The sequence below is a fragment of the Xenopus laevis genome, chromosome 2S (assembly GCF_017654675.1).
Source record: "Xenopus laevis strain J_2021 chromosome 2S, Xenopus_laevis_v10.1, whole genome shotgun sequence".
NCBI classification, from domain to species: domain Eukaryota; kingdom Metazoa; phylum Chordata; class Amphibia; order Anura; family Pipidae; genus Xenopus; species Xenopus laevis.
Genome location: NC_054374.1, coordinates 81,048,721 through 81,192,899, shown reverse-complemented (window position 1 = coordinate 81,192,899; position 144,179 = coordinate 81,048,721). Strand labels below are relative to the sequence as shown.

General features: G+C 38.9%; 5 protein-coding genes across 7 annotated transcripts; 3 read left to right on the top strand and 2 right to left on the bottom strand.

Moving 5' to 3' along the window:
• The first annotated feature begins 9,120 nt into the window (after positions 1-9,120).
• XB5796436.S (provisional ortholog of microsomal glutathione S-transferase 3 S homeolog) lies at positions 9,121-20,555 on the top strand. The gene is made up of 3 exons (XM_018249590.2): positions 9,121-9,377; positions 18,932-19,004; positions 20,354-20,555. The coding sequence occupies exons 1-3, from the start codon at positions 9,246-9,248 to the stop codon at positions 20,452-20,454; spliced, it is 306 nt and encodes a 101-aa protein (XP_018105079.1). The 5' UTR covers positions 9,121-9,245; the 3' UTR covers positions 20,455-20,555.
• Positions 20,556-29,897: 9,342 nt separating this feature from the next.
• On the top strand, positions 29,898-41,462 carry tmem50a.S (transmembrane protein 50A S homeolog). The gene is given in 7 exon segments (NM_001096001.1): positions 29,898-29,956; positions 31,445-31,548; positions 34,007-34,119; positions 37,988-38,055; positions 38,807-38,899; positions 40,129-40,189; positions 41,195-41,462. Coding segments are annotated over 6 exon segments (474 nt in total). The 5' UTR covers positions 29,898-29,956; positions 31,445-31,455; the 3' UTR covers positions 41,241-41,462.
• A 7,444-nt stretch (positions 41,463-48,906) lies between these two features.
• rhd.S (Rh blood group D antigen S homeolog) lies at positions 48,907-68,827 on the bottom strand. 2 transcript variants are annotated; one of them, NM_001090947.1, is given in 11 exon segments: positions 48,907-49,174; positions 50,470-50,471; positions 50,474-50,543; positions 53,023-53,102; positions 54,364-54,494; positions 55,722-55,859; positions 56,364-56,530; positions 58,961-59,114; positions 60,067-60,217; positions 62,145-62,325; positions 68,317-68,472. In NM_001090947.1, coding segments are annotated over 11 exon segments (1,386 nt in total). In that variant the 5' UTR covers positions 68,459-68,472; the 3' UTR covers positions 48,907-49,004.
• A 9,184-nt stretch (positions 68,828-78,011) lies between these two features.
• Positions 78,012-86,317, bottom strand: LOC121400606 (protein kinase C delta type-like). 2 transcript variants are annotated; one of them, XM_041584033.1, is made up of 8 exons: positions 86,213-86,317; positions 85,124-85,291; positions 83,855-83,946; positions 82,958-83,020; positions 82,549-82,687; positions 82,044-82,232; positions 81,463-81,591; positions 78,012-80,583 (listed from the first exon to the last, which is right to left on the bottom strand). In XM_041584033.1, the coding sequence occupies exons 1-8, from the start codon at positions 86,291-86,293 to the stop codon at positions 80,449-80,451; spliced, it is 996 nt and encodes a 331-aa protein (XP_041439967.1). In that variant the 5' UTR covers positions 86,294-86,317; the 3' UTR covers positions 78,012-80,448. The 2 variants fall into 2 exon arrangements, with proteins under 2 accessions (XP_041439967.1, XP_041439968.1); XM_041584034.1 differs by lacking the exon at positions 86,213-86,317 and adding an exon at positions 85,479-86,202.
• Positions 86,318-92,827: 6,510 nt separating this feature from the next.
• maco1.S (macoilin 1 S homeolog) lies at positions 92,828-119,861 on the top strand. Its single transcript, NM_001174016.1, is given in 11 exon segments — positions 92,828-93,113; positions 96,159-96,300; positions 97,457-97,583; positions 100,081-100,204; positions 103,119-103,297; positions 103,854-104,346; positions 114,323-114,481; positions 114,725-114,907; positions 116,337-116,457; positions 118,497-118,671; positions 119,133-119,861. Coding segments are annotated over 11 exon segments (1,986 nt in total). The 5' UTR covers positions 92,828-93,033; the 3' UTR covers positions 119,336-119,861.
• The last annotated feature ends 24,318 nt before the right edge of the window (positions 119,862-144,179 follow it).

Genomic DNA, 144,179 nt, shown 5'->3' with positions numbered 1-144,179 from the left:
TAAGTCCAAAATATAATGTACAGCATTTCTAGCCTACTTCTTTAGCTCTCCTTTAACCACAGAACATCAGCAGCAGAACAACTGCACTCTGGGCCCCCTTTTCTGCAAAAAATTCTTCAAAGGGGCCCATTTGGACAGTAGCTCCTACCCAGACCTCCCACCCTCCCTCTCGCAACTGTCGCCTCTCGGCCACTCACACCACAGTTGGTAAGAGCGCAGCTGGGGAGAGGGGGTTTCTTAGAAATAACTGCTGGGGGGGCTCCTGTATTAGAATCAGAGCTGATAATATTAGCAATTTCTTCTGAAGAATCTTCAAAGGGGATACCGATACTGAGAAAATTTCATAAGGTTTATCACCCAGCTAAGCTCTTAGCCATTAAGGTTTTCTTACTGATACTGGAAAGGTCAAAGATGTGGAAAACAGCTTAGTGAAAAACACGGTGGTCTTCAAACAAAACTCAGAAGCGTCTTTAACATCTTTGATAGTTTCTATAATTTCCTCTCAAGAAGTATCTTACAAGCCCTTAATAATAAGCTCAGCCCAAATAGACATAGCATTAATTACTGAAGCTAATATGACTGCTGATGTACTGTACACATCATTTCTACATCCACCCATCTATAGGATAATGCATAACAGAGCAATTTTCTTTGAAAGTTTGGCAACTGGGGCATCATCTTCAGGAGAAATCCAAGATTTGTTTGGTACATTGATAATTTATTCCTCTAGAATGAACAAATTGGAAAATGTCAGTCATTTTTTTTTTTTTGTTAAACAGATGACGTTTTAGTCCTTCAGTTAAAAAGTTTTAAATCATTTTAATGATGTGAGACAGTTACATAGGGTTATAATCACAATGTCAATTTTTTTCAAGGTCAAGAAGACCCCCTTGGTAGTTACATTTTGTAAAGAAATCAACCAGATATTGATTGGACAGGTTTAAAAATCTTGACAACTTGCTTTCCATTGGTTTGGCCCTCTGGCCAAATCTCTTTATAGATATCATCTATCTCAATGTGGGCACATTTTTACGTGTATGACGTGTAATCTTAACATTCATAAATCCATATTTGCAGTATAATGATCTTACTGGGTTTATTTAATGTTTACATTTTTTAGAACACTTAAGGTGTGGTGATCCAAATAACAGAAATCCCCCTTATGTGTCCAAAGCATTCTGGATAATAGGTGCCATAGCTGTATAGTGTTCTAGGTATGAAATTCATCCACACATTTTCTTTGCAGTACCACACTGCCCTCAAGTGTTACATTAATATATTTGTTTATTAGATATTAAGATGTGCGTAAGAACACTAACAGTATCAGTAGCTTTGAGACAGTGTCTTATCTTGGGACAAAAGGATAGAATAATAGAATTTAAACATCATTGTGTATGGTCACTCATATGGTATCTGTGCACGGTGCACCAGTCAGCCAGATAGCCAAAATCATGTGTCCCCAACCTTTTGTAGCCATGAGACACATTCAAATGTAAAGAAAGTTAGGGAGTAACACAAGCATGCAATACGTTCCTATCGGTTCCATATTTGGGTTGTGATTGGCTATTAGTAGCTCCTATGGCAGCCTATAGGAGGCTCTATTTGGCAGTACAAATAGTTTTTTATGCAGCTAAAGTTTTGCCTTCAAGCTATGAATACAAAAAGAAGCACCACTGGGAGCAATATCCAAGGGGTCGTTGAGGAACATGTTACTCATGAGCCACTGGTTGGGGAACATTGGCTTAAAGGGTCCTCCAATTTGTAGATGCAGGTGTTTCCTATATGTTAAGAGGTGGTCCATGCCTGGAAACTCCTTGCTCATTTGGAGAAGGAAATAAATGCAAAATGTGCATAGCCCTCCTCTCTTGGAAATGCATCTGCATGACTGGTGAAAGAAGGCCTGGCTGTATGTAATCCCTACTCATTTAGAATACCAGTGGAATCTGTGCTTTATATAGTGTGTAGTATATTATATTTGTATAGTGGATGTTCTGGATGTAGTGCCTGGCGAATTTTTAAAGAGACAGTACATGATAAATTTCAATATTCAAATTTTTGAATTTTTTCTAATTCAAATCAAATTTGGACTATTTCCTAGTTGAAATACACAAAAAATACCTCGAAATTTGAATTTTTTTCATTCATCTCAACCTTTAATAAATCAGCCCCTAAATATTAAATGCCTGGGTGCTAATAACAAGAAAATGTGCAAAAAAGTACATTTGCATACTATTCATCAGATCTTAAAAATAAAACAAAATCTTTTTATAAAATCACACATTCCAACATTTACATATACTGCATATATATATTTAAGAAGTACATCAACTCATTTAACTAGTTTTCTAAATTAAAATTTGTTTTCTTTTGCGCCTCATCTCATTTATCCACAGTAACGGCTCTATGAGCCTGTTCAATTAAAAAAATCACAAGACAGGGCTTGAACTAGGGGTAGGCAGCTGCCTAGGGTGCAAGAGTAATGAGAATTCAATTCTACAAAAGAGAAGGGACAAGCAGTGCAGAGGGCTGAGGGCTGAGTCGGTTGTTTTGGTTGTTATAAGTTTGTGAGTGAGCAGGTGCTTGTGTTAAAGGAGAACTAAAGCTTAAGGTAGAAATGTTGTACATTATGTTTTGGACTTCAATACCAGCCCAGGGTAACCACAGCCATTTAGAAGTAAAGATCTGGGTCTCCAATGATGCCCCAGTAGCTCCCCATCTTGACATCATTGCAGCTCAGAACCCAGTATAATAAGCATCAGAATTGAATCAGCCCTTTAGCATCAACTTATATGACAGGCAAACCTCAATTTTTGCTTGAGGTTTTGCAATGACACTCTTAACAAAATTCAAGATGGGAAACTCCTGGGACAACTTTGAAGGCCTGGATCATTACTACTGTAGAAATGCTAAACGTTTGGGCTGACTCAATAAGTCTGGTCCCCTGAAGCAGAAAAATGACTGTAGTATTTTCATTCAGATGTCTTAAAGACTAAACTAGTTTCTGCTTCAAAGCCTTAATACCTACATGAGTTTAAATTTAGGTCTATGAAAACAGAAATAAAGCATTTAAACTACATACTTATTGAAAGTTAATACAGATGTCAGAAAAACTGAAAACAGTCATAATAATTCATGGGACGATGGATGAACATTTTACTTAAATACGGAGTTGTGAAAAGTAAATGACTTCCGATATCGAAGTAAACTTATAGCCCAAAACATTCACATAGTGTAATTCAGGAGAAAAAAATCAGTACTGAATTGAAAGTCATATTCAAACAGAGAAACTGTATTTTACACTGCATTAGCATTTGATTTATTTATTTATGTTCAGAAAACTGTACTGAACAGAAAATTGTACTGATTTATTATAAGATGAACACTTTAAGAAACTATTTTTATACTACACTAAGTAGGTCTTTCAACAAGCATGTCAGTTCTGCAGTGTGGCCAGACACTATATATTACACATTTAAAATCATTCTGATGCAGTACTACCCTCTAGGGACCTACTCCAATAGTACACTTTAACTCAAGGCAGTAGTTGCAATTTATATAAACATTGTTTCAGGTGGTTGTTCTTCACCTGCTTCACTACAAAAGTATATTTATTGTAACAGAGTCCAATTTTCTGTAAAAAATAAATACATTTCATTATGAGAAACATTTAAAGCTTTGTGTATCATTAAGACCAAATGGTTCAAGAGTATTTTCTCTCCATTTTGCTTCACTTTGTAAAAACAGGTTTTTTTTCGGTCACCCCCTCTATTAGGTATTTTAACCTCTTCTAGTACAAGCCATCAAACACTTGCCCTAGTATGTTTGTGTTTGAAAAAGTGCTTTCCCACAGGTTTATCAGTTTTGTCTAATTTTGGATTAAATTGGTTATTGATCTCTTCTGCTCATTAATCCTTATTCTCACCTTTCTAGAGGTTTGGCCCATATACATTTTTCCACAAGGGCATTTCAAGCCATATATTACAAAATCAGTGTTACATGTACTGTATTGATTAACAGGTATTTTAGTCCCTTTTAGAGGATGGGTTACAAAGTCCCCTGTTATAATTGAATTGCAACATCCACAATCCAGGCATGGGAATATGTCAACTTTTGGTGTGCTTAAGAATCTGATGGTATTCTGTTTTCGATATACATTTCAATATTGCTAATTTGAATGCATGTAACTGCTTAATACTGATTACTGGCAACACCAAATTGGTTGGATTATCTTGTTAAGCCTTGAACTTCATAGGCAGGTGTGTCCAATCATGAGAAAAGGTATTTAAGGTGGACAATTGCAAGCTGTGCTTCTGTTTGACTCTCCTTGGAAGTGACAGGATGGAATCCTCAAAGCAACTCTCAAAAGATCTGAAAACAAAGATTGTTCAGTATCATGGTTTAGGGGAAGGCTGGTTTAAACTGTCAGTTTCAACTGTAAGGAATGTAATCAGGAAATGGATGGCCACAGGCACAGTTGCTGTAAAATCCAGGTCTGGCAGGCCAAGAAAAATACAACGTTGTTATATGAGGAGGATTGTGAGAATGGTTACAGACAACCCAAAGATCACCTCCAAAGACCTGCAAGAACATCTTGCTGCAGATGGTGTATCTGTACATCATTATACAATTCAGCTCAATTTGCACAAAGAACATCTGTATGGCAGAGTGATGAGAAAGAAGCACTTTCTGCACTCATGCCACAAACAGAGTCGCTTGTTGTATGCAAAAGCTTATTTAGACAAGCCACAGTCATTTTAGAACAAAATGCTTTGGACTGATGAGAGAAAAATTTAGTTATTTGGTCATAACAAAAAGCAATTTGCATGGCAGAAGAAGAACACCGCCGCATTCCAAAAAAACACCTGCTACCTACTGTCAAATTTGGTAGAGGTTCCATCATGCTGTGGGGCTGTGTGGCTATTTTAGGGACTGGGACCCATGTTAAAGTCGATGGTTGGATGAATTCAACCTAAAATCAACAAATTCTTCAGGATAATGTTCAAGCATCAGTCACAAAGTTGAAGTTATGCAGGGGTTGGATATTCCAACAAGACAATGACCCTAAACACACTTCAAAATCTTTATTTATGCAGAGGGAGAAGTACAATATTCTGGAATGGCCGTCACAGTCCCCCGACTTGAATATCATCGAAAAATTTTTGGATGATTTGAAGCAGGCTGTCCATGCTCGGCAGTCATCTCTGAACTGGAGAGATTTTGTATGGAAGAATTGTCACAAATACTGCACTAACAATGGCCGATGTTAGTGTGCTTTCAAAGGTGCCTAATCAAAATTTTCCAGCTAGCCTGATCGATAAGCCAACCGATATCCATGTCTATCCATGTCTTCTGCCAATATCGGTTGGCTCATCTCTCAACATACACGCACTTAAAATTGTATGAAAATTCCTTTTGTACGATATTATCTGTGCATCTATGGCCACCTTAAGTTCTACTCTTTAAGATGAATGACAGATCAATCACCTTAAAGGAGAAAGAAACCCTTTCGGCGCAAAACCCCTCCCCCCGTAGGCCCCCCTCCCTCCTCCCCCCGGCCTACCTCCCGCCCCTGGGCAAATACCTCTAACTTGTTAGTCACCCCTCCATGCAGATCCTCTCTTGCCGGTTGGATCTACTACGCATGTGCCGAAGGTCACGAAGTTTCCGAAAAAAGAAATCGGAAACTTTGTGAAATTCAGGCGCATGCACAGTAGATCCAACCGGCAAATGGCTCCTACTGCGATGCGCCGTCAAACACCGATCAGTACAGGAAGAAGAGCGCTCGGATGAAGATGGCACCCTTGAACTTGGCTAGAGAGGACCTGCACGGAGGGGTGACTAACAAGTTAGGGGCATTTGCCCGGGGGGGGGGAGGTAGGCTGGAGGGGGAGAAGGGAGGGGGGCCTATGGGGGGAGGGGTTTTGCGCCAAAAGGGTTTCCTTCTCCTTTAACAGCGAAGCTGATCCTCATTTCACAGTTGGCTGTATGCTAGAAGGAAGGTCTGAAATGTGTTCCATACTAGATTGCACTGTTGAGAATCTGCAGGTTGCAGACTGCAAACTGAAGGGGATACAATAGAAACACACGCTAAGTGATTTAACCAAAGGAAAGCTCTTCATGGCTAAATAAAGGAAAATTTGCATATACTAAATATAAGACAATATAGAGGAGTGAGAGAGTCTCTTTACTATTGGTCAAGAGTGCAATTTAACTTACTCCTTCTTCATTAACTGACCAGGCCAAAGTGCACCTTCAGGACATACAGTTTTCTTCGCAGGTCATCTTCATTTTCGGTTTCATCCCCATTTAAGGCAATGTATAGGCATTCTCCAAACTGCAAATAGATGAAAAGGGAATGATTTTTAGATACAGCAGAAAAGAAAGAGGATTTACTGCTCTCCTAAAAACGAATTATTAGTGATTTGGCTGAATACAGAACCAAATCTGAATTTGCAAATTCAAATTTGCTAAAAAAATGTAAAAAATGAATCATGCTTGGACAAAAAAGGGCCATATTCAGTTCTCTGGGACTTCTAAGTTACACAACCTTAAGTGATCGGATCTGATTTAGCTGAATGCTTAGTGGCACGTTTATTTAAAAAGTTACATACAAATGTGAATTGCAAACCAACTTTTACTACAATATGCAGAAAATAACTATAGACAAACTATAAAAAACTCTCTCTGTAATGTTGATGCTTAGGAGGCTTGCTCTGTGTCTGCTTTTCTAAATAATGTGGCAGGTCCAGAGTAGTAGACTGGTGTAAAATTCACCTTGCTGTAATTCCATGGGTTGCCAGGGCACAAATAAGCAATCACTCCAAATCCCCCCCACTAACTGCCCTTCAGACTGGTCCCCCTTAGCTAATAATAAGGTTACAGATATATAGAAACATTGGGTTAACAGTCACCCTGCTATAGGTCCAGAGTACAAATAAGCACTCACCACAATTCCCCCCTAACTGGGCCAATTGATACCTATATGATCTGGATGGAAATATAGAAATGCAGGCTAGTCATATGTTCAGGTATCAGATATCTTACCCAGAAACTCATTATCCAGAAAGCTCGGAATTATGGGAAGATTATCTCCTATACAGTCCTTCTTAAAAATAATTTTTAATTTTGTAAATACTTCACATTGTTCTCTGTAGTAATAAAACAGAACCTTGTACTTGTTGGTAACTAAGCTGCATAATTCTATATTGTTGGCAAAACAATCATATTTGGTTTATTTCAGTTTAGCAAACTTTTGGACTTATGGAAAGATCCTTAGGTCTCAAACACTCAGGATAATAGACCCTATACTGTACACCAGGGCCAGGCCGTGCCGGTCGGCTATTCCATGCCCCCCCCCCCCCGTGTGCTCATGCGCACTCAGAAATGTGCACTCCATAGGAAGACGGTGAAGGGAGGTAGGGGGGAGTGACAGAGGGAGGAAGGAGGGGAGGGAGGGAGAGCAGCAGGGGAGGGAGAGACCTGGACTAGGGGTAGGCAGAAAACTTTTGAATAGGTACATGCCCAGCGCCCCCACATTTTTTTGCACAAAACATATTTTACCCCACAGTAGCCCTTTAAACTATTTAGCAGATGTTTTAGGGCAGTGATATCTCCAGTTAACAGTAAGTGACCTGCTTCCAGCATTGGCCACAATTGAACTTACCAATTGTTATTGCTGCAGAATACATCACATGCATCAGACTAAAAATGACAAGATGTGCTCTAGCTTCTCAAACATAAGCAACTATTCTAGCTTTTCCTATAGGTCAGACAATGACGGTAATAACTAACCTGGCCTATTAGAGGCTGGGTCAGTGAAACCCTATGTAAGACCAACCATCGTTGAGTCCTAATGCTGCCTCATTCAGGGGCACTGAATAACCGATTTTTCAATCATGTGCTCCCGCCGTGCATGTCAAAATATTTCCCTCTGTCCTGCCATCCATGATATAACTTATTGTGGCTCTGGCAGACCCCAGACGGTTGTTGGCCCAAAATGCGATCTCCAGAGGGGGCTTAAATTAGGTTGGCTTCCAAATACAGGTGAACTGACATGTCTGTTTCTCCTCTGCTAGAGAAACTCTTAGTCTGAGATTAGCCTAAAGTTTCACACAGTTTTTCATAAATGTAAGGCAGCCTGCCAATTCCCAATGATATCAATGTACTATAGATATCGGTTGCTTTGAGAATCTGGCAGTTTTAAAAATATCACCTGCCAGTGCACCACATTGGCCAGAACGTGATGTATCGGTAGAGGAGGAAGTGAAGAATAGCTGCAGCTCCTCTTAACTTCCTTCTGTTCTGATCATTCATGCTGTTTGTGCAAATGATCATAACAATAGAAAGGCGGCTAAACCGTGTGTAGCCCCTTGTATTCTCTCCGTATGGCCTGTGTATGGCCAATAAGAACAGGAGGAACAAGCTCTTTAAAGTATTGCATAACAGCTAAGTGCTATATAGATAAAGGCATACTTGGCCAAATACTGCCAAGTCACAATAAAACCTAAACACTGTCCCTGCAAATAATAGTAAAAGGGATGACTGCATAACAGGTGTTACTTCAAACGGTAGAAGGTAGGAAATATGGGGCACTCAGGCTATATGAATAGAGAAAATTGAAAAAGAAAAGAAACAGTTGATGGTGCACCCAATTTTTCTGGCCTGCCTTGTTTGTACTTGATCACAGCTAAACATAACTGTTTCTATTACTTAAAACTGTGGTATAATTGAGTTATAAGAAACATTTACATAAGACTAGATTGATACTGTATGTGTTCCCATGTGGCTTTTGTGAGATCTCTGTCTGTCACGATCTTGACAGTAACACTTTTTTTTTCGTTTTTTTAAGGTGAAAAATGTGCTTAAAGGGGAACTCTGGCTTCCAAACTAAAATTTGATAAAGAGGCGCACATAAATGCCATTTTCTATGCTGAAATCCAGCTGTTCTCTTTTGAAATCCTGGCAGGGAAGGAGGGACTAAACACGGATGTTTCAAATTGTACACAGTTTACAGACAGCATGCAGGAACGACATAACCCTAATGATGTTCCTTTCCTTATTGAAATCATGTGTGCAGGGAATTGTGGTGTTTGGAGGATGCAGGCTAAAGACAGGTGAGACAGCAGTTGTGGTTCCACCCACTCACGTGACTCGAGGCAGCTCAAGCAAGATAAAGAGTAGGGATAGATAGCCTTGCAGTTACACAGACAATTCAGGGAAGTTGTGGTTGAGTGTCTAAGGCAGTCATGGCAACCACGATCCACGACGTTCTTCCAAGTAATTTCGCATATGTGATCTTTACTTACATCTACAGCTTGTTCATGATAATGTACCTGAGCATGAAGGTGATGGGTGCAAGGAAGAAGTACGGCGTAAAGGTAATCGTGCAGGGGACGTGTGTCATGTCATGTTTATTCTGGCGGGTGTCAAACTGGGTGTGTTTTGCAACTGCCGCGTTACATTTTTATACACACACCATTTCATTTTTATTGTTTAAATAATTTTAATAATTACATTTGGCATTTACCCTGAGGTGCAATTAAACTATTCCCTCTGGCAAATGGGGTCACTGACCCCTTTTCTACACTGTAAATGCAGAGCTGCCCATGCCTGTTGCTCATTGCGCTAATGAACAAGTGCAATATGCATAGGTGAACATCCTATTCAAATTATTTACACAATACTGTGCAAGAATTTATTTTCATTGATTTCATGATTTTCCTATATTTTTTTGTCAGCCCACCCTTTGTCTTTGTTTTTTCGCAATCCTACCAGGTTCTTATGTGATTTTTAATAGTAATTTTAACACATACTTCTGAGGGCTTCTCATCAGAAGATAAAAGAATATAGGAGGGGTTCTGTGATGGTTAAACATTAGTTGCACCTTTTGCACAGTTTCTAAAAATGTTTCAAAGGAAATCTATCACGTAAAAGCATGCATGCATATGGCATAGGATCAGGGGACACAAGGGCCAGTCTATGTCATGCAAACATGCTAGTTATGCATATGCATGAGCCCTAAGATGGCTACTGGACGCCCTCTGTGGGGTCTGTTATGCCACACCTAGTGGGGGTAGTGAGGGAACAATTTTTATTGGCACAGCTGTAATTCCTAATCTTGAATGGGATGAAATTTATATCTAGGTTATTGACCCTAACAAAATGCTGTGGAAACTATGCTTAAAAAATTACCATTAGGGCAGAGACACACAGGGAGATTAGTCGCCCCGCGACAAATCTCCTCTTCTTCGGGACGACTAATCTTCCTGAACTGCCTTTCCGCCGGCTAGAATAAAAATTGCCAGAGGAATGGCAATCAGAGCACTTTGTTTTCCAAAGTTGCCTCACGAGGAAACTTCGGGCGACTTTGGAAAATGAAGTGCTCCGATTGCCATCCCGCCAGTGATTTTCATTCTAACCAACGGAGATTAATCGCCCCGAAGAAGAGGAGATTTGTCGCTAGGCGACTAATCTCCCCTAATCTGACCGTTCGTCTCTGCCCTCACATTAGTTACAGCAGGATTAGAGGCTATTCTCACAACAATTTACAATCTAATTGGTGTCCCCCAGAGATGAATCAATTAACAGCACAACAATAAAGTTCCACAGTTTGATGGTAAGGCTTCTATTATTGTGCTGTTTTAAATGGGATGTGCTGCAGAGCTTCACCACAAAGTTACATTGATCCAAACACCTTGTGCTCGTTAGTGGGAGGCTTCAGGAGGTAACTTTTGGGAGCTGATGGTACAGGGCCAGTTATTAAATTCTGATGCTATTTTCTGAGCTGCCATGTAATGAGAACCTGAAGTTATTACTAATCAGCCTTGTATTGTGACTTTTGTATTTTAATGTACAGTATATTGTAAATCAGCCCCTACGCTCAGGTAAGTGACACACTGGTATACCAAGTGATAGGAAAATCTTTGGAGGTGCCCGGCACACACAAACAGCTCCTGAACCCTCCAAATCCTGCCCTGCCCCTAGTTGCACGCCCGCACGTGAATATTTAAAGTGGTAGCAACAGCTTGGTTGTGTGGCCACATAAGAATATTTCATTAGTAGTAGTAGTGGTTGGGGAGGGGGGCATTTAGCTATAGAGGAAGCTGACCCCCTTGTCTGGGCCCCCCTGCTCCTCTATAGTAGGGAATCAGTTGAAAAGAAGATGGCAAGTGTTGGAATGTAAGTTCTTCCTGCATTCATCAAGTATCAGGAGTCAGCAGTTGTTGGAAAGTTCTTTTATTTCCAGAGGAAAATTATACAAAAAAAAAAACAGAAGAAAAGTATTTTTTCACAGAAAGCACTGTGATAACTCCATATAACAAAAATAAACAGGGTACTTTGCAACTACCCCTTTCCAGGCAGCTACCCTCTGCACTCAGACTGCTTGCTCTGAGATCAGGAGTTCTACTAAACAGCATTTTGTATGTTCTTTAAGTAGGTAAGTCTGCCTTTCCCAGCAGCCCATGCTCTTAAAGACACATTCAGCTACAACAAAGTTGAAATTATTAACAAAATAATACCTTCATATACATTTTGCTTCCTATCTCCCCATAATAGGAGCTTACAATCTTATTATTCACAAAACAAACACAGGCAAAACCCCATTATCAGCATATAAGAAAAACACATTTTGCTTACATGTGACCTGCTGCAGCTTTTACCAATTGGTAATTAAGCTCAGTGCTTGCATCCTGCAAACACCCAGTGCTTAGGTTTTGCTCCCATTATACCAAATGGGAACAGACACACTTGGTAAGTAATATTTTTAATTCTTGTAATGCTGGGTAAAATGTGGAGAGCATAGTTTATTACTTTGTCTGCATAGCAAGAAAAATGGGAAGAAAAAGAGATTTGCTGGCCAGCAATAGAGAGAGAGGAAAAGCATTTATATCACACATACAGGCAGACAAAATAAACCACTGTGCATATCCTAACATACCCTCCAGCTTAAGTGGAAGCTTGTTCTTCCACAAACTCTTCCTGGACTTCAGTACCAAACCTAGATAGGTGATCAGCATTTTTATGCTGACTCCCTGGTTTGTAATTTACTGTAAACTTGTAAGGTTGTAACGCCAGGTACCATCTTGCTAAACGAGCATTGTTATTTCTCATTTGGTTCAACCAATATAATGGATGATGATCGGAAACTAAAACAAATTCCTTTCCGGTCAGATAATAACGTAAACTCTCTATGGCCCACTTAATGGCCAAACATTCCTTTTCTATAGTGGAATATTTCTGTTCTCTTGGAAACAACTTTCTGCTAATGAATAAAATTGGGTGTTCTTTCTCATCTTGAATTTGGCACAAAACAGCTCCTATACCTCTCTCTGACGCATCAACCTGCACTTGAAATGGTAATGAGAAGTTTGGATTAGTCAAGACTGGAGCTGTGCAAAGTTTTTCTTTTAGAATTGTAAATGCTTTGTCACAATCTGGTGTCCACTCAACAACATTCCTTCGGGTCTTTTTTGTAAGATCACTAAGACAAGCTGTTAAGTCAGAGAAATTTGAGATAAAACGGCGGTAATAACCTGCTAGTCCTAAAAAAGACCTAACTTCTTTTTTCGTCTTAGGAACAGGGGCTTCTTTTACTGCCTTTACCTTCGAAGTTTCTGGTTTAACTTTGCCATTACCTATCACATATCCTAGATAAGAGGTTTCTTTTTGTGCTATAGAGCATTTGGTTGGATTTATTGTAAGTCCAGCATTCGAAATGGCACAAATAACTTTCTCTAAATGGACAAGATGAGACTTCCAATCTGAGCTAAATATAATGACATCGTCAAGATAAGCAGCACAGTATGAACTGTGTGGCTTTGTCACTATATCCATTAGACGCTGAAATGTGGCTGGGGCCCCGTGTAACCCAAATGGCATACGTGTAAACTGAAATAACCCTTGGGGTGTAGCAAATGCAGTTTTCTCACGGGATTCTTTATCCAATAAAATCTGCCAGTAACCTTTTGTTAGATCAAATGTAGAGATATATTGGGCTTCACCCAGCTGGCTAATCATATTGTCAATGAGGGGCATTGGATAAGAGTCAAATTTTGAAACTTGATTAATTTTTCTGAAGTCTATGCAAAATCGCTTTTCCCCATTTTTCTTGGGTACAATGACAATCGGAGAACACCATGGGCTAGTAGATGGTTCAATGACACCTAGCTCTAACATATTTTCCAATTCTGCCTCTATTATTGGTTTAAGTTTCTCTGGTACCCTGTAGGGTTTTTGATGTATTGGTTTTGCATCCCCAGTGTCAATAATGTGTTTAACTACATTAGTATGACCGGGTTTAGATACAAATGTTGCCTTGTGTTTCTTAAACAACAGATCTAAGTCTGTGTTCTGCTTAGATGTCAGTTCTGTACCCCTTTTTAGGTCTGATAATTCAGAACAATTATGGGACAAACTAGAATAAGCTTGCTCAATGACATTTGGGCAACATTCTGAGAGAATAGTGCACACACTAGAAGACCTGTCAACCCACTTTTTTAATAAATTGGCATGAAAAATTTTCTTTTGCTGTGTTCTACCAGGCATAAAAATTTCATAGTCTACTGGACCAGTCTGACGTATTATTTTAAATGGTCCTTGCCATTTAGCTAGCAACTTATTCTCAGAAGATGGTAATAAAAGTAGAACTTTGTCACCTGGTGAAAAATGTTTCTCTTTGGCATTTTTGTCATACCATTGCTTCATGTGTGACTGTGATTCAGTGAGGTTAGCTTTGGCAAATTCAGTCATCTGATTTAACCTGTCTCTCATAGAAATCACATAATCCACCAAATTCTTTTGTTGAAATTTAGGTTTCTCCCAGTTTTCCTTAATAACATCTAGTGGTCCTCTTGGCCGCCTGCCATAAAGCAGCTCAAATGGAGAGAAGCCACTGGATGCTTGAGGAACCTCCCTATATGCAAATAATAGATATGGGAGTAATTGATCCCAATGTTTTGGATCTTGACTTACAAACTTCCTGAGCATTTTTTTTAGCGTTTGATTAAAACGCTCAACCAGACCATCAGTTTGTGGATGGTATGGAGAGGTTCTTACCGCTTGTATACCCAGAAGCTGGTTTATCTGTCTCATTAGACTGGACTGGAAATTTGAACCTTGGTCTGTAAGTATAGTTTGAGGAATACCCATGTGGCTAAACAGTTTAATCAGTTCTTCTGCAATTTTCCTGGTAGTGATACTTCTCAAAGGAATAGCCTCTGGATAGCGAGTCATATAATCACTCACAACTAATATATATTGGTTTCCTTTACTGCTTTTTTGCAAAGGACCAACGATATCCATGGCTACTCTTTCAAATGGAGTATCAACCAAAGGAACTGGAACCAGTTTAGATTTTTTTCCACCTGGAGAAGAATATTGACATTCGGCACAGGATTCACAGAAAGTAGCCACATCTGAATGTATATTTGGCCAAAAAAAACGATTTAATATTCTGGCCACCATTTTCTTTCTACCCAAATGGCCTGCTAATGGTATAGAATGAGCTATTTCCATAATTGGCTCTCTGTACTCTGAAGGTACCACTAATTGCCATACTTGTTCTTTAGTTTGGGGGTGTTCACACACACGATATAATGTACCATTTTTTAATTGGAAACAAGGAAAATGTTCAAGTTTGTTTCTCCCTTCATTTGCCTCAGTGAACAGTGGGCAAAGGGTGATATCTTGCAATTGCTTAGCAGAAATATCCACCTCCCACTTCAGAGATTTAAATGGTTCCCCTTGTAGAACAGAATTTGAATTTTGAGACCTCCAATTTTCACAGGCAAGCCTCTTTTCCCTTCTAGAAAGGTGACCTTTACCTGTACCCTGAAATATTTCACCCAAGTTTTCAGCTGTAGTCTGGCTTTTAACTTGAGACCTTGTTGACACAGCAGACACCTTACTGTCCCTGTTCAATATATCACTGAAACCAGGTGTATCTTGCCCCAAAATAACAGGGTAAGGTAAGTTAGGTACTATGCCCATCTCCAACGACACCCGTGTATTGGCTATTTCCACAGGTAGTACTGTCTTAGGGTATATTTTTGTGTCCCCGTGAACACACTTCAAAGGTAACTGACCAGTGACATTTGGGGAAGCTAGCAATTTGGACCGAATTAAAGATTGTTGGCTCCCTGTATCAACTAAAGCTTTTACAGTTTGGGAGTTGATTTTGACAGGTTGTAAATAATCATTCACCACACCAACACAATTTGTAACAGTCTCCTTGCCAGACTTTACCCTCTTACTTAAACAGTCTTTGGCTAAATGTCCCACTTTATGACACAAGAAACAGATAACATCTTTAGTGTGACCTTTGTTTTTAAAGTGTCTTGTCTGGGTTTATCACCACTGCCAACAACTGGAGTAGCTCTTACCATATGCATCTTACGTGATAGTCCTTTTCTTGCGAGTAAATAATTCTCTGCCAATATCACAGCCTGGTCACCGCTCTCTGGCTGATGCTCCTTTAGCCAAACTCTCAACGGTTCAGGAAGGATTTCTAGAAACTGTTCAAGAATAATGGTTTGCAAGACTTGTTGGACAGTCTTATTTTCTGGATCAATCCACTTTTGGCACAATTCAGTCAGACGCGTATAGGTCTCTCTGGGTCCCTCCTTTTCAATGTAGATATAGCCTCTGAACCTCTGTCGGAAGGTCTCCGTGTGAATATTATACCGCCTCAAAATGGAACTTTTGACTTTTTGATAGTCCCCAGCATCCTCAATCCTCATTTGGCTATATGCTTGCTGAGCCTTGCTGGTGAGGAAGGGTGCAAGATGAATGACCCATTGATTTTCTGGCCATTGACTTGCTTGAGCAACTCTCTCAAATACTGTCAAATATGCTTCTATGTCATCAGTCTCTGAAAGTTTAGTGAGTTTTAAACTTGGCACAGGAGGCATATTATGCTGCATTGCTTGCAGTAACTTGAGAAACTGGTCATCTCTCTTTGCTCTCTCAGCTTCCTGATGCCTCAACTCATCCTTACGTTGCTGTTCCTCTTTTTCCATACGATACCTTTCTTGCTCACGATAAAATCTCTCCTCCTCCAGTCTGCGCTGGTCACCTATTTCTTGGCGCTTTACCAACCAGACTAAAAGTTCTTCCACATTTTTAGGAGTGGTCCCAGTCTCAGTTGAAATTTTAGCACCATCATCAGATATAGCGCCCTCCTCCGGAGGTTCCTCTGGGATCAAAGGTTCACGCTGCTTTGGCCTGGCTCCTGCCATCTTGGCTATTTGATGTGATCTCTCCGTCACTTTAAGACTTTTGCCAGACTGTTTCAGGAGCTCAGCTTCCTTTGCGCGTCTCCTTATGAATTCCCTTCCACGTGCTTTTACTCCTGCCATGCAGTGCTTAGTTCAACACCAAATGCAATCTCACCGCAGCCACCATATGTTGGAATGTAAGTTCTTCCTGCATTCATCAAGTATCAGGAGTCAGCAGTTGTTGGAAAGTTCTTTTATTTCCAGAGGAAAATTATACAAAAAAAAAAACAGAAGAAAAGTATTTTTTCACAGAAAGCACTGTGATAACTCCATATAACAAAAATAAACAGGGTACTTTGCAACTACCCCTTTCCAGGCAGCTACCCTCTGCACTCAGACTGCTTGCTCTGAGATCAGGAGTTCTACTAAACAGCATTTTGTATGTTCTTTAAGTAGGTAAGTCTGCCTTTCCCAGCAGCCCATGCTCTTAAAGACACATTCAGCTACAACAAAGTTGAAATTATTAACAAAATAATACCTTCATATACATTTTGCTTCCTATCTCCCCATAATAGGAGCTTACAATCTTATTATTCACAAAACAAACACAGGCAAAACCCCATTATCAGCATATAAGAAAAACACATTTTGCTTACATGTGACCTGCTGCAGCTTTTACCAATTGGTAATTAAGCTCAGTGCTTGCATCCTGCAAACACCCAGTGCTTAGGTTTTGCTCCCATTATACCAAATGGGAACAGACACACTTGGTAAGTAATATTTTTAATTCTTGTAATGCTGGGTAAAATGTGGAGAGCATAGTTTATTACTTTGTCTGCATAGCAAGAAAAATGGGAAGAAAAAGAGATTTGCTGGCCAGCAATAGAGAGAGAGGAAAAGCATTTATATCACACATACAGGCAGACAAAATAAACCACTGTGCATATCCTAACAGCAAGTTACTGGGGCATACTTGGAGGTGCTGATTTTCACTGCTAAATAGCTGTGGTTGCTTTGAGCTGAATATAACAAGCACCATTTCTAGCCTACCTCTTTAGCTTTAGTTCTCCTATAAGATAAGATAAGAACCATCTGTGAAAGTCAGTCATTCATTATTGCAAATTCACTATTTATTTTACTACAAAATAGTATATCAGTGAAAAGATAACAACAAAGGGAAGCAACACCATTTTAATCACCACTTCTGTAAATCCTTTACTTATAAATCAAACACCCACCCTGACATTCCATTTTAACCTCATGCACATACATTTTATCTGGATTTTTTTAATGAAACCATAGGATTAAAATAACTATTATGGTGTTAAAAACTACTATATACAGCCTAAAGAACCACTGAACTAGTGTTCTAGTACATAGGTTGCACCAACCTGTGGACCCATTTTGATGCTGATTTTTAAGCTCAAATCGGGAGAGGGATACAGCATTGGAACTGCTGCCTCAGGATCATCCCTGATCGCTGCTGCTGATTCTTCCAATATTAACGCAATTCTGATATCACTTCTAAGTTCAGTTTGCGCCATTTCCAGTGTTAGGACGAGAGTGACTCATGTGCCTGACCCTGGACCCCATTGATTTATACAGTAATTTGGCTGGTTTTAGGTGGTAAATAGTAGAATACGAGTTCTTAAAGGGCCAGAGTTTGATGAATCTTGAAATTCAATCTTAAACTCGAATCGAGTTTGGATAATTCACAACTCGAATTTGAGAGTTTTGACCAAAAAACTAATTTGAATTTGAATTTTCACTTTGACCCTTAATAAATTGTTTAATGAGACTCCAAGCAATAGTGTAGTAACAGTTTCCGTTAAGCAAAGAATAATATTTATAGGAAACCAAAAAGTATGCCTTTAATAATATAGTATGTCCAATATGTCCTAATAAATATTTTATATTTTTTAAATTTATTGGCCCTTCATTCTTTTGGAGGAACTCACAATTATTGGAATGTTTTTGTAGTTCACCTTTAAGCTAAATTTTAATATGTTATAAAAGGGTCGGTTCTAAGCAACTTTTCATTTGGTCTTCATTATTTATTATAGTTTTTTAATTATTTGCTTTTTTTCTTCTGATGCTCCATAAAGCTGCAAATTTATTCTTGTTACTTTCTATTACTCATCTTTCTATTCATGCCCTTTCCTATTCATATTCCTGTCTCTTATTCATATCAAGGCACGGTTGCTAGTGTAATTTGTACCATAGCAACCAGATGGCTGAAATGGCAAACTGGAGAGCTGCTGAATAAAAAATAACTCAAAAACGACAAATAATAAAAAATTAAAACCCAAGAGCAAATTTTCTCAGAATATCACTCTCTACGTCATATTAAGGGGCACATTTACTATGGGTCGAATATCGAGGGTTAATTAACCCTCGATATTCGACCATCAAAGTTAAATCCTTCGACTTCGAATATCGAAGCCGAAGGATTTACCGCAATTCGGAAAAATCGTTCGTTCGATCGATTTTAATTCATCGATCGAACGATTTTCCTTCGATCACAAATTGCTAGGAAAGCCTATGGGGACCTTCCCCATAGGCTAACATTGGTGCTCTGTAGGTTTTAGGTGGCGAAGTAGGTGGTCGAAGTTTTTTTTAAAGAGACAGTACTTCGACTATCGAATGGTCGAATAGTTGAACGATTTTTAGTTCGAATCGTTCGTTTATTACTGTTACTATTTATTACTCTTTTTCAGCTGGCTGCTGCAGTTCGTGGAGCAATATGGGTGACTAGCCGCTTTTCATATGCCTCAGGATATTACACTGGAGGTAAGACTCTGCCTTAATTGAACTTTATTCTAGATAAAATTACAAAGTGTTTTTAAAATGCATATTCAGTAGGGAGTAGTCCTAGCAGTTTCACTTAGGATGGTGTTGTAGTGTTTTGCCTTCTTTACACGCTCAATATATCTAGCCACACATAGATGGACATTTACACAGTGTAGTCATTTTCTGAATGACAATATGGTATGACCTTCTGCAAATTCTTGTGACTTTGGGAAAGTACTGCAAATGTTTTACCACTAGTGATTTACTTTATCACCAGTGGAAAAGCATTTACAGGAAATTAGAAGAAGAGGTTTGTTGCTTCGTTGTAGCCCGAAGTTTTTCTTTAAATAAAATTGCCCCCCACCAAAAAAAAGTCAGTCCCTTAGTATTTTATATAATGTCCTGTTCTAAGCAACTTTTTAGTTGTTCTTTTTCTGTTTTTTATAATTATTTACATTCCGATTCTGCTTATTTCCAGGGTGCAAATGGGAGTCACTGCCAAAAAAAACTATTGCTCTGTGAGGCTACAATTATAGTGTTACTTTTTACTCCTGATATTTTATGCAGTCCTTTTCCTATTCCAGTCATTTAAACAACTGCTTGGATGCTAGGCTAAATTGGAATTAAGCAAGCCCCCACATGGAGGAAGCAACTGTAGCCAAACTTTGGAAAGAAGAAAAGAAAAAAAATAGATAAACGTTAGAATTGAGGTATTTGCTTACTAGCAGGTTATATAGATCCTTGGAGAATATCGGAGTGGATTTCAGGCGAATCTGAAGGAAGGTGCAGGCATGGTCAGATTTGGAAGATTAGGATTTTTGTCGTATGCGATTGGTAGCCTCTTTGATTCAGAGTATTTTAGTAGCTATATTCCAACTTTCACTTCTTTCTAGCAATGTTTTCTCTTGGTGCACACTGTACTGAAGTTAGAAAGCATCTAGACTTTTCAGACCACATTACATAGAGTATTAGCAGTTATAACCAGCTTGTCCTGCATTGCAGATCAATATACTGTATATTTAATCAAGAACCAATAGTCCATGAGCCATATGCAAAGGTAATACTGTATATTTAACATAGAAATCTGTTGCATATAAGAACAATATATAGTTTTCCAGGAGCAAAGAAGGCAAACTGCAGGATGTGTCTTCTTATCTAATCATGATAAGGTAGATGAAAAAATGGGGCAGCTTCAGATTCCACAGTTTTTAAAAGAGTATTACATAAAAGTTTATAATCTGTGAGAGGCCACTATTCCAATGATACTCAGCAGAAGGGTACAGAACAAAAATATATGTTTGTGCACAAGTCATTTCTTAATGTAATTTTCTTAATGTTGCTCTTTGCAGACCCTGAGAAGAGACGGAGAGGAATTTATGGCTACATTGGATATTTTGGATTGATGCTGCTGTCTATAGCTACTGCACTACAGCTTCTCCACGTTATTTGATGAAACCACCTTTTCTGGTCACCCAAGAAAACATTCTGATGAAATCAACCAATGTATGTCTTCTGTTGAAAGAAGCAAATGAACAGATTGTTATATTTTAATGAGTTCTATTTTGTCTTATTTTGTTAAACCATTGCTTATAATAGGTTAGTGCTACATTTTGACAAACTTTTTTGAATTTTTTTAGCTTAATAGCTGTAATGTGATGTTCTGCATTTGTTAGTGTCTTGAAAAAAATTGACAGGGAAATGTTCTCATAGCCATTCCTTGAAGCGTGCCCCCATTAAATTGACAGTTCACCATAAAAGCCAGCTTACATAGTTACATAGTTAAATCGGTTTGAAAAAAGACAAAGTCCATCAAGTTCAACCCCTCCAAATGAAAACCCAGCATCCATACACACACCCCTCCATACTTTAACATAAATTATATCTACCCATACCTATACTAACTATAGAGCTTAGTATCAGAATAGCCTTTGATTTTATGTCTGTCCAAAAAATCCAAGCTATTCTTAAAGGCATTAACTGAATCAGCCATCACAACATCACCCGGCAGTGCATTCCACAACCTCACTGTCCTGACTGTGAAGAACCACCTACGTTGCTTCAAATGAAATCTCTTTTCGTATAGTCTAAAGGGGTGGCCTCTGGTACGGTGATCCACTTTATGGGTAAAAAGGTCCCCTACTATTTGTCTATAATGTCCTCTAATGTACTTGTAAAGTGTAATCATGTCCCCTCGCAAGCGCCTTTTTTCCAGAGAAAACAACCCCAACCTTGAAAGTCTACCCTCATAATTTAAGTCTTCCGTCCCGCTAACCAATTTAGTTGCACGTCTCTGCACTCTCTCCAGCTCATTTATATCCCTCTTAAGGACTGGAGTCCAAAACTGAACTGCATACTCCAGATGAGGCCTTACCAGGGACCTATAAAGAGGCATAATTATGTTTTCATCCCTTGAGTTGCTGCCCTTTTTATGCAAGACAGAACTTTATTTGCTTTAGTAGCCACAGAATGACACTGCCCAGAATTAGACAACTTGTTATCTACAAAAACCCCTAGATCCTTCTCATTTAAGGAAACTCTCAACACACTGCCATTTAGTGTATAACTTGCCTTTATATTTTTTTTTGCCAAAGTGCATAACCTTGCATTTATCAACATTGAACCTCATTTTCCAGTTTGCTGTCCAGTTTCCCAACTTAGACAAATCACTCTGCAAAGTGGCAGCATCCTGCATGGAACCTATAGTTCTGCACAATTTAGTATCATCTGCTTATGTCTATATTTATTACTGACAAACGACTGCTCCCTGGTGTGATTTGCAGCTTTATTGCCTGGGTTTTGTTCCCTTCTAGAATAGTTTCCTATTGCATTCCAGCACACCATGTCCTGTTTGCCAGAGCTCCCTTAGAATTCTGTGTGTATTACTGAGAATGGAAATATTTCCTTACAGGTACAGATCCATTTTCTCACATGCTGCTTAAAATTGCCTACTATCGCATTTTACACAGCCTCGTTTGCCCTTTTGTGTAAGCAGTTACACAAACAAATGCTGCAGCGTTGTGTATTGATCAGAAAACTCCAATCAGTCTTTAGACCCTGAGCCGTAAGACCTATTTTATTTGATATAAGCTTGAGTGTTAATAGGGACAAAAAAACATTGGTAGGGTTAATATATTCAGTTGTTTTATTCTGAAAATGTTCACAAATTTTTAAAGCCTCATTAATATAGTACTATAGGAATGCAGCTTAGGATGATGCCTAGCTTCTTTTCTGGCAATACTCGTACACTAGCCTTTTTCTTATTAAAAAACAAAACAAAAATTATTATAGACAGCTACAATTACAGTGCTTTTGAGTTTTTTTTCAATACAATTTCATTTGTTTACATGTCTTTTCTTCAGTATCTGATCATATGATCATCCAGAAATGTCACTATTCTGCATTTTTTTTCTATTTCATCTGTGTGATTGCTATTCTCACACATGCAGAAAATTTCTGAGTTGATTTTAAACTTTACACTTCCGAAACCTTCTCCATCTTCCAAGTTACCTACTTTTTAGACTAGTAATGGGTTGTACGGGCCAGTTGCCTCCTACAGTATATAATGTATTTAAAGCTAAAATTTCAATATATATGTGTGTGTCTTGGGGCCGCTTTCCACAGTCTTTTAGGGTAGGGATGCACCGAATCCAGGATTCGGTTCGGGATTCGGCCAGGATTCGGCCTTTTTCAGCAGGATTCGGATTCGGCCGAATCCTTGTGCCTGGCCGAACCGAATCCGAATCCTAATTTGCATATGCAAATTAGGGGTGGAGAGGGAAATCGTGTGACTTTTGTCACAAAACAAGGAAGTAAAAAAAAAATTCCCCTTCCCACCCCTAATTTGCATATGCAAATTAGGGTTCGGATTCGGTTCGGTATTCGGCCGAATCCTTTGCGAAGGATTCGGGGGTTCGGCCGAATCCAAAATAGTGGATTCGGTGCATCCCTATTTTAGGGTAAACAAAACAGTCACAGAAGTTACTCTCTTAAAGGCAATTGCCTTCCAGAAGGAACCCCCACAGTTACAGAAAATACCTTGGAACGTTATCTTCGTAAACCACTCCTCTCCAAATCACTTAGCTGGTTCTATACTATTCTGGTGCAAGACAACTTTGATTCTATTAAGCATGTATGTTACAAATGGGCTCAGGATTTCCCTCATCTTGATGAGGGAACCTGGAAGGATTTACTTGAACAAATACCAGACAACATCTCAAGCAGGGATAGGTTCATCAATATTAAATTTATTAACAGAGTCTATTTAACACCACACAGGCTGGCACGTATTTATCAAGGGTATCCGGATGTATGTGTAAAATGTAATAGTGAACAGGGTAACTACATGCATGTGTTCTGGGAATGCCCTAAAGTGCAAAGATTTTGGTCAGCGATTCTTACACATCTTGATATTGCACTGGGTCTGCCTGTAATTCGGACTCCAGAATACTGTCTCCTGGGGCACACCGAAGGATTAAACCTTCCTCCTTGTGATAGACTGTGCCTTCAACAACTTTTTCACTTTGCAAAAAAAGCCATCCTTTTGACGTGGAAAGACATTGAAGCCCCAACCATTGGCTATTGGAAAAAACTCATAAATGATGTGCTTCCAAAGCAAAAGCTTACTTACATGGCGAGAGGCTGTCCTGCTAAGTTTGGAAAAGTGTGGAATTGCTGGTTGGCTGACCAACAAGCTGCTGGGACTGCCTCACAGTAACGCAGAGCCTAGGTACAATGACTTTATGTATGATATGGCTATTGAGTGTAACATGATTGAATACCCGGACTTTATTGATGTGGGTTTGGAATGTGATGTGAATGGATAACCCATCCTCTTGTCTTTTATCTCTCTCTTCTTCTTCTTCAACCTTTTCTTTCTTCTTTTTCTCTGTTAAAATCAATAAATAAAATCTTTCAGAAAAAAAGGCAATTGCCTGCAGTTTATTCTGTCTTTGGTAACAAGCACACAAAAGATATGAAAAAGAAGGAAAAATAAACCCTTGCACCAGGGCACTGGCTAAACACAATTCGCAGCCTAACTACAGTTGGGTAGCTTTCCCAACACCAACTTAACAGCAAAAGAACCAACGTTATCACAATCACTGCTAACCAGAACCTTTCCTGTTGTATTGCAGTGCAGCCCTTGCTCTCTCCCTCTGAAGTTGGAGAGCCTCTCCTTAAATCTGTCAGGTACGTCAGCTGCATCAATTACCTTGCAGCTCTGGTCTGGGAGAAATATATTGCCCCTCTACAAATAATCCAGCAGCTCTGTTACAATATATATATATATATATATATATATATACAAAAACAAAAAATGCAGCTCATCCATGTGTTGCAATTAAAATCAGTCTGGTGCATGGGTGTGTGGCTTATATCATATACTGAACTAAACAAATTAACCCAGCACTATCATTATACAACTTTAAGGAACAATTGGATTAAAGAGAACTTATCTGAATTTGGCAAAAAGAGACACTTTTGGTTACATGGTTTGTACAAAGTATGCATAAGCTGATGCGCCCCGCCAAGGCAGTGTCCATGCATCAGTCCTACCTAAGTGAAAAAGGGTATTTTCTTTGGGAGGAGAAAGACCATACCTGCTTCTCTCTTTATTTGGCATGACCTCTTCCAAAGAAACATTCAGCATTATGGGCTTTTAAGTAATCTGTAGGACTGTGTTTAGAGGGGCGGGGGTTGGGAGAGCAAGCATTAAAGGGAAAGCCACTTTCCTTTATAGAATATACAAAAACAAAAAATGCAGCTCATCCATGTGTTGCAATTAAAATCAGTCTGGTGCATGGGTGTGTGGCTTATATCATATACTGAACTAAACAAATTAACCCAGCACTATCATTATACAACTTTAAGGAACAATTGGATTAAAGAGAACTTATCTGAATTTGGCAAAAAGAGACACTTTTGGTTACATGGTTTGTACAAAGTATGCATAAGCTGATGCGCCCCGCCAAGGCAGTGTCCATGCATCAGTCCTACCTAAGTGAAAAAGGGTATTTTCTTTGGGAGGAGAAAGACCATACCTGCTTCTCTCTTTATTTGGCATGACCTCTTCCAAAGAAACATTCAGCATTATGGGCTTTTAAGTAATCTGTAGGACTGTGTTTAGAGGGGCGGGGGTTGGGAGAGCAAGCATTAAAGGGAAAGCCACTTTCCTTTATAGAATATACAAAAACAAAAAATGCAGCTCATCCATGTGTTGCAATTAAAATCAGTCTGGTGCATGGGTGTGTGGCTTATATCATATACTGAACTAAACAAATTAACCCAGCACTATCATTATACAACTTTAAGGAACAATTGGATTAAAGAGAACTTATCTGAATTTGGCAAAAAGAGACACTTTTGGTTACATGGTTTGTACAAAGTATGCATAAGCTGATGCGCCCCGCCAAGGCAGTGTCCATGCATCAGTCCTACCTAAGTGAAAAAGGGTATTTTCTTTGGGAGGAGAAAGACCATACCTGCTTCTCTCTTTATTTGGCATGACCTCTTCCAAAGAAACATTCAGCATTATGGGCTTTTAAGTAATCTGTAGGACTGTGTTTAGAGGGGCGGGGGTTGGGAGAGCAAGCATTAAAGGGAAAGCCACTTTCCTTTATAGAATATACAAAAACAAAAAATGCAGCTCATCCATGTGTTGCAATTAAAATCAGTCTGGTGCATGGGTGTGTGGCTTATATCATATACTGAACTAAACAAATTAACCCAGCACTATCATTATACAACTTTAAGGAACAATTGGATTAAAGAGAACTTATCTGAATTTGGCAAAAAGAGACACTTTTGGTTACATGGTTTGTACAAAGTATGCATAAGCTGATGCGCCCCGCCAAGGCAGTGTCCATGCATCAGTCCTACCTAAGTGAAAAAGGGTATTTTCTTTGGGAGGAGAAAGACCATACCTGCTTCTCTCTTTATTTGGCATGACCTCTTCCAAAGAAACATTCAGCATTATGGGCTTTTAAGTAATCTGTAGGACTGTGTTTAGAGGGGCGGGGGTATCATATATATATCAGCATAAAGAACACGGAGTACTCATGGGACTTAATTTATGTGCAAAGCTTTAATGGTGTAAGTCGACATTTTGGTCCTGCACAGAGGACATATGTGATGTCTTGATAAAGGTCCTCTGTGCAGGCCTGAAACGTCGACTTACACAATTAAAGCTTTGCACATAAATTAAGTCCCATGAGTGCTCTGTGTTCTTTATGCTGATATTTTTGCGGCAGCACCTTCAGACTCTCTGTGTATGTGTATATATATATATATATATATATATATATATATATAATTCAGTAAATGGACCCGCACTCATTCTTAAAGGTGAAATAAATGTGCTTTTATTCACAGGTTCATTTCCAACGTTTCGGTCCTCTCTGGGACCTTTTTCAAGGATCCTTGAAAAAGGTCCCAGAGAGGACCGAAACGTTGGAAATGAACCTGTGGATAAAAGCACATTTATTTCACCTTTAAGAATGAGTGCGGGTCCATTTACTGAATTGTAACATGGAATTTTGACCAATGCACCACCATCAACAGAATCTGAACCGGGAGGAGTGCGTTCACTGTACAAACTTTGTATATATATATATGTATATATATATATATATATATATATATATATATATATATATATATATATATATATATATATATATATATATATATATATATATATATATATATATATATATATATATATATATATATATATATATATATATTTATTACCAAGTGATACCGGCACTCAAAAAATAGTTAATGTGCCTGGGTGCAGAAACCGAAAATTCATCCATTCCAATTCCAAAGAGCTCTGCACTCACAGGTCTTTTTAAAATGTAAAAAAAAAATTATTCCAGAGTTACAGACTGGCATTTCGGCCTTCACACAGGCCTTTCTCAAAGTAACTAGTTAACACTTAACATGCATTATATACATGATATGGCGGGAAATCAGCAGGAATTGATGAAATAGGGTAATTGTCAGAAATAGGCGACTACCTAAAAAAACATGCTATCGCACCTAATTTAAATAACTAGAGCTCATTGATGGACTACATTACAATAATTCATATATTTCTTGTGCAGTTAATAAATTAAAAGCATTAATTTAATAACTAAAGCTTCTTAGTAGATTATATTACAAATTGTTCATCCATTTCATGTACAGCTAGAAAAAACTAGAAGCATAGTTTAAAAACAAAACACTAAGTAACTATCTTAAATATTAGACACATCATATCTTAAATTTCACACACAATGTTGCATATGTTACTACAGTCTAAATCTTTGAGGATGTAATAAATAATGATGTGACGTGACCTGTCCTTGTGGTTTATATTCATCCCCATCTAATAAAGCCGTGTTTGCCTTCCAATGAACTTATTTCCCTCCCTTAATGCCTTATACTATCACCATAGTGGCCCGTGGGGTCCCTGATCTCCACCTCACCCGTCTTCCCTGACTGCCCCTATCTCTCCACTGGGATGTCAATTGCTACGCGTGTCCAGTTAACCCATAGACCTCAATAAGGGTAACGTGATATCTAAGATCTGTCTATTATAAAATACTTACTACTATCAGGGAATCCTCAAGTTTATACCCTTACGTAAATACTATGGTGTGGTCAAATTAACCTACTAATCTTGGAAACCACTTCACTCGCAGTCCACATACCCTCTATTATAACTAAAGTTGCTTTACCCCACACTTACGGGCCGATTCACCAAGGGTCGAATATCGAGGGTTAATTAACCCTCGATATTCGACTGGGAATCGAAGGATTTAGCGCAGATAGTACGATCGAAGGATTATTCCTTCGATCGAACATTAAATCCTTCGAATCGTTCGATTCGAAGGATTTTAATCCGAAGATCGAAGGAATATCCTTCGATCAAAAAAACTTAGGAAAGCCTATGGGGACCTTCCCCATTGGCTAACATGGAGTTCGGTAGGTTTTAGATGGCGAACTAGGGGGTCGAAGTTTTTTTTAAAGAGACAGTACTTCGATTATCGAATGGTCAAATAGTCAAACGATTTTTAGTTCGAATCCTTCGATTCGAAGTCGTAGTTGAAGGTGGAAGTAGCCCATTCGATGGTTGAAGTAGCCCAAAAAACACTTCGAAATTCGAAGTTTTTTTTACTTCCAATCCTTCACTCGAAGTTAGTGAATCGGCCCCATAGTGTGAATGAACCACAAAAATACATATGTAAAAAATGTGCAAAAAAAAAAAGTGTAAAAATAGAATATGAAATTTAATTTGCAAAAAATAAAATATATTATAGTACAACGTGGCTTTACCGCTCCTGTGTAGAACGCATATTCAATAACATATACTAGGTCAACCCATTCACCTTTCCATATTCAGTGTAATAAGTGTTCAGTTCAATAGGCCTTTCAACAACTGGCCAAAGTTAATGGCAACCAAGTTCCATATCCATATCCCACATCAAGCGTCCCTCAATATAAATATATTTAAGACAGAGATATTTTGTGCATACTGCTACTAAAAAATGCCTTACCCTTTAATCAAAAAAGGGAATTTTTGTCCATATATTGCAATATATTTAAGCTGGCCAACTACGTCAGTCATCCCATATCTGGCCAGTCCTATGCTCAATTTTATCTGATTCATTAAGAATTCTATTGCTTCATTATACATTTTACAAAGGGACTAGGTATTACCTGCAACATAACTTGCTGCTTTCAAAGTAAAACTCCCAAACTTGGCTGCCCTTTTATTAGACACCAGTGGGATCACCTGACTATAGCTGGGAGGGGTGGGAGCTACAACATGGAGCTGGTCACTGCTCCTGTATAACTATAACAAACAAGGGAAAGTTGTGCTCACCACTATTTCCCATAAGGCATCATGGGAGGAGACATGCAAATCATTCCCTTATGTCCCTTTGGCCAACTATGCATCCAGAACCGCTGGTTTATAGCACAGATACTGTCTCCGCCCATGATGCCTTATTGGAGAATTAAACCTCTTCTTTTGGTATCTAGGCAGTGTTGTGTGTATGGCATGAGACAAGTAAATACCTTCTGATTTCAGAAGGCTTCGCTTTGCATGTAAATTGACTTCTTTTTAGCCCTTCTTGTCCTAACCAGGTTTGGTTTCCCATAAAGTGCACCAGTAAGAGCTGACAATCTATTTCTGGCACTAAGCAAAGAAAAGAGCTGGACATCTAGTTGCTGAAAAGCATTAAAGAATAAGCTAGCAAGTGAAGGACACCAATTGGGGTAGAAGCAGGACTTCCTACAAAATGTAGAGCAGAAGTGGCATACAAATCTGGAGTGTCTCAAGAAGAGCTTAATGGTTTTTGTGCAATTTTCCCGTTGTCTCCTACTTTCTGCCTTGTGATACTGTCCTTAAAATTTCACAAATCTGTATACACAAAAACACTCAGCCCTTACAGTACATAAAAACTAAAGATGACTTTATTTCGCCTGCACTAGTTCACACAAATATTAGTTCCCTTCTGATCAAATTGGGAGATGCCATTCTGATGGTGGCAGGTGTTGTTGCCATTTGGCAACCAGGAAAGAAAGTGTATACGCCCCTTCCCCTTGCATACATTGGGATAAATGACTTATTTTACGTAAATATTGGGAGCAAAAGCGGACTTGCTAGTGTCTGGTCAGGTACTATGGTGGGTACTGCGGGTAACCTAAATACTGCTACTGGCTAGCAACCACCACAAAAACATAAAAGCTTTCCCTTATACCATTCTACAGTACCGCCATCTTCTTCGCAACTACGTACAGCGTCACTGCGTCACTGCGCTTATATATCCGTGTAGGGCGACGTCACAATCTCGTGAGAAGAGACATGTGACGTCTGGGTTTGTTGGTCTGCAGGAGTGTAGAAGGAAGACATTGTCGGCTATCCGGGACTGTGGGCTGTGTGACATTAACGGGACTGTGGGGTGGTATGTGATTAGAACTTTTTTTTTTCTGTTCCAAACTGCGTTATAATCATTTTTAATACGTCATTCCTGTGGTCAACATGGGTTGTGGCTGGAACCAGCGAGGACTCCTTAAGCACTACATTTGTCTAAGTGCTCAGCTAAACAAGACCCTTTTTTGTTTTGGATGTCTGCACTCCTAAACACAATATAAAGTATATTCATATGTGATCTGTCAAGTGTATACAAGATTTCTCTTCCAATGTGACAGACAGAGGGGGACACAGAATGCTGCCATTTCATCTGGCAAAAGAAAGTCATATAGTGTTTCACATTCAGATATATAACATGCAGACAGATACAACCAGACACTTTATATGATCAGATTTTGTAGCATCCCACACAATTATATGCACACAAGATTGTATAGTACTTTATCATACTAAAGCCTCTCGTATAGTTAAGTATATAAGATGCATCAGGCAAAAGTAGAATATTGATCCCATTGCTCCCTTTAAACTACAGTTCTCTCTTTGTTTCAACCATAAGGGCAGAGACACATGGTCAGGATGGCAAACGGAGCGATTTGCTTTGTGAAGTCGCCCGAAGTTTCCTTGTGAGGCGACTTCGGAAAACGAAGCGCTCCAAGTGTCATCCCGCTGGCGATTTTCTATATAACAGATGGGAAGGCAGTTCGGGGAAATTAGACTTCCCAAAGAAAGAGGAGATTTGTTGCCGGGCGACTAATCTCACCAAATCTGACCGTGTGTCTCTGCCCTAAGCCTTCTGTTGGCTACAGTGAATAAGATCAACTTCTCAACTTTAGCTGAATAGCTTTACTGCTCATGATTAATAATAATACTGTATTGCATAAATCCAGAATATGAACAGTTCATGTAATTTCACAAAGTTGAATTTTCCTTCTTCGTAAAAACAAAAGATGTGTAAACCTGTACCTAAAGAAAGTCTCACTTGTAGTTTATGAACTATTTCCCCACAGTTTAAGCTGTCTGTGGGAATGCATGCTGGCAGCTGTAGCATAACAGGCATTCTTGATGTGCATACTGAATACGCAATTGTTACACAATATAATATGTCCTTGGCACTTGGGTGTCTATGTGAAACCTTCTTGGAAAGTGGGTAATTTTCTTTTAAATCCGCTGCTTTATTGTTACAGTTGCATGTTGTGTTTGATATGTTGGGCTTGGCAGATGTTTTTGAGAGATAATGCCAGCTGGTGACATTGCACAAAGTGCTCATGGTTTACTTTCTCTGGCTAACAAGTTTTAGTCTCCTACATATATATATATTCAAGGGGAACAATTTTAGAACAACAATTGCATACTGCTGTAATTCTGAAAATATCAGTCTTGTTTACTTCTTGCTAACATGGTGTATTATGGCCTGCAGATCTCCACACCTGTATTTCAACTTGTATCTTCTTAGCTTGACATCTTTTTTTTTTCTCTTGAATATATTGTTATCTACAGTTGTCTGTATTTTTCTCAACAGTTCTTTCCAAAATGTCTGGGTTTTTTGACAACTTGAGATGCTCAGAATGCATTGATTGGGGCGAGAAGAGAAACACAGTGGCCTCTGTTGCAGCTGGTGTTCTGGTAAGTGCTGTGTCTTTTGTGTAACTGTAAATGTGAGTGCTACTCGTAGTGTCAGGCCACTCACAGAGTTTCCCATTCAACTGAATAGCTGGATGCCATTCTGTCTGATCCCTAAGAAAGCTACATGGATGCAGAAGTAAAGATAAATGTTACTAGTCTGGAAAGAAGGTAAACTGTTAAAGGCTGAAATGTAGGTTACGTCTTTGGGATGCTGCTGCTGATTTAATAGGGAGGTTTTTTTAACAGTCCACAAGAAAGGGGCCTATTGAAGCCCTTTCAGATACAAAGCTTACCACTTCAGCATTCAAGTATTCCAGCTGATGCAGGCTTGAATGACTGCCCCTAGATGGCAGCACTGAATTTATTATTATTTATTTTTTAGTGATCGTCAGTTGCACTAAAGCTGCCCATCTGAGGGCCGCACAATCTTTAACTGCCACTGCTTCCCATAAAAAATCTTGGCTATGGCAAAAGATGGCAGTGACAGACGAACCCTTCTTAAACTGATCATCTGTTCATTTGGTTGGTGACTTTAACTCATCCATGTGAGAGGCCAAATCAGGCGGATCCAGTTGTTGACCCAGGGGCCGATGATCAGATAATTCAGAGAGACATAATATCTGGACAATATTTGGCTAGATATGTGTTTGTCAGACAAATTATCAAAATACTGTAGGTTGATGCAAAAAATCTTTTCTGAGTGAATGGTTTATTGCTTCCCCACGCCTTTCTTAGAAAAGTGCTTATACCCTCCCACCCAGGCAAAATCAAACCTTTGAGTGTCTGTCGCAGCTATCAATATGTAAAATTCATAGGATCCATCCCTGCCCTTGTTTTATTTCAATACATGTAGATCAGTAACTATTAGAGTACATACGTTTTATTTTTATTATTTTCATCATTATGTATTTTTAGATGGCCAACATATTCCACAGTGCTGTACAATAGATGGGTTTATACAAAGAATATACAGTAATACATACATAGCTAGCAGTAACCGATACAAAAGTTGAGAAGGACCCTGCACAAAAGAGCTTACAATCTAAATACAGCAGATTCTCATTAAATGCAGGTCCTTCTATGAAATTGGGCTGCATACTATGGCAACACTGTAATAGAAGCCTAAAACCTGACACATTGCACACACCATTATACATACCTATACAAATATTCACCCTTGCATTAGACATGTGGCAGATCTGTAAAGTTCTCCCGGTGTGATGAAGTGTTTTAATTATTGTGTCAGATCGACAGTAAAACAACTAATACATTGCATCAATAGTTTATATCTGGTCTCATCTACTGCTTTGCATATTTTAGCAGCATTAACATTTTGCATCCTACTCAGTCTGACATTACTTAAATTTGTATGAAAGGAATATGTATGCTCATCTCACCAGTGGAAAATCTATTTAAAGGAAAACTATACCCCCAAAATGAATACTTAAGCAACAGATAGTTTATATCAAATTGAATGACATATTAAAGAATCTTACCAAACTGGAATATATATTTACATAAATATTGCCCTTTTACATCTCTTGCCTTGAACCACCATTTCGTGACTCTATCTGTGCTGCCTCAGAGATCAGCTGACCAGAAATACTACAACACTAACTGTAACAGGAAGAAGTGAGGAAGCAAAAGGCAGAACTCTGTCTGTTAATTGGCTCATGTGACCTTACATGTGGTTTGTATGTGTGCGCAGTGAATCGTACGATCTCAGGGGGCGGCCCTTATTTTTTAATATGGCAATTTTCTATTTATGATTATCCAATGGCACTTACTACTAAAAAAGTATATTATTATGATAATGGTTCATTTACACGAAGCAGGGTTTTACATATGAACTGTTTTACTCAGTATCTTTTAATAGAGACCTACATTGTTTGGGGGGTATAGTTTTCCTTTAAAGGAACAGTTCCGTGTAAATATAAAAACTGGGTAAATAAAAAAAAAAATCTAATATAGTCAGTTTGTCAAAAATGTAATGTATAAAGGCTGGAGTGAGTGGATGTCTAACATAATAGCCAGAACACTATTTTCTGCTTTTCAGCTCTCTAACTCTGAGTTAGGGGGGACACATGGGACATAACTGTTCAGTGAGTTTGCAATTGATCCTCAGCATTGAGCTCAGATTCAAAGCAACAGTTATGACCCATGTGCCCCCCCTGAAGTCTCTGATTGGTTACTGCCTGGTTATCAATCAGTGTAAACCAAGAGAGCTGAAAAGCCGGAAGTGGTGTTCTGGCTATTATGTTACACATCCAGTCACTTGAGCCTGTATACATTACATTTAATGAAAAATATTTTGCACAGCCTATCTATTTACCCCATTTTTATTTTTACACTGAACAATTCCTTTAAGCTGTTTCTTGAATGTTTGACAGTACATGTATGGATATTGCTAATGTTTCTCTTATGCATTCTATATTTTCTGAATGAGGTATTTGTTCAGTTCTTTACAGGTTGGTGGATCATCATTGATGCTGCCGTCATTTATCCAGATACAGAAAGGCTGAATCATGCATACCATGCATGTGGTGTTATAGCCACTGTTGCATTTTTAATGTGAGTTATTCTTGAAATATATATATATATATATATATATATATATATATATATATATATATATATATATATATATATATATATATATATGTTACTTCCGCTTCTGACTCTGTCTGTTGTTTGTGCATTTTAAAAATGGCTCCCAAACAAACATATTATTAGTGGTGCATCACTACTGTTATCTTGCAAACTTATTTTTATTAGTGGTGCTTGCGAAGCAAAGCATCACTACTGTTATCTTGCAAACTTATTTTTATTCTTCTTCCGTATGAAAGTTTGGCGCGTAACTAGTCCCGCACCGTTTGTCCTAGACCCATGAATGAGGTGTCAAATCGTGCGGCTTAATCGGGAATGGGGTGGTATGACTTTTCTAAGGGGTGGGTGGTTAATTGCCCCTTGCGGGGGCAATTAACCACCCCGAAAAGTCCCATAGATTAACATTGAGGCCAACTTTTGACGGATTCTAGCGCAGAGAGGGAATCTTGTAGAAACGTTAAATTTACCACATTTGAAGAGGTTTGCGACCTGTGTCAGATGATACCCCACACGAGGGTATAAGTTTTACCCCCGGGGCAGGAGAGGTCCCCAAATTTGCCCCATTGACTTATAATGGGGAATTTATCGAATAATTAGTTTGTCGCAGACCCATGAATGAGGTGTCAAACCGTTCAGCTTATTCGGGAATGGGGTGTTGTGACTTTTCTGTCCTATTTTGGGGACCCAAAAAAGTGAGCGGAGCCGCAAACAACCAATCAGATTTTCCCTATTGACTTCAATGAGAAAATGTAAACAGCTGTAATTCTCACAGTAATAAAGCCAGAGCTCCCAAACTTGGCACCGTGGGTCACTGGGTGACTGCAGCCAAAATTTACAAAAAGTGGGCGGAGTCTACAACAGCCAATCAAATTTCAGCCATTCAATTAAATAGGAAAATTTTAAACTGCTGCCGCTCTTAGACGGTTAATGGCAGCCTCCTCAAAGTTGGCACAGTTGGTCACTGGGGGACTGGGATTAAAATTAAGAAAAGTGGGTGGAGCCAAAACCAACCAATCAGATTTCTTTGATTGGTTTTAATGGGAAAAATTAAGAAGGCTGCCATTCTCTCAGTATTGATGTCAGGGACCTTGAATATCACAAATGTGGTCGCTGGGGGTTTCCACTTCAAGTTTAGAAAAAGTGGGCGGAGCCACCAACAACCAATCAAATTTCATTCATTGATTTTCAATAGAAAAAAATAGAAATGCTGCCATTTTTACACATTAAATGACAGCATTCCCAAACTTTGGTATGTTAGTCACTGAGTGACTGTGGTTCACAATTAGGAAAAAAAGGGGCGGGGCAACAACAGCCAATCAGATTTGGGCCTGAGTTTTGCCACGGCAAGCACCACTCACATTTTCTTCAGGAAATGTACCTCTCTAGTTATTCATTATAATCTAGAAGACAGTTTAGACTTGTAGTACTGTTAAAAATTATTTTCTCTCTGTGTTTGTCAAGTAGAATATTAAAGGGGTGGTTCACCTTTACATTAGCTGTAAGTATGTTGTAGAATGGCAGCTTTTCAATTGGCCTTAATTTTTTCTTTATTATAGCTTTTTATTTATTTTATTTCTCTTTCCAGCTTTCAAATTTGGGTCACTGACCCCAAATATATTGTTATTGCTACTTTTATTACTTTTCCTTCTATTCAGGCCTCTCCTTTTCATATTTCAGTCTGTTATTGAAATCAATACATGGTTACTAGGGTAATTTGGACCCTAGCAACCAAATTGCTGAAATGGCAAACTGGAGAGCTGCTGAATAAAAAGCTAAATAACTCAAAAAAACACAAATAATAAAAAAGACAACTGCAAATTGTCTCAGAAGGGGTGGTTCACCTTTACATTAGCTGTAAGTATGTTGTAGAATGGCAGCTTTTCAATTGGCCTTAATTTTTTCTTTATTATAGCTTTTTATTTATTTTATTTCTCTTTCCAGCTTTCAAATTTGGGTCACTGACCCCATCTAAAAAATCAAATGCTCCGTAAGGCTACAAATATATTGTTATTGCTACTTTTATTACTTTTCCTTCTATTCAGGCCTCTCCTTTTCATATTTCAGTCTGTTATTGAAATCAATACATGGTTACTAGGGTAATTTGGACCCTAGCAACCAAATTGCTGAAATGGCAAACTGGAGAGCTGCTGAATAAAAAGCTAAATAACTCAAAAAAACACAAATAATAAAAAAGACAACTGCAAATTGTCTCAGAATATCACTTTTTACATCATACTAAAAATTAATTTAAAGGAAGCCAAACCCCTTTAAAAGAAACCAAACCCCTTTAAAGGAAACCAAACCCTTTATATTAAAATCCTCTATTCCCCTACCTGCTCCCCCCCAGCCTAGGTGTTGCCCTCAGAAAATGCCCCTAACTCTTAAGTTACCCCTCGTTGCAGATTCAGCGCATCAGAGTTCTCGGGCGCTATCTTCTTTTCTTTGATAATCTTCAGGTCTTTTTTCGGCGCTTTGGCAATTTCTGTCACTTTCGACGCATGTGCAGTTGTCAAAAACCAGAAGACTGCTCCCAACTGCACATGCACCAATGTACGTCGCCAACTTTACGAAGATTACTGAAAAGAAGAAGATGGTGCCTGTGAACTCTGATGCGCTGAATCTGCAATGAGGTGTAAGCAAAGAGTTGGGGCATTTACCGAGGGTAACACCTAGGCTGGGGGGAGCAGGTAGGGGGCCTATGTAGGGTAGTGGATTTTAATATAAAGGGTTTGGTTCTCCTTTAAGGGCCTTGGCACCAGCAGCATTTTCCTGGCCAATAATTGCTACAAATCACTTTAAATTCAGTTGCATGGAAAGTGCTTGAGGTCTTTCAAAAACCTGCTACTAATACATGCTTTGGAATGCATATTTGAGTGTTATTAGTGGGTGTCGGGCAACTCACAGAGTATCCCATTCAACTGAATGGCTGGATGCCATTGTCTGCAAATGGATGCAGAAGTAAAGACCAATGTTACTGTTCTGGAAGGAAGGTAAACTGGTAAGGGCTGAAATGTAGCTTATGTCTTTGGGATGCTGCTGCTGATTTAATAGGCTTTTTTTTTTAACAGTCTACAAGAAAGGGACTTATTGAAGATACAAAGCTTACCACTTCAGCATTCAAGTATTCCAGCTGATGCAGGCTTGAATGACTGCTCCTAGATGGCAGCACTGAATTTATTTTTTTTTGTTATCGTCAGTTGCACTAAAGCTGCCCATCTGAGGGACGCAAACTGGTTTAGAGTTTACTTTCGACCAATGAAAGTAAACTTAAAGGACCAGTAACATAAATGTTTTTTTTTTTAAAAAATTTGTTTCTTTTTAACGAAAAAAAAAACCACCAAGACATTACTTACCAGTTCTCTGCATGCGCTCCTCTTCAGAAAAGGCGACAGGGCGACGATCCATCGTGCCAGGGAGGAGAAGTTGAGCACCGCACGATGGATCGTCGCCCTGTGGCGTTTCTGAAGAGGAACGCATGCAGAGAATCGATAAGTCATTTCTTAATAATAGCTTTGCGAACTAAAAGTTTAAACTGTCTTGGTAGGTTCTTTTCGTTAAAAAGAAACAATTTTTTTTTAAAAAAAATTGTTACTCGTCCTTTAATTTTCATATAACTTTGCTTTTTCCCATTACTCAATTTATGTTTGGGCATAGTAGGAACCTTAGGTGGGCAGGCACTGATATAACAATAAGTTGTCTATGTTACTTGCTGTGTATTATGTTGTGCCTACTTCTTTATTCTAGTAATGGTATTGTTTATGTTTTATAAACCCAGAATATTCTTTTGTAAATATATTAATGTATCTGATCTTTTGTTTTTGTGCTTATATAGGATAAATGCAGTGTCCAATGGCCAGGTTCGTGGAGAAAGCTACAGTGAGGGATGTTTGGGGCAAACTGGTAAGTAATAAATGTGCTGGGATTCATACTGGGGCAGTAAAATTGTAATTGTGCCACCAAGGCAAATCTTTGTGCTATGCTAATTATCACATTTTTCTTAAAGGAAACCTATGACACTTCCCTCCCTGGAGCTGTGGCCTGTCACTTCCCATACTGTACTTGGGGGAGCCACAGCGGCACAGGCCAGAGCTCCTTATCCAAAGCTGCTGCCTGCTGGGATTGGACCTCTGAGTTTTTTATTGTTCATGCAAATTTATGATTGGCTTCTGAGTGCCCCAGTTCTAGTATAAAAGTGAAATTGGCCACATGGGATATACATGAGCACAGAATTTGCCTGTGCATAGGTAGATATGGTGGTACACAGATAACAGCTCTGGGTAAGGATCTTTACATTACGAGCCTGGGGGGAACTGTTTTTTCTCAACCAGATTGTGGCTTGTGCATACTGTACACAACTCCAGAAAGGGCAGCCCCTTAGCTTCATTCATTAGTGGATTGACCCTATTTATATATAGTGACTAAAGTACCCCCTCTATATAATGATATTATAAGTTACCGAGGAGTTTCATGACTGAAGGCCGAGTGTTTTTAAACGGGTCAAGGAACTCCAAGGTAACTTCTAATACCCTCGTATTTTACAACTGGGGGTACTTTTTTATTATAATACACAAATTTCAGTGAGTCATGTGACAGAAATGACATCAGAACTCACCGTTTATGACTGATGACTGATGACTGATTCTTTTTCCAGGTGCCCGTATTTGGCTTTTTATTGGCTTCATGTTGTCCTTTGGTTCTCTGATTGCATCCATGTGGATTTTGTTTGGCGGTTATGTAGCAAACGGTAGGTTAGTGAAATATTTTCATGGTGGTATAAAGAATTTTAAAAAGTGTTGAAAGAGTTGATTTTAGCAGATATTTGGATTTCTTTTCTACTGTACTCATTTACTAGTGTTTCTAGGTTTTCAGTACCTTTCTTTGGGCCATTTACTAACTATGATCAAATTTACACTAGCGCAGTGACCCATGGCCACCAACCAAATGTTTGCTTTCAGTGTTCTTCCTGCAGGTGCCTGAACAGGACAAATCACAGACAGGGGTGATCCTGACCCTTTGCCACCTGAGGCGACTCTCCTGCTGTTCACCCCCCCCCCCCGAGTATACCACTTGGGGGTGCCAAATGTAAGGCACCCCCAAGTGAATGTATTTACTTACCTGAAACCCCAGGACAGTGCTCCTATAAGCAGAAAACTCCACTGGCCCGGGGGTTATTCCAGCGAGCACCACTGAGCGCTTCTTTTATGGCTTCTTCTTTCTTCAAATTTCCCAGGGCAGACACATGCAGTAGAATGAAATAGCCAACGTTTTTGTTAAAGTTCGGCTTTTCGCTCTAATGCGCATGCACAGCTGCGAGAAAAAAGAAGTCGGAAGACAATCACTCTGTGGTGCTCGCTGGAATAACCCAGAGCTGGTGCAGTTTTTTTCTGATAGGAGCACCAGCCCAGGGTTTCAGGTTTTTGGGTTTTGCCTTCACTAAGGGGCAAATTTATCAAAATGTGAGATTAGATCTCACTACAGAGTAACTATTAGGGATGCACCGAATCCACTATTTTGGATTCAGCCAAAGCCCCGAATACTTCACTAAAAATTCGGCCGAATACCGAATCCTAATTTGCATATGCAAATTAAGGGTGGGAAGGGGGAAACTTTTTTTACTTCATGGTTTTGTGATAAAAAATTTGCATATGCAAATTAGGATTCGGTTCGGCCGGGCAGAAGGATTCGGCCGAATCCTGCTGTAAAAGGCCGAATCCTGGATTCGGTGCATCCCTAGTAATTATCAAATGATGAACTCTAATTTTCATCCTTTAAAATATATAAGAATCCCATAGGGATCAATAAAACGTGGGTGTGTTTTTCTGTGATGAGTGCTAATCTCACATTTTGATAAATCTGTTCCGAAATCTATTATACCAAGGGAAACTATTTTAAAAAGTGTCTGCTTAGGTGTATACATGGCTTTCCATATGCAATATGCGTGTTTAATCAATGAAATCTCTCTCCGTTTCACAGGTAACCCAGTGGTATATCCTGGAATTGCCATATTTTTTCAGAATGCTTTCATTTTCTTTGGGTGAGTGCACATTTTCTTGCAAATATTTTAAGATACACAATTAATAATCCTGGTTGAGACTGGAGACTGACTAGTGTTTCTGTTGGCCCTGTGTGCAAACTGCACTAGCTTTCTGTCAGTGATGGAACCTACCCTGCTGCAGAGACCGGGAACTAAATAGGAGGATACATTTACCAGTCAGAGTTGAGCACAGGAATTCCCATCACTTGACACTGTAGATCAGAAAACTTAGAGTAGTGTCAATATATGTGTTTGTTCGAATTTTTAAGTAGAAGTAAATGATTACTTACTGGGGAACCAATATAATTGCTTCAGCCTCAGAACTTTAAGGGACAGATTTATTAAGGGTAAAATTTTTTTTTTGGCCAGAGTTTTCGGGTTGATTCAATTTGTCCAAGCACAGAAAATTTGATGTAATTAATAAATTTCGATTAATCGAATTTCGAGTTTATGGGAGTTTTTAAAAAAAAAAAACAAAAAAACTCGACCCCTGATAAATGTGCCTCCAAGAGTAAAATCCAAACTCGCACTTCAACTGCACATGTGCACGGCCCTTTTTCTGTTAACACAGAATCTCATTTGGTATAAACCATTCCTTTAACTTTTGGTTTTAAATGTATTACTGTTAAAAATGACAAGTGATATTTCTCATATAGAAACATGTACTTCGGGGGAAGCCAAAAGGGTCAGATTCAACCATCACTATTTATAATCCAATTTTTGTATCAGATGAAGGTGTCGATATTGCCGTTACAATATGATGCAGATTTTTCAGTTGCACTAAAATTTGCCTGTGCAAATTAGGATTCAGGTTCAGTTTGGTACTCCTCAAAATCCAAAAATATTTTGTTCTTCTTTAATAATTTTTTTCTTCTTATGTGAGATTATATTTTTTAAAAAATTTATTTTTTTCATAATGAAAACAAACTGTAAATGTAAATGTTATTGCTTTTCTTTCAATACTGTCTATGTTAAACATTATTAATAATTGTAATCTTTTTCCAGGGGATTGGTTTTCAAATTTGGCCGGACTGAAGATTTATGGCAGTAAAATGACTTGAAAGACAACACTTCCCCCCCCCCCCTTTCTTAACACATTCCTAATTATAATCCATTTATTTGAAACACACCTTTATTTTTCAAGAGTACTGGAAATATGTACCACTGAATACTTTATTATAAGCTTTTGCACTTTTTATTTGTTTTGACTTAACAGCTGTTTTTATGTTTTGTAAATGTAAATTTGTCCTTGAAGTAAAACTGTTCAACAAAACACATGGAAATGCATTTTCTTGTTATCAGATTTCTGTATGTGTAACGTGTGTTTAATCTTTATAGCTGGTAACTGGGATGTTAGCTGAGAATATAATATAGATTTTGTATATGTTAGGAAAAAAACAGTCCCATAATGGCAGATGAACTGGCAATTGGTAATGCACAACCACAAACACCCACTTATAGCAAAATGTAGACTATGGGTAAGGGTCTGGCCACACAGGCAGATTCGGGGACATTAGTAGCCAGGCGACAAATCTCCTCTTCTTCATGGCGACTAATCTCCCCGATCTGCCTTCTGTCGGCTAGAATGTAAATCGTCTGGGGGCAGGCACATAGAACGCTTAGCTTTCCTGAGTCGCCCCAAAGTTTCCTCGTGAGACAATTACGGGCGACTTTGGATAACAAAGCGTTCCGTGTACCTGCCCCCAAGATATTTACATTTTAGCTGGCGGAAGGCAGATCGCCGATTAGAATAGGATTCGTCGCCTGGCGACTAATCTCCCCAAATCTGCCCGTGTGGCCAGACCCTTATAGGATCATCTATAGTTAGAGGGCAGAAGCTTGGGCTTTTCCTTGCCTTTTTCTGTATAGCTAGCTTAGGGTTGCACCGAATCCACTTTTTTGGATTCGGCCGAACCCTTTGCAAAAGATTCGGCCGAATACCGAACCGAATCCGAACCCTAATTTGCATATGCAAATTAGGGGTGGGAAGGGGAAAACTTCCTTGTTTTGTGACAAAAAGTCACGTGATTTCCCTCCCCACTCCTAATTTACATATGCAAATTCGATTTGGCCGAATCCAAATCCTGCTGAAAAAGGCTGAATCCCGAACCGAATCCTGGATTCGGTGCATCCCTAAGCTAGCTACATTATACAGTGCCACAATATCATTTTGCACACACAGGCTAACCAAGGGCAATATTTTTTTAGGTATAATTGTGAGGTTAAAAGAAAATGTAACATTCTTACCCAACCCATCCATCTGCTCCTCTGGTGTCAGTTCAATTGTTTTTTTCCTGATAACTGTTTTTAGGAGCAATTACAAGAGAACTTGCTAACATAAAGGCAATTTTTGTTCACTTTTAATTGACACATATAAGATAAACTATGGTTAGTCTGTGGATTATAAAGGGCATTGGAAGGCATGAGGCTGTTGTTTTTTTTTTTCCCAAAACAAGGTAGGCAAATGGCAGTATTTAGGGGATGTTCAGTGGTGGGGTTTGGAAGGGCTTGCCCAGTTATTACAGTTGGTTAGTTTATAAAAGCTAGGCATATATGGATAGATACTGACAGCCAACCCAGTCCCTCTAGTCTAGCCCAAGACAGCATCCTGTTAATAAATGAAGCAAAACACATGAGGCTAAATAAGATATTGATCAATAAGCCTGGAAAACGATTGCCTCATTGGGCTGTGGATGTGTTCCTTATCAGATAAGTTTGATCTGATTGTTCGTCCAGTGGCCAAACAATTGATTTTGCCTATTACTTACTAGGACAATAACCCAAAAATGTTCTACCATTGCGCCAAACTAACTATAACTTTTTATTTGACACCAAACAGCAATATATTATTATTAAATTCAGTCAATAGTGAGCATAGGCCTTGAGAAACCTCTCAATAGTAAGAGTGAAACACCTTTGAGCTTTTAAAGGACATGTAAACCATGTGTTTACCTACCAGGTAAGTTGGGCACATCTCCCCCACCCAAACTGAATGATTTGTACTGCATAAAACCTCTTCTTTCGCCATCATCATCACATTTTCCAAAAACAAATAACTTACCCATGGATATTTTCCCTTTGACAAATCATCAGTGCATTTACATCTGCAAACAGAACATGTGCCCTGTAAAGTTCACGCAACCAAGAATGCCGGCTTACTAGCGACACCTAAACACAATCATGCATACCATAATAGTACCTGACACCGACATTAACCTGCGATGCCTATACACAAATATAGTGATAACCCACGATAATGCAGGTGCAAGAGTAATCAAAGCCCTAGATAATGAAAAGGCGTTTGATTCGATTGAATGGCCATACCTGTGGGCAACACTACATTCGTTTTGGCTTTCAATCAAATTTCGTGCTATGGATTCAGGCACTGTATAGCTCACCTCAAGGAACCATAAGAACTAACCTCAACATGTCCATCCCCCTTCCAATTACACCAGGGTACAAGGGTTGCACCCTCTCACCAAACCTTTTTGCTATTGCAATGGAACCTCTTGTAGTTAGAATAAGACAAGCCGACAATATAAATGGTCTTAAATTGGGGCCCATAACCAAACAAAATGCCGTTTGCTGGCGATACTCTTTTATAACTGGCTAACCCCCACTCAGATGTAGAAGCAGCTTTTACTATAATACACATACATGGTTTTCTGGTCTGAAAATAAACTGGCAAAAGTCAACTGTGTTTGCAGCAGATAAATCAGAACCATTGCCTCAGGGTTTTTCTTACAATTAGATCACTACTATCTCATTTGTACTGGAATTTCTCTAACCCCAAAATTAGCTCAATGAAACTGCAACTGCCCACAGACGTGGGAGGGCTGGCTGCCCCTAACATGTTCCTCTACAACTAACCACTACATGGTGGAGGGCATCCCCAAACCCTGACAATGCGACAACACGACTGGAATCACAGGTTATAGGCTCCTATGAAGCACTAAGAGCCTATTATAGAGGCTGTGCATAAACAAACAAAGCAACTCTGGCCATGAAAGAAATTGTATGGACATGGAACAAGGCACTGAATCTATTCCCTTAGGGCAGGGGCACACAGCAGATTAGGGGAGATTTAGTCGCCTGGTGACTAATCGCCTCTTCTTCAGGGCAACAATCTCCCCGAACTGCCTTCCCCCTGCTAAAATGAAAAATCGCCTGCGGCAATGCACTCGTGGCGCTTCGATTTCCGAAGTCGCCTGAAGTTTCCTCGCGAGGCTGTGAGTGCCATTGCGCTGGCGTTTTCTCACTATAGCAGGCAGACGGCAGTTCGGTGAGATTGTCGCCCCGAAGAAGAGGCGATTAGTCGCCAGGCGTCTAAATCTCCCCAAATCTGCCCGTGTGCCCCTGCCCTAAGACACAGAGCTATTGCTCATGCTGCACAAGCCTCCAAGGTTCAAACCTCAAGGACTTGCACTAAGTGCTTAAGTGTACATACAAACTCCCTAACAATATGTTTTTCTTGCTACCTCCAACCAGGCCCGGACTGGCAATCTGTGGGTTCTGGCAAATGCCAGATGGGCTGCTATAAGGTCCCATAGAAAGTCAGTATTTAGTGGGCTGGTGAGGGCTGTTTGGGCCTCTATGTGGGCTGACCTAAAATGCCAGGGCCTATTTTAATTCTCAATCCGGACCTGCCTCCAACTGAGACATGTGGTACAAGCCCAGTTCCCTTCCACTCCAATAGATACTACACATAGAAGGGTTGAAAATTTAGCTAGTTCCCCAGTACTTAAAAAAAAAAAAAAAAAATCTGCCTTCTATGCTCACTTGACCGGGGCTAATGATTGCAAACTACCCACATTTCTAGATCAATGGAAGAGAGACATGCCCACATTAACTGAGGACACTTGGGTAGATACACTTGATACATTTGACAACTTAGTTTCATCCAGTGATAAACTAATCCAATTTAAATTTCTTCATGGGGTCAACTTCACACCATACAGGCGCCATAGAATCTCTTTTTTTTTAATTCTTTATTTTGATATAATAGAAAGAATAGGAACAAAGAAAAATACAGAATAGAATAGGAAAATATTAAAGGATAATCCATATGCCACAAAAAACATAAACAGAACATTATAAATCTATAAATCTGAACCTCTAGATTTATCCCCGGTTGTGTCTTATGTACCTTCCCTCACTGGCCTAACACCTATTGTTCGATAGTTCCACCGAAGGGTACACCTGCTTTATTCAGCTTGAGACGTTAACAGATCTAACAAATCCAAGGTGACCATATATCCCAAAATTGATCACTCTGATTGTTTATTATGTGAGTAATTTCCTCCATTTGTTTGATGTCTTCCACAGTGGAAAGCCACTCAGTGAACGTCGGGGGGTCCGTTAATTTCCATTTTTTTGGTATGAGCGCTTTAGCCGCATGCAGTAAATATAAGGTGAGACTATTTGAAGTTATTTTAAGTAAATTTAGTAGTACTGTATTAGACTTTGCTCCTTTATATCTATGCCACAGTTAGTAATATTGTTAATTGTGGAAATTACTGAGGTCCAAAATGTATCCAAAATTGGACAAGTAAGCCAAATATGGGAGTGGGAGCCTAATGTGGTATTACACCTCCGGCACAAACCAGATAAATTTAGACTCATTTTAATAGTCTAGCCAGGGTATAGTGCCATCTGGTAATTAATTTATACTCTGGTCTTAGATGCCTTAAATGTTTTAAATATGGAGGAAAAGATTTTATTCCACATTAATGGTATACTTTTTAATTTCAATTCTTCCCATTTAATGCAAAAAAATTTCTCTTGTGTGGCTAGTTGGGTTAGAAGTAATCTGTAAGTCTTTGAAAGTGGTTTATTGATCTTTAACGGGGATAATAACATATGCTCCTAAGGAATTAAGGATCTAGACCAATTTTTCAGTATATTTCTTTGTATATAGAAGTATAGTTGTCTGTACCCCCATGTCTCCCTTGGATGATGACCCCAATGTTTTTGTATCTCTGTGAGAGACATTATCTTATTGTTAATTATAAAGTCTTTGATTATGGTTTATCTATTTTCCCACAGGTTCCACCTTTTAAACGAACCAGGTTCCATACTGGGAACAAATTCTGGATTATTCATCAGGGGTTGTAGTATGTAAGGAGAGGTGGATAAATTAAGTTTATTTTTATTTTCATGCCAGATTTTTAGTGTTGTCTTTGTCAGTGGGTGGGTAAAAATATCCCCTAGGGTAGAAAACTTCTCTATCCATAAATTTTTTTTGACGCCAGCGAATTTTTGCCGCGAATTTTCGCGGGCATTTCACGAATTTATTCGCTGGCGGCGAATCACGCAAATTCGCCGCGAATTCGCGCCTGGCGAATAAATTCGCCCATCACTATATACTACTAGCAACACAGTTGGTAGACGGGAAAACGTACTTTATTCAGTGTCCTACAATAATTGAATACCATCTTGATGTTAAGAGTTCTGTAAATATGTTTTTTTTGCTTTCTGTTTAATGTTCTAGTTTGTAAAAATAAAAAATTGAATATGATGTAACATACCAAGCTACTTTACATACTGTAACGACACTCTCTAACATAACGATGCCAGAAGGAACTACATTGTCACGTTCTAATAATAATGTTCACTTCAATAAAATCGTATTGTGAAAAATAAAATGCAAGCTTACACAGCCACAACTTACTCTGATAAAAAGTCCTACTTGGACTGAGCACTGTAATGGTTACACTGAGTTCAGGAGAAGAGGTTAGGAATAAAAATAGGAGTAGACAGCTAGAACAGTGTTTTTATGGGAACCAGCAATGCCATCTCTTTGTTGTCTGTTTGTGATTAAGTGGATGTTGCAGCCTTACTATTAACTTTAAAACAACTGGAGTGGCAGGTCTTTAAAGATTTTAAAGAAGCAGTTCACTGATTCTATTTTGTTTTGGTGGGAGTTTCCGTTTTACAGGATCCTTATAGTAAAAAAGCTTGTGCAGTAGAAATCAATTTAGCTAGCTTGCTAATTGCTTAGGCTCTCAAATTTTGTTGATAACGCAACTTTTGGCATTTGCAAGATGTTTTTCTGTGAGCTTTCCCCAGGGGAGAAATATTACACACACTGGGCTGCAAACTAGACATAGTCTTTTCCCAGCATACCCTTTTCCAGCTATTGTTCTTCAGCTTCCACTCACTCAGTTCACACTTTCATTTTAAGATTTATTTTGTTTTGAAATAAAAGTAATGTTTTAGGGTAGGACTTCACGGGTGATTTCCGTGCGATCCGACGCGCTGCGCAAAAATGCAGGCGTTAGGTCGGATGTGACAGAAATAAGGTAAGTAATAGCATTGTCGGATGCAGATGCTGCACACTTCCAAAGAAAGTTTTGTAGGATGGTGTTGGATCGACAATAAAGCATCCACAAGTTGGATGCAGTCTCGTGGGTCACTATATAATGGAACTGGTACAAAAATATGACTACATGGAAATGTTTCCATCTGTCGAGACACAACTGTTAGACTGGAACACAGCATGCTGTATCTTCACCCAACAAGATAAAATCTGATGGTGTCTGACTTTTTTTTCTTCCATTGAAATACATTGACAGATTTTGTAGGATTCTTCAAATCCTTTGGTGTTACATGGCACGATCAGATAAAATCTGACCCACAAAATCTGATCTCCTGTGTAGTAATATCCTAAAGCTGGCCATAGACACAAAGATCCGATCATACGAATCCTCAATTCGTACGATTTTCGGACCGTGTGTGGAGAGTCCGGAGATTTTTCGTCCCACAGAGATCGGTCTTTTGGTCGATCAGCCAGGTTAAAAGATTTCTGTCGGCTGCCGAGAATATCTCTGTCACCGGACATAAACTTTCATACAATTGCTGTCAGGGGCAGAACATGGGCTGATCTGTTCTTTTACTACTTTATTTGATTGGAATGGTCAGTGGCAAGTCGGGAAATCAGGAAGATCGGATCTTTGCATCTATGGCCAGCTTAAAGGAGAAGGAAAGCTACGGAGGCATTTTATTGCCAATAGATTAGCTGCAATAGTGCAAGCTAGAATGCTATATTTATGCTGTAGAATGTTTTACCATACCTGAGTAAAAAGCTCTAGAAACTCTCTGTTTGTTTGGGATAGGAGCTGCAGTATTAACATGGTGTGACATCACTTCCTGACTGAGTCTCTCCCTGCTCTGGGCTCAGATTACAGTAGAGAAGGGGGGGGAGAGGAGCAAACTGAGCATGCTCTTGCCCAGGGCAATGAGGTTTAAACTGAAGGCAGGAAGTCTGATACAGAAGCCCATGTATACACAATAGAAGGAAAGAAATGCAGTGTTTCTTTTGACAGGGGACTCAGAGAAGCACTACTTTGGGGGTTTACTGGTATATTTAGATGGACCTTTCTGATAAGGCTTACTTAGTTTTAACCTTTACTTCACCTTTAAGTTAGCCTGGTGCTATAGTGTTGAGTGAGGTGAGAAGGTGCAGTTATGGGGCTCTTGCTTATGGCTGGTGGTTGGTATATATATATATATATATATATATATATATATATATATATATATATATATATATATATATATATATATATATATATATCTCTCTCACTGGGTAGGACAAATTTGGCAAATGTCCTCTTGTTTGGTAATGTTACTACTGTAAATCAGCTGTACAAAAAGGTTCAGCTAATTTAATGGTGTATTTGCATAAAGGGGGTATGTGTACAAGCACAATAATCTGATTTAAAAGAAATACTGTTTATTACCATAAAGTGGCATATATTTAGATGATTATGTATGAAACAAGTACCACATTGCATCAAAACAGTTATATTTTATCTCACACAATAGATATCACAAATATAACAACACATTCCACACCCAAGAGAGATAAGGTATAAGACTTTGTACAAGAACAATGGATTCTAATTTTGACTGTTCCAGCTGGGAATCGGCGCTTGTATACCTTCTTCTCGGTCATGTTTACAGATGAGAAGCCAAATGGGGAAACTGTTGAAATATAAATGATATTAAAGCCCACAAGACCACCATTTGCTACCAGCTGATTTTATTTCTTTGATGCATTATTTAAAAAGCAAAATAAATTGAAAACAGATCCTGCTTGACACCTGACTCGTAGCTTGTTATATTGATGCACATTAATCAGCAAAACAATGCCTCAAATAGCAAGCTGCTTTATTTGAAAAAAACTATAATATGGCCAAACACTTTGAAGGGAATTTGAGAGCACTTTATCAGAAAGGGGTGGTTCACTATTAAGTTAACTTTTATGAGTGTTGTATGTTATAGTACATCCAGCGTTCAGCAACTTTGTTTTTCATTTTTTTTTAAAAGATTTTTTTATTATATGCCGCTGCCATCTGTTTTTTTCCATCTTCAAATGGATTCAAACTGAGCCAGATACTATTGCTCTGTGAAGCTACAATTTTATTGTTACTTTTTATTAGTTAGATTTCTATTCAGGCCCTGTCCTGCCTATATTTCAATCTCTCATTCAAACCACTGCCTGGTTGCTAGGGTAAGTTGCACCAAGCAACCACATACCTTCTGAAATTCTAAATTGGAGAGCTGCCTAACAAAATATGAATAAAGCAAAAAAAATAAGAATTAAAGATGCATCGCAAATTGCTTCAGAATATCAGTTGCAATAGCCTGCTACAAGTTAATTTAAAAGTAAACAACACTTTAATACTTTACTTGCCATTTTACATTTTGTTGCACTAAATGATAATAATAATAATAATAAAGCTTAGGGGCAAATCCGTTAGCTAACCTTCACTGCCCCAGACACTGGAAGCTACAAGTATAAAATACTAAAAGTTATAGTTAAAATTATAGTTTAAAATAACTGTGAGGCAGCATACTGTATTTGATATAACCATCACATTAGAATTTAAGGAAAAAAAAACAATTCTGACTCACCAAAACAGAAATTATAGGCTAGCCTTTGGCTGCTTTGCTAAATATCACTATTCTTGTATCAATGTTCACATCTACACGTAATCCCTATAATAAATTCTGTATGAAGACTAGATGTCATGTCTAGTATACGTAAAGAAGAACACCGGTACAGTACTTGTAAAAATACTAATGCAGACAAAAGTAGATATAAATGATGAGAATGATACATAACTGGGAAGGGGATTTTATTGAAAAATTAGAATTAATATGTGAATGTATTTATAATTCAGTGGGTCTTTATTTTAAAACAAATTAGAGGCTGATCTTTTAGGGGATTCCTTTTTACACATGAGCAATCATAATAAGTACCAGCATAATCTTACCTCCCAGTAAGGCTGATCATGAAAAAAATGCCATTCTTTGGGAGCTTTCCATAACTTACATTTTAACAGGAAACCTATTTTGAAGGAAAATGAGTTAGAGTTGTAATAGTACATTTTATATACAATCAAGAATGTAAAAAGAAATGCTATGCGCACATGTATGTTCACTAATACAAAGCTGGTCCATTATAAATAGCAGAACACAATTGGCTCTTATGTGTTTTGGTAAGGTGGAACACACCAATATCTGGGTTACCGGGAAAAATAGTTTTGGGGATGGGGGGCTTGTGCATCCATGTCCCATATTTTTGGTGATTTTTAGAACAATTAGAACATGTTAGATTCTAGCAAAGTATTGTTTAGCAATTGCCACTGTTGAGTTTAAAAGGATGTGTAAGCCTTTATAGAAGAAAATAACAAAGTTAAATACTGTGTCTATTTTTCTTTACTGGTATGGGATCCGTTATCCAGAAACCCGTTATACAGAAAACTCTGAATTACAACTCTGAATTATTTTTTAAAAATAATGTTTTTTTCTCTTTGATAATAAAACAGTACCTTGTACTTGATCCAAACTAAGATATAATTAGACTAAAGACTAAACAAAAAGTCGCAGGTAAAAACTACATTACATCTGACACGACACGACTGTTGGATGTGAACGCAGAAAGCTACGTCTTCATCCAACAGTCTAACTGTAGTTTTTACATGTGAATTTCCATTCAGTCCAATTATATTTTGACGCCTGCGACTACATCTGACTTGACACCTGCTTTCTGTCGCCAGGCGCTGATCCAATGAAAAATGCCTGTGGAGTTTAGAAGTATGAAGATCCAAATTATGGATCCGTTATTCTGAAAACCCCAGGTCCTGAGCATTCCGGATATCAGGTCCCATACCTGTAGTGTCATGTTTGCTTGCCTCGGGCCAATATTCTGGATGGGATATCTGGAGGGTTTTTTTTTTAATTTGTACTTACTTAAACTCCTCCCATTTAATGAACTACATCTAGGGGCACATTTACTAAGGGTCAAATATCGAGGGTTAATTAATATTCGAAGTCGAAGGATTTACCGCAAATACTTTGATCGAACGATCAAAGGAAAAATCGTTCGATCGAACGATTAAATCCTTCGAATTGAACGATTCGAAGGATTTTAATCCATCGATCAAAGGATTTTCCTTCGATCAAAGGATTTTCCTTCGATCAAAAAAAGCTTAGAGAGCTTATGGGGAAGGTCCCCGTAGGCTAACATTGATGTTCGGTAGGTTTAAAGTGCGGAAGTAGGTAGTCTAAGTTTTTTTTAAAGAGACAGTACTTCGACCATCGAATGGTCGAATAGTTGCACGGTTTTTAGTTCGAATCGTTCGATTCAAAGTCGTAGTCGAAGGTCGAAGTAGCCTATTCGATGGTCGAAGTACCCAAAAAAACCTTGAAATTCAAAGTTTTTTAACTTCGAATCCTTCACTCGAGCTAAGAAAATGTGCCCCCTAATGTGAGCATCAATAACCATGTGTATTTTAATGTCTGTTTGCCCTGCAATGCAATTTTATGATCCCTCCTTTGGCAAGGCATTTGTTAGCTGATCTCATTCTGCTCTATGGGCCTGTACCTATGGAAGCAGACCGGAAAACAGGCAAAAAGGGATATTTAAAGGGATACTGTCATGGGGAAAAAACTTTTTTTTCAAAATGAATCAGTTAATAGTGCTGCTCCAGCAGAATTCAGCATTGAAATTCATTTCTCAAAAGAGCAAACAGATTTTTTTATATTCAATTTTGAAATCTGACATGGGGCTAGACATATTGTCAATTTCCCAGCTGCCCCAAGTCATGTGACTTGTGCTCTGATAAACTTCAATCACTCTTTACTGCTGTACCGCAAGTTGGAGTGATATCACCCCCCTCCCTTTCCCCCCCAGCAGCCAAACAAAAGAACAATCGGAAGGTAACCAGATAGCAGCTCCCTAACACAAGATAACAACTGCCTTGTAGATCTAAGAACAACACTCAATAGTAAAAACCCATGTCCCACTGAGACACATTCAGTTACATTGAGAAGGAAAAAAGCTGCCTGCCAGAAAGCATTTCTCTCCTAAAGTGCAGGCACAAGTCACAAGACCAGGGGCAGCTGGGAAATTGGATTTCAGTGCAGAAGTCTGCTGGAGTAGCTCTATTAACTGATGCGTTTTGAAAAAAACATGTTTTCTGATGACAGGATCCCTTTAAGAGTTAGAAGACAATTCACAGCAACATTTCCAAAATAGATCTATAACATTTTTAGGGCTTGTTTTTTATCTGGCAAGTTTTATAGTGGAATATATTTTTTGCCCACTTTTTGATAACCATTCATTGAAGTATTTAAATTAAGGAAGGGTCTGGAATACAAGAGAGCACTATTGGCTCACTGGCTGGCTTGGGGGTTATAGTTTCCATGGCACTCAGATATGATGCACAGTGGCAGAAATAGAGGCATTAAGCACTTGTAATCATTTCTGCAATTTTTTGCTAATGCAAGGTTGAAAGTCATACTATTATAGCAATAACACTAACCTGTAATAAGTCCACCGATGAGACCCAGAGCCAATGTTAAGCAGATGCATGCAACACCAACCATAGCTTGATAACCCAATCTAAAGAAGAAGTGAGGTGTGCAAGATATTTATGGAGTATACAGATTCAATTTCAGTCTTTTTCGTTTAAACCAACTAATGGAAAAAATTAACTGCTACTTGTAACATAATATATTCTGAACAAGAAGCTGCATTAGATTGTTTCAGATCAAAAAGCAAAAAATATATGTTATCTATATCAGGGGTCATCAAACTTTTTTGCACCACGAACCAGTTTAAAGCAAGGAAATTTTTGCGAGGACCGGGTGGGGGCGGGCTGATGTGTGGGTGCGGGCTGATGTGTGGGTGCATTTCAGGCACTGTTCAAACAGTATTTTGGTCCTTATTGTGATCAGTAGAACGTTTCCTGGGCTTTGCACAACTGTTGTAATGGTGATGGTGCACCAGGGAGCTGGAATTGCAGGTAATGTGGGCCTTTTTAATTATTTTTGCTATTATAGACTGGACCAGAGGAGGCCCGTTTCGGCACAGCAGTTGGGGACCACACGGTTGTGGGACCCCTGATCTATATTATTATAAATCAAACTCAAGAAGAAATTAATGTTTAAGAACAATGCCTGCCTGACAGTGCCAGCTGCTACAGTGTTAAACTAGGTCTCTAGCAATTAGCTAAGAGTGTTGGTTTGTATATGGTGGAAATAAGGATGTGCTGATGGAAATTCTCTTAGGCTACACCCAACAGGAACCCATCCATAGACCTGTCAAACACTGAGCATCTGCCATAGGCAGCAATATTATTTCTATAAAAATAGGAAGCATCTGTTGATGGCAAAGGGTATTTTTTACGGCTGTCTTTTTCTTGCAGAAACCTAAGGGTCATCAAAATAACCAGTTTGTAGTAAACCTCACATCATATTTCCACCAGAAAGCCCCTGAACTAATCTCCAGACATAGGGATTACTACTTTGGTGCAAAAGATGGTACTGCTACCATGACAATAATAAATAAACTCACATGTTTGTGCTATGGTTTCCTTTTAGCTTTTATGCAAAGAATAAACCAAATCTAAAAAATATTCTAAGCAGCTAATTCCAGTTTTAATGTATAAACCTTTTTTTCAGAAATAAAATAATCATATGAAAATATTATATGAATCATAAGAAAATCATCATAACAAGAAATCCAGCACAATCAAAATGTCGCTACACATTCTAGGTTGCTTCCTATTCAGATGAATAGCCTAGCAGCCAAAACTAGTGACTGAAAATGCTTTGTGTTTGTTCTACTCTTATTTTATAATTCACACAGTAATAAAACTTACATTGCCGTGCTTGTGAAATCTGCTGTTACGATTAATACTACGTAGGTTATACTCCCGAATAATCCAGGCAGTCCAAATGTGTAATGGACCCCACAGGTATCGTGTACTAATGAAACTGTGTTCAATGGTCCCTGAAAAAACAATACATTTAAACACATTAGCTAGAGTTAACCATACAGTTTTGGATCATGATCGAGTGCATGCCCAGCAGAGCAGAAAAATAAGTATTAATATGATATATATAGTATCAGATATTAAGGGATTATTTATCATAGTCCAAATGCCAAAAACTCAAAAAAGTTGAGTTTTTTAAACTATAAAATCAGAATTTTAAGAGGAAAAAAACATCTCGAATTTTTCAATATTTATAATGCCCCTAGGATGGAAAAAGTCAGAATCCGAAAATCAGGCATCTGAGACCTACCAAGGTTGTATATAAGTCAATGGGAGAGTTGCCTATCCTATTTTAAGTTTCTGTGGTCTGCGCTGGAATTAGCTCGAAAATCCAACTATTTCGGCTTTTTGGGCAAAAATCCACACAATTCAGGCTTTTTGCAAAAAAAGTCCTAGAAAACAGAGCGATTCACTCGACTTTTTCGTGTTTGCCCCGAATAATAAATAATAAAGTCCAATCGTGGATTCTAATTTGGTCGAGCTTTTTTCATTAATATAATCACAATGTATACTAAATATAACAATATACAAGGCTTGTAAATAGTTGACTCAGATTCTCATTACATAGCAGCATAGGAATCAACCCTTTAATTAGCAGCATATGAAGTATACATTTAAAAAGCCTTTATTACTAGCAGGGCTTTTATATCTTTGGGCAATAACAATGTTTCAGGCAGGGCTGGAACTAAGGTTGGCAGCGTGTGTTTAAAGGGTTTTTCACCTTTAAATTAACTTTTAGTATGATATAGTATGAGTTTGCAATTGTTTTATTTTATTATTATTATTCGGGGGTTTTGAGCTATTTAGCTTTTTATTCAGCAGCTCTGCACTCTGGTTGCTATGGTGCAAACAACCCTAATAACCATGCATTAAGAGACTAGAATATGAATAAGAATATGAATAAGGAAGATGATTAATAAAAAGTGTCAATAACAATACTTTTGTAGTCTTACAGAGCATTTGCTTCATTGATCCCCATTTGAAAGCTGGAAAGGGTCAGAAGAAAGCAAATAATTAAAGAAAATTAAAAACAATGAAAGTTGCTGAGAGCTGGGTGTATTAAGTTAACTTAATGGTGAACCACCTCTTTAAGGAGCAATGGTGCTACCCCTAGTTCGGGCCGAGGGTGTGTAAAGTTCAGGGCACCAGAATGTGAGTTGGGACTAATAATAAACAAATGTTACCTGAAAGTAATGGAAACATAGTGTAGAGATTAATCCAGCAAGAAGTCCTATAATCATTGCAATGCATGGGTACTGAAGCATGTATGCTGTGAATCCAATTGCAACACCACCAGCCAACACAGCATTATGGATGATTTTCTAAGGGCAGATGAAACAGTCCATTATCACACATACTGTATAGCTTAAATTGTTCTTTCAGGACTCAAGTTACTTTTCCTACATATAGGCATACTGCAATCCCTATATAATTACATATCTGCTTGCTGTTCTACATACAAATGTGAGTTATAAGCATACAAAGTTAGTATTTAAGTATTGAGTAATTATTGCTTTATTAAAATTAATCAATTTAATGTTTTTTTCAGTAATGTTGTTCCCCAAACTACCACACTGGAGTCCAGCCTCATTCTGTAAAGCAAACTAAAGGCTTTCTTGCAATAGATGCATGTATTCATAAAAACAAGGTTTAGCCATACCTTGAAGTAAAGTAAACAGTAAAGCACACTAACAGAGCTCATATAATATGTTTCATTAATGCTCCTACACAGGCAGCTATCATTGTGATGTTTTTAAGCCTGCTCACCCAAGGCAGAATTTCCAGAATTTCTAACCAAAAACAATAGTAAATTTAATTAAACTCACCATTTGAAGCTTTCCCTTTGGGTTAAGAAGCACTGATAATGAAAATACTGTAACTGCACTAACAGCAAGGGAAAAATAAGTATTGTAAACGGCATTCTTCCTTTCATTATGTTTTTCAAGCCATAAAGAGTTATAAGATGGCCAGAACATCCACATGAACAGTGTCCCTAAACAAAAGAACAACAACAGGGAAAGATAACAACTGTGTCCCAGTTTGGATGATACATGATATTACCTTACTGCACATCAGCGCTGTTGCATTTTTGGGAGGATCAGTTTAATCTGCACAGACTTTAAAATAATCTGACGTTATTAGAGATTGGGTTGCATGGGAAAGTATAAGTTATAGCCTTCCTTTGAGTATCAACAATAGAACTGATAACTAAGGGACAGAAGCGCCTACCTTTTCCATCCTAAGACCCAATTTCCCCAGCATCACCAAGGTAACATTTTCCCTTTCTTAAAGGACAACTAAAGCCTTACTAAAACCAAACTAAAGCCAAACTATATTTGGGCTTCTTTACCAGCCCAAGGCAACCACAGCCCTTTAGCAGTAAAGATCCGTGTCTCCAAAGATGCCCCAGTAGCTCCCCGTCTTCTTTCCTGCTGATTCACTGCACATGCTCTGTGCTACTGTCACTTACTGAGCTTAGGGATCCACTCAAAATAAACGGTACACATAGGGGCACATTTACTAAGTTCGAGTGAAGGAATAGAATAAAAAAAACTTTGAATTTAGAAGTTTTTTTTGGCTACTTCGACCATCGAATTGGCTACTTCGACCTTCGACTACGACTTCGAATCGAACGATGGGGAAGGTCCCCATAGGCTTTCCTAGGTTTTTTTGATTGAAGGAAAATCGTTCGATCGATGGATTATTCCTTCGATTGTTCGATCGACCGAATAGCGTTAAATCCTTCGACTTCGAAGTCGAAGGATTTAACTTCGATAGTCGAATATCGAGGGTTAATTAACCCTCGATATTTGACCAATAGTAAATGTGCCCTATAGATATAAATGTCACACTATATGGCTGATTAGTACTGAATACATATAATTACTACATGTCATCATCATTTATTAACCAGCCTTGTAGCATCAGCTTATATTACAGACAAACCTTTCATTTTCTGCTTGATAATTTGCGACGACCCCTAAGCTTAGCTTCTCAACAGCTGCTCAGAGCCCACTGTGCATGTGAGTGTTGCAGACACTTTCCAAGATGGTGATCCCCTGTGACAAGTTTGAAGTCCTGGATCATTGCTGCTATTGAGAGGCTGAAACTTTAGACTGGGGCAATAAGTCCAGTGTATAAAATATGGCATTTTTAACCATATGCATTTTAAGGGTTTAGTTCTCCTTTAAGAATAACATAACACTAATTACCACTGTCTGACATTGGGTGGGGATAAACATCCCTTTAATAAAATGGCCCCATTGTGACTGACTATGTATACTATACTTATAGCCATATCAATACATCTTCTCTTTGCTCCATCAAAGCTTATGTTTAAGGTTTTAAAATGATTAATCACAGGTGAAATTAATTCTTATAACATCCCTTCTGCCAGGAGAAATGTTAGCTGGTCTGTGGTGTGGTTGCGGCTATCAGCATTTTTTGCAGAAAATAATATTGTTTCCCCTCATCTGGAGTGCAGACTCTGCTAGTCGGGACATCCAGTGGAGGGAAAATATTTTTCCCCAGATGCCCTTCAATTCAAGAGTTAAACTGTCTGAAGCTAAAATAAAACTTAACTTTTATTATTGTTACTTAAAATAGAGAAAAATAAAAGATTAAAAAAACACAGTGTGGCACACTACAGAGTAATGTCAAAGCCAATGTAAACATAGCAATCAATAAGAAAACAACTGACCTATGAGCACTATATGGTAGTATTGATGCAGAATATTAATCAGTTCTACTAATTTTTCTTTAATGAAAAGGGCATTTTTGATACTTTATGCTATCTATTAGGCGTTTCACACAACAGTTTCATTTTTTCAATTATGTTTGGCAAATATATGTTATAGAAACGCCTATTTTTTAAACTAAACAGAAATGCAAAAATCGAGAAAGATGTGTAAAGCAATAAGGGGGTTATTTACTAAGCTCCGAATACACGAAATTCCCCAAAATCTGAAAAATTCATGATTTTTTTAATAAAATCGGACTTTTAAAAAAAATCATGAATTTTTCAGAATTTATTAAAGCCTGAGGGCTAAAAAGCCCAATTATAAAAACACGGCATCTCAAACCTGTCCAGGCTGCATAAATGTCAATGGGAACAGTACCATTGATTTTTGGTTGTGTCTGGGGTTTTCGGGCAATTTCACGATGTTTTCGGAGCTTTCGGGTCAAATCTCCAAAAAATTCTGAGATTTTGGGGAAAATTCACGAAAAAATCTTGAAAATCTGAGCTTTTCCCGCAAAGGTGATTTTCTGGAAAATGTAATAATAAATAAGCGTTAAAAACCCGAGCGGGTTCGATCGGAGTTTGTAGCAGCTGATATTGAGATAAATTCGGACCTTGATAAATAACCCCCTAAGTGTACAAGCAGGTGCAGTTATTTCATTGGTAACATTTCATGGGACTTACCTAGCATTGAAAAAATGTCTGAAATGGCATCAGATTTTTCTTTTTCTTTATTGACTTTGTTACTAATTGAAGGTGGTGTAATCAACCATGACACCGCCAATCCAAAATATGCACCAAAGATATAAACATGCATCATGCTCACTTGGATTTCCATCTGAGATTTCAACAGATATAAAATATATTATATATTCAGTATTAAATGTACTTATACACCCATTTCAATCACTGATAAATATTTACCTAAAAATCCAATAAAAATAAATATAGCTCGGGAGTTCTGTTAAAGGCATGTTGGTTTAGGGTCTTGTTATATTAGGTTGGTGGAGCAAAATGGAGTGCAGGAGTGTCAATGTACCTGGGCTCACTGATCTGATAAATAATGTGCAAATGCATGTAATGATGCAACTGCACCATAGAATTACCACCACCCCAAATGTAGCAGTAATTCCAGAGTCCCTGGAAGCAAATTAGGCACTAAGGTCACTATTAATGGAGCTCACATTGGTGCATCAGAAATCATGACATCAACATGCATTGTGCATACTTGCCCAAGATGCCTTGTGCCATTGCATGGCTGTAATGAATTGAATTTAGGGTCAAATTGCAGCACGGTGTAAAAAAAAACATGGCAACTTGCATCAGAAAAAGTGCTCTATGCACCATGTTCTGTGGTCGGAAATTAACCTAGTAAAATTAAGAGGCTGAAACAATATGTACTGTATCAAGTTTATACATTAAAGGATCTATTTTTGCACTGATGCACAACATATTAAAACAGTGGTGTATCTGTAACAGAAGCAGAGCCCACAAGTGAGAGGGGGCATGGGAGGGGAGGTTGCGTGCAACCCACAACAAACAAATATCAAAAGTGACCTGCAATTTTACTGAGCAACTTTAACTAAAAACATCTCATACTTTGTTTTATTCTTTTTAAAAAGGGTAATGAAAGAAAATATAATTCAAAGCAAACTATTATATTTTGTAACATTAATTGAAAATTTGTATAACCAGTTACGTTAACACAAAACCTTAAACTCACTCAAAATCTGTAAGGAGCGTACAAAATATTTATATTTATCTTTTAAATCCAATAAATTTAGTCTCACCTTCAAATAAGTTTCCATAATGTATCTGTTTACACAATACACTGGCACTTCAATGGCTGCCATGACTATTAGCTGCACTGGATTCACCTTTCCAAGAACAACCCCAGATGAGATAAGAACTGGCACCACATCCATCAAACCTTTGCACAATCTGAAAAGAAAGGAATGCCTTTATTTACATCTGGACAAAGACAATCACCCGATTAATGTGTTGAGTGCAGAGAAACCCCCTGTGTTTGTTATGTTTGTATGCATTTTGTGGTCACAGCTTCAGCCTATTTTATTTTATTTTATTGGTGAGCACAACTTTCCCTTTTTTGCACACAAACACTGTGGACAAACTATCAGAAACCCACACAAGCATAATGAGAACATACTGTATAAGCTCATTGCAGATGGTTCCCTGGCTACAATGAAAGCCCAGCACTGCAAAGCAGTAATGATAAACAATGCACTACTTTATATATTTAGGTATTGTGGTTGTGTGTGGATAGATATTGCAATTATCATTTTGTCCAAGATGTATAAGGTTTGCCTATATTTCTGAAGGAATATAGCAAGTCACAAAACACTAGTGCAGAAAAATGCTGTTCTGCATTACATTAATGAAAAATGAAGGCAAATGGGAATATCCAAATCTTAATGATATTGTTACTAAGGAATGCAAAAATGTTGAAACTTTCCGAGAAGTATATTTATTATTTCATTGCATTAGTATGTCTCGCTATAATATATCCCTTCTCGGCAATTGCTGATTCAGCCGTATATCTCACCCATTATATACATACTGTACATACATACATTTGCCCTTTATTTAGGTTAATACCAAAAGAAAATATTCAACCTTGTTAAAACAAATGAAATAGTTTGCAATTCATTTTGGTCTATGGTGCTGTTTAAACTAGCATCTTCTTCATCAGATACATTTACAAAGCGAAGCAGCTTTTATGCATACAATGCAATATAAAACTAACATATGCATTTTTTCTTTTGCATTTTACTGTACAATGCAATGTAAATAATAAATAAAAATAAATGAACAATTCTAGCTGTAAAAGTTTGAGAAATATATAGGTGTGTTTCTAAGTGATGGCTTCCTGGTGGTAAAGTGCTGCCTCTCCTTCAAGTAGCATCATGCCATATTACAATAGACAATAACAGTCTATTTTAAACAACAGTAACGTCAAAAAATAAAAGTGTTTTAAAGTAATGAAAATATAATGCAGTGTTGCCCTGCGCTGGTAAAACTGCTGTGTTTGCTTCAGAAACCCTACTATTGTTTATATAAATAAGCTGCTGTGTAGCAATGGGGGCAGCCATTCAAAGGAGAAAAGGCTCAGGTTACACAGCAGATAGCAGATAAGCTCTGTCTGACTAATGGTGTTATCTGTTATCCATTAGTTAACCTGTGCCATATAGCCGTTTTTCAATTTCCCCCATTGTTCCACAGCAGCTTGTTTATATAAACTATAGTAGTGTTTCTGAAGCAAATCAGTTTTACCAGTGCAGGGCAACAGTACGTGATATTTTCATTACTTTAAAACACTTACATTTTTTGGTGTTACTGTTCCTTTAAGGCAGACCATTTACTTCTGGGAGGCTGGTCTCACTGAGACAGTCAATGGACTTTGACAGGGAAGCTATGTTTCCACTAGAGATGTATGATAAGCTGTTTTGCTGAACAATTAGGCAGAGTGGAATATATACAGACTATACATACTGTATATAAGGAACAGAGAGGAATAAATAATATCAGCAAAGCAGTGGTGGGTGTTGCACAAATTAAACTAATGACTTCAAATGCCTTGTTGCTATGAGTTACTGTGTATAATAACTGTGTAGTTTTGCATGTATAAACTACTTTTGCCATGAGGACACTTCAAATTTGTACGAAACAATGCTGATGTTTACCTACCACTTGTCTTTAGTAAGTAACTTTAATACTTAATATTCAGAATTAATTCATTATGTATTGACTGCAAAAATAACATGACCTAGATAAATAATAGGAAATAAGTAGGTAAATTCCAGGTCAAATTTAAGAACACAATGAGCACAGCAACAACAACAAGCAGTACCTGAGTAAATCAACGGATGGCTTTGTACTTTGAAAGAGAAAAGAATCCACAATGATTGCCCACTGAATTCCAAGGGTCGTGATGAGAAAGTTGAATGCGACTCCACTAAAAACAAATTTCTTCAAAGACCCAAAGAGAAAGCCAAATCCAAGTATAATGATAACATTGACATCTTGCAAAGCTGTGGATGAGAAAAACCAGATCTTATGTTGATAAGTGAATCATTGCCAAATCCAGATTGGAATTACAGTAGGGGTGACCAAAAGGTAGATTGTGATCTAGAAGTAGATCTTGAGCTGGTGACCAGTATCTAACAGCAGCCCAGCATAGTCTACAAATAGTTCAAACATTCTGTGTATATGAATATTAAAGGGGTTGTTCACTTTTAAATTAAGTTTTAATATAATATGGAGAGTAATATTCTGAGACAAACTGCAATTTTTCATTTTTTACTATTCGTGGTTTTTGAGTTATGTTGCATTTTATCCAGCAGCTCTGCAGTTTGCGCCATCTGGTTGCTAGGGTCTGAATTACCCTAGCAACCATCCATTGATTTGACTAAGAGACTGGAATATGAACAGGAGATAGGCCTGAATAGAAATACGAGTAATAAAAAGTAGCAATGATAATCAATGTGTAGCCTTGCAGAGCATTTGTTTTTCAGATGGGGTCAGTGACCCCCATTTGAAAGCTGGAAAGAATCAGACTAAGACAGCAAATAATGATAAAACTATAAAGAATAATTAGTGAAGACCAATTGAAAACTTGCTTAGAATTAGCCATTCTATAACATTCTTAAAGTTAACATAAAAGTGAACCACCCCTTTCAGATATTACATGGCCACTACTGCAGGATCTCTTGTACCAGATCCTTCTCACAAGGCAGTTGTATTTGGACCTTTTTTTTGGCTATTTAAGGTCTATAAGTCATAGGTATAATTTGTGAATGTACAGACACTGAACATTTTGTGGAATGTAATGGTAGCACCCCATTGTGGAAATCCTGTGCTTCCTAGACATTCCTATTTAACTAGTTTAGTGTTCATAACATGGAGAGGGGATAGTTGAGACCTTGAATGATAAAGTGCAAAATTATGATCAAAGGTTTGGGAGAACTGACTTTAGGGCCATGAAGAATTGTACTATGCCACCGAATATGCATTACAGTAAAAGCCTTCTTAAAGTCCCCAAACTTTTTAACCCCTGAGCCACATTCAAATTTAAAAAGAGTTCGGGAGCAACACAGGTATGAAAATGAATCCAGGGGATGCCATATAAGGGCTGTGGCTGGATATTTGGCAGCCCCTATTAGACTACAGGAGGTTCTGTTTGGCAGTACACCTGTTTTTTATACAACCAAAACTTGCCTTCAAGCCAGGAATTAAAAAATAAGCACCTGATTTGAGGCCACAGGGAGCAACATCCAAGGGGTTGGTGAGCAATATGTTGCTCACAAGTTACTGGTTGGGGATCACTGAGTAAGGTTAGTGTTGTGATGAAGTAGGCTTAAAGCCCTCCTTTAAATTCCACAACAGTATCGCTACACCTAAATGTTGCTGGACTACAATTCCCACATTATCAATTATATAAGAGTTAAAAATTATAGAAGTTGAAGCTCAGTGATAAACTTTTTAGAATCCAGTCCAAACTTTTCTATACTACAAGCTCCCATTGTTGGATTATGCTAGGATTTGTAGCAACATTAGTGGAGAGTGACACTGTTATGGAGGTTTTATACTCGGTGTTTACTGATTAAGGATCAGCAAATGCAAAACTTTTCAATGGACTGTGCCCTCCTTTTTAAAGTTGCTTTTATTCTCCACATCACTGCTATATATGCAGAGTAATAAGATTTGGGGAAGCCACAGAATGTGTGTAGGGTCCATGCTACAGTTTGTTTTTTTTGTCAACACACACACAGTGAAAAACAGGCGTGGTCAACCACCTGGGCAAAACTGATAAAACTGTGGTCATGTTGTATACAGATCTGTACATCTGCACCCTGTACTAATTCAGCTTTATTACTTAGTTCAAAGCAATACCATACAGCAAAGAAAGATCATGCATTATCACTGAATTTAAACAATGGTTTTAGCCGGTTTCTTAGCATCCTCTGCTACAAGTATATTGGTCAGCATGAAAAATGTTCAAACAAAAGTTAGAAACCACTGTGTGGGGATGTGGAGTTCAAATACACATACAGTATGACTTTTATGAAGTATGTGAGTAGCCGCTAATAAAACAGTACTACGCTATTTTACTTTCTGCTCATTTATGCTTGGCTGAACGGAGCACCAGGAGCATTATATTCCATGAGACAACAGCTGCTGAGTAATAACTCTGCAAGTCGAAGTACTTGCCCTTTAAAAAAAACTTCGACCCCCTACTTCGGCAGGTAAAACCTACCGAAGTCAATGTTAGCCTATGGGGAAGGTCCCCATAGGCTTGCTAACCTTTTTTTGATCGAAGGATTTTCGTTCGATCGTTGGATTCAAATCCTTCGAATCGTTCGATTCGAAGGATTTAATCGTTCGATCGAACGAAAAATCCTTCGATCGATCGATCGAAGGATTAGCGCTAAATCCTTCGACTTCGATATTCGAAGTCGAAGGATTTCAATCCGAGGGTCGAATTTCTAAGTATTTTTAACTTCGAAATTCGACCCTTAGTGAATCTGCCCCTATAAGTTTTCTTTTATGTACTTCCTTTTAGATACCTTTCTTTAGACATTTATTTGGAGGTCCGGGTGAAGACTCTGAGGCTGCCACTCTAAAGAAGCTGCAACGAGGACTTTAAAAACCTTAAGTACTTGACTTTTTGTTTTAGCATGAAAAATGTAGTGAAACCACTGGAAATGTGTACGCATCCAATGCCTAAGCAATGAATATTCATTGTACCTGGATAAGCTGTAAAAAATGAGCACCCCTATAACATTCTCAATAAAATAAATTATTAGAGCTCCTAAATAAAGGGAACTGCGACATGATCTTACTACTCTGTCACACTGTTTGCCCAGGAAATGATTTTAAATGCACAACAGATTTAGAATGCCAATAGGCAGTTTTGGACTCACGTATAATGAGGGCTCAAACAATTAACAATTAGGCAATTATTAGGCAACCCGTGTACTGGCAAGACTCCTTCTTTTGTGTATAAATAATGTTCTGTATGTCTTGTCACTTTTTTATATTGTGGGTTTATATGAGCCCAAACTAGAAGTTGTGCTGAACACAAAACAATTAGGTCTTCAGAAACATTACATAATTCACATCATTAGTCACAGTCACTCTGGTTAGCATTTTGGCTATGCAGCATAATCAGGCTGACTCCTTGGCTGGCTCCGAATGACGGAAAGGCCATCACCATTTTATCCAAATAATCCAAATTTCAGAAAATTATTTCCTTTTTCTCTGCAAAAATAAAACAGTACCTTGTACTTGATCCAAACTAATTTATACTAATAATCCTTGATGGAAGTGAAACCAACTTTTGGGTTTAATTAATGTTTACATTATTTTATTACAGAGTTAAGGAACGAAGCTCCAAATTACAGAAAGATTCATACCTTGGTATATACCTGTACCAAAGAATGAAAGTGTTTTAAAGTCATAAAAATAAAATATATTGTTGTGATGCACTGGTAATAGTAGTGTGTTTGCTTCAGAAACTATACAAGCTGTTGTGTAGCCATAGGGGCAGTCATTTAAAGCTGAAAAAGGAAAAAAAGGTACAGAATACACGGCTGATAACAGATAAGCTCAGTAGTGTACAATGAGATTCTTCAGAGCTTATCTACTGTGCATCCTGTGCTTAAAGGGGAAGTAAAGTGTAAAATAGAATAAGGCTAGAAATGCTGTATTTTGTATACTAAACATAAACATGAACTTACTGCACCACAAGCCTAATCAAACCAATGATTTATTCTTTCAAAATTGGCCACAGGGGTCACCATCTTCTAACTTTGTTAAACATCTTTGCAAGGCCAAGACTGTGCACATGCTCAGTGTGGTCTGGGCTGCTTAGGGATCGTCATAAATTATCAAAACAGCACAAGTCAAATAATAAATAAGAAGCCGATTCAGCAAGACTGATTAATAATCAGAATATGCAGACTGCACTGGGTCCTGTGTTGTCATGTAATCTAATGTGTATTTTATAGTTTTTGTATTGTTTAATACAAACTTTCTCCAACTCTGCAGAACCAGTGGCTGCAGCAAAATAATCCTCCAAATAGAATCCCAGTTTATCTGTTTAAATCTGGCTCCGTGATCTTTGTCCCTGCAGCTGGAGCTGGAAACAGTAAAGGGGATGAAAATGCAAAAATAAAATTCAATACAAATCTCTACACAGTAGCCAACTGCTCTACAGGGAAACAAACAAAGCTGCTTGAGTTCTGCATGGCTGGGAAGTAAGGCGGGGGGCCCCCTGCTGTTCCTAAGTATTATTGTTTCACTGCCCAGCAGTTAGGGACTGTCTGACAATTCCTATCCACAGCAATAAATGAAGGGAGAATTTCACTGTCTACAATCGGGTTTCTTATAAAAACTGTACACATTATTTAATTTAAGTACAGTATATTGGAGATAGGTTTCTTTTAAATAAAAAAAAAGTAAAAATGGGATTTTATTTTTTTTGCCTTTACATGCCCTTTAAATGAAAAGCCCCATGGCTACACAGCAGCTTTATTATTATATTATATTATATATATTATAGTTGTGTTTCTGAAGCAAACACACTGGTTTTACCAGTGCAGGGCATCCTTACATTTTATTGTCATTCCTTTAAAACACTTTCATTGTTTGTTGTAACTGTTCATTTAAACAGACTACAATACATTAGCGAATAAAGCTTAAGACCTTATTGGTTTCTAAGGGAAACTTCACCAGTGAAAATACCTATGGTTGTAAATCAGCCCCTCACCCCACCCCAACATTTATATTTGAAGAGCTGAATACCAACACTCAACCCTCTGTCCCTCACCTCTGAGCATGTTTGCTTTTACCAACAGCACTTCATTATTGCAACTCTAGGAATTGCATGATTAAGATATTTTGACAAGTGTTTCAATCTCCCTTCCAGTCCCCACTGCATATACAGCTAAGCGTCTTGCTGCCCCTGGACTCATGTCACCCTAGGCTTTTTTGTGACTGTATGAAATGTAATTAAAAATAAATAAAATATCTTCTGTAGCTGAGACAAATAATGTATGTGTCTAGTCTTAATAGCTATATGAGTTATATCAGATACGTGAAATCACAATAATAACAATAATATGTAATTAGTAATAATGCCAGCAATGCAACACATATTAGCCATGCAGATCGTACTTATAGAACTTTTTTACTTGAGTTGGGCTTATATCTCTTTTTATTGATTTTAACCATAAACAGCTGGTTACTGTAGATAAATTTGAATATGACATCTATCCGACAGTTACATTGCAGTAAGTTCTTCTTAGGTTGCAGTACATTTGAACAATTAAGCTTTGCAGCAAACATGGTAATGTCAGAATTTATGTTACACAAACAATTGTCTGAAATACAATAATCTTAATTACAGCACCATAAATGCAAGTAAATTCAAGGTAGAACTAACCTAAAATACGATTAAAGAATGTAACTAAATTGTGGAAGGATGCTGAAAACTGAATATATATTATATTATATACATACGCATTATGGGGTCAGTTATCAACACTGGACCGTAACCCATGGAAAATAATACAAATTTGTGAAAGGCACAAGAGAGTATCCAAGTTCAAATCTCCTGGTGCACCAGTACCAACCCCAGCCCCTCAGCTAGGGGACAGGGAATCCATAGAAGAAGAAACAAAGAGGTTGGCAATAAAGAAATCCACAATGGCCATGTAAATACATATTTATTTAAGAAAACATCTGATAGATCCTTTTGCATTTTGTGCGAAAGGCACTTAATCATGGATTGGATACAGAAATCCATGGCAGACAGTTTTTCTTTGTAATACCTACAGTATATCTAGCTAAAAACAGCTAATCACTGATTCATTGTTATGGTCACTGCCCAGTTGCAAACTTGCCCACTGTGTTTACATGTATGAACAGTGTGAACGCTGGTTACAACATCATCTGTCAATTTTTAATTCATTTAAACAGCAGAACCCTTTCCCCCAAGCCAAGTAACTCTTTGATCTTACCTGGATATGTCTGGAGATATTTGGCATCTGCTGTGTAGTCGTACTGAAAACAATGCAAAAATATAAATATAAAAGTGGTTTGCAAGAAAAGGATTGCCCAAGGGAGACGTCCTCTCAAACTGGTAGTGTATCTTGGTGGCATTTTTCAAGTAGCTTTCATCAAAAATGAACAGACTTCTCTTAATACCTTAACAAAGTTAAGAGCACATTAGCAAAACTTTTAAAGGGTGTTAACCAAATGTTAAACTCCCTTATCTCTTACACGCCTGTACCACTATCGGCACAACATGTTTGGCTTCTGAGGATTGTCTAGCTGCATAGCTTCCAAAACACAGAATAAGTGGAATGACTATTCTATGCTGTTTAGTTCCTTCTCTTTCAGGAGGTCATACAGAATTGTTTTTGCAGAGGAATTCATATATCATTTCATATATCACAGGACCAGCAAAAAGCCATGTAACTTAGTAACATAGCAACATAATAAGTTAGGTTGAAAAAAGACGCACGTCCATCAAGTTCAACCTTTTTTTAACCTGCCTATCTGCCAGTTGATCCAGAGAAAGGCAAAAAAAACTCCATCTGAAGCCTCTCCAATTTGCCCCAGAGGCGGAAAAAACTCCTTCCTGACTCCAAAATTACAATCGGACTAGTCCCTGGATCAACTTGTACTATGAGCTATCTTCCATAACCCTGTATTCCCTCACTTGCTAAAAAGCTATCCAACCCCTTCTTAAAGCTATCTAATGTATCAGCCTGCACAACTGATTCAAGGAGAGAATTTACAGCTCTCACTGTAAAAAACCCCTTCTCAATATTTAGGCGGAACCTCTTTTCTTCTAATCGGAATGGGTGACCTCGTGTCAGCAGTTAGGTGGCGGAGTAGGTGGTCGAAGTTTTTTTTAAAGAGACAGTATTTCAGACTATCGAATGGTTGAATAGTCGAACAGTTTTTAGTTTGAATCATTCGATTCAAAGTCGTAGTAGAAGGTCGAAGTAGCCAATTCGATGGTCGAAGTAGCCAAAAAAATACTTCGAAATTCAAAGTATTTTTTATTCTATTCCTTCACTCGAGCTAAGTAAATGTGCCCCTAAGTGTTGAATATTAATAAATAGGACATATATAAGTGGGGTATTTGCTAAAACTCGAATTTGTCTCACTATAACTTTTAACCAAACCTGAATGCCTTTAATGTACCAGTAAATCAGAACAAAAAAAGCATAAGTGGAAATCAAATTGTGCAACTTTTTCGATTTGATGCCGAAAAATGCACATTTTTTTCAGTTAGACACCAGAAAACCGCAACTTTTTTTTTATTATGGAACAAAAATCATCCCGAAATTCTTGAAGATCATAAAGGCAAGTAACATTTCATTTTCTAATTGTTAAAGGGACATTTACCATTGACTTTTACATGATTACAACATGTTTTTTCCCCCCTCTCAAAATGTTTTCCCACCCCCCTAAAAACCTTGACCATAAAAAATGAGGCTTCATAAATAGGCCCCTAAGTCTAACAAAATGACTTCTTTAAAAACAAAATTTGATATTCTTTACATTGTTCATGAGACATACGACTCTCCTCGCCCCTCTGTTTGACTAAATTGCGCATGCAATATAAGTCTATGCACAGATCAGGTAGGAGAGAGGTAAAACCTTCCTCCCCCTCAGTTATTAGTATTATTAGTAGTAGTATTATTAATAATAATTATAATAATAACAATGCAATAATATATTGTGCAGTGCTTTACAATAAATGGATTTATACATAAATATATAGAATAACATACATAGAAACCAATAACCGATACAAGAGATGAAGAGTGCCCTGCACAAAAGAGCTTACAAATTAAAAGCAGGGTTGAGACACTGGATTTTGTATTGGATATCTGTTAGCACACTGGTTGATTGCTTACAAAGAGGGTACATCCATGTAGAAGATACTGTCCTACCATATATTAGCTAAATGATTTATATAAAAAATGCATTAAGAGATTTAAATATTAACATTTTTGTCTCTATACTTGCGGATTTTATATTTTCTGGAGGTGCAATTGAAAATATATCCACACATAAGATGAGGTTTTCAGCAAAGGAACATGAAAAAAAAATGATAAAGTTGCGATAATGGTCTATTCGTTGCCTTGATCCATGCACTTGAAAGTCAAATGTACAGTATCAATATTTAGTAGACACGCAAAGTGACCGTTTGATACTGTTGGGGCCTTTAAAGTGTCCATGGATTTATATTCTCACACCTTTATGTTTCTCTATGACAGTACAGTGACCCTGAGATCACTTATACTGTGGTTAAGGCTGATTAAAAGGGAACCGGGGCATTCTGCATTGGACTGGACATTCTGTTTTACCGCTGTTTATTGTGAAAATGTATGTAAGAAGTGGAGACATTCTTAACTATAGTTACTCTTAAGACAAACACATTTCTTCCCATTTCCCCTTATACAGCTATTGATTTGAAGATACAGTAGAACCCCATTTTACATTTATCAGGGGACCAGGAAAAAATTATGTAAAATCCTGGAAAATCAGCTATGGGAAGCTATAGGACAAAGTCCAAATTCGCGGTAATCAAAAGGGATCATAAGTAATCATCGTCAGTTTCCCGGCAATGGTTCGAAAAGGCAGGCAGAATAGAAGCAAGTCTCAAGTTCAGGCAAGGTCAAAAGTCCAGATATCAGGTAAATATAAATTTATGCTATAAAGAAATCCTATTATCGGGCATTGAACCCGTGACCCGGAGGGCTTCTTATTCTAAAATTTAGCGCCATTCCTTGGAGCGCTGACGTACGCGTCCGGCGCGGAGTGATGACGTCAATGCGTGGCGCTGGGTTCCACCATCTTGGACCGGGAGAGGAGCTCTCCGGAACGGAGCCAAGAGAGGAGTGATACGGGAGGATAACACCTTGATAAATTCTCGGTAGTAGTTAGCAAAACCGATAAATCCTTGTGTGGCCTTGGTACTTGTGGGGAGAGGCCAGTCTTGAATTGCCGTCACATTAGAAGGATCCATCTCAAATCCCTCCCGAGAGAAAATATAACCCAGGAAGGGAATCTTAGGCACCTCGAAGACACACTTCTTCAGCTTGGCAAAAAGGGAATTTTCCCTCAGATGGGAGAGAACTTCTTCACCTGGGTTCGGTGACTTTCCAAGTCTCTGGAGAAGATTAAAATGTCGTCCAAGTACACGACTACGGATTGCCCCAAACATTCTGTCTCTGAAGTCGTTCACAAATTCTTGAAAGACGGTGGGAGCGTTGCAGAGGCCGAAGGGCATTACCAGGTATTCATAATGCCCATCTCTGGTCTATTTGTCCCCCCCCCCCGGATGCGCATTAGGTTGTAGGCTCTTCGTAGATCCAACTTTGTGAAGATCTTTGCCCCTCGGAGTTGGTCGAAGAGCTCAGAGTTGAGAGGCAGAGGATACCGGTTTTTAACCGTAATTTTGTTGAGGCCCCTGTAATTGATACAGGGTCACAACCGCCACCTTTCTTCTCCACGAAGAAGAATCCATAGAGGAAAAAGCAGTTTTTGGGAACATCAGGACAAAATTTTGATGTAAAATACGGGAAAACACTTAAAATCAAGGAAATGCACCCATTGAAATTAATTATAAATTGGTGGGACCACAAATAAAAAATGTAAAATGAGGGAAAACTTAAAATCAGGGTACTTAAAATCTTGGTTTCACTGTTTTGTTATAACAGAACTGTTATCATTTCTTGGGTGTAACAAAGATACATCTTTTACTGTACACTCTTTAACATATGTAACATCTAATTGCTTACAACTGTTTAAATCTAAAAAAGAAGTAGAGACAAAGTACTGTATATTTTATGTAAGTAGTTGTTATGGTTATCCCAGTCACTAGGTAAGTAAAGGAACCCTTTGAGGATGTTCAACAGCAGGTTCTCTTGTGGCACAGTGGGCCACTAATTTTTTGGCAGATAAAAAGAGGACAAGAATGGATGACACCAGGGAGTCTGAGGCCTATCACCATTAGTGGTATCAAGTCAAGTAGCCAAGTAGTTACAGTAGGTTAGCGTGGAGCTCACTGTAGGTGGTGAGAATTAGCAACAAGCTAGCTAGCCAAGCAGCTAAGGCAGGGGCTGGTACCCTAGCCGTATCTCGCTAGTCAATGGCCCAGTGTATTGGAAGCCAGGACAAGATAGGTCCTGTTGCCACATAGAGGGCACCACTAACACAAGCTGTCGTGTTGTCACACAGAGGGCACCCCTAATACAAGCTGTCAGATACCTGTGAGCCACATAGCTACCTGACCTGCAGGAGAGGTAGGAAGGTATGCAGCAGGAGGGGGCAAGCAGTCTTGTATACTGGACTTTGATAATATTTTTGGAACTTGTTTGATCAGCTGAAACTGCTAGTGAATGTGACTAAAGCTGTTACTGCCTTCATCTGCAAGATCATGTGACACCCCAGTTTATTTTGGGCTGGGCACCCACATGTGGCACCCAGCCGCAAGTGGGGGCACTCTGGGGTCAAAGGGCGTATAGGTCTCTGCACTTCCTAACCCCTCTGCAACAAATCGCACTTACAAGTGATCCTGGGTGGCCGGGAGATGGTGGAGGATGCCTCTCTGCGTGTCCCTCCCCCTGCGTGCGCACAAACCTCTAAGGGTGTCTGAAGATGATGCCAGCCTTGGGTTGCTCACATGTGAAATCCAGCCCTGTTGATATTATGTCTGTCTGAGTATTGTGAGACTGGATCCTAGATGTCACATTCTCTTGTGGGCCCAAGGAAGCTATGGTCAGAATTTTACTGGAATGGCTGGTAAAAATTATGTTATTAGGAGGGAAAAATGTAAAAGTCACTATTTTTCGCTAGAAAATGTGGCAACGCTATAGGTTATCCAGAAAATTCCACATTACAGGATGGCGTCTCCCATACACTCCATTTTATAAAAATAATCCATATTTTTAAAATGTATTTCCTTTTTCTCTGTAATTATAAAACTGTACCTTGTACTTGATCCAAGTTAAGATATAATTAATCCTTATTGGAAGCTAAAACCAGCCTACAGGGTATATTTCATATTTACATGATTTTCTAGCAGACTTAAAGTATGAAGATCCAAATTACGGAAAGATCCATTATCTGGAAAACCCCAGGTCCCAAGCATTCTGGATAACAGGTCCATATCTGTAGTATATTATATAACCAAAAATACCAACACTCTTGTTGTCCAGAATAGAAAAGTGAATAAACCAGGCAATATGCTGCAAATTACATGTTTTAAAACCCATCAGAAGGGTGAAGGGAAGGGGAGCTGTAGCCACCGAAAATGTGAACATGGTTTATTATTCTGCATTTTTTTTAGACTTTATTAATCACACCACATAGACTTTATTAAGCGCTGAAATATTTATGTGTACCTTATACCTGCAATTCTATGCTAGTGTCTTTTATACCATCATTTTATGGGCTAATAGTTTTGCAATGTGTTTGCATCTGGATCCAGGGCAGATATAGTGCTACATGAACTGCACAGTTGGGATGTTTCACAGGAAAGGCTGGGTTAAATGTTTATTCCACCTTATGAACTGTATTACTGCTAAGGGTTATGTATAAGTCCAACTGGCCCTGCATTTCTATTTCAGCAAATTCATACACCAAAAAGGGCAACTTCCCTCTATTAGTAGATAGACTTCCCTTAAGGACTAAACGTAGAAGCTCTAAGAATCATCCTGTGTGGCTCAATACAGAAGTAAAGAAGTTAATGGGAAAGAAGAGAGAGGCATTTAAAAACTACAAATCTGTAGGGACAAAAGCTGCACTTAATGAATATTAACACTGTAATAAATGTTGTAAATCAGCAATCCGGAAGGCTAAGAAAAGAAATGAAGAGTTAATTGCGGTGGAGGTGAAATGATGACTATGTATAAATATATAAGGGGATCATATAATAATCTCTCTAATGCTTTATTTACCAGTAGGTCTTTCCAGCTGACACGAGGTCACCCATTCCGATTAGAAGAAAAGAGGTTCAGCCTAAATATTCGTTTTTTACAGTGAGAGCCGTGAAGATGTGGAATTCTCTCCCTGAATCAGTTGTACAGGCTGATACATTAGATAGCTTTAAGAAGGGGTTGGATAGCTTTTTAGCAAGTGAGGGAATACAGGGTTATGGGAAATAGCTCATAGTCCAAGTTGATCCAGGGACTAGTCCGATTGCCATTATGGAGTCAGGAAGAAATTTTTCCCCCTCTAAGGCAAATTGGAGAGGCTTCAGATGGGTTTTTTGCCTTCCTCTGGATCAACTGGCATATAGGTAGTTAATATAAAAGAAAAAAAAAAGGTTGAACTCGATGGACATGTCTTTTTTCAACCTTACTTACTATGTTACTATGAGTTCAGAATTGGATATTATATACATACACCAGTATTTCAGTCTGTGGATTTGCATACATTCAAATACAGTCTCAACTTTTGAGACTGTGATGGACAGACTGGAAAATGGAACATTAAAGGTGCAATCCAAGGCCGCTGTCTGGTAGGCGAATGATGGTATTGTCCCATGAAAATGGGGGCTGTTGGGAGGTATGGCTTTCTGCAGTTCTAAGTAATGGCTGAAGCAGGACCACATCTAAAACATCAGGGAAGCTGGTATAAGCCAGAATTTGTAAATTTATGTAACTCCTGAGTGCTCCCACCAGGTCTGGACTGAGATTCAAAATAGGCCCTGGCATTTCAGCTACACAGAGGACCAAACAGCACCTCACCAGCCCAATAAATAGTGCCTGTCTATGGTAACTTACAGCAGCCCCTCTGGCATTTGCCAGAACCCACAGATTGCCAGTCTGGGCCTGGCTCCCACATTTATCCAGCCCACTTATATCATGACATACTGTATAGTATTATAAATATCATCTACCTACATGTATACAATATATTATGTTATCAGAATGGTATCAGAATCAGGGCCGGAACTAGGGGTAGGCAGAGTAGGCACGTGCCTAGGGCACAAAGCTGAGGGGCGCCAGGCATGTACCTGCACTGTCGTCTACCCCATGTCTGGTCCTGTGTCTCCCTGACTGGCGCTGGTAATTTGTGCAAATGCACTTGCGCGCATGCATGTAATTTCGCGCATGCGCTGGTGCGTAGTTTCGCGCATGCACGCCGGTGCGTAGTTTCGCGCACACTAAGCCGGCGCCGTGCCCGGCCAGGTTGCCTAGGGCGCCTAGCCGGGTTGGCCCGGCTCTGATCAGAATCACTATTTCAGATTGCCTAACAATATCAAACCCACTTGTCTTATTCAGGATACACCCCCAGAATAAAGAAGTCCTTTGAAATTGAAGCAAAATGGACAAATGCACCTCTGGGTTAATGCAGCACAACTGACAACTAATATCCCTCCAGTTTGGGACTTCTAGAAACAACCCACCACCAGGCTATTAGCCAAAAACATCCTTTTCCCACCCTTTTTATATTAATTACATTTTTATAACAAAAAAAGCAAAGAATCGTTGGTTCATGACTGAAAGCAGATACATATAAAGTAGAGAAATAAAAATAGGCAAGACTTACTAAGTCATTTTTGTTAATATTTATTTTTGTTTTTAGTATTAGGGTAGTCAGATCAGGCTTGCATGTGTATCTGGAATGAGTTGTGTAAGTTGTTTTCTTAGCCTTAATAGACCACTTCCTACTGTTCCAACTGTAATGTCAGACCCAATATGTTGTTCAAGTGCTGTCTAATTGGTCCAGGTCCCCATGTGGAGTTAATTCAGTGCAGTTCATGGGGCTCCATTGTCTCTCTAATAATGACATTCTGGAAAAAAAAAAAAACAAAAGTTACATTTCTCACCAAAATTTCCATGAGAACTATAATAATTATATATTGCTTGAAAGTGCAAACCTGCAGCTGTTTAGAGGCACCATCCTTGCTTTCCTACATGCAGAATTTTAGATAATATCCCTCGTAGAATTTGCGGTTTGGCATGAAAGGAAGGAAAAACAGATTAAAACAGATTTATCGCCAAAATCCCAAATACAACTACAAAAACCTGCTGAATATTGGGCACTATGTATGGGAACCAGCTGCCTTATACAGGACTGTTCTCTGAGTGTGAAAACTGATTCTACAAAATACGGTCAAATTTCCCACCCCCTACATACAGGTATCGGACCTCTTGTGCAGAATGCTCGAGGCCTGTGGTTTTCCAGATAACAGATCTTTCCATAATTTGGGTCTTTATATCTTAAGTCTACTAAAAACTTATTTAAGAATTAAATAAACCCAATAGGATTGTTTTGCCTCCAATATGAATTAATTATTTCTTAGTTTGGATCCCATACAAAGCTCTGTTTTATTATTACAGAAAAAAGGCAATCATTTTTAAAAATTTGAATTATTTGCATAAAATGGAGTCTATGGGAAATGGCCTTCCTGTAACTGGGAGCTTTCTGGATAATGGGTTTCCGAATAACGGATCTCATACCTGTACCTTTTGTTTTGTGAGACATCTTTGACTTTTTTCTCCATTTCCATCTGCGCTGTTGTGTAGCCTCAGGCAAAATTGTTTTTTTTTCTTTTTAAGTACCGTGGTTATACCAAGAGAAACAGTTGGCTAAAAAACGAGTTGGTTGTTCTTTGAGTTTCAGAACTACTTCTATTGAATACAGTCAAATTCCCCCAATATGAATTCCACGTACCTTTTGTGCACTTAAATGTTGCATGAAAAAATGCCCATTGACTTCAACGCATTTGGCAATTTTTTGTTGTTTTGCAAATTTGTGGTGAAAAGAAACGGGTCAGATTCACCCAACAATAGCCATGAATGGTAGAGAAAGACTATGGAATTGCACTGAAGTTGAGCTTTTGAGGTGCCAACAATAAAGCTTGTGGCATCAGCAGGAGAGATGAAGTCATCTCATGGATTCATCACACACCACAAGCTTGATCACACGCCCTGTTGCTTATCTGGCACCTCAGTCAGCTATTCCCCCAGCACAATACAGATAGAGTAAAGTATAGATAGAGAAGTATAGATATAGAAATACAGATAGAGAAATACAGATAAAGCAGGCCAATGGTGGGGGCCCAAGGTGGGGGGGCCAATGGTGGGGGCCCAAGGTGGGGCAGCCGATGGTGGGGGCCCAAGGTGGAGCATGCCAATGGTGGGGGCTGAGGTGGGAGGGCTGATGGTGGGTGCCAGAGGTGGTGGAGCGATGGTAGGGCAGATTGTGTGGCTGCTTGTAAGGAACAGTAGGAAGGGGTCGATGTTTAGGCCAAGAGAAAGGGGCTGGTGGTCAGGCCACAATAGGAAGGGGCCGATGGTTAAACCAAGAGAACAAGGATGGAGGCACAGAACTGAAATAGTAGAGAAAGGGTTGGATGCAGGGGCCAATATTAAGGGGCAGCGGCTGATGTTAAGAACCATGGGGCAGGGGATTGATGGTAAAGCCAAGAGGCAGGGGGTTGATAGCCCAGGGCCGATGGTGTGGGCCATGGGAGGGGCGGCCGATGGTGGGGACCCAAGGTAGGGAGGGCCGATGTTGTGGGCCATGAGTGGGGAGGGCCGATGGTATGGGCTATGGGTGGAGGCGGGCCGATGGTTTGGGCCATGGGTGGCGAGGGCCGATGGTGTGGGCCATGTGTGGGGGCGGGCCAATGGTGTGGGCCATGTGTGGGGGCGGGCCATGTGTGGGGGCGGGCCAATGGTATGGGCCATGGGTGGGGAGGGCCAATGGTGTGGGCCATGGGTGGGGAGGGCCGATGGTATGGGCCATGGGTGGAGACGGGCCGATGGTTTGGGCCATGGGCGGCGAGGGCCGATGGTGTGGGCCATGGGTGGGGAGGGCCGATGGTGGGAGCCATTAGTGGGGAGGGCCGATGGTATGAGCCATGGGTGGAGGCGGGCCGATGGTTTGGGCCATGGGTGGGGAGGGCCGATGGTGTGGCCCATGGGTGGGGAGGGCCGATGGTGTGGGCCATGAGTAGGGTGGGCCATGGGTGGGCCGATGGTGGGGGCCATGTGTGGGGGCGGGCCAATGGTTTGGGCCATGGGTGGGGAGGGCCGATGGTGGGGGCCATGTGTGGAGGCGGGCCAATGGTTTGGGCCATGGGTGGGGAGGGCCGATGGTGTGGGCCATGAGTGGGGTGGGCCGATGGTGTGGGCCATGGGTGGGGAGGGCCGATGGTGGGAGCCATTAGTGGGGAGGGCCGATGGTATGGGCCATGTGTGGGGGCGGGCCAATGGTATGGGCCATGGGTGGGGAGGGCCAATGGTGTGGGCCATGAGTGGGATGGGCCGATGGTGTGGGCCATGGGTGGGGAGGGCGATGGTATGGGCCATGGGTGGAGACGGGCCGATGGTTTGGGCCATGGGTGGCGAGGGCCGATGGTGTGGGCCATGTGTGGGGAGGGCCAATGGTGTGGGCCATGGGTGGGGAGGGCCGATGGTATGGGCCATGGGTGGAGACGGGCCGATGGTTTGGGCCATGGGTGGCGAGGGCCGATGGTGTGGGCCATGTGTGTGGGCGGGCCGATGGTGTGGGCCATGAGTGGCGTGGGCCGATGGTGTGGGCCATGGGTGGGGAGGGCCGATGGTGTGAGCCATTAGTGGGGAGGGCCAATGGTATGGGCCATGGGTGGGGAGGGCCGATGGTGTGAGCCATTAGTGGGGAAGGCCGATGGTGTGAGCCATTAGTGGGGAGGGCCAAAGGTATGGGCCATGGGTGGGGAGGGCCGATGGTAGGAGCCATTAGTGTGGAGGGCCGATGGTATGGGCCATGGGTGGAGACGGGCCGATGGTTTGGGCCATGGGTGGCAAGGGCCGATGGTGTGGGCCATGTGTGGGGAGGGCCAATGGTGTGGGCCATGGGTGGGGAGGGCCGATGGTATGGGCCATGGGTGGAGACGGGCCGATGGTTTGGGCCATGGGTGGCAAGGGCCGATGGTGTGGGCCATGTGTGGGGGCGGGCCGATGGTGTGGGCCATGGGTGGGGAGGGCCGATGGTGTGGGCTATGAGTGGCGTGGGCCGATGGTGTGGGCCATGGGTGGGGAGGGCCGATGGTGTGAGCCATTAGTGGGGAAGGCTGATGGTGTGAGCCATTAGTGGGGAGGGCCAATGGTATGGGCCATGGGTGGGGAGGGCCGATGGTAGGAGCCATTAGTGTGGAGGGCCGATGGTATGGACCATGGGTGAAGACGGGCCGATGGTTTGGGCCATTGGTGGCGAGGGCCGATGGTGTGGGCCATGAGTGGGGTGGGCCAATGGTGTGGGCCATGGGTGGGGAGGGCCGATGGTGTGAGCCATTAGTGGGGAGGGCCGATGGTATGGGCCATGGGTGGAGGTGGGCCGATGGTGTGGGCCATGGGTGGGGAGGGCCGATGGTGGGGGCCATTAGTGTGGAGGGCCGATGGTATGGGCCATGGGTGGAGACGGGCCGATGGTTTGGGCCATGGGTGGCGAGGGCCGATGGTGTGGGCCATGTGTGGGGGCGGGCCAATGGTATGGGCCATGGGTGGGGAGGGCCAATGGTGTGGGCCATGAGTGGGGTGGGCCAATGGTGTGGGCCATGGGTATGGTGGGCCGATGGTGTGGGCCATGGGTGGGGAGGGCCAATGGTGGGGGCCATAGGTGGGGGGCAGGCCGATGGTATGGGTGGGTCAATGATGTGGGCGGGCCAATGGTGTGGGCCATGAGTGGAGGTGGGCCGATGGTTTGGGCCATGGGTGGGGAGGGCCGATGGTGTGGGCCATGAGTGGGGTGGGCCGATGGTGTGGGCCATGGGTGGGGAGGGCCGATGGTGGGGGCCAAAGGTGGTGTGGGCCTGAGGTGGGTAGGAGCGATGGTGTGGCTGTTTGTAAGGAACAATAGGAAGGGGCCATTGGTTAGGCCAAGAAAAAGTGGCCGATGGTTAGGCCAAGAGAAAAAGGATGGAGGCACAGAACAGTAGTTATGCCAAGAGAAAGGGTTGGAGGCAGGGGCTGATGTTAAGGGCCCAGGTGCAGAGCACCGATGGTAAGAGGCAGGGGGATGGTAGAAGCTCAAGGGCAGTAGCCCAATGGTAAGGGCCCAGGGCCAATGTTAAGGGCCCGGTGACAAGGGCAGATGGTAAGATCCTATAAATCCTTGCTGACTGGAACGGGTTATATTTTCCAGCTGGGACTCAGGAATGCAAGGTCCTTAATCATTGTTGAGCCACCTGAAGCGCTGATAAATTCCATGTCTTCCAGGAATGACAGTAGCTCTTTCTGAATTACATTGGTTTCCACAGCTGGTATCTGCAAGAAAGAAATTATACATTAATTTATTTTATCTCATCTATTTGTACATTACAAAGATACAAGGCACAAAATTCAGTCTGGAAACAGACTTTTTAGCAATGTGCCTCATAGATCATTTGCCTAAAATCTATCTAATCATTTGAAGGCTTGAATGTTTTATGCCCATGGCAAACAAGAAGTCACTTAAATGCGAAACTTTAACTTAAATCAGGGCTTTACAACTTGTGGCCCATGCTTTACACCTTTGCTATTGTCAAGTCACAGCACTTCTGCTAAGAAATACAGAGCACTGGCATAAAAGGAACAAAGAAACCACCACAACTGATATAATAAATAGCTGTCCAGGACTCTTTCCTTGTATGCCACTGGCACTCTGTATTTCTTAGCATGGCAGCAGGAAAATTCATATTCATATCCATAATGTGATGGAGTGCACTGTTATAGAAAGCAGCTGGAAAGTGGTGCATACTTGAAAGAAGAAAGGAGTAACAATGGGCAGAAGGTGAAGAAGGTGCAAAAGGACACAGAGAAAAGTGGGACAGTATGTAAATGGGCAGATATGAAAGAAGAATGGGTGAAAGCAAGTTTTAAAGAGATACATGAGGAGAGAAAAGGGCACAAATGAAAAAAAGAAGGATGGAATTGGTGAGCAAATGGGGGATAGAAGCACAAAGCAAGATAACAATTAGGAAGATTAGAAAAATGAATTTTAATAGGAGAAACTTTTTTGTCATTTGTTTCAACATCAATGCTCTGTGAAGTTGGACAACACCCTAAGGTGACGCTGAACTAGAAGTAGGCCTAGTGGTTGTCAGTGATCTGTATGGTGGATAAAATTAGTTAATAAAGCTGGAGCTACTGTAGTGATGTACTTACTGCTCTTGGCTTGGCGGGGGGTGAGATCTTCATATTCTCCAGCGCTGTCCAGTCAACAGATTGATAAAATCGGTGCTGCCTTATGTCTCCTGTTGTGCCCAGGCGCTTGTTGGGATCCTTCTCTAGGAGCTAAAAAGAAAACATTAACATTGTTATAGATAATTACCAGGGACTAGGGTTGCCACCTGGCCGGTATTTTACCGGCCTGGCCGGTAAAAATGACGGTTGATCCCAATGTTTTTAATAGGGAAAAAAGATAAATATATAGGAAGGCCGGTATTTTTTTCAGGAAAAGGTGGCAACCCTACCAGGGACCCATGGCACAAAATGTTTAATTCTGGGAGATTTCACTGCTAAATGCCTTAGCTGAAACTTTTAACTGAAACTCCTTTCTATGAGTGTGAGTATGTATCTTGTGCCAAAATCAGCTGTGTGTGTCTGTATCCAGTCCAACGCAGTTCTTGTACACAGGACAGTACACTGTCCCTGATTCTGCTGTCAAAGAAACTCTGTTCTGTATTAAGATAGTGTGGTTTTTGTGTTGCTTTAGCTCTAACTTCCCTGCATGGATTCATACCCACCTCCTGCAGCAGTTCTTTGAAATCGCTGCTGAGATTGACTGGAAAAAGAGGCTTCTCATACATGACTGAATGGATCAGCTTCTGAATGGAATTCTGACTGAATGGATATCTTCTGGTGGCCATTTTGTAAAGCATAACAGCAAATGCCCACCAATCCACTCCGGCATCATATCCAGTCCTTGAAAGAATCTAGAAAATCAATGAGATTTAAATAATTAAAAGCTTCTTCTGGAATCATTCCTGTAACAAGTTCATCATTTTAAATTATAGTATAAGCATAAGTAAATCGAAATTCACTAATATATGTTAGGTACTGCCCAGTTCATTCAGAGTTTTCCCCTGGGCTGGTGCTCCTATTTATAAGAAAATGCACCAGTCATGGGAACTTCCTAGCATAATGTTTCACATCCATCTTAAATACCTTGCCAGTCATACTAAGTATAGCCTTGGTAGTAAAGTAAAATCCTTGTATCATGTTAGTAAGTAATAAAACTGAGTTTCTCACCTCTGGAGCCATGAAGAAGTAGGTTCCGAACAAGCCATATGCCTTTATGCCAGGAGACATCCCTTCTGCAACTGTGCCAAAATCTGCGATCTTAACATGTCCCTCGGCGCTAAGTAAAATATTTGGTGGCTTCAGATCCCTGGAAAACAATAATTAGAAGTGTAGTTATTAGCAATTGGATGTAGAAAAGAAGGAGTCAGGATAGAAGTCGTCAGGATAAAGAGGCAAACATATAGGTGTTGCCACTGCATTCCCACTGTAGAGTCTGATTGGGTCCCACAGGTATACGTAATCTTCACAAACCAAAAACTGCAGGTGGAAGGTGCTGAGGGATATGGGTCGGTAGCAGTTGTAGTAATAGTGGAAAAGTAGTGATAGATTAGGGCTGATGTGGAAAAGTTTTACTTACCGGTGCACAATACCGCGTGAATGCAGATATTGGAGGCCGGCGATCACTTCAGCCGAATAGAAGCTTTGCAAAAAACAGAAAACAATTTAAACATAGATCACAATATAAATTATGGATCATGTCTTTAGGAAACGTCAGTAAAAAAATTTCTATGCTTTAATACCTTAAATGTATAATTAAATAATAAACAAACACCCTTTAAAAAAGACTGCATAAAATAGCACCCTATATACACACGTTATACCCTAAATACACATGTTATACCCTATATACACACGTTATACCCTATATAGACATGTTATACCCTATATAGACACGTTATACCCTATATACACACGTTATCCCCTATATACACACTATACCCTAAATACACGTTATACCCTATATACACATGTTATACCCTATATACACACGTTATACCCTATATACACACGTTATACCCTATATACACAAGTTATACCCTATATACACACGTTATACCATATATACACACATTATACCCTATATACAAACGTTATACCCAATGTATACACATTATACCCTATATACACACGTTATACCCTATATACACAAGTTATACCCTATGTACACACGTTATACCCTTTATACACACGTTATACCCTATATACACACGTTATACCCTATATAAACACGTTATACCCTATATACACAAGTAATACCCTTTATACACACACTATATCCTATGTACACACGTTATACCCTTTATACACACGTTATACCATATATACACACGTTATACCCTATATAAACACGTTATACCCTATATACACACGTTATAACTTAATAATTTGGCAAAGTCATTATTACACACACGTGTCACTTTAAGATCATTTTATGCTCCCTCAGATTGCTCCTTACAGTTAGCTTGCTACTTACATTATGCTGTCCCTGGTAAGTTGACCTTCCATATCTATTAGGTCCTGCAGAGTTCCTCCTCTCACGCGCTCCATAACAAGGAAAGCATGCAGCTGGGAGATAAATGAGAAGAGACTGAAACATGGGAAACTCTAGCACAAAACTGCATACAGTGATCACAAACATTCATAACTCATCCAGATAGAGAAAAATGACTGAATGGCCAAGCAGCTTCTGCAGGCTTCTGTGGAACAAGAACAGGTTAATCCTTCTGCAGACAAATGTGTGTCTGTGTGAAAGATTAATCACAATCCAAACTTTAAAGACAGAAAGCTGTGTAGGGCCAGACCAGACACTCTTGTGGCATGTGAAATCTCTTGAAAAAATCATTGTATTTCCTTATTTCTTCAGCTAAACTGGAGCCAAATGCCTAAATGTATCAACTCCATATAGGGCCAGGCTGCTTGATCTAGTCCCTGTGTGACCTCAGCCTTATCATGCAGCAGAGGGCTGTAAAGAAGGGCATCTGTGGAGCTATAGGGGTATGTCTGCGGTGATCATATAGAGCAAGGTCTCCAACCTTCTTCCAACCTAAAAGGAGTTGGGAGCAACACAAACAGGAAAAATCTTCCTTGGGGTGCTAAATAAATGCAGTGATTGGCCATTTTGTAGCCCCTATGTGGACTGGCAGCCTACAGGAGGCTCTGTTTGACAGTACACCTAGGTTTTCTGCAACCAAAACTTGTCTGGAATTCAAAAATAAGCACCTGCTTTGAGGCCACTGGCAGCAACATCCAAGGGGTTGGTAAGCAACATGTTGCTCTTGAGCCATTGGTTGGGGATCACTGATATAGAGTATGCAGAGTAAAGACTAATCCCCATATGTAATAAAAGGCACTCTATGTGCCCAGTAGTAGTTACCCATAGCAATCAATAAGATGTTTGCTTTTAAACAGGTGATCAGTAAATTCTAGCTGCCGATTGGTTGCTATGGGTTATTGCACCTTGAAAAACGAAGTGCCTTTTATTACATTACTTTGTACATTCAGTGCAGCACCTCTAAGTGCTCTAACACCTGACCTCCATCCTGCAAACAAATGAAAGGTACAGGTAGAAATCATTACATAGACATAAACTTGTTTGAATTTTAAGGGGAAACACAATGGTGCAATGCAGTAAAAAAGTGGCATGATCTATAAAAAAAAAGGACATTATGGTGTCATTATGGTAAAGTCAGTAACATTTTCTAGTGTAAGGCCACTAGCAAATCAAAATGTTTTTCTATTGTACCTTTGTTTGGAATGCTGCATATCCTCGACAAAGAAAGGGACAACCTTCTGATGTTCTGAGGGTACGTGCCTCTGCCAGGATCATGTTGATATGTGCTTGTTGGTCTTTCTTTTGCATGACTTTAATTGCCACTTGCTCTCTGCAGTTGGTCAGTGATGCCAGCATAACCTAGGAAAGACAAAATGAATCTGATAGTTTTAGTAATGATACACCAATCAAATGATTCACAAACATGAATTAATCACTAACAGTGAATCAAAAGTTATTTGTAAATATAAGTACTGAAACACAGTATGTTCTGCTCCTTTCTTTGACTACTCACACCATGAAAACACTGCATTGACAGGTAGCTCACCTGCAGCCAAGACTCCAGTTCCCACAATGCCTTGTTCTGTGATTAGCGGAAATTAGAAGAAGAATGGCAGACAAGTGCAAGGCATTGTGTGGATTGGATTCCTAGAAGAAAGAAGAAAGCCTGGAAGAAAGCTGATTTCTGATACATTGTCTCTGTAGTCTGGTAGACTGAGGAGGGAACAGGAAGGGACATACAGGGAAACTACTTTTTAATCTCTGTTTTCATAAATCTGCTTGGATAGAAGTGAGAAGGCGCTGTTGGTATAAATGCTGAATAATTTCCTGTACCACATACAAAGACCCAGCTGCCAACTTTATAAATTACATCATTATTACCGGTTTAATCAATTGGATTGTAGCTTGGATGATTTCATGAAAAACAATAATATCAAAGGCTACTGTGATATTAAAGTCTATAATTAGTATAGCTATTGCTGTTTATAGTTTATATATGGGAGTAAATAGATATTTCTGTAGAAGTATGTTTATATAGGTGCACTTGGGTGTGTTTGGAGAGGTGGAACTTGATGGAATTTGGTCTTTTTCCAATCGAAATTAATTACATTATGTAACTATGTAAATTCAACCTAAGACATTTGGTTTATATGGGAAGTCCATCTTATTTTCTAACATAATTCACTCCGAAGCAGTGATACATACCAACTAACTATCATACTTGCCTTTTCTAAATACTATACACCTCAAAATTCCAATTTCTTGGAAGCAATCACTCACCTTGCCGAAGGTTCCATTCCCCAGTTCCTTATGGAATTCATAGTTTTTGATTTTTTGGGGATTAGGCTTCTTTGCTGGCATGCAAGGCTGTTTCCTTCCACTTGCTTCTTCTGGGGGGAAAGGATAGAAATTAATAATTCATATTGCTAACATACTGTGAAAGACAACACAATGACTGAATAGATGTGAAAAGTAGCTTTGTTACCTATCAGTCACTGTTTACCAATGTATTTTCCTGTCAATGTATTGATTAGCTAAAGAAGACCCATATCTGACAAAAAGGTGTGCAAGACAATTCTTATGTTGCATTTGCAAAGGCAGGTGTTTTGGGCCTTTGGCTGCTTCTGCACTTGTGAGTGTACCTGATGCAGATAAGCCCTATACTTTCCATCTGTGTTTGCAAAATTCGGAGTGCTCGACCCTTCAAGAAAACCCTATGCAGGGTATCAGGTGCTTACTCTGGTTGACCTTTTCCTGCCCACAGGGTCCAGCATACAATGTAGAAAGTAATCCAGCAGCACACTGATTTTTGATGTAATAAGTGATATTATGTATTCAGCCCATATACACACAAGGTAAGGGCAACGTTTCGGACCCCACTGGGCACTTTGTCAAGCCTTGACAAAGGGCCCAGTGGGGTCCGAAACGTTGCCCTTACCTTGTATGTATATGGGCTGAATAAATAATATCACTTATCACATCAAAAATCAGTGTGCTGCTGGATTACTTTCTACATTCTATACTTCCCATCTGTCATGGAGCAGGTGATAACCACAGGGCCCTGTTGTATGATGGGCACCCTGCATGCCAGTTCTGGGTAAGGTAAAGATAATAATGCTGATTCAATAGTAGAATGAATGGGTAAATACCTATAATCTGAAGAGCCATTTGAAATACCTCCGGCTAAAGGGTTGAAACAATAAGGCAGTGCCACCATACAAGAATATAGTCCCTCTATTAGAGCAATCCCTAAAGCAAGTTGGTGGAAAACCTGGAGCCTATGACATGTTTGCAAGTTGGGGTAAGACACCATTGATATACAGGCATGGGATCTGTTTTCCAGAAAGCTCCAAATTATGGAAAGCCAGTCTCCCAAAGACACAATTTCAATCAAATAATTCATATTTTTAAAAATGATTTCCCTTTTCTCTTTAGTAATAAAACAGTGCCTTGTACTTAACCCAAACTAAAATAAAATCCATGCTTTTTGCATGAGAAATAATTCATTGGGGTTATTAAGTGTTTAAATTATTTATCGGTAGACAGAAGGTATGGAGATCCAAATAATGGAAAGACCCCATTATCTGGAAAACCGTAGGCTCGAGGTTAACAGGTCCTCTACCTGTATTACTTTATATCCTGTTTATTTGAACCCAGTATTAGGAGAATTAGTTTCTGAATTGATGACCATATTTTCCAGGTCTCTAGCAGAAAGGAAACTAACTTTTACCCCAAATCTCAAATTATAGTGACCGAAGGATAGGATTTCTGGAATATTTTCACATAATAATGTAACATGGGATCTGTCTGAACTATGCCAAGAGGGCATAGTTTGTACCTAAATCTAGTTTTTGGCCTAAATCTATCCTGTGACAAGCGACTTCTATTCATGCCTTTTATTATACATTGGGGCGGCATTAAAGGGGGGGTCGAATTTCATTTAACTTTTAGTATGTTTTAAAATAGCTAATTCTAACAAACGTTTCAATTGGCCTTCATTTTCTATTTTTTATAGTTTTTGAATTATTTGCTTTCTTCTTCTGTTACCAGCTTTCAAATGGGGGTCACTGACCCCATCTAAAAAACAAATGCTCTTAGGCTACAAATGTATTTTTAATCGCTGCTTTTTATTATTCATCTTTTTATTCAGGATGAATGGAAAGCTAAATATCTCAAAAACCACAAATAATAAAAAATGAAAGCCAATTGCAATTAGTCATAGAATACCACTCTCTACAGCATACTTAAAGTTAATTTAAAGCTGAACAACCCCTTTAACATTTTCTTACCCAGTACAGAAATGGCACAAAGGCATTTTATGTGGCTACAGTCTTCTTAGGACACTGGGAGTTCCAGATAAAACCACTGCAATGAGTTTAACCTGTGTATATAAGGAGTCCCTATTCTTTTTAATCATCTGTTAACTGTAATAATCAATTGCCAGCATATATATATATATACTGTCCACAAATGAGTTCCAAGCATTGGGTCTTGTAGCAAACAACAATTAAATAAATAACAAGCAAAGTAACCCACCTTCAACTTTAAATTAACTTTTAGTATGATGTAGAGATTGATATTCTGATATAAATTGCAATTGGCTTTCCTTTTTTTATTATTTGTGATGTTTGAGTTATTTAGCAGCTCTCCAGTTTGCAGTCAGTATCAGATTAGGTGTCCTATAAAAAGCTTGTAAAATAACTAAGTGGCCCTGGAGGGGCTGTGTTAGGATGGAATGGCTGACATGAGGTATGCTGACAGAGGGAGAACACTGTCTTGTGCTATGTTTAATATAATGCTTTTATACTGAGATTTTCTGTAATTACTTAATAAATGCTTGAAGTGAGTTACGTTCCATGTTATTTATTTAATTAATAACTATTAGTTAACTTTATACTAGGAAGAATTATGGAGGCTTGGAATACATAATCAAAGCAAGCAGGCAGATGTCATTTTGTTGATACTGTTATTTGTATCACCCCAAAATCTTGTGCATGTGCCTCAATGGGGGACCTAATGGCCATGTCTATACACAGGCTATACACTTATATATAGTAAATGAGTGCAGTGACATCTAGAAAGTGCTGAATGTAAAGTCAAAGTAATCTACTGCCCCACCTATATGTCTGAAGCAGGCAGTGTTGGACTGGGGTGCCAGGGGCCCACCAGAAAACCTTAGTCTGAGGGCCCACGTTCTAAATTATTATACCTCCTCCCCTCACTCAACCTCTTTATTCTCCTAGTCTCTTTTCTCTACATATTTTACTTTATTCTTGCATTATTAAGCCTCTTTGTTCCCATAAAGAAACAGAGAATGACCATGTAATAGGCCAAATGGTTAGAAGCAAGAGGCCCACTGACACCTGAGCCCACCAGGAGTTTTCCTGGTATCCCTGCGGGCCAGTTAATTTAAGAATAACGTCTACAATAACAATGTTCAGGTTGGTTCTCCTTACCTTCTGCTGGATCTGCCTTTCTCTTCCTGCTCTTCTCCTTCTTCTCATGCTCTTCTCTGGGGTTATGTGATCTTTCCTCCTCCTTGTTGGTCATCACCTTGATCCTTTTGGATGACTCTCCTCTGTCCTTTTTCTGGTTTAGTTGATGAGCTACAGATATATAAAAGTATTAGTGTATCAGCCATTCAGTTATGAGGGTGTTAGACATTGGTTTGGAAACCCCCTAAGGGGGGAGCAGAGCAGTGAGTAACAGTTTGAATGTCAGTTAGGATGAAATCTGCAGAGAAAGCCTATTTGCTCTTTCATGTTCTCCCCATATGTAATAAAATACATGTTTGCCCTAGAAGAGTAACCAAGAGTACAAGATGTTTGCTTTCAGGCAGTAAATCCAACCTGCTGTAGGTGACAAGACCAGTAGCAAACTATGCACCTTTTTTTATACAGCTCCCCTAGTTACTTATGGGAGCCCAGTCTGAAAGTCAGTTAGGATGAGATTTAGGTTGGCTACTTATACTGTGCTCTTTTGTATATGATTTTGCCTTAAAACACTGTAATTACTCAAAGAAAGAGGCAGTTGGCAAATGATGCAAGAAGGACTGGATCAGTGGGGTAGATTTAACTAACAGGTTAATCAGCCATAGATAGGCTGCTGTAGGCAACATCACATGTAATATTTCTCACCTATACGTACTTAAACCAGCCCCTAAATCCCCAAAATAACCAGAGTACAACAGGAAATGTTTTAACACCAAATCTCCTTTAGATTGAGCTTCTTGGGGTAACTAGGCAAATAGACAATCTCCATAGATGTCCCTCAAACTGTGCTTCAGGCTGAGACCAACTGACAAACTAAAAAGGGAAAAGAAACTTTCTAGGCAGGATGAGCTCTAGAATAAAATGTATAATTACATTCATGATCAGAAAGCTCTTTCTTACCTTCTGTTGGTTCTCTTGCTCTCTTCTTGCTATTCTTCTCCTTCGCTTGTTCTTTTTGGTGCAAGTTCTTATCCTCCATTTTTGTTCTTATGGCCTTGATGTTATTAGGCGCCTGTTCTCTCTTCTCCTTCATCTTCCTTTTCCTCGTGAGCCCACGGGATGGAGTTTGTTTGGACCCACCCATAGATGGTGGATGGATCCTTTAAACTTGGAAATCTTTAAAAAACGCTTCTCGCAGGGAGACGCACGGAAAGCACTACTACACGCTGCAGCAGCTCTGAGTAGAGTGAAAGCTCAGTGTCCAACTGTCACTGAGCAACTGTCTCAACTGTCACATGGCTGTGCACATGATGTGGTGAATGACTACATAGCATAGTAGCTAAACTCCCTGAAACTCCCAGCACCTTTATTCTCATGTACAAATGTCCGCAAACTCTCATGCTTTTAAAGTTTTACTGTTGACCTCATTGCCCTTAATGTATAAGCTGCTTCATTTTTATCTGACTAATATAGACAACTCCCAGCACCTTCTGTTTTAATTGACAAGGTTCTCTAGGCAGGGATTTTGCACAAAAAGTAAAGGGGACAGGGGTATTTTCTCCAGCTTGCATCCTCTGTGACCCTCATCTTTTAAGCTGGTCTATTGGCACCGCCTATACCCTCATTTTAATCATCACACCTGCCTGTAAGAGTCAGTACTGGACACAGATCATCTGATGTAGGAAGGGGAGGAGACACAAGGACCACATAGTGTGCTGCTACACACAGGGAAATAAATGATTTTCCCCATTTTCCAACACCTCATAACATGCTTCTGATTTCTATGACAAGTGGCACGTAGCTATAAGTACATATTCAGCACCTTTTTAAACTTGAGAGCAGCGCCATGGCGGGGGGGGGGGGGATTAGGTGCAGAGAGTTTGGCAGCAAAGGGAAGGTCTGAAGTGGTGCTGTTTGGATTTCTATAGAGGTTTTGACTGGACACAACCATCTATCTTAATAGAAAGCAAGGAAAGGCAGTTGGGACCATGCAGTTACATCAATGAACTTGGTAGGGACAATACTATTTCAGCACTTCCTAGATGTCACTGCTCTCCACACATTCTCCCTCTCTCTTCACCGTTTAATTGTGTAGTCAGTGCATGGGGATGGACATCAGGTCCCCCATTTTGGTGCACAAACAAGATTCTGAGATGATACAAGGCTTGTCTTAATAACAGTGTCCACAAAATGGCTGCTGCCTGCTTGCTATAATTTTGAAATCCCAGACTGAAGGAAACAAGATTCAAATAATTTATATCATGTAATTAAAGTTAATTTTGCTTTATTAATGTGATTAAATTGGATTAGCCTAATTAGCCTATTTCCCTGTACTCCTTATTGTCCTTGGGCTTATCCTTTAAAGCACTTGGTTTTAACATAACTAAAACAGTGATCGTATGGTGGTATAACAGTACACAACAATGGAGTTGGCATACCTGTATTACAGCAGAGAAATACACTGTCATGTACAGAGCAAGGCTTGAATGGTGAGTTGCAGATCACAGTGTGTGTGTTTTTTTTATCTGAACTTTTGCAAGTACTAATTTAGAAAATTCCCTGCAAGAACATGTAAAATAATATTTTAATCAAGTTCACTTTGAGTGAGGTACATCGCGCTCGTTTGATCCATGAGCTGTGCTGACAAGAAACAAGTGCCGTAAACTGATACGCCACTGCCTTCCTGCGCTTTATAAAAAGACTGTTTATTAATAGGCACATGGGCACTATTCCCCGGCCGAGATGAGTCTCCCTCCTTTTCAACACCCAGGACCGCCCCAACAGTACACCACTAGCCAGGCCCGGACTGGCAATCTGTGGGTTCTGGCAAATGCCAGGGGGGCTGCTGTAAGATGCCATAGACAGTGACTGTTAAGTGGTGGGGTCTGTTTGGACCTCTGTTTACTAGGAATGGCAGGGCCTATTTTGAATCCCAGTCCAGTCCTGCCCCAAGCCTTGCCACGCACAGCGCTGACCGACCAGCCCAGCCCTTTATCTTGCGGACGTGAAACCCAAAACAAATCCGCCCAGAAAACAGTCCCAAGGACCAGCGATAACCCCGCCCCGTCTTTTTTGCTATTGGCCACACCTCTGTCACCACTTCTGAAACTCATTTTATTATTGGTTACAATAAAACACGCCACGCCTCACTGCTTCCGACAACTCGACTTCCTGCTGCCGGCACTTGTTTGCCACTACGACCTGCCCACCAATTCTTATTGGTCACTTACGGCGTCTTTCATCCCCGTTTATCCACCCACTTTCTCGGCTTCTCTTTCTAAGGCCACCAAGGCGCCTATAGAATTCTCGGCGTCATTATTGGCAGCTTGCCCTTGAACACCAATGGCTACTTCCCCTGTCACTCAGCATTGGTCTGCTGCTGATTTGCCCTTTTGCCCATCAATCATACTATGAGGCCGGGTTACAACGCTCCCGCCCCTGGCTGCACCGTTGTTGTAGGGAGGAGGAGGGGCCTCCATCTTTATTTCTTTGTTTCAAACCTTCTAAACTCGATATTATTTATCTCGGTTTATGTGTGTCGAGATCCCGCTTTGGGCGGCCGGCCGCCATTGATCACGGGGAGCAGTGACAGCGACTCATAGGCTGCGGGGGGAAGGCCTCGGTGGCAGCGGCGGGCGGAGGAGGAAGCAGGAGGCGGACACCGGGAGAATGAAGCGGCGGAATGCTGACTGCAGTAAACTCCGGCGGCCGTTAAAACGGAACCGAATAACGGAAGGCATTTACGGCAGGTGTGTGTCAGCCTTCTGCCCGTGTATTCATACCCTGGAGAGGGTAGGCCGCAGGGAAATCCACGGGCTCTCCTGATGTCACTCCTACAAGAGAACAAGCTTCCCCACTGAATGCTGCCAGTCCGCTATGAGTGTTAAAGCAACATTGTGTTCCGTGTCATAGTCGGTGTCCCGTGCTTAGAATTCTGTGGGCTTTTGTGTTTGTCTTGGAATTCCAGTGACACTTACAGCTCTTATTAAAGTGTCACCCCCGGGCCACCGTCTCTGTCAGTTTGCGTACAGTAACACTTGACAGCTCCCACCACTTCTTGTATTAAATTGTTTGGCGTTCAGATTCCAGTATTGTTATATACCGTAATCTCAATAAATGATTATGTTCCTTAAAGTTACTTGGAGGTGCTCATTCTCCTGTCACTGACTGTCACAAACTCCCTGAGGGCTCCATGTTCCACTCTGTGAACGTTCATTAAAGCACCAGAGTTGTTGAAAGATTTCCAGAAAAGTTTTCAAATCACAATAGTTTGGAAATATCAGCAAAGAAATGCACATCCGTAAAAAGCAATGCCAAAACAATTGGTTAATTGAACGGCAGCAGGTTTTGACTTAACTTGAAAAATAAGGCTTCTGATGTGAATGTGCTGGCAGATGAAAAGTTTTGTATAAAGGAAACTGTAAAAGAGTTTTCTTGTCAAATAAGTGGAAAATATGTGAATGTCTGGGTGTTTTCTGGTCTTCCCAAATGACATCTCTAGTCCTTGGTTTCTGAGAGATATTGTGTTAAAATAAACGCACCTTGTTTGCGGTCTTCAACATTAGAACCCCTGTGTGTGTGTGTGTTTTCACATCATCTCTGCTTGGTCTGTATCTGTTTTGGTGCTGCTGAGCTAAGATAAACTAGCTGCCAATGTACATAACAGCAATGCCAAAACTGAGGGGCGCAGGTTGAATATCCTTGGTCCATGCATTTGTAGACTGCGAAGTAACATGTGAAGTGCTTCTGACTTCAGGTAGAGTAAGAGATTTTCCTTTGCAGGGCACTGTAGGTTGCATACAAACATATTTTGATCAAATACTGAATAAGACATTCTACTCTGAACATTTGGTAATTTAATTTTTATGTGAAAAAGTTTTTTCAAAACAATCTTAAAGGGTTAGTTAACTTTTTAGTTCACTATGTAGAATTTATGTAGAACACTGTATTCTGAAACCATTTGCAATAGGTTTTAGCTTGTGTGTGTGTTTTTTTTTCTAACAGTAATGATACCCAGCTCTCAAGTATGGAGTTATAGCAGCTAGCTAGTTTCAAGGATGCTATTTATCAAGAAGTAGTTTTAATGATTAAAGGATATTTAACAACAATAAAATTGTAGGCTCATAGAGCAGTAGAGTTTTGGCTGCAGCAGTCGGTGATCCCGATCTGTGAAGTGATCTGAAAGCTGTCCGAAGAGGAAAACCATCCAAAAGCTATGAACATTGGAAAGGAAGAAGACCATTTGAAAAGTTATTAAGAATAGGACCTTTTATAACATTTTAAAAGTTAACATAAGGGTGAACTACCCCTTTCAGAAGAAACAAATGTTTTTTTGCATAAGTATGCTCTTTAATATTTGATAGAATCAACCTTTGATGTAATAGCAGTTTTACATATGCAGTTTACTTCCTTTTCAACATCAGATCAGTGAATAGGACTTGTGCTTTAAAACTATTGTTTTGATTCCAAAATATATTTGGGTTTGTTTTATTTCTTGCACTAAACAGGGCAAAATCTGAAAATGAAAATAAAATCCAGTTTTTCTTCCTGTTCCTACAAGCAAGGTCAAAACAAATCTGCAGTCCAAGGGATTCCTTCCCAATGGATCATTGATGATATTTCCTTCTAGTGTTTGTGGTTATAGCTATGTATAGTACTCTATTGGGTCTTTACTCTAGCTAGAATGGGTTGTAACTAATATCAGAGAGAATTTTTCCATATTTACCTGGCTCACAACTTGTGCCTTTTTACCTGAGGCTTCATTCACATTAGTTTGGCAACAAAATTCAAACCTGATTCAGTAGTTCCCAGTTTTTTTGTTTTTTTTTTAAAGAACAGTATTTAGTTATGTGCCCCCTCTTTTCTGTTTTCTCTTTCCGGTATTAAAGAAACCGTAACAGCCAAAAATAGTTGCGCTTTATATTCATTTAAATATAATGTACCGTTACCCTAGATTGGTAATAGTTGTGGGTTTGCTTCTGGAACACTATTATAGTTTACTTAAAAAAAGTTGTTCTGTAGCCACGTGGATTCAATATTCTATTCAATAAGCAAACAAGGCATGTTTTTACCAGATATAAGCTCTATAGAATACAATGGCTTCAGTTTTTAAATGGGGGGTCACCTTTAAGTAAACCTTTAGTATGTTCTAAAATGACCAATTCCAATTATAGTTTTTAATTATTGGATTTTAGGCAAGTTGCAGATAAAACATATTTCTTCTTAAACCATCGTAAAATATTGTAAATTAATCAAATAAAGTATATGGCTGACCAGATGACTTTGGTATTGCAATACATGGATAAAAAAAAAAATCTTTTTTTGTTTTAAGAATTTCCCAAGTCTGTCAAGTGACAAGATGCTTATGATTTGAAATCATGAAGTGCTGCAATTTCAAGAAATAAGCACTTGTCACTTTAGTCTTCAGGTAATTGCCATGGAAGGGAGGGCACTTTTCTAGCATTTTGTCCCCCTTTCTTGAAGCATTAAAATGTTTGACATTGCTCCGTGTGCAATTACAATTAAAAGGCAGTGCGATTTTACTAGTGCTTTGCACATAACTATTGACGTATGGCACCCGCAAGTCTTTAATGTAGATGTGCTATATAAAACTAAGGTATGCTTTTATAACATACTCAACCACATAGTATCATTGCTGTTATGCAATTCTAATGTGGACAAGGCTGTAGCACAAATTGTGTTCTGTTGATATACTTTATTTCTACCACAGTGTTTATTGTAGTTTAAAATTATATACCTCTATATCGTTAGTGACCTATATTTTTCTCTTGCAGTACGTTCCTGTATCTAAAATTCTTGGTTGTCTGGGCGCTAGTATTACTGGCAGACTTCGTCCTGGAGTTCAGATTTGAATACCTGTGGCCATTCTGGCTGTTCATCAGGAGTGTATATGATTCATTCAGATACCAAGGACTGGTATGTATACTTTTACAAAAGTACAGCTGGCTTGATGTCCATTGTCTAAATGTACAAAACAATTTTAAGCTGATCATACATGGACCAATATTTCCTGGCAACTTGTTCCGCTATGTGACTGATATATGGCCAGTTGAATAGGATATAAAATTCCACTAAGTAGACCACATAGGATAGCAGAGAACCTTCATATGTAATCCAAACATTAGCCCTAGTTGACCAATGGGGGACATGTGTTTTTAAAAAACATTTTTGTGCCACATTGTGAAAGTTTATGGCAACAAAATGTTATATAAAAACCTACTTTGCACTGTTACTTTAAACTTACTCGATGAGTATGGCATAATGGATTTGTGAGAAGAAATCCCATATTCCTTTGCACATATGTCAAGGGGAATTTAATTTTGTGAGCATATTTTAGTCTTGCTTTATAACTGGATTCTAGATATAAATTCAGGGTAATGGTCAGTGTCCATCAAAGCAGGATAAGTAAAATTTTAATAACATTTATTACAGTGCTGCTTGGGAATTTCTGTTGCTGATTTAGCAATGGGTTTAGGCAGGAGAAACTCTTAACTGAAGCAAAATTTAGGTTTAAACCAGGGGTCCCCAACCTTTTTTACTTGTGAGCCACATTCAAATGTAAAACGAATTGGAGAACACAAGCATAAAACAAGTTTCTGGGGGTGTCAAATATGGTCTTTCATTAGGTATTTGCCACCTATGTGGCCTGGCAGCCTACAGGAGGCTTTGTTTGGCAGTACACATGGTTTTTATGCAACTAAACCTTGCTTTCAAGCCAGGGATTCAAAAATAAATACCTGCTTTTTGAAGCCGCTGGGAGCAACATCCAAGGGTTTGGAAAGCAACATGTTGCTCACAAGCCACTGGTTGGGGGTCACTGGTTTAAACTGTAAAAATGAATACAATTATATCCTAGCATTTTTTGGCTGGAATGAATCCGAAGAGGAAGGCAAATAACAAACAACTATATAAAATAAATATTGAAGACCTAATGCAAAGTTGTTAGGAAAATTACCTTCTATAACATACTAAATTAATTACCCCTTTAAAGTAATTCTTGAGTTCGTTACTGATATCTTTATCTTAACTGTGGTTTCTTACATCTAACACACTTTTTTCTGTTTTCTTTCAGGCATTCTCAGTATTTTTCGTGTGTGTAGCATTCACTTCAGATATAATATGTCTTCTATTTATACCAGTACAGTGGCTGTTTTTTGCAGCCAGTACCTATGTTTGGGTACAGTATGTTTGGCACACAGGTAAACAGCACTGTTTTACTATGAAAATAATAGTTACCCTTCTACTGTCATGCTTGTTAAGGAATTGTTCATCTTCCAAACCCTTTTACCATTCAGTTGTTTTCAGATTGCTCACCAGACTTTTTTTTTTTTTTTAAATAATTGAGGCTTAAAGGGGTTGTTCACTTTCCAAACACTTTTTTCAGTTTGATTGTTTTCAGATTATTCACCAAAAATAAAGACTTCTCTTCAATTACTTTCCACTTTTTTAGTTTTTACCGGTTTTCCAAAATGTAATCTAAAGTTTATTGTTCCTGTCCCTGGTGTTTCAGATGTTGACAGCTCGCTAATCCATGTGCAGATTCGATCAATTGTTACAATTTGCTACATTTAATTGATACATTTCTCAGTTGCCTCTGAGGAATTTTAACAACTATTGTATCAAATCTAACAGCTGCCTTTAATGAATCTCTGGGATTCTGCTCAGCAGGAACAAAAATAATATAAAAATAACATCAATTTAAAGGGGTTGTTCACCTTCCAAACACTTTTTTTCAGTTTTTCTGTTTTCAGATTGTTCCCCAGAAATAAATACTTTTTTTCAATTTCTTTCTATTATTTATTTATTTTTTACTGTTTTTCCAAAATCTAAGTTCAAGTTTACTGTCTGGTTTTTTTCGGAAAACGAAGTGCTCTGTGTGCCTGGCCCCAGGCAATTTAGATGTTAGCCTAGAGACTAATCTCCCCGAATCTGCCTGTGTGGCTAGACCCTTAATGTATCAGTTTAGAACAGTTTACAGCCCCCCCCCCCCCAGAGCTGCTTCAGACAGACGTAAGAAGGTGAATAATTAACCTTTGAACTTCAATATTAGAAAAACATTTGCAAATAGAAAGTAACTGGAAAAAGTTTTTTTTTTTCTGGTGAACTTTCTGAAACCAACTGAACTGGAAAAAATGTTGGAAGGTGAACAACCCCTTTAAAGTTTAATGTTCCTGTCTCTGGTGCTTCAAGGGGAACTCCAGCTTCCCAACAAAAATTTGATAAAGAGGCCCACATAACACAGAAACCCCTAATATAGCCATTACCGTTACCTGTTTCTTCAAAAAGTATGACTAAAGCCATTTTCTATGCTGACATCCTGCTGTTTAACAGTTCTTCTCTTTCTGCATCATTTGAAATCCTGGCAGGGAAGGAGGGACTAAACACTGATGTTACAAATTGTAACGACTTCTCCACAGTTTACAGACAGCATGCAGGAACTACATAACCCACATTGCATTGCACTATGTTCCTTTCCTTATTGAAATCATGTGTGCAGGGAATTGTGGGGTTTGGAGGATGCAGGCTAAGGACAGATGGCTGCTGATACAAAGTAACAGTAGTCAGCCAGCTCAGCAAAGTAGTCAGACAGATCAGTAGGGGGCTAGGGTTAGAGAACTGTTCCAAACCATTAAAGGAGAATGCAACCCATCATTAAAAAAACCCTACCCTACATAGACCCCCCCAGCCTAACTGCTACCCCGGGTAAATGGCCATAACTTTTTAACTTCCCCTCGGTGCAGATTCAGGACATCTGAGTTCACATCAGCCATCTTCTTCTCTTCAGTCTTCTTCGGGAAGTAAGTGCTGTATCGGAATGTCACAGAAATTGCAGTAGCGCCAGAAGAAAACACGAAGATTATCGAAGAAGAAGGCTGCTGTAAACTCTCCTTTAAGGGGTGGAATTCTGCTTTAAAAATCATGAAAAGCCATATTTTTTAATTGATGTATAATGCAAACTTTCGTGAAATTACTTTTAAAAAACCTTAAGTTATGTTTGTGTGGAGTTCCCCTTTGTCTGGCAGCTCAGTAATTCAGATGCAGTCTGAATTGTTACGATTTGCAACATTAGTTGATACATTTCTCAGCAGCATATGTGGAATATTGACTATTATAACTGCTGACTTTTATTAAACACTGAGATTCTGCTCAGCAGGGACATAGTTAAGAAATGTGACCCCCCCCCCAATCAGAGCTGCTATAGATAGACATAAGGTGGAAAATTAAACTTTAAACTTCGATATTAGAAAAAAGGTCTCAAATAGAAACCGAAACTCTTTATTTTTGGTGAACTATCTGAAAATAAATGAACTGAAAAAAGTGTGGGAAGGTGAACAACCCCTTTAAACATGAAAAAATATATTTTAGGATGTACTGGTAATCTGCCTCTGGGTGACGATGAATATAGTGTCTAGACACTAAACATAGTATGGAAGCTAACTTTTTGCAGTTTGGTATAATTTACTGACAAATGATAAAGCAGCTCTCTTGCACTGCAACCTGTGAATCTTCTGTCACTAAAGCCTATCTACTTTTCATACAACATAGAAGTGTGTCCTTAGTTATGTTTTGATCCTTTTTAGATAAACCTCAGACACCTAGGTTGGGTTAAGTAATGGTTTGAAATTCAATCTATGGGTAATAAGATTAATAATTTAATAGCTTTTTAACCATTTTTATTTTTTTTATTTTTAACAGAAAGAGGGGTATGTTTGCCCACTGTCTCACTATGGATACTGTTTGTATATATTGAAGCTGCAATTAGGTTTAAAGATCTGAAGAATTTTCATGTAGACCTATGTCGTCCTTTTGCTGCACACTGGTAGGAATAATTCTTTGCTTTGTTTTTATCAGAAAAATTTACTTCTCTTTGTGGCATGTTAAAGGTTGTAAGGGTTTTCCTCCTTTTACGAAATCAGATGCTATTCAGGTGCTATTCATCAATCTATGGGTAAATTATTGCATCCATAGGTTTATAGAAACTGGGTTTCCAGTATACAAGCTGTTAATGTAATTTGAAGGCACTGTGTCTTAAAACTGCTAAAATATCTGTATATACTGGTATCCAATCTATTATCTGTAATGCTTGGGACCTGGGGTTAGTAGTATTAGGGTGGTGGCAGATGGGGAGATTAGTCGCCAGGCAACTTTGAGTGACTTCGGGAAAACCCAAAGCGATTCGTATGCTATCCCACCGACGATTCTTATTCTTGCTGGCGGAAAGGCATTTCGGGGACATTAGTCGCCTGCATAGAGATGATTTGTCACTGGGCGAAACAATGCTATGAAATTTTTTTTTTTAAGTGCACTAAAAGGAATATGTAATGTTATAAATTGAAATACAGTAGAACCCCCATTTTACGTTTTTCAGGGGACCAGGGAAAAATTATGTAAAAACCGGGAAAACTTAAAATCAGGCAAATGTGTTAGACCCTCAAATATAAAGTATACAGAGGAAATAAGTGCAGGAGTCATATTTGTATTTAAAACGCATGTACCGCTCCACATGTACTGCTCTAGCGATGCTCACCACTTCTGTCTGTCCTTCCATGCTCCTTCACAAAACAGCTCCTCACAAGCCCCCTCCTGTTCCACCACATCTCACATCTTTCCTTTCCTGCTTGTTCCACAGCATAGCTTGCCACTTTTGACTGCACAGTTAATTTTCCAGAGCCCTCATTCTCCACTGGCTCACATGGTCTTTCCCTAGCACAGCTCTCCACTTTTGCCTGCACAGTCTCATTTCCATCACCCTCCCTCTCTGGCAGCTTTCTGTCTTTCCCTTCCCACTGCTTCAGAGCACAGGGCATGCAAGTGGATATATATGGTACAACTGAGTGAGGGAAAGTTTCAGGAGCCCTAAATCTCAAAGTAAGAGGTTTTTTTTTTTTTATCTAAAAACTGATGTAAAATCCAGGAAAACAAAACATTAAAACACTGGAATAATACACACAGGAATGCAATGAGAATGGTTGGGAATGTAAAAAAAAAAATGTAAAATGCAAGAAAATTTTAAATCCAGGGACGTAAATTCAGGTTTATACTATATTAAAAAAAACAAAAAAAAAACATCCCCCCCCCTCCAATAAAAATGCTATCCTTGACAAGGTTTGCTATCTTTAATGTTTAATACATATGTAATACAATAAAATCTCTCTACTGGTTGTGCATAGCCTTTTAAAAAGTTGGTGTAGCTATATGCACTTTTTTGCATACCCCAATCTCCTGCTAGCAGACTTTCTTTTTAAATCCGGAAGTTACTTGCTCTGCTTTACAGATTACTTTTTCAGTTTGCCACCTTCTCCCTCTTTTTCGCATTTCTGTTGCGTTTAGGTGTTTCTCTAAGGGCTACAGGCAATGAATGCAGCAGCCATGTCAGTCATAAATCTGTCAAGGACCAAACAAAACCTCCAACAAAGCAGTTACACTCTTAGGGAAATAAATCATGCTATCCAAAAGGGAAAACAAGGCAGGCAGATAATCAACTTCAGAGCGGAGCTACTAACGTCAGGTTTTATAAAGAAAGTCTTATAAAGAAAGTCGAATAGCAGGAGAATAGAGCACACACATAAGTGCATGTCGCCACATCGCCTTTTTTAAACACAGTTCACAACCAAAAGAAAGATTTTATTACATTATGTAACTATGTATTAAATATTAAAGTTAACTTTGTACAGGATAGCAGCAGCAGTGTAACTAGAAATAACTGGGCCCCACAGCAAATTATTTTTCAGACCCCCAAAATGTCTAGAGATTGACATGTTTTACCAATATTTATTGAAATTGTATATGAATTAGGGCCTCATGGGGTCCTATACTTCCTGCCCCCCCCCTGCAGCCACAGGGTCTGCTTCATTTGTAGTTATGCCACTGGATAGCAAAATTATTGGAGAAAGGAAGAATGTTTGTGTTTTTTTTTTTTGTTTTTTTTTTACTAATTACTTTTTTAGTGCACTCTTATTTTATTTTTATTTTATTTTTTAAATAAAGCATTGTTTTGCTACCAATGTGGATACATTCAAGCTTAGTTACTATAGTAAGTTACTGTTTTATTACAGAATAAAATAAAAATTTTAAAAAAAAATTACTTAAAATGCCCTTTATGGGAGATGGGTTTCCAATGATTCTGATGGTATCATGTGGTGTGTTTGGGCTATGGCACATGGAAATTTGTATTGCTACTTATTGAAAATTGTGAATCTTCATAGTTTCCAGTTGATCTCACGTGTAAGTTCTATGCATATTAAAACAAAAAACTGTTTTTCCAACAACATGGATTTATGTTGGCTCTGTTAACCATGACTAAAAAGGTACTGTTTTATTACTGAAAAGACAATAAAATAGTTATAGGGCATCACAATCAGAAGTTCACCAATATAATTTTGGGGTCTGGTTGTGCATTTCTTAGGCTTACAACTTGCAGAGGTAGTCCCAGATCACACAACCAGGCATAGCAAAAGAAAAGTAAATGTATATTGGGTACAAATAAATAGCCTTACACACTTCATACTATGCTGCACATAATCATTGTGCTGCAAAGCATACTGGAAAGCTTTTACAAAAAAAAATTGGGAGACTGGAGCATTCCAGTAATTCCCCTTTCTCAATGGGGTTTCAGGTAATAGCCATACCTGTACCAGTATTTCAAAATACAAAAATGTCAGGATCAACAAAACTGTTCACTAATGATTCTATGTTATATACTCTATAAAATACTTTTATCTTTTCCTCTCTAGTATTGGTTATCCTGTGGTCACACTGGGTTTCGGATTCAAAAGTTATGTTAGCTATAGAATGCGATTAAGAAAACAGAAGGAGGTGCAGAAGGAAAATGAGTTTTATATGCAGCTTCTGCAACAGGCACTGCCACCAGAGCAACAAATGTTACAGAGGCAAGAAAGGGAAGCAGAAGAAGGTGGGTATCCTCAGCACAGTATCTACATTATGACCATATTCAATTTAACTATGATCAGCAGCATTTGTTATATGGTTAAATATACATATGTATGTATTTTTGTCCAGGACGGGCAATCTGTGGGTTCTGGCAAATGCCCAGTTCTGTAAGTTGCCATAGACCGTCACTGTATATTGGGCTGGTGGGAGGCTGTTTGGGCTGCTGTGTGACCTGTTTGGGCCTCTGTGTACCTGAAATGCCAGGGTCTATTTTGAATCTCAGTACAGTTTTTGTCTGACTTGCAGGTGATTATTTTAAAATAGAATGCTATGTCAATGTTTCTAATTTTGAAAAATAAGAGATTATAAAAAAAAAAATAGAATGCTATGGGCTGTCTTAAATTATTTTTATTTGTTAAAGTTGCAAAACTACTTTAATATTTATCCCTTTACCATGTCACCTTATTCCTCTAAACAGAGAAGCTTTTCTAGATCTTGACCCTCTCCCTGGTGCATGGCATATCAGGGGAATTTATTTTCTGTGCAGTTAACATTTATTTTTCTTGTTAAATCTGCAGCTGCAAAAGGCTTATCTGAAATGGATTCTACAGTACTGTTACAGCACAATGGTGGACTTTCTTCAAATAAAAAAATATCCAGCACATTACCAGAGCTGGAATACAAAGAAAAGGGCAAAGACAAAGATGTAAAAAGACAGAATTTGGGTATTAATAATAACATCTTGCAGCCCACAGACTCTAAAGTGCAAGAAATTGAGTATATGGAGAACCATATCAACAGCAAACGATTAAATAATGATTTAGGGAGTACAGAGAACCTCTTAAAAGAGGATCCATGCACAGCTTCCTCTAAGAACTACAAGAATACAACAGGGACTGCAAATTCATCGCCTCGTAGTCACAGTGCATCTAATGGGAGCATTCCTTCCTCCTCATCATCTACCAAGAATGACAAGAAGAAATGCAGCAGTAAGAGTCCAAACACTCACAAAGACCCCACAGAGAACTGTATTCCAAACAATCAGCTCAGCAAGCCAGACACCTTAGTAAGGTAAGCAAGGCAATGCAAAAATGTGCCCAATGTTAAATTATTAGTTCCTTCGATCAAATATGCATATAGTCTGTCAAATATTAACCAACCGTAAAACCTTTTTGATGAAATTTTGACAGAGGTTTGCAGCAAAGAATGCATAAATCACATTACCTTTATGGATCATTCTTTAACGTCGTTTCTGACATTAAATAATATTACATTGAAATCTGCTGGGCAGATATTGTTGCAATGAGTGTGTGTCCTGCTGCTGTGTTTATTTTTTTTGATTTTTCAAAATGCCTATTGCCTGCAGTGGCCTGAGTCATAAGACCTATAACAGAAGACACCTAGCCAATGTAGGAAATATATTTGGAAGAACAGGCTATATCCCAGAATTTTTTTAAAATAACTTCTCTTACATGCTTCATCTCTTCTGCTTTGCCCTTTCCAGCTGATTTGTATGGCTCTTAAATCATATGAACCAATGTCTTGCATAATGATCTATCCTTGGCATAATATCATGTTGATGATTGGAAGGATTAGTTTGATATCTAAACTAAGAATATTATGTGGCAATTTGTCTGTAGTTGCAAAATACTTCTCACTGAGCATTTTTATTTGCTCATCGTGGTATTCAAGTTCAAGTAATCTGCAGTTAAGATAAACTGAACTAAATATCTGTTTAAAGGAACAGTCACATCAAAAAAATAAAACTAGAACATTCATGAAGTAGGAAAAAGCCCAAGCAGAAATTACTGTTAAGTGCTGCTTGGGCTTTTTCCTCTCTCATGAATGTTCTAGTTGTACTAAATGTCTGGACAGGACGTGCAAGGAAAAGCCGCGCTTAAAGTTTTGGTTGTGTATGGGCAAGCAGTTATCAAAAAATAAGTCTTTTAAAGTAATACAAATATAATGCAGTGTTGCCTTGCACTGGTAAAACTGGTGTGTTTGCTTCAGAAACACTACTATTGTTTATATAAACAAGCTGCTGTGTAGCAATGGGGACAGCCATTCAAAGCTGAGAAGGCTCAGCAGATAACAGATAAGCTCTGTAGAACATAATGGTGTTATGTTTTTCACTATAACTGTGCCCAGGGGTGCTTCGCCAATGAGGCAAGTTGAGGCTATCGCCTCAGGCGGCAGCGCCCAACTAGGTACCAGGGGCAGCAAAAATGCTGCTCCTGGTACTTTAAGAGCGAATTTCCGGGGGGGGGCAGCAACTGCTGCTGCCTCAGGCGGCTGAGGGGCCAGGATCGCCCCTGACTGTGCCATATAGCCTTGTTTCAATTTCCGCCATTGCTACACATCCGCTTGTTTCTATGGACTATAGTAGTGTTTCTCAAGCAAACCAATCCGTGCAGGGCAACCGTACATTATATTTTATTTACTTTAAGACACTTTAATTTTTTGGTGTTACTGTACCTTTAATATCCACTGATAGGATTTTTGTTATCCTTTTGCTGCAATAGTGATTCTTATTGGGGTAAACCTGTTATCTGGATCATCATATAACAAACAGACATTATATAAACCCAATAGATGGTTTTTCCATTAAGTACTGTTTTATTATCATAGAGAGGAATAATTAAAAATTAAAATTAGTTGTATTAATGGAGGTATAAGGGGTATTTTTGATACATTTCTCAGCAGCATCTGTGGAATACTAGCAACTATTGTATCAATTCTAACAGCTGCCTCTAAAAGAACTCAGGGATTCTGCTCAGCAGGGCTAAAGATAACAAACGTATCAATTTAAAAAGTTAAGGGGATGGACACTTGTTTTTTTCGTTGTGTTTTGGACGGGGTATGCATCAAAGTCTTTGAAAGAGCCAACTGCCGCTTAAATACATTTGGCTAGGCAGGCAGCACATTACGCTAGCGTATTTATGCAACGGTCAGCTTTTTTAAAAGCCGCGGTGCGGACTGAGCTTAATAAACGCATATGTTACCATGCCCTAAGGAGTCTGCAACCCCTCCCCCCAGAGCTGAAAAATGGTCAATAGAAAGTAGTGAAAAAAGTCTTTATTTCTGGTCTGAAACCAACTGAACTAAAAAAAAAAGAGTTTGAAGGTGAACAACTCCTTTAAAAGGAGAACTAAACCCTTAATGAAAAAAATCTACCCCCACCCTACATGGACCCCCTCCCTGCTCCCCCAGCCTAGCTGCTACCCCTGGTAAATGCAGCTAACGCTTTACTTACCCCTCGGTGCAGATTCAGGGCATCGGAGTTAACTGGCGACATCTTCCGGCACGTCGGTAATCTTCGGGTCTTCTTCCTTCACTTCGACGCATGCACAGTTGTCTCAAACGCTGTGAATGTGCCGATACACAGATCTCATTCCGAAGATTACCGAAGAGAAGAAGATGGCGCCAGTGAACTCTGATTCCCTGAATCTGCAGTGAGGTCTAAGTAAAGAGTTGGGGGCATTTGCCCTGGGTAACACCTAGGTTGAATTCTCCTTTAATCAGGGTATCATTGACAACCAATTTTTACATTTGAGTGTCTGTAGACCCAGTGTTTAGTTTGGAATGAAGTTTTAAAAACTATTTTGTGTTTAATTACCATTGTCAAGTCGTTATGATAAACTTCTAAGCGTGGATGCAGTGCTGTATTTGGGGGTGATGCTTCATTATACTGTGTGCATCTGACTACCCCATAACTGTTGAGTGCATGCAGTGGTATTTACCCCTCGGCAGTCTTTAGCAAATCTGATTATGTAGGCACCCAAGTACCACTGCCCTCAATGAATATATGAAAAATATGGCACTTCATGTAATTTTGTTTTTTAAATCCTGACTCATTGTCCATCTTGCAAAAATTCTGCTATTTAAAATTGTTTCCAATTTTTTCTGGTTCAACTTTTAAAGGGGAAAAACAAAATTAAAAGAATAAAAAAGAAAAGAATAAAAAAGTACGCCAACTCAGACCTGCCGAATTCATGTAGAAGCAAATAGTACATGTCCTGTTACTATCTTGATCTGCGCTGGGTTTCAGTCAATATTCCAAATGTTTCATGGTTTTCAGGTGTCAAATTGAAAAATGTGTAAGATTCTGATTTTTTTCATGATATTGATCCCCCCCCCCCCGCACAAAACTTTTTCGGAAAAATGTATTGATAAATAAGGGGGGAAAGTCCATGCAGATTTGGTCAGAGTAGTTTTCAGAAAATAGTGAAAACATTTTGGATTTGGATTTTTTTAACCCACTAGATCTAGGTTAAAACAAAAAGTAATTCAGGTTGATAAACCAGATGTCTAAACATTAGTGTGTTTGGTTTTCTGTAATGCCAAATATTCTTATAATACTCACAGTATTTGGCTCTGTTTTCAACGGAATATGATAACAGTGGTAAGTGACTTCTGTGGGACAACAGATTTTCGCAATCTGTACATAATGTTTTCTAAATTAAAAATAAGCTAAAAACTAAAGCTACCAAATATGTTGGGCTTCTTTACCAGCCAAAGGTCACCACAGACTTTCAACAGTAAAGCTCTTTACCTCCAAAATTACCCCAGAAGCTTCTTTTATTGCTGATTCACAGCATATTCAGCTGCTATAAGTTACCTGAGCTTAAAGATTCACAATATATAGCAAGGGTGTGCAACCTGTGACACGAGGGCCGCATGCGGCCCAGGATGGATATGAATGCGGCCCAGTTTGAAATGCTTGGTTCCCATCTCAAAGGATATGCGCCCCCCCCTGGACCTAATGGGCCTGCAGGCTGTCACTACTTGGTGCTTGGCATTGGCAATTCAGCTTTTTGTTACTGCTGCGCTCTGGTTGTGCGCATATGTCTGACTTGCGTTCTTCACGTGCGGGAGAATCGGAGAGAAGCGCATTGGTGGAGGGAGCAGCTGTGGAGCAAATCAGAGCGGTTTCTGGCTGCTTGTGCTGAGCACTTCACTGAGTTGGGGCACTGTATTCTCCTAAACTGCTGCAACACTTAACATTAGATCTACCTGGCTCCTCCACTACTTCGGTGAGCAAACCAACAAGGGGGGGGGGCAGTGGTGGTGAGCAGGTTTGTGCGCCTTAATTCTTTTTGGTAGACTTCCATCCATTCTGGAGGGGGGAGTACCAGTGAAGGAAGAGAAGGGGGGAAAAAAGAAAGAAATAAAGGTATGGAAATAGGAGAAAACAAGAGAGAGTGAAATAACACTGTGTGCTCTCTAAGTCCAGACACATTAACCACCTCAGTCTGTCGTCATGTTAGGAACAGGCTTACTATGCCAGGTTGTAACAATGTGGTGACCTATGGAGTTGGGAGGAGGGGGGACTCTGCCCATTGCCCAGTTAGTGATAATAATAAGTCTACTTACTATCCAGGTGCCCCATATTCCAGTTTATAACTCCATCTGCTTATCCAATTGGTATTGTAGTTCTTTTCTGTGTATTTTCTTTACTTTTACAAATCAAAAGTGATTGTGTATTTCATGTGTGGCCCCAGACTTTTTTTCTTTTTCCAATGTGGCCCAGGGAAGCCAAAAGGTTGGACACCCCGATATACAGTATAAAATATAGTTCACAATACAATTCTTGTATAAAATCCAGATTTTCCTTACAAGGCAGCATAAAAACAGTTGTATTCCGCAGAATGAAAATTCTAATCATAGTAGCATCATTTACTGTGCCAGATGTAACCTCACTTTGTGATGCTGGTTTTGTAATTTTGATGACCCTGTAAGAGTAGTTTCTAAATTATCAGCCCAGAGTACAGTGAGCATACTGTTTTATAGGGCTGCTGAATGCAAGTTCAGTATATAAATACAGTATTTCTTGGTCTTTTTTTAAGACTTTTTAATACTTTTGTATAACTCCTACTAATATGGACACAAACTACATTATTTATCTGGATATTTCCAAAAAGCATTTATGCAAATGTTCACTGAAATAAAAATACTGTACAGGTATGCGATCTGTTATCCAAAATTCTAAGAATATATCTGATATCTTTATTTGGTTTTCATCATTTGGGTCACAATACCTTAAAGGGGACCCGTCACCCTAAGAAATGATTCCCAATCTTATTTTATCACATTAGTCAAGCAAAATTAACTTCAATTGCACTATATAAATTATTTGAATCTTGTTTCCTTTGGTCTGGGAACTCCTAATTATATATAATATATATAATTATATATAGCAAGGAGGTAGGATCCATTTTGTGGACACTGTTATTAAGGCAAGACTTACATCATCTCAAAGCCTTATTTTTGCACCAGAATGGGGGACCTGATGTCCATCCCCATGCATTGCGGAGAACGGGGGAATGTGTGGAGAGCAGTGACATCTAAATAGTTCTGAATGGAAAGTGAAAGCAATTGTCTGCCACGCCTAAGGCATAGAGGAGGGGCAGGCAATATTTGATTTAAAAGCTGAGATTCTACTATGAATGCTTTAATAAAAAAAAAGAATTTGGATTTCATGTTTAATTTGAAAAGAACTTTTGAAGTACAGATTTTTCTGTCTGGGTGACAGGTGCCCTTTAAGCGGTGTTTACCAAGCCCAGCTAGTTAATACAACATTTTCAGTTATAAATTCCTTATTTTAAGTGGACTGTTCTATCCAAAGTCCGTGTGGAAAAAGAGAGACTAAAATTATGAACTCTTCAGTTTCATTAATAAAACCTAAACTCAGAACATGTGAGCATGGTCCTGGTCTTAGCTGGTAAATGAACCCACACTGGGAGCAAAGATAAATTAATTTGTAGATAAAATCAATAATTTAATGTTATAAAATAAAGAAACGAACCGGGCAGATACACTTTGACAAAGCAAATCAATGTTGAATTGAAAGAAAAAGGTGAGAGGCTACAGTGTCACCTAATATACTGTAGCTCTGCAGATACTAAATGCTTAGGAAAAGAGCATTTATTTAAGATTGTCCTAAACAGGATTTTAAGTCACTGCTTTAGTAATTTTTTCAACCTGGATGGCTTGACATGACTGTATCTCAGTATCAATGAATGTTGACCGCTGTAGGCATATTTGAATATGTATCCATTATACAAGTTAAATTGCTGTTTGGCACAGGAGATCATTACTAATCACATTTATTTTGCATGCTCACTACAAAAAGCTGCAACCATAGATGTCCAGATCTCTTACACAAAATCTATCCCACTAATCAGAATATGTGTTGGAGATGTAATACAAAACTTGGATTCCCTTTACATATATGGTGAGCATGTGACAAACTGCAACCTTTTTGGATCTCGATATTCCAAACAATTGAACAAATCACAGGACTGAACTGGCAACCTACCCCTTCTGTAGGTCTATTATCGATGCTTCCTGGGAGCCCAACAAAATATAAAAGATCACTCGTAGGCTTTTGCCTCGGGGCAGCTAGAACGGTGATCCCCGCCACTGGAGATCTGCCACTCCACCAACCCAATTTAATGGATTAAGGAAATGGGGAATATTATGAGAATGGAGGAATTACTCCGCTATGCACATGAGAAGCAGGAAGTGTTCATCAAGACTTGGTCTCTTTGGGTAATGTTTTTGGAATCGGGTAAATAGAAATAGTCACAGTTGAACCGATTGTAATGCTGGGAAGGTATGTGACATTTATATTTTCTTTCCTTATTTTTTTTTTTTTTTTTTATGCTTTTTCCTATCTATCCTTTTCTTTTATTTTGTTCCTCATTCTATATAAGGACTTATTACATTACTATGCATAATGGTATCACACCCACTTCTCTCTCTTAAGCCATTCCTGGTATAATCCAGGTGACTGTGGGAAGTCGAACAGGGATTTTATATTTTACATAGTCGGCTCTTTCTGAGCTCCTAGAATAAGTGAAGATTTTTTCAGAACAGTTAAGCTGGTAAATGAGACTAATTCATGTGGTGAAGTTTTGATTTGTTTACACTATTTGAACAAAGAAGGTATAACGTTTTCATATGGTATAAGGTGTAAATCGTATGAAACCCCCGGCTTATACCGAACAGTTACAGTGAGCGGGTGACAATCTAATTCTGTACTGTATTAGTCTTTGAATTTTGATTTTCTTTCTTGTTATTTTTCTTTTTAATTTATGGAAAAATGTAAACAATTACTTGTTTTCATGGAAAAAATAATAAAGAATAATAATAATAATAATAAAAAAAAAGCTGCAACCTTCTTCTGGGGACCAAAATGATATTCAAGTAGACATTCCCAAATCTATAATTTATTATTCTGATTTCACCACAAAGCATTTGGTTAAATCCATTTAATCTGCTGTCTTTTGAAGGCATGCCAAGTGCAAAAAATGCAGCATGTTGTGTCTACAAAATGCAGTGAATGCAATAAAACACAACTCTGAATGTTTCATTACAACTGGTCTGAATATAAAGGAATCCATTAGTTGCATTTAGGTGAGCTTAAATGCACAAAAACATGTGTATAAGCCCTAAATTTATTGTGTATCTATAGGCAGTAATGCTGTGTTTATGCAAATCAGAATATGCGGATGCATTATAAGCATTTTCATGCTCGCTAAACAAAATTGAATATGAATATTTCTTTTGACGAAAACCTAAATTTCTAACTTCTCAAATACCTAAATAAATCTAAAACATTGTAACTATAGAAACACCCTTTTAGATCTGCTATCCAAGCGCTTGATTAGTCAGACAGTCTTGGTTATGCTGATTTTTCTGTCAGGTACCACATGCCAAATTCAATTTATTACTCACAAAATCAGGTGTAGAAGACAGGAGTGCCCATACTTTACTAAAGTGAGGTCTACTTTTAGTGATGTCCCATTATGATCTACATCCATAAAAGCATTGATTGCATTCTGTTCCATGGAAAATATATCTTAAATATTATATTGATTTATGAGAATTTATATAGCTATATTTAACAAAACTATTTCTTATGTAACCTCAACATAATAAATATCTAAATGAAAAGCATGAAACAGGTGTAGACAAGCTGTTTGTTGACAGTGTTGGGTTCTACTGATCACCAGCTAAAGGTCTACTGGTAGATCCCGACCTACCTTTTGGACACCCCTGGTCTAAAACTGTCAAATCAAATTTTTCAAACAAAATTCAAATTGGATTTTCGAGAGTTTCGATTTCTGGCCCTTTAAGAATTTGACTATTCACCACCTAAAACCTGCCAAATTCATGTATAAGTCAATGGGAGAGGTCCAGTGACCAATTTGAAGATGTTTGTAGCCTTCCTAACATTCAAGTTTTTTTGGAGAAAAAAACTCGAATTGAGTTTGGTTCAATTAGATTTGAGTTTTCTGGTTGGTAACATTGGTCCGAGTTTTAGATTTTTTTTTTTTTTTCTTGTAAATAACCACCCAGTCAAATTTCAAGTATATTCAAATTTAATAGAGTTTTAAAAAAACTCAAATGAATTTGAAATTGGACCCTTGCTAAATCTGCCTCTTAATGTCCGAAATATGTCTCTTTATTCTCTGTTCTCTGCTCTGATTCTGAATTTAAAAACAATGTAGCAGAAGTTAGCAAATGAACAAATCTTTTTGATGCATACAATGTTGACTTCTGCATTGTTTCAAGAGCCAGAACCAGGAGCAGCACATACTGCTTTTAATTGCAATTACATTTACAACGAACTACTGAATTTTCATGGATTGTGTAAATTCATTTCCATTTTCTTTTGCTCCGTAAAATGCTATTTTTGGACAGTGAAACAGCTTCTTTTCAATATACGCTAGCCATTTGCATGTCTGAATACATGTATCTTTCTCACAATGTCATTCATGTTCTGTAATTAAAAGACCTGTAAAAAAGAAATAATAATCACAAACAAGCGTAAGGTATTATGAGGATTAGGGTACTGGCAGAATGAGAGCCGACTACTGCAACATTTCAGTTGTACATCATCATTAATTGAAAAGTTGTTTAGAATACATTTAGGAAATGTTATTTTGGGGTTTACAATCCCTTTTTAATGAAAGCGATTGTGCTTCAATTGAAGTTTTACTGAAAGCAAATAAAGAAGTGTGCTTTTTTTGGGGGAAAAGTGTGAACATACCAGTCAATGTCTCGATTATGTAATAAAACATTTTTCCATTTCAAGCACTGTTTCTTATTTACTCTTTGCTCATTGTGCCTGTAGAGATGGTAACATATTTTTACATATTCATTAGATAAAAAATATTTTAAAATATATTACAGCTGGAACAATAACTGGGTATATTAATGATATAAGTGTTTCTAATATAGTTAGTTGGCCAAAAATGTAATGTATAAAGGCTGGAGTGACTGGATGTCTAACATAACAGAACACTACTTCCTGCTTTTCAGCTCTCTAAATCAGAGTTGGTCAATGACAATAAGGGGGGGCCACATGGGACATAACTGTTCAGTGAGTTTGCAATTGATCCTTAGCATGCAGCTCAGATTCAAAAGCAAACGGTCATGACCCATGTGCCCCCCCCCTCAGGTCTCAGATTGGTTACTGCAACCAATCAGTGGAAACCAAGAGAGCAGCAAAGCAGGAAGTAGTGTTCGGCCTATTAATGTTAGACATCCAGTCACTCCGGCCTTTATACATCACATTTTTGTCTTAACTATATTAGAAACATTTTTTATTTTGCACAGTCTATTTCTAGTTTTTATTTTTACATTGAAAAATTCATTTAAATATAGGTACCAAATGACCTTTACCCCAGTCCTTTCACATTGATCCTAGGAAAAAAAGGTAGCAATGTCCATTCAAATTTCTGTTTGGGTCAGATTTTAATTTTTGTTTTAAATGTACTGAGCACTGTTTTTCAAGTAAACTTTCTTTCTAGCAACTATTGGCTAATGGCACATGCAGTGATTCCTTTGCTGGTGCAGAAAACAAAGCAGATGCTATTAGCCTTACCTTGTCCCTGGTAGAATGGCACAATTGCATAGAGTCTGGATCTATTTGTGTGTTTTAAATATTTAAGGTATAGTTATCACTGAGCATTTTTTTCCCACTGATATCTCGTAATTAAGGTTTTGTTTTTTACTGCATTGTCTCTTGTTTTTCCAGGCTGGAGCAAGATGTAAAGAAATTAAAAGCAGATCTGCAAGGGAGCAGACAGGTTGAACAAGATCTCCGAAGTCAGATTGGTTTATTAACCAGCACAGAGCGGGGGATTCGAACCGAAATAGGGCAGCTGAGACAGGAAAACGAGCTGTTACAAAATAAGTACGTTTCCCTTACTTATAACCTATTTGCCAGAACAGTAACTAGTCTCTGGATTTCTGTGCATGCTTCTATTTAGTAAATAACAATTGTTTGCCCATATATATGCGTGTGTAAATTACCCTCACTAAGCAATATGTTTATGAAAAAATATTCTATTTTAGTAGTGGAATATGGTATGCAAAAGAGGTTTTGATTTATGAACCTTCTGCTAATAATTAATCAGTGTTTGTCTTATTCATTAAGATTACACAGTGCTGTTCAAATGAAACAGAAAGACAAGCAGACGATCAGTCAACTGGAGAAGAAGCTAAAGGCTGAACAGGAAGCCAGAGCTTTTGTAGAAAAACAGCTTCTGGAAGAAAAGAAAAGAAAAAAAATAGAGGAGGCTACAGCAGCAAGGGCAGTTGCTTTTGCAGCAGCCAACAGGTATAAATTGCACAAAACTGTATATTGGGTTTCTGCAGTGATCACAACTTTTCTAGAGGTTGGAGGGGGTAATGACATTTGGAATCTGAACAGATGTACAGATATGTCTATGGCAATATAACTATTCATCTGTCAGAATCTGGTTATAGTATATGAAGAATCACACCAATGTAACACATGCAGTTTGGTTCATATTGACTGTAATAGGAAGCATTTGAAAGTAAATCAGGCTGGTTTGTAGCCTAACAAATTGTTGATGACAAAACCCAGCTTTAACCATTTCCCTAAGAGACTTCCTTCTGTTCGTATTGTAGTTTATTTGGCACACCATTTCATGTATAGTATTAGTACAGGTATGGGACCTGTTATTCAGAATGCTTGGGACCTGGGGTTTTTCGATCTTTCCATTATTTGGATCTCCATTCTTTAGTCTGCTAAGAAATAATGTAAACATTTAAATAATACCAATTGGATTGTTTTTCTCTAATTATATCTTAGTTTGGATAAAGTACAAGGGAATGTTTTATTATTTCAGAGAAAAAGGAAATCATTTTTAAAAATTTGAATTATTTGATTATTATGGAGCCTATGGGAGATGCCCTTCCTGTAAATTTGGAGCTTTCTGGATGACCGGTCTCCAGGTAATGGATCCCATACCTTAATATATTTTCACCAAATCCACTGGAGACCTCAACATTTGAAATCAGATGCAATTTGATGCACTGCTACTATTGTTGATGTCTCCAGTAGTGATGTGCAGGTCAGGATTTCCCCAACCCACACCCAACCTACCTTAGCCCACGCCGCCCGCATCTGACTTCCGGGTTGCCTTTATATACCTGCGCCACCCACCAATGGCATCACAAAAGGGGCAGACGAACAGATGCAGCGTCTATAAAAGACTAACCCGGAAGTTAGAAACCGGCATTTGACGGTGGTGGCTGGGAGAGCAGCAGAAGTGCTCAACCGTCTGCCACCCACAAAGAGCGCGAGGTTGGCCCGAACCTGACCCACGGGTATCGGGCCAGCCCACAATCACTATTACAGAGAAGTGGGTGTAGACTCTACCACTGAAAGCTGACCTCTAATACACTAGATATTGCAAGCAGTAAGTTACAAGGAATTTGTTGATGATATTATTAGAACAAAACTTTACCCAATTAAACAGGTGTGCTTCAGCTGTAGCTTTCCTTTACAGTTCAGTTTATTGTTTTAAAAGACACCTTTGTCTTTTTGCCTGGAAAGTTACATAGCATTTCACGCACTATGAGGGACTGTATGTATTAATGCTTTGGCCCTAAATTGCAGACTCTGCCTGTTACTTGGCAAATTAAATTCTTACCTTCTGAGGCTCATTTATTCTGGATTTAGTGATAACTTCTCTTTTTCTGTTTTATTTTTATTCTTTTTTTTTATATATATATTAAAGAGGTGAATGTACAGAAACATTAAAGAATCGAATAAGAGATTTGGAGAACGAATGTAAAAAGTTATCTATTGACATGAAATTAAAAGAAGAACAGATAAGAGAGTTTGAGATAAAAGTACAGGTAATGTATGCATTTTATATTTTTTGAGCTGATTATAGATTATTGTATAGACTAAAACTAGGCATTTAGAAGCTGAGCATTTTCTCTGTAAGAGTAGTGACTGCAACAATACCTGCGGAGTGCTTTCCAGTTACTAGATGTATATGTTGTCTGCTATGGCACTCTTGCATTTTTTTTATTTTTTTTTCGTGTACTGCTATATTTTCCACAAGCATGGCAAAGTAAAGCAAGTTTTTAGCTAACAAGTATACATGTAAGTATGCACAATACATTTGCACACAACAAGTTGCAGGGTGGCAGGGTGTAATGTTAGGTGTCTGAAAAATGTGGTGGGCAAAATATCTGAGCCTTTAGGCTAAGGCCACACTAGGCGATAGCGCCGCGATTTGACTCGCCGCGACTTTTAAGCCGCAATCGCTGGGGAAACTTTTGCGCTGGCGTCTATGGGGAATCGCGAAAAATCGGCAGCGTAAAAACACACGCGGCGATCTTTTCTCTACTGTCGCTCGAAATTGCCTCGCTAGGCGATTTCGAGCGACAATAGAAAAAAGATCGCCGCGTGTGTTTTTACGCTGGCGATTCCCCATAGACGCCAGCGCAAAAGTTTCCCCAGCGATTGCGGCTTAAAAGTCGCCGCGAAAAGTCGCCGCGAGTCAAATCGCGGCGCTATCGCCTAGTGTGGCCTTAGCCTAAAGTTTGCTATGTTTCTTTTACATTTGAACCAAATTGTATAACCTTTATGAAATCCATTAATTTGTTCCCCTGGTAGTAATAGGGCCACTATCAAACATTGCATGAGACAATCCTATAGGTAAAACCACAAATGTTTTATTTATCTTTTAAAAAGTTCTTCCCTTTCCCATAAAAACATCAACAGGAGGATACAAGGAGGGGCACTTCCCCACTCTTAACAATGTGCTACTAATTCATAATAATAATAAGTAATGGGATATAACCCAAGCATCATTTTTAAACAACAGTACTGAATTCAAAAGTTCCAGAGGATAATGAGTCGGGATTTGAATCTACCACAGTGTTCAGTTGTACCAATATCTAATGGGTCTAGAATAATGGACTACGGTGATAGACTGAGCAGCCTGCAAGTAATCTCATCGTTCAACAATGCATACACAGCAAGGGCATCCCAGAATTCATTTTACATTTGCTTTTAATGCGTGCAAAGTATCATCCTATTAATAAACCACAGCAAAAGGATACCATGCATTATGAAGGCAAGACTGTGCCATCTAAAACACTTGCTCATTTATTGTATACGACTAATTGTACCTCTGAAGTTACTCTTAAAGGTATTAATGGAATAAGCCACCAGAACATAACTTGGCAGGGCATTCCACAAAACTCACCATGACAAATGAGTTCCTCAAGTCAAAAGGGGATGGCCTCTTGTTTTTTTGCTCTTTTTTATGTGGATAAGTTATAGGAGGCAGGTTTTTTTTTTTTATTATTGAGGAGTGTGTTCTGTTGGTGTTTGCTTTAAAGCAGAACTTAACTCCCCCAATAAAATCTACTACCCTAGGTAGCCCCCCCCACTTCCCACTGAATAGGTAGTTACCCCAGAAATTGCCCCTAAAAGTTTTCTCACATATCAGTGCAGAGTAAGCACAACAGAGCTCATGGGCATAATTTTCTGGCTCTTCGGTATTCTTCTGTAAGTGAGCGCCATATTGTCGCATGCACAGTTGGAGCAGTCTTCCGGTTCGTAGCAACTGCACATGCGACAAAAGTGCCGGAAATTGCCTAATGGAAGGAAGAGGACCCGAAGAAGACCAGAGATCTGGAAGATGGCGCCCATGAGCTCCGCTGCGCTTACTCTGCACTGAAACATGAGCAAACACTTGGGTGCAATTTCAGGGGTAGCTATGTTGGGGGGGGGAAGAAGGGAGGGAGGACCTCCTAGGCAGGGGATTTTCTTATGGGGGGGGTATTTCTCCTTTAATTTAATTATTTTTTTTGTTCTTTTCCCCCCCTTGTTTATGTGCATTTTATTTTTACCGACTCTTTTTTAATGTGTATTTCAGGAACTACGAAAGTACAAAGAAAATGAAAAGGAAACAGAAGTTTTAATGTCTGCACTTTCAGCAATGCAGGATAAAACGCAGCACTTAGAAAACAGCCTCAGTGCAGAAACCAGAATAAAGTTAGATTTATTCTCTGCCCTGGGTGATGCAAAAAGGCAGCTTGAAATTGCTCAAGGTAAGAGATTTTTGAAGAACGTTCAAAAATGTGCATTCAGGTAAGTTGCAAGCTCCACAGCTGCATAAGGGTGATTTGGTGGTTGATCAATACTAGTAGGGATATGCACTGTGCAGTAGGCAGGAAAGCGACAATTTTATGTGCGTTTTGTCTCATGGATGATCAATTAGCACCACTAACTAACTGTGTTAAGGGTCATACCATAATTCACAGGTTCTGTTGCTATGCCTGGATCTATAGAAGGGGGACCGCAACAACCATATTATATTTTTAATTGCATAAGTTCCTTCTCCCACTATTTGAAGCTTGTGTTTGTCTATAATTTGATACCCCATAGTTTCCTAATGAAACACTACAATATCCCACTGTAATTGCTTGTTCTGCCCTTACCCAGGTAGATTTTATGTTGTTGTTTTAAATGTGTGGGTACACTCAAAATGCATTCCATTTTATTTTTACAGGACAAATTCTACAGAAAGATCAAGAAATCAAAGACCTCAAACAGAAGATTGCAGAAGTTATGGCAGTGATGCCCAGCATTGCATACACTGCAGGGACAAGTACCCTAAGCCCAGTCTCCCCACATTACTCTTCCAAGTTTGTGGAGACTAGTTCATCAGGGCTGGACCCCAATGCATCAGTTTACCAGCCACTCAAGAAGTGAACACTAGCTGCCACCAACTCGCCAATTTTGCCCAACTCAAGTCGACATGCGAAAACGACAGTTGCCATTAAAGATTAATTTGAGAACTGTTTGTTGTGACTTGAACAAAGAAAGCTGGTAACAGGATGTCAGAAAGAAAAGAAGCTCAATTTTGTTTTTTTTGTTGTTTTTTTTCCTTCATTTGAAAAACCTCACAGAATTTTGCAATTCAGTTACCTGGCCAAAATGTGGAAGTGTTTCACTTTGATTAAACACAATCTTGCCCCAAATTTTCTCTCTAATTCTAGTCTCATGAGAGAACAGGAGGTTCTCCTGCAGATCTGATCGAATCCGCTCTCTTAAAATTGGCAAATTCTTGAGAAATGTAATGATTTTAAGATCAAGCCGTGAAAAATGTAATGATCATTGCAATTGCAACTTTTTCGCCCCTCTGCATGTTGCATACCTTGTGTTACTTTGTAAGTACAGAATGAAAAACCCAGACTGTGCAAACATATCAAATTAAACCTGTACATGCTTCATTTTGAGAATCTGTATTGGATCAGTATTTGAGTTCTATCTTCTAGTGATAGCTGAAAAGCACCTGAAATTGTCCCTGTTGCTTCCCACTGACTTGAATTAAAAACACTGAAGCTTTCAGACTTTTCTTTTCAAGTTAAAGGAATGTGGCAGAGTGGGGTCAGGTTTTTTTTCAGATGGCTTAAACGTGCTCTATAAACTGGGTAAAAGCATTTTAATCTCTTCTTTGACAGTGCTACCAAAAAATGATTATTACTAAAAGCAAATAAAACATCTTTTATCCAATGAAAAAAGTCATGTTTTAAGCCTGCAGCCCTTTATAGAACTAAAACTGTCTCTTTAAAAAGTTAGTTGTATCTCTTAAAATGTATTTGACACTTGGGGTAAGGCCAGACATGGCGTTTTACGTTGCATTTTTAAAAAAGCTCCGTTGGGGCGTAAATACGCCACTGAAACCACATGCAACCGTCAACATTCGTTTTTCAGCAAGTAGGTTTCTTTTCTCAGCGTATTTCTCAATGTTCTCGTTCCCTATAATTCCGCTGACTGGAAATAGAAAAGCTATTTAGAAATAGAAAAACAATTTTTACATGCAAAATGGAGCAGGAACGATCGTCAATATGCAGCGTAATTATGTCACCGCCCGTAAAAACTTATATGCGTCATTTATCTTGCGAGAATTTGGATGCCATATTTAAAATACGCTGCGTATTGATTTAAAGTGTGGTTTCAAACTTGCAGATCTCATAGAGTCTATCGATTTGGTAATTTCTTGACGTTTTGGCGTTTCTGCTAAAAAACGCCAATACTGGCGCCCCGTGGCGGATTTTAGCTTGCAACTGCCCTGTGAGAATTTCCATAGTGTGTTTTCCATTAGTTTCAGTGGTAGTGCAGTTAATGCGTATTTATGCCCGATAGAGCTTTTTTTTTTAAAAAAAAAAAAAAAAAAAAAAAAAGCAGCATAAAAATGCCATGTGTGCCCTTGCCCTTAACATAAAGGTTATTGGTATAAAATAAAAAGGTAGTATTGCTCCTCACCTGTTCTTGCTGGCTACTGCTTTTTCATATGTGGCCTCCAAACAGCACTGCTCCATTTCTGTTTGACACAGCAGACTTGTAATGGAATAACCTTGGAATATACACCTCCCTCAGACATAGCAGATCTCTCGTTGGAATCAGTAGGTGAAATGCTGCATATGTTTTTGTAAAGAATAAAAGCTGATGAAATCACTGCAACCAAAGAGATGAAACGGAATAGGAAATACATTTAAACAACGTCCGTGTGTTGTTGCCACATCTATGACTTTGTTTATTTTTTATTTCCCCTTTCCAGCTGTTTAAGTGGCCACGCACAGCTGTACTAGAAATAAGTGGTTCTGTTTATTAGACAAGGCCTTTGTCTGCATGAGCACATTATTTAAAATCAAAGCTAGGGATTTAGTATCCTCGTAGCATGGCAGGTTTCCTTCTAAAACAGTGGAAGGATTTTGCTTGTTTAATTTCTCATCAAAATGGTTCATTTCAGACATAAAGTGTTCCATTTCAAAAAGTGGTACGATTATTAAAAGAATCCCATGAAAAATTGAACAGTTAAACCTTGTTGGCGGAGGAAAGCATTTTAGCTTGTTTTCGTTCCGACTACTGGATGTGACTTGATTGTGTTTTGAGTACTTGGTAAGAAACTCCACCAAAAAGGAAGTGCACCTCCCTCTGAACCTTCAAAAAGGGAAAACTGAGCTATTGTCACTTAGATGTTTTAATGGAGGTGCAGAGCAAAAGTCCTTTGTATTTCATGCCACGAGTGCTACTTGTAGGTTGGACTTTATTACAATATTACAATCTTAAACCAGTACTTCTCAATTATGAATACTGTACGAAGATCAGTGTTATGACAGGTGTCCTGGGGCATGAACTATTTTAGGCTGCCAGTATTCTGTGCACCTCTAATACCTGAGAATGATAGAGACCTGGGGTGATCACCTTTTTATTAGCTTTGGCTAAACATTTGCAGTCTGTTTTACATCAGAATCAAAGGGTTACTATCTTTGATCTACCCGATTCCTATCATTCTATTCTGTTACAATGACTATAATCTTATTCCTCTTATAAAAAAAAAGTCAATAGTGGTGTTACGTAGTAGATTGGATCTTGTTTCAATGCCTTTGGGACCGATTACTGAGACTTTCAACTGTTTCATCATCACCGTTATCAGTGACCATATGATTCAATGCCAGGAAATAGATTGGCTGATCAAGAATCCCTCTTGCTATGTAAGGAATAGAACAATATGGTAACAACCAAGAACATTGTTCTTAAGGTGGCCATAGACACAAAGATCCGCTAGTTTGGTGACATCGCCAAATGAGCCGATCTTTCCCCGATATGTCACTAACGGGCATGGCTTTATCAGGGGTAATCTGAACATTCGGCCCTGTGGCCGAACAATCGGATTACGATGAGAGCGCAATGGGCTCCGGCGGGGCGGTCGGGACAAAATCAAACCTGTCCGATCGACCAAACGACGATCTCCGCCGGATGAAAAATGTCAGGACTCTCCACACACGGCCCGAAAATCGTATGAATCCTCGATTCGTACGATAGGATCTTTTCGTCTATGGCCAGCTTTAGGGCTTCTTTCTTCATCCAAAGAATTCAATTGGTCTGCATAATTACTTCTTGACACTACAATTTTATTAGAAGCAGATCTTAAGAAATAGCGCTACCTTGCACTTTCTGATCAAATGTTATCTGACCATCCCAAGTTTTTTTTTTTTTTTTAAATACAGTATATAAGAAAAATGTAATGTAGTAAAGACTACATTACAATAGAAAGCCGTCTACAATGCACTTCTTAAACTGAAAATGGACTCTATTCTCAAAAGGAACTCTGATTATGGCATTCCAGACATTCTACATATTTAAAAATAAACCTTTTTATTATATATAGCATGTTTGAAATGCTGGTACAAGTAAGATAAAGCATCAGCACTCAAATTACCTTTCCTAAATAAAAACACTAACCATGTTGTTAAAAAAAAAAAAATATATATTTAATCACTACATTCATACATCGTGGACTTTGCACAAAATGTCAGATTTGGCTGATGTAGTAACCCATAATAAAGAGACCTTTGTTTGTATATTATTTAGTAGTAAGTCTAAGCCATAGCTCATGGGAAGGCTGTGCATTAAGCAAAGGAACTTTGAAACTGGACTCCTAGATAAATGCTTTCTGAAAAGAGCAGTTACATTTTGAGAACTACTCTTGCTCTACCAGTCTTCAGTGTTAACTTTAGGGAGGATTTGCTAGACATATCGCTGCTGCGTAGACTGCAGGGTAGCTTGGAGTCAGCACATATTCCACTCTATGGAACATATCAACAAGCAGAGACAGATGTTTTGACTCCGGTGGTTTTCTCTTAGGGGGTTATTTATTAAAGTCAGATTTAATCTCAACATTTTCTGCTGCAAACTCAGATCAAATCCGCTCTGGGTTTTTACGCTTATTTATTATTACATTTTCCAGAAAATTTGCTTTGTGGAAAAAAAATTGGATTTTCATGGGTTGTTTTTTTTTTACATTTTTCACCCGAAAACTTGATTTATGTTTTTTTGCCTGAAAACTTTGGGGTATTGCATGAAACCCAGCGCACATCAAAAAATCATTGGGACTTCTCTCATTGACTTACATGCAACCTCGACAGGTCTGAGATGCTGGATTTTCTGATTTCGGACTTTTCCATCCTCTGGGTTTAGTAAATTCCGAAAATTTTGTGATTTTTGAAGTTGAGTAAATAACCCCCTTAGTGTACCCAAGTGTAATATGCCATTGACCTTTTACTATATATGGGAGATGATAGCATTGAGGAATCTAATGCTTTTGAGCCAGTAATTTCTAACAGCTGCCAAGTTTATTTTTATACAAGTTCCCCCTAATTTTGGCGTTCTTATTTTGATTTTATGTGCACATTTTAATAAATGACTGTGCAGAAAGGAGTCTAGAATTGAATTTGTGTTCTGAGTACTCCACAGCTTAGAGAGAGAACAGTGGTCCCCGAGTTTCCTCTATTAAACTGATGTAGGTATGTGAGTTTTATTTTCCCCATGTTTTTATTTTAGTGATGGTAATTTGATTGGCGTTGCCTATATATATATATATATATATATATATATATATATATATATATATATATATATATATATATATATATATATATATATATATATATAAATTTGTAAGTTGCATGCCCTCAGTGTTAAAGTAGAGTTCCTTTGGGAGCATTGCCCTTATTTTTTTCCCGTTTCAAAAAGAATCCTTCTAAAATATAGTGCACAGAACTGCTTGACTGAATGTTGGAAAACGTTAAGCTCAATGCTTGTTATCTGCAGGATATTCTGCACCAGTGCAATACACTGTGTCCAGGTTATTAGAGGCTAAATCAGTGCAAATTGTAATCATCGGTTGTGCCAAGGCTTTATCATGTTTGTAGGAAGGTATGTCTGGTAAAGGAAAGAGTTCTCGGGGAAACATCATCTAAACTACACAGCAGTTTGGCTATATGCAGCTCTTCTGAGATTTCTGTATCGGCATCTTTCACAACATACATTTAGAGCAAACAAATTTAAAACAATAGAGGTATTGATCACTTACTTTTTTTTTCAAAATTAATTTTGGGGATGAAACTTCTAGTTTTAGAAAGATGTGTATGTTGCGATCATGTTTCATTTTTTTTGAGCCATCTTGTGTAGCTGTTGCCATGAAAGTGTTACTCAACTATGTCTCCTAGTTTTTTCAGCTTTGTGCAAAACATGGAAATACATTCATTGACTTTGTGTTTAAAAACTCCCCCCCCCCCCCATATTGTACGGCCTTTAAAGGCACCTTTTTGTTACATGGTCTTGGCTGCAATTAATTTTTTTCTGTGGGGTTTACAATGAATAAACGTTTTCTTGCAGATATAATATTGTTGTCTTTTCACTTAATCTACAGATGTGGAATGTCCATTTGTAAAGAAGCTGGTAAATACATCCAATTCTTAATGGGGTGAATGGGACTATCCAGGTCATGATTCTGCACATTTCACTTGCAGTTTCAGTCCTTTCCTATAAACTTTTCCGGTGCCAACTGAATCCGTTTGGCAAGTGTATAATCTAGGCATATTATTCATAAAGGAGTATAAAATATTTAAATCATAACCTCAATTCTAGGACAGCTGGTCATCACATCACAGAAGACACAAATCTGTAGTTTAAGGGCAATGACACATGTAGGGCTTTGTTTCCGATATGGTGGGGGACAAAACATCCAAAAGTACCTTATAAACCAAAAGAATGGGACTCACTTTGCATTCAGTGATCCAGCTTCATCCAGCAGGAACCATATTCTTATCCTTATCCAATGTGTTTTACATGCAAGTATTTTTAGATGTTTGGTGCCCCCATTGGACAATTATTAGGGAGACTTTCCGAAGTTTCCTCATGAGGCAACTTCAGAAAACAAAGTGCCATCCTGTGGTGATTTACATTCTAGCCGACGGGAAGGCAGTTCTGGGAGATTAGTCGCCTACTAACATATCCAAATTGGTCCCTGGACCTCTCCCATTGACTTATACATGAATATAATTCACAATTCAAATTTGAGAGTTTTGACGATAAAAAAAATTTGAAAATTTGAACTTTCAATTCGACCCGTTAATAAATCTGCCCCCTAGAGTTAGGGAAAGGAGGGCTGAGTACTGATGAAGGCTGCTTCACAACTGATAGGGGAGAGAAAATGCATGAGGGCTGGCAAAGCCATTTAGGAGAGGGGCAGCTGAAAACCTGTGGAAGGATTACTGGCAGCAGATAGCATATACACAGGGTCAGACTGGGCAGGCGGGACACCAGGAAAAAACCCGATGGGCTCCGCTGACCCAAATCCGCGATTCTGAGGCTTCATAATGCCGCAACCTCTCTTTGTTGGGCGGTCACGGCAAAAACATTGAGTGCATGCAGCGCGGCTGGAGGGGGCCCTGGGCCCCAATTCAACCCTGCATGTACAAGAGAATTTGGGATAGGGAGTAGAATTTAGGTGGAAAATGCTGCACTATTTTTTGCACTTCATTTATGAACACCACCCTACTGTTTCTAATGTCCATATTAGGAGAGTGTTTGCACCTAATATAATCTTGCCTTGTTTTGCGCAGAAGGTTGAAGCAAACTGGATGAGCATTAAAACATGCAGGGGTCGTATTATCCTCAAGGACCCTGTTATCCTTCTGCATAACCAAGTTTCTGAAACAGCTCTTCATTTTGATTCAAAATAACGACGCTCGAACATTCACCAGTGGAAGGCCATGGTTAATGCTAGTGTCACTATGTTAAGTTCAAGTATTTCTAAAAAGGTTGTCCCACAAATGTATAAAATATGGTCCCCACCAGCTGCAGGATCATTTCCCTAAAACTCTTTTCTTCTAAATGCATATTGTATATATGGCCAAGGTACTGGGTCCTCCCCTTGCTGCCCTCTGCTCTACATTTGCTTCACCATAAAAACTTAACCCTAAACCCTGGATGTTTTAAAATGTTTTTAAGCCACAAATAATAACCAAGGACTGAAAAAAACAGATAAATGAACCGATTTTCTCATGACATTTGCAACAAAAATTGGGAAGAATTTTTTAATTTTGATAAATCTCTTTTCAATTGGGAAAGGGCAAGAGGCGTGTGCCAGAAATACAGATAACATCTAGTTAAATATACATTTTATTTAAAATGTTTTTTTTTTTAAATATGACTAAGAATATTCTTAGGCTGCAAAAGACACACCTTATTTAGCCACTTGGTGGCACACATCTGTCAGTTAATCCTGTCTATTTGAAACATTGCATCAGAATAAAGAAATTCTAAAGCACCTTTGTTAAAAATGTAAAGATGATCACTTGCAGGTAGAGGATAAACATGTATGTATGTATGTATGTATGTATGTATGTATGTATGTATGTATGTATATATATATATATATATATATATATATATATATATATAACAAAGGAAAGTTGTGCTCACCACTATTTTTTAAAACCATTAGGCGGGGGTGCAATGAGGGTGTGACCACAAAATACATATAGACAAATACAAGATTCCTCTGCACTCAACCCATTATCAATATATTTAAGACAGAGACATTTTGTGCATACTGCTACTAAAAAATGCCTTACCCTTTAAACAACACAGGGATTGTTTGTCCATATATTGCAATATATTTAAGCTGGCCAACTACGTCAAAGTCATCCCATATCTGGCCAGTCCTACTCTTAATTTTCATCTGATTAATTAAGAATTCAATTGCTTCATTATACATTTTACAAAGGGACTAAGTTTTACCTGCAACTTACTAGCTGCTTTCAAAGTAAAACTCCCAAACTTGGCTGCCCTTTTATTAGACACCAGTGGGATCACCTGACTATAGCTGGGAAGGGTGGGAGCTACAACATGGAGCTGATCACTGCTCCTGTATAACAAACAAGGGAAAGTTGTGCTCACCACTATTTTTTAAAATCATTAGGCGGGGGTGCAATGAGGGTGTGACCACAAAATACATATAGTCAAATACAAGAGGTCCTCTGCACTCAACCCATTATCAATATATTTAAGACAGCGACATTTTGTGCATACTGCTACTAAAAAATGCCTTACCCTTTAAACAAAACAGGGATAGTTTGTCCATATATTGCAATATATTTAAGCTGGCCAACTACGTCATAGTCATCCCATATCTGGCCAGTCCTACTATATATATATATATGCATTTACAGTTGTGTTCAGAATAAATGCAGTGTCTTTTAAAAAATGAATAAAGCGCAAAATCCCCGGCTGTGCTGCACTCACGAAAGGAGGTGAAGTTGTATTCCTGAAGGCACGAGTTCAATTCTACTGAACACCAATGTGTGTTTTTTTTAATCCCCTGGCCATCAATGTATTACTTTAATACTTTATAGGCCCCTGTCAACAATGTTTTTTTTAAAAATATTCTCTCGGGCCCCCAATTTTTTTTTAACTTGTATGGGGGCCCTGGCATCAATGTTGTTTATTTAACTTATAGGGGGACCCTGAAAATTTTGTTATAAGGGGCGGCCCTGACTAGGGATGTAGCGTACTGTTCGCCGGCGAACTTCGACCGTTCGCGTCCGCCTAATGTTCGCGAACGTTTGGGAACGTTCGCATTTTGAGTTCGCGTTCGATTCGAATACAAATCGTTCGACCATTCGACCGCTAAAATCGAACGATTTCCATTCGTTCGAACGATTTCCATTCGTTCGAACGATTTCCATTCGTTCGAACGATTTCCATTCGTTCGAACGATTTCCATTCGTTCGAACGATTAAAATCCTTCGAACGTTCGATCGAACAATTAAAATCCTTCGAACGTTCGATTCGAATGAAAAATCCTTCGAACGTTCGAATCGAACGATTTTAGCGGGTGTTCGAAGTTCGCGAACTGTTCGCGAACGTTCGCATTTTTTGCCGGTGTTCGCGAACGGCGTTCGCGAACACCAAATCGGCAGTTCGCTACATCCCTAGCCCTGACCAGCATGCACAACATTTGCTGCCTTCCTTCCTTAGATAAGGGCCATAACTGACACCTGTTTTTTCACAGAATGAATGACCTCATTAAATGAACTCCACGCTGCTATTATTTGGAACAAACTATTATTATTTTGAACACTGCTGTTATTTGGAATAAACCTCAATTAATGATTCAATTACACAGAATCAGCAGCATGCGTGTCATGACTATTGGGTCTGTTGGTTTTCTATTACTCTGCTACACCTACTAGTAAATTATTTGTCATGTAGAAATATAATTTCTATCAAAAACATGGCATGGACCACTGTAATTAAGTTTCCAGCCCAGTGATACTGGGAGTTCGAGTTCCTAAAAGCAGGTTACTTTTTTCCAATAGGGTTTTTCCAAAAAAAAAATTACCACCTAAAACTTGCCAAGCTTTTTATTTTTTGATCAGGGAAGCCAAGGTTTCTAAAGGAAGAAACCACATGAAAGTTTAGGAATTTTGTAAGGCACAGACTAGGAAAGCAGTTAATTGGGTCTACATTGTTCCTAGGCAGTGATTTGGCATCTTCAGGAACAGGTTTCATGCTTGTGTTCCTCTCAACTCTTTACATCTGAATGTTGCTGACTGGTAAAAAGGGTTGGGGACACCTGTTCCTATGTTTCTCACTTATACATAGAGAAGGGGTTTCAGACGAAGTATGTTTAGATTAGGGGACTAATCTATCATTTCAATATACAAAATATATTTCATATTCAATATATTTTCATAAGGAAAGTGGGGCTCTTTTATTAAAGGAACAATAACTTTGCACAGACATTTTGAGACCCCCCCTCTCATTTTACTTATTGCACACAAACAATAATTTACAGATAATTATATATTTTAATTTAATTAAATTGTCATTAAAATGTTAGCATATAACATATTTTATGCATTCATTTACATGTAGCACATCTATAAGACCTGTATATATATGCTGTACCTGGGCAATTCCCAACCAACTATGCTGTCATCTTGAGCTGATAGCAGCCTTCCTTTAAGAAGTTGTACACCTTTAAAATAACTTTTAGTATGCCGTGGAGAGTGATATTCTGAGACAATTTGCAATTGGTTTTCTTTTTTTATTTATTTGTGGTATTTGTGTTAACATTTTATTCAGCAGCTCTCCAGTTTGCAATGTCATCATTATCTGGTTGCTAGGGTCCAAGTTCCCCTAGCAAGCATGCATTGTTTGGAATATGAAGAATATGAATATGAGAGGGCTGATTACAAATATGAATAAAAAGTATCAATAACAATAAATTTGTAGCCTTACAGAGCAGGGTCAGTAACTCCTATGTGGATGCTCGGAAGAAGGTGCCAGATAAACTATAGAAAAGAAAAAACAAAGCCAATTAAAAAGTTGCTTAGAATGAGCCGTTCTATAACATACTAAAAGTTGACTTAAAGGTGAACCATCCCTTAAAAGGAGAACAAAACCCTAAAACTGAATATGGCTAAAAATGCCGTATTTTATATACTGAACTTATTGCACCAGCCTAAAGTTTCAGCTTGTCAATAGCAGCAATGATCCAGGACTTCAAACTTGTCACAGGGGGGGTCACCATCTTGGAAAGTGTCTGCGACACATGGTCAGTGGGCTCTGAGCAGCTGTTGAGAAGCTAAACTTAGGGGTTGTTGCAAATTATCAGAAAACGAGGTTGGCCTGTAATATAAACTAATGCTCCAAGGCTGATTATAAAATTCTGATGTTAGTTGCACTGGTTTCTGTGCTGCCATGTAGTAATTAACTTTATTAATAACTGATCAGCCTTATATTGTGACATTTATATTCTATGTATACAGTATATTTTGAGTCGGCCCCTAAGCTCAGTAAGTGACAGCAGCACAGAGCATGTGCAGTGAATAAGCAGAAAAGAAGATGGGGAGCTACTGGGGCATTTTTGGAGACACAGATCTTTATATTTACTTTTAAAATCTGACATGGGGCTAGATATATTGTCAGTTTCCCAGGTTCCCCAGTCATTACTCTTTACTGCTGCACTGCAAGTTGGAGTCAGTAACTGAACTACAAGACACGGGGCCCGAGTGCAGGCTATGCAGCCTGCCCCCCCCATCCTCCTCAGGAAGCAGAGATTGAGGAGGATTTGCGATTGCGCAAACTGCTGGCGGGCCCCGATAGTTGGTGCGGGCCCTGGTGCAGTCGCAACCCGTATAGTTCCACCACTGGTTGGAGTAATATCAGTCAACTCCCTGTACCCCAGCATCCCATTAGCAGAACAATGGGAAGGTAACCAGATAACAGCTCCCTGGTAGATATAACAACAGCACTCAATAGTAAAAATCCGTGTCCCACTGAGACTCCTTCAGTTAAATTGAGTAGGAGAAACAACAAAATCAGTTCCATCCTAAAGTGCTGGCTCTTTCTGAAAGCACATGACCAGGCAAAATAACCTGAGATGGCTGCCTACACACCAATATTACAACTACAAAAAAATACACTTGTTGGGTTTGCAATGAAATTTTACATGGTAGAGTGATTTATTTGCAGTGTAAACAGTATAATATAGAAATAGAAACTATACCATAAAATCAGGAAAGAATCCCTTTAAGCAGAGCAAGCAGTAATGTGGTTTGTTCTGCTGAAGGCAAATATCAGTAAGTCAGAACCTACGCTTCCTTTTTTTGAAAAATTATTTACATTTCATCAGCACATGATGGATCCCTTTAATAATATCCAGTTTACTGTAAGCATTGTGTGTTACAGTTATAGAAGTATACAGAGAAATTCTGGCATCTGACTGATTTGATGTTTCACCCTGTAGAGCCACATTTATTGACTGCATAAAACACTAGCCCAAATTATGATTTCTTGAAAGATAAATCCAATCTAATCTGAAATTATAAATAGTTTTATGTTTCTGTTGAGGATTGTGCTAAAGACCAAATACAGCCACGGGGCAGCATGGGAATGCACTGCAGAAGCAGCAAAAAAATTGTATTTGTATTGTTATCAGCTTTCTAATAATACTAATAACATAAATACTTTGTGTACTTATTTTGGAGCTTGAAAAGCCTTTTAAAAGTGTAACTGTTATCGATAGAACAGTTCCAAGAGGACAACATAAATGACTTGGACATTCTATTCACACAGGAATATATACAGTATATTAAGTTATGTGATCATGACCACAGGCTGTAGACCAAGTACATTTATACAAAGCACATAATGTCTATTACTGTATATCTTTATAAATGTGCCTCCAAGCATGCTATACTGCGATCTCACAATCTTGCAGTATAGGAATGTATGAAAAAGAATACAAAGCCCATATTACACTATGAGGTTTTAACCCAGATCAGACACGGTTACTACAGGATGTTGGTTACTGTTGCAATATCATCTCAACATAATGCCCCTTTCCCAGTTTATGAAGTCCAGTAACATCAATGGCTTTTGAACATTATAATACTATATTATAACAGTATTCAGTTGGCAGCATACATTATTGTTGTAGGGAGTAGGGCAAAGTTCAAGAAGTTCCCTGTGAGTTCAGAGAGGTGCATATATGTGATATATATATATATATATATATATATATATATATATATATATATATATATATATATAAATATATATTAGCGTTGCCACCTATTCGGTTTTTCTTAGACCTGTTTGGGTCTCAACTGTCTGTTCTGTTATCAGCCTTGTGAAACCCAAACAATAATTTAGCTAATAAATGAAAAACATCTAAATGTTATGATACTCACTGTGATTTTTTGTTTCTATCAACATGGCTTAATTATAATCAAGCACAGTTTTTTATTACAATAATTATATTAATAATAAATATATATATATATGTATGTGTGTGTGTATATATATATATATATATATATATATATATATATATATATATATATATATATGTGTGTGTGTGTGTGTATGTATATATATATATATTAATAATATAATAATCATAATATTTTGCCTGATGGTCTTACTCATCGGGCAAAATATCAACAGAAATAGCGTTGCCACCTCTCTGGTTTAGAATTGGACATTCTGGTTTCTCAAAGGTCCGGTTAAAACAGAAATCCAGCCAATTACATCTAAGTGATGTAATAAACCCGGAATCATAACCCCACCCAGCATCATTGTGTCTGCCCCTGATGTCATCATGCCCACCCCAGCATCACATCCCTACCCCTGATGCCATCGTCCCCACCCTCTTAGTTCAGGTTTAGCCACCAGAAAAGGTGGCATCCCTAATATATATTGTATACATTGGTGCAGTGTCGGACTGGCCCACCGGGATACCAGGAAAACTCCCGGTGGGCCCAGGTGTGAGTGGGCCTCTTGCTTCTAACCATTTGGCCTATTTCATGGTCATTCCCTATTTTTTAGGCTTAATAATGGAAGAATAGAGTATAGTAAGTAGATATGAAAGACTAGGAGAATAAAGAGGTTAAGTTAGGAGAGGAAAAATAATACTTTGGATAGTGGGCCCATGGTCTAAGGTTTTCTGGTGGACCCACAATCTGAGGTTCTCTGGTGGGCCCCTGGCATCCCAGTCCGACACTGCATTGGTGGAATGTAGAATGTAGTCACACCCTCTAGCTTTCCTGTCATTTAGGAACAGAGTGGAATGCCCCCCCCCCCCTGAAAGTTACGCATATTCCTAGTGCCCAACAGTGCTGCTCAATTTGGCTCCCCTTAGTGGCTTAAAACTTTCGGTCAGAGCAATAAGAGACTTCTATTGTCTGTTTTTCTATGGGAAGTTACATGCAGAAAAGATGCAGTCAGATCACACTTTACAACCCCCACCCACAAGGCCATGCTCAGGGGTTATTTTGAAATCCCATGAACGATTGGGGCCCCACAATGTAGAAGCAGGATTTGTGGGGCAGGATTACATGCGAGTGGTCAGTGTGTGGGTGTATGAGGATCATAGGTGAAGTTTTTACGTGGAAGGGTAATTTTTTGTCACCAGGGCCTCATTTTACTTGTTGGCGGCCACGGGCCTACCACGCACAGAGGGTCCAGGTTACTAGCGGGCTAATAACTGGGGTGACCTGGGTTATTTCTTAAGCCTGCCTTCATCCCACCACCCCAAAGAAAATGTTAGAAAGTATGTACTTGCATGCATTGTCATTTGGAACTAGGGTTGCCCCCTTTTCTGGAAAAAATACCAGCCTTCTTATATATTTATCTTTTTTCCTATTAATAACATTGGGATCAACCATCATTTTTACCGGCCAGGCCAACCCTATTTGGAACTACTATTCAGCAGTTTAGAGCTTTTGGACAGGGCCCTCTCAGCTATTGATTGTTTTTGTATGTAAATTTATATGTCAAATGTATAAATCCATTTATTGTACTGCACTGCAGAATATATTGGTGCTTTACAAATATGTGTCAACCGTAAAAATAATGCTAATATTTTGCACCCATCCTAGTAGAACTGAGAAAGAGTGAGCTAAGGGTGACTGAAAGCAAAGTGATTTTAATCATTCAGCAAGCTGGTTTTCTGGCAGAAAAGGCGTACATGCAAGCAGAAAAACTGACTCCAAATGTGTGGATAACAGAACACGTACTTTATTACAGAATTGTACTGCATTTATTTTAATGATAGTGCAATTTAATGTGCACAATTGCAGATTTCTGACTCTTCTAATTAAAATAATGAAGTCATGTAGTTGTTAATTGAAGGAACTTATGTTTTGGTTATGCTACATTTGCTTATAATTATATTGTACGGCAATCATTATACACACACAGATTTCAAGGAAAAAGCACAGAAAGCGTTTCCTTAAATATTCAGCAAGCAGTTGTACAGAAAAGGCATTAACAGGGACAATATAATTCTGATTGCTCTTCTGTGCAGAATCTGCAGTGTATTGTACTTAAGTAATATCAGATAATGTAACTCTGCTGAGTTAAAGGGAATGTCCACCCAAAAATGCTTTTTAAATATAATAAAATAGATACTGCTTTCTATAGTAATTGCATTTGCAAATACCTTTTAAACCATTTAAATTTATTAGCTACTATATAGTACAATGGGACGTGTCTTAGAATTTTCTTTCACCATGCACTTTGATAGTGTTCCCCTCTTATATCTTTTATTTTATTGTGCTCTCCCACACTCTACTCATATACACTCTGTGTAAAGGGGAGCGACTGCAATTATTACTAATAAAAAGAAACAATACATTTCTGTTCTCAAACAGCAAAAGTGGCTGCCAAGGCCAGTTCCCCCCATCCAAAAGGTATAAAGAGACAGAAAAGTAATATACTGTAAGTCAAAAACTGTCAAAAACTGTAAAAAAAAAATCTATAAAATAATGTAAAATAAACAGGGTATTTTATAACCTACTAAAAGTTACGCTGCAAAATAAAAAATGAAGGTGCAGTACACACCTTGTTTAATACGAGTTCAATTAATAAGGCTGGTGCTGAACACACTATTTGCTTATAGGTTTAATTGGAAAAATATATAGTTTTTGTTATTTCTTGACCTAAACATGGCAAACAGGGAAACTGAAGTTCCTCCATGTTTGGTCCTTGCAACATACATAATTACATTACCAGTGAACAAATAATTCCCCTGCATAATGCTTACAAAACAGTCACAGCTAAAGATGAAGCAAGGGGGTTGTATACCAATAATCCAAAGTACCAAAGTATCTTCCTCACAAGGACCAAACATGGAGAAACTTCAGTTTTCTCTGTTTGCCATGTTATGTTAAAAAAAAAATTCATTTTTAGAATATGTAAAACATCTTCTTTTTGCCCTGTGCCGCCCATTCACAACCCCTATATCTACAGTTTTTGTGCACATTGGGGTGGGAAGCATGTACAGTTATTGTAACCCTGTAAAACCCAATGCTGATATTTTTGGCAGATTAAGCAAAGTGCAAATAATGTTTCTGTATTATGATTTGTTTATTTCTTGGCACTGCTTCTAAGTACACTTGTGGTCTGGTTGCTTGTTAGTAGTATGGTATCTTGAAGAATGTCCACAGACTTAAAATAAACCAGAGAACTGTGTTTTTGTGTTTCTGTTAGCCACCCTTCCTTCCTGCTAAATCACTAGAAATTGAATTTCCTTCCTTGCAGAAAACAGCTGGAATTATTTATCTGTAAATCTACCTTTAGCTTTGCTTCAGCTCTTTTTTATATTGAGGTGTTAGAAATAACATGTCCAGCACAAAGGGGCAATATGGTCACAAAAGACATGAAAAATCCCCATGGTTGGGAGCCACATTGACAAGCTGTGATACTGGTTACACATTGCAGGGAGGGGAAGTGAGCTTCTGTGATGTCACTGATGATAAAGTGTTACAGTCAGTCAAGCACCCTGGTGACTAATGCAAGACATGGGGCATATTTATTGAATACTGAAATGAGGAATGTTGGATTCCCACCAGTTTTTTTTCATGACTGAACAATGCTTGACAGTCAAATGTGTGATTTCAACAGAATGTGATTCACTGCTTTGAGCAGTTAAAACACATTTCTTTTAAATGGTTGCAAATTTTTATATGTTTTCAGTATATACATTATACGTGATCAACCAGCAGCCCTTAGCTTCTGCTCAACTGCATTGCACCATTGTAAAAAGGCAAAACCTGACAGTTGGTTATAGTTTAGCGACATTAAAAGCAGTGCAGGTAAAATCTATTTCATCCCAGCATTACATAGATAGAGATCCACGTCATAGCAGACTAGGTTACATAGACAACAAAGCATTCCATTTTCAATGGGGATGTAAGGCTTTGCAAAATGTCTTCACTTATTGTTTGAAAATATTACATTCCCCATATAATCTTACATTTCCTAAAATGCATTAAATAGATTTCCCGTAGGAACAAAGTTATATGTGAATAGAACACTTAGAAGAATACTCATGATGTCTCAGATGACAGTATCACCAGGGACTATAATAAACAAAACCAAGAGGAATGGTCAGTAAATCCAAGATTAGGGTGTAATAATTACTACATATCTGGTACAGGTATTGGACCTATTATCCAGAATGCTTGGGACCAGGGGATTTCTGTTATTTGGATCTTAATACCTTAAAGAAGAAGCAAAGTCGTTTACCACTTGGGGGTGCCAAATGTTAGGCACCTCCAAGTGAATGTATTTACTTACCTGAAACCCCCGGGCCGGTGCTCCTATCAGCAGAAAACTGCACAGGCCCGGGGTTATACCAAAGAGCACCACGGCTCTTCCGGCTGCTTCTTTCTTCTTGCGGCTGCACATGCGCATTAGAGTGAAAAGCCTAACTTTAACTAAAAAGTCAACTTTTTCACGGCCCAGGGTTATTCCAGAGAGCACCACGGAGCGCTTCTCTTCCAGCTTCTTCTTTCTTCAAATTTCCCGGGGCAAATGCATGTGTGAATGAAAAAGCTGACTTTTTAGTTAAAGTTCAGCTTTTCACTCTAATGCGCAGCCACGAGAAAGAAGAAGCCGGAAGAGGATCGATCTGTGGTGCTCACTGGAATAACCCCGGGCCAGTGCAGTTTTCTGCTGATAGGAGCACCGGCCCAGAGTTTCAGGTAAGTAAATACATTTACTTGGGGATGCCTAACATTTGGCACCCCCAAGTGGTAAACAACTTTCCTTCTCCTTTAAGTCTACTGGAAAATCATGTAAACAGTAAATAAACCCAATAAGCTGGTTTTGCTTCTAATAAGGATTAATCATATCTTGAGAACAAAGTGGCTAAATAGGTGGAATAATAGATTATCGTATGTAAAGAAAAGACCAGGAGAATAGAGGTTGAGTGAGGAGAGGAAGAAAATAGTACTGAGGTTGGGCCTTTGGTCTAAAAACTTTTAGTGGGCTCCAGGTCTAAGGTTTTTTGGTGGGCCCCTGGTGTCCCAGTCCGACACTGGAGTGGGGTGCAAAGAGTGCAACACCTCTATTTTCTTTTACTAAAAGTGTTTGGGTTATTTCTGGATAATTCTCTCTGCATCCATTGCCATAGACACCCCTTAAGTGCTATGCACAACAAAAAAAAACAACTATTGTCTTATCTTTAATGCTAGCTGCATGTAAATCTGCTGCCTTGTATGTCATAAGCCAGAGAGCTAAGCCTGAGGAAACCCTGCTAAACTAACAGGTAAATAAACAGTAGCCTCGCAATGAGAATAGATATGGTATCCTAGGAGACAATAACAGCAAGTAGGAGGAATAAAGAAATCATTTATATTCTATTTATATCTATTTTAATCATATTATGCTGAAATCACAAGTATGCATAACAAAATGAGAAGTTCTTCACAAGAGCATATAAATGGAACCATACCTCGGGTCTGCTAAGGGGCAGGGAATGTAGGTGGGTCCAGTCATTAGCAATTTCAGTCAGTGTTGGGAAAACCAAGTCATCTTTTGAACATTTTGGCGGCACCTAATATTTTGCACAAGTGCCCCTGTAACTGGTGCCACTAGTTCCACAAATACCAAATCTGGTTTATTTAAACTATTTTATTTATTTGGTAACACACATTGCTAATTCTGCACTTAACATCAGATGTGGATTTGTACTTTGGGCACCCTTTGGCCAATCCACCTGTCGTGCACCCCCAGTGCTGTGCATGCACACAAACTTGCTCATTAGTTAGATTAGGGCTTTGGTGTGTCAATTCTCAAGTGCTCTGGAAGCAAATACAGAAATGGCTGGGCAACATGCCACCCCCAAAATGTTGTTGCCTTAATCCTGGGCCTTCATTGCTTTCTCACGAGCCATAGACTTGATTATCAGCAACAAAACATTGCCTTTAGGCGAACCCTGTAGGCAGAGCTTGAGAACATCTATATTGACGTCCCTTCTTGAGACTATCTTTAGCTATTGATTTACTGTCCCGGATTTCTTTAAAATGTTGCAAACATTTGTTCTCTGCAACCCAAAGGTTCGAAAAAATCTATTTCTTGTCTCACTTGTTTTAACTTTGTAACTAAAGCTGCAGTCCAGGAAGGAGCCGTGATACTGTGCCTTGCATTGAGCGCATATTAAAATTTCAAAAGGTAGGAATAGTATAGAAAGGCAATGGGTACATTTCAGACATCATATACTGCAGACTGCTATAGCCACTGGTATAGAGATCTTAGATGTATAATACATGATGCTGGATTGATCAGGATTCATTTTGTTTAAAAAGAGCATTAGCACACTGGTGTGAAACAATTATAAGGAAAACAAAATAGCATTATGTTACAAATCTGATTTTTACCAGCAGAGACTGGGCATTTTTTAAAATAAATGTAATATTGAATGGGGCAAAATCTGTTTCAACCAGCTAGATGAAGCTTACTAAGCTTTTTTGGATCATTACTGGACAATGATCCAAAAAAACAAGTTCAAAGTAACATTATAGTAGCTTAAGAAATGCAAAGTCAACGCCTTGATCTCAATCTAATTAAGAATCCAATGAGCTATTTAAAGAGTATGTTGCATATGCAACTAACTAACCTTAACAGCCAATTGAACTGTTGAACAGTGTACAAGGCTTAAAGGAGAATTCAACCCTAAAGTTACAAAACCCACTACCCTACATAAACCACCCCCCCTCCCTCCTCCCCCCAGCCTAAATGCCCTTAACATTTTACTTACCCCTCGGTGCAGATTCAGGCATCAGAGTTCACAGCCGCCATCTTCTTCTCTTCGAAAATCTTCGGAATGAGACCGGCAGAGCAGCACATGCGCAGTTGGAGTAATTTTCTGTTCCGCGACAACTGCGCATGCATCGAAACTTTGCCAAAGCACCGGTCTCATTATGAAGACTACCGATGCGGCTGAAATGTTAGGGGCATTTGCCCGGGGAAAAACTTAGGCTGGGGGGGAGGGAGGGGGGTCTATGTAGGGTAGGGGGGTAAGGGTTTTTTAACTTTAGGGTTGAATTCTCCTTTAAAGGAAAACTACACCCTGGAAAAATGGGTCTCTATAAAAATATATTGCATAACACAACTCATATATGAAACCCTGCATGTAAATAAACCATTTTCATAATAATATACTTTTTCAGTAGTATTCACCGTTGGGCATTCCTAAACATAAAATTGCCATTTTAAAGGAACAATAACACCAAAATAGTAAAGTGTCCTAAACTAATAGAAATATAATGTACAGTTGTGCTGCATCGGTACAAATAGTCTGCTTCAAAAACTCTACTATAGTTTATAGAAACAGACTGCAGTGCAGCCTGGGGTCAGCTATTCAAATCTGAAAAAGGAGAAAAGGCACAGGATACACAGCAGTTAACAGATAAGCTCTGTAGTATACAATGAGATTCGTCAGAAGTTACCTGTTATCTACTCTGTGTCCTGTGCTTAAATAGCTACCACCATGGCTACACAGCGACTTGTTTCTATAAACTATAGTAGAGTTTCTACCAGTGCAGTGCAACACTATATTATATTGTCATTTCTTTAAAACACTTGCGTTTGTTGGTGTTACTGTTCCTATAAGAATAAAGCTGGCCATAGACGGAAAGATCCGATCGTACAAATCAACGTACGATCGGTCTACCCCATCTCCCGACCTGCTAACCGTTCCGATCAAATAAAGTACAAAAGAACAGATCAGCCGATGTTCTGCCCCTGACAGCAATCGTACAAAAGTTATGTCCGACAAAAGCTAGTGACAGTCTCCCTCTGCCAAGATATTATTGGCAGCCGACAGAAATCTTTTAACCTGTCTGATCGACCAAACGACCGATCTCCGCCAGACAAAAAATGTCGGGACTCTCCACACACGGTCCGAAAATCGCACGAATCCGCGATTCGTACGATCAGATCTGTGCTTCTATGGCCAGCTAAAGGGCTGTCCCCTGAGATCCTGTGATTCATGGTGCACACAAACAAACGAAACAAACTTTAAGCCAATTTACTGACGAAGTTCTGTCTTTTGCTTCCACACTTCTTCCTGTTACAGTTGCTACAGAGCTGCAGTATTTCTGGTCAGGTGTGGGAGCGCAGAGAATATCATAAAATGGGGGCTCAAGGGCAAAGATGTAAAAGGGCAATTTTTACTTAAATATATCTATATACCAGTTTGATAAGATCCTTTAATATGCCACTTAATATTATATAAAATATCTGCGCTTAAGAAATCATTTTGGGGGTATATTTTGCTTTAAGGAATCTTAAGGAACAAACACAAACTTTCAGGGAGGAGCAATCTAAGTTCAAAAGTGCTAAATCTTCCTAGAATGTGCTTGCAATTACATTAACAGAATTGTGTTTAACATTTATGGGTAGGTCAGAGTATTTATTGTTCACACATCAGTCAGCAGATCAGGAATACGCACCATTAATGGCACAGGACTTTCCCTTTTTAGCAAATATACTATTATGTTTAAAGGGATCAACTGAAATGGAAACCTCTTTCATAGTTTCTTTCTGCTGTGTTCAGTCGCATCCTGATTAGGGAGGGGCTAAAAAAGTTAGATGTTTTCAAAACTGACAGAATAGCAATTGGAGGTCCACAGGATGAAAATGTCTGATTTATACATTCCCAAGGGCCCTCCTTCTCAAGCAAGTGATAATGGATTACAAAAGATGAATTTTATATTTGTGACCAAAGATAGTTTTCTGTTTGAAATATTTTATTTGGTTTTCACAATAAACCATAAAAATCAATATGATAACAAATAGTATGCAGAATAAGAAGATTCAAAGATAGTTTTGTAATGTTTTGACAATCAACAATTTAAACACCAGTGTGTACCAGTGGTAATAAAATGAAGTGGAAATGTTAACACAAGGAAATAAAATGATGACTGTATTTAGCTCTCTAGAATATGTATCTTGTTATCTTACTAGTTCTTGCTTTCCCAAAATCAATGTAATTGAACGGATGTTTAACAAAACTAAACTGCAACCGTCACTATTTGTTCTTGCAGACTAACATGTTTTCCTAGAAACACAGGGTCAATATACTCTGCAATGTTCTGTAACATGTCAGTCATCAAAGAGTCAGTGGAGATATACACTGCCCAATCAGACGCCGAGCTGAGCAGTACATGGAAATAAGGGTGATATAGGATTCGATGGTTCCAAAGATAGACAGTCCTCAATAGAAATTCAGTCTAGAATCATTCTGAATCAAATGACTATATCATTAAATCATTAGATTTCATAACTCTATGGCCACTGGTTCATTGCAGTATAAGGGTGAAGTACAACTAGTTATTTTAACATAAATCAGTATAGAAGCTCCACCTAACTTTGGCACTAACAAAAGATAACCTTTAGCTCTCTGGACAAACAATGGCAACCCAACACGGGGGAATTTGGTCCCGTTTACAGACATGGGGATCTACATTACAAGTCGAGAGTTGTAGTTTTATTGTGAACATATTGGGAAGAGGCATTTTACTCTAGTGCTGAGGCACAGATTTAGTGGGTGTTGTACATGATTCACTTTTTAGATGTGGGTGTTTTTAAGTACTTATTCACCTTGTATGATATTAATCATGATATATGTGTATTTTAACCCTTTAAGTGCCAGCAGAATTTCCCATTTTGGTTACGCGAAATGCCAGCCGTTTTTAAGCATTTTGTACTTGTTCAGTTTAACAAGGTTTTATTGTAGAAAAACCTCCATGAAACTAGGAAAATTATATATTGTTTTTTTCGTTTTAAAATGGGCTTTGACGTGCAAGCGGAATTTTGCTACTTTTCTGGGGATTTAATGTGAATTTTGGGTGAAATATGTAAAAAAAAAATAAAATTGTTAAAAAATTATGTATATCTTGAGTTTTTTTTCCACAGAAAAGTTAATTTTACATGAATTTTTTTTGTGTTTGTAAAAGCCCTAATCCTGCCAAGTCCAACGATACCCAATATGTATCAGTAACCCACTTTTTTTGTCCAGGAGTAACCCCCAAACTAAAACAGCATTTTGTAGAATTTTACACCAGAACAAATTGGATAAGCACACGTGACAGTTGATGCAGCATAACTTATATGTAAATCTAAATTATCCCTTCAAGTTTGGTATTTTTAGAAACTACAGACCTTCAGGTTTCTAGGGGTGCTGTAGTTTTCACTCAAAATTCAAATACATTTTACCAGTGCGTTGTGATATTTAGAGCTTTTTGTTGCATTTTTAGTTTTTTTCTAAAATGCTAACTTAGACGCAGGAATAAATGTAAATCTGACAAAATAACACCGTTATAAATGCTATAATTACAGACAATTTGAAAGACAAACTTCTCCTGAACAAAATGATACCCCATATGTATGGATACACATAGAGACGCAGCCACCAAACACCCCAAAACAGGAGCAACGCATAAGGCCAATTGCAGTTGAAAATCTGGGGGCTGCGCTCTATGTGTACTACTTGCAGTTTTTCAGTCTAAACACCCCCCAAACTGTGAAATAACCCCCACAAACCTTATATGTCCGAAAAGTACACTTCTTCAGCTATTCAAAGATGCCATTCTTGCTTTTCTACACGGAGAATTGTGGCCGCAGTCATTCTTAGAAGTCAGCGATTTGGTCTAAAATAAAGGAAAAAAGAGTTCCAAAGTTAGATTTCTCCCACAGTTTCCATGGCAACTAACAAAAACCTGCTCAACAACAATCTGCAAGTTCCCCTGAATAGAATAATACCCCATATGTATGGATACACATAGAGACGCAGCCACCAAACACCCCAAAACAGGAGCAACGCATAAGGCCAATTGCAGTTGAAAATCTGGGGGCTGCGCTCTATGTGTACTACTTGCAGTTTTTCAGTCTAAACACCCCCCAAACTGTGAAATAACCCCCACAAACCTTATATGTCCGAAAAGTACACTTCTTCAGGTATTCAAAGATGCCATTCTGGCTTTTCTACACGGAGAATTGTGGCCGCAGTCATTCTTAGAAGTCAGCGATTTGGTCTGAAATAAAGGAAAAAAGAGTTCCAAAGTTAGATTTCTCCCAAAGTTTCCATGGCAACTAACAAAAACCTGCTCAACAACAATCTGCAAGTTCCCCTGAATAGAACAATACCCCATATGTATGGATACACATAGAGACGCAGCCACCAAACACCCCAAAACAGGAGCAACGCATAAGGCCAATTGCAGTTGAAAATCTGGGGGCTGCGCTCTATGTGTCCTACTTGCAGTTTTTCAGTCTAAACACCCCCCAAACTGTGAAATAACCCCCACAAACCTTATATGCCCGAAAAGTACACTTCTTCAGGTATTCAAAGATGCCATTCTTGCTTTTCTACACGGAGAATTGTGGCCGCAGTCATTCTTAGAAGTCAGCAATTTGGTCTGAAATAAAGGAAAAAAGAGTTCCAAAGTTAGATTTCTCCCAAAGTTTCCATGGCAACTAACAAAAACCTGCTCAACAACAATCTGCAAGTTCCCCTGAATAGAACAATACCTCATATGTATGGATACACATAGAGACGCAGCCACCAAACACCCCAAAACAGGAGCAACGCATAAGGGCAATTGCAGTTGAAAATCTGGGGGCTGCGCTCTATGTGTACTACTTGCAGTTTTTCAGTCTAAACACCCCCCAAACTGTGAAATAACCCCCACAAACCTTATATGTCCGAAAAGTACACTTCTTCAGCTATTCAAAGATGCCATTCTTGCTTTTCTACACGGAGAATTGTGGCCGCAGTCATTCTTAGAAGTCAGCAATTTGGTCTAAAAAAAAGGAAAAGAGAGTTCCAAAGTTAGATTTCTCCCAAAGTTTCCATGGCAACTAACAAAAACCTGCTCAACAACAATCTGCAAGTTCCCCT

Bases quoted from the DNA above. Each gene is read 5' to 3' on its own strand.
- XB5796436.S (XM_018249590.2), top strand. From the start codon at position 9,246: ATGGCAACCACGATCCACGACGTTCTTCCAAGTAATTTCGCATATGTG. The intron at 9,378-18,931 runs GTAATCGTGCAG...ACTCTTTTTCAG, and splicing joins GGAAGAAGTACGGCGTAAAG to CTGGCTGCTGCAGTTCGTGG. The intron at 19,005-20,353 runs GTAAGACTCTGC...TGCTCTTTGCAG, and splicing joins CTCAGGATATTACACTGGAG to ACCCTGAGAAGAGACGGAGA.
- LOC121400606 (XM_041584033.1), bottom strand. From the start codon at position 86,293: ATGCCAGCAAAGAAGCCTAATCCCCAAAAAATCAAAAACTATGAATTC. The intron at 82,233-82,548 runs GTGAGAAACTCA...TTGATTTTCTAG, and splicing joins ACTTCTTCATGGCTCCAGAG to ATTCTTTCAAGGACTGGATA. The intron at 80,584-81,462 runs GTAAGTACATCA...TCTTTCTTGCAG, and splicing joins CCCCCGCCAAGCCAAGAGCA to ATACCAGCTGTGGAAACCAA.
- rhd.S (XM_018248161.2), bottom strand. From the start codon at position 68,458: ATGCCACCAAGATACACTACCAGTTTGAGAGGACGTCTCCCTTGGGCA. The intron at 62,326-68,316 runs GTAAGATCAAAG...TCTCATCCACAG, and splicing joins ATATCTCCAGACATATCCAG to CTTTGCAAGATGTCAATGTT. The intron at 59,115-60,066 runs GTGAGACTAAAT...TTGAAATCTCAG, and splicing joins TTATGGAAACTTATTTGAAG to ATGGAAATCCAAGTGAGCAT.